General features: G+C 32.5%; 5 protein-coding genes and 1 long non-coding RNA gene across 14 annotated transcripts; 2 read left to right on the plus strand and 4 right to left on the minus strand.

Annotated features, from left to right (window-relative positions):
- Positions 1–5,713: 5,713 nt before the first annotated feature.
- On the minus strand, positions 5,714–25,626 carry LOC134724613 (uncharacterized). The gene is made up of 9 exons (XM_063587740.1): positions 25,605–25,626; positions 23,507–23,623; positions 22,825–22,920; positions 22,146–22,345; positions 20,134–20,180; positions 17,165–18,538; positions 13,524–13,713; positions 10,751–11,568; positions 5,714–9,755 (listed from the first exon to the last, which is right to left on the minus strand). The coding sequence occupies exons 2-9, from the start codon at positions 23,621–23,623 to the stop codon at positions 9,610–9,612; spliced, it is 2,988 nt and encodes a 995-aa protein (XP_063443810.1). The 5' UTR covers positions 25,605–25,626; the 3' UTR covers positions 5,714–9,609.
- Positions 25,627–40,513: 14,887 nt separating this feature from the next.
- Positions 40,514–63,928, plus strand: LOC134724616 (U4/U6 small nuclear ribonucleoprotein Prp31-like). Of its 3 annotated transcripts, none has more exons than XM_063587747.1 (14): positions 40,514–40,626; positions 48,466–48,672; positions 49,882–49,939; positions 51,128–51,211; positions 51,566–51,663; positions 51,920–52,029; positions 53,554–53,605; positions 56,336–56,453; positions 57,288–57,445; positions 57,901–58,118; positions 60,343–60,415; positions 61,049–61,180; positions 61,775–61,876; positions 63,540–63,928. In XM_063587747.1, exons 2-14 carry the CDS (start codon positions 48,496–48,498, stop codon positions 63,648–63,650), a joined length of 1,491 nt encoding a protein of 496 aa, XP_063443817.1. In that variant the 5' UTR covers positions 40,514–40,626; positions 48,466–48,495; the 3' UTR covers positions 63,651–63,928. The 3 variants fall into 3 exon arrangements, with proteins under 3 accessions (XP_063443817.1, XP_063443820.1, XP_063443819.1); XM_063587750.1 differs by having other exon boundaries at positions 40,534–40,645; XM_063587749.1 differs by having other exon boundaries at positions 40,545–40,658.
- Positions 63,929–67,383: 3,455 nt separating this feature from the next.
- LOC134724618 (uncharacterized) lies at positions 67,384–68,253 on the minus strand. Its single transcript, XR_010108459.1, has 2 exons — positions 67,754–68,253; positions 67,384–67,476 (listed from the first exon to the last, which is right to left on the minus strand). It is a non-coding gene; the product is annotated as an uncharacterized LOC134724618 (long non-coding RNA).
- A 929-nt stretch (positions 68,254–69,182) lies between these two features.
- LOC134724617 (protein FAM241B-like) lies at positions 69,183–80,819 on the minus strand. 2 transcript variants are annotated; one of them, XM_063587752.1, is made up of 3 exons: positions 80,742–80,819; positions 70,959–71,071; positions 69,183–70,495 (listed from the first exon to the last, which is right to left on the minus strand). In XM_063587752.1, the coding sequence occupies exons 2-3, from the start codon at positions 71,061–71,063 to the stop codon at positions 70,175–70,177; spliced, it is 426 nt and encodes a 141-aa protein (XP_063443822.1). In that variant the 5' UTR covers positions 71,064–71,071; positions 80,742–80,819; the 3' UTR covers positions 69,183–70,174. The 2 variants fall into 2 exon arrangements, with proteins under 2 accessions (XP_063443822.1, XP_063443821.1); XM_063587751.1 differs by lacking the exon at positions 80,742–80,819 and adding an exon at positions 80,523–80,641.
- Positions 80,820–82,849: 2,030 nt separating this feature from the next.
- Positions 82,850–85,385, minus strand: LOC134726814 (uncharacterized). Its single transcript, XM_063591224.1, has one exon. It carries the CDS (start codon positions 85,342–85,344, stop codon positions 82,951–82,953), a length of 2,394 nt encoding a protein of 797 aa, XP_063447294.1. The 5' UTR covers positions 85,345–85,385; the 3' UTR covers positions 82,850–82,950.
- A 1,780-nt stretch (positions 85,386–87,165) lies between these two features.
- LOC134724614 (annexin A4-like) lies at positions 87,166–115,600 on the plus strand. Of its 6 annotated transcripts, none has more exons than XM_063587742.1 (17): positions 87,166–87,243; positions 88,291–88,455; positions 90,288–90,323; positions 91,014–91,311; positions 93,628–93,657; positions 94,675–94,704; positions 101,994–102,053; positions 102,372–102,586; positions 103,874–104,033; positions 105,531–105,625; positions 106,055–106,168; positions 109,398–109,488; positions 110,171–110,250; positions 110,454–110,666; positions 112,156–112,231; positions 112,614–112,726; positions 115,274–115,598. In XM_063587742.1, exons 2-17 carry the CDS (start codon positions 88,309–88,311, stop codon positions 115,394–115,396), a joined length of 1,881 nt encoding a protein of 626 aa, XP_063443812.1. In that variant the 5' UTR covers positions 87,166–87,243; positions 88,291–88,308; the 3' UTR covers positions 115,397–115,598. The 6 variants fall into 6 exon arrangements, with proteins under 6 accessions (XP_063443812.1, XP_063443811.1, XP_063443814.1 ...); XM_063587741.1 differs by having other exon boundaries at positions 87,205–87,299; positions 115,274–115,600; XM_063587743.1 differs by having other exon boundaries at positions 87,231–87,432; positions 115,274–115,600.
- The last annotated feature ends 28,579 nt before the right edge of the window (positions 115,601–144,179 follow it).

Here is a 144,179-nt window from a genome sequence, read left to right on the forward strand (position 1 = left end):
CTACCGTGATTCTTTTACAGTCGCCCCTCTACAAAGAGATAACATAACTTTCAGCGGGATGGAGGAACAAGTCTTGGGTTTCGATGCTGATTCGGATCTCACTTAGATTAATCAGGTTGGAACCAGCTTGAGGTTCGTATTCGTGAACCTTATATTCTTGGAGAAGTTTCATCGAAGGTGAACCCTTCGGTGATTATAAGAATGTTGGACATTATGTATTTATTTATAGCGCTGCACAAAGTCTTGGATGGTAGCAATGCCAGAACCGGAGATCAGGTTGTTCAACTGGGTATGATGCGGTTTGCTTTATCACTTTATCAATGGTCGACGGCTTTGGGGCCATTGATAAAGTGATCAATGGCCCCATTGATCACTTTATCAAACGTGATTGTTTCAGTCCTCTACCACCGTATGCGTACTTTCAGGCGTAACCTTTACTTATAGGATACTATGATGAAGCGTCATATATTCTTCGATGTTGATATATCTACCCTTTTTCATACCGTGAATAATCGACAGAATTGCGTTGCGCACACCATTATTTCTTGCGTGGTTTGCTGCAGCACACGGTTCCAAGCAATCGAGAAACTGCTTGAAATTGGAAAAAACACGGTTTGCAGCTCACTTCCAAACTTATACTTCTGGTAAATGTGGGACATGATTCCCTTCCACTTGTAATTCTTATTTGCCTTCGGGGTTCTTGAAAGGATGGAATTGCCTTTATACATAGCACCGGAACTTTTCAGGATCTCTGCATAGCCATCAAGGTCATCGTGCTCGAACGATCCTGGTTTCTTTTTCACCATGACTTCCCAGTGGATAAGGGTTCCTTTGTACTTCACACTATCCATTATCACCGTCAAAAGTAACTGGTGAGCTTCCGATGAAAATACCATCGTTTTCAGATCGCAATCCAAAGGTGTGGTCGGCGGTAGTAGTCATACTGAGCTGCAAATATTGCTGTGCTCGAGCTCCGAGGACGGTTTCTGTAGGTGGTGCAATGAGTAGTGGTTCGGCAAAGTCGGGCGGTGGAGGAGGGAGGGCTGGCATTGTTGCAGGAAGGTCTGCGATCTTTTGGGTTATCTTTGAAGCTGCCTCTCGCTGAGCCTCAACTACAGGCTTGAACAACTTGAAAAGGTCCCGGCTAAGTTTAATCTGCATATTACTGGCTTGCATCTTCCGTTTGGCGTCTTGCAATTCCCTGACAAGTGCCTCACGCTGCTTAGGGTCGATAATCTTGATAAACGTCATTTATCTAACAGGATCGAATGCTGTTGAACGCCTCTAAGCGTTGGTGTCAACGCCCCTAATCAATGAGTTGCACATGAAGGTATTAAACAGCTGATACGGATCCCTTTTCTTCGAAAGATTCAAGTGTCATGGGTATGTGCACTGGTGGCCTCGAATCGTCTTGGCAGGGCATTAGGGTTGAGAAAACCGCTCCACCTTACCATAATGGTGGAGTTCCATGTGTAAAACCACATCCACCCTTTAAATTGGGCGAAGGATCACGCAACCGCATTTTCAACATATGCTCCTCATATCGGCTGGAACCCATTCAAAATTGCATTTGCTGGGCCATTCCAATTTGCAGGGCTTGGGTTCCTCTGTGTCCAAATATTCTTCATACTTCAGTTCCATAACGAAATCTTCGGGCTGATCCATTCTGGCTTGGATCAGCAATGCTTACACAGAGCGTCAAACTGAACTGTTCCTTGATGAGATCGTTGCAGTGATTGCTTCAGATATGGTTGATATTCTTAGCATTCTGCTGGAAAGGCAGGGGAAGTTTGGGGGTCATATTCCAGGTAGTAAATAGATCTTTAAAGGCTTTCCTCGGCGAATGTACCTCAATTTTATCCCCAATGGCATTACTATCTTCCCAAATCTTTTCCTGTACCTTTCTTTAGCAGTCGATCTATAGACAGCCTGCTAACTTCTTTCAACCCAAGTTGTTTTGTCTAGGTGACAATTTACTTCCTCGTGTGGTGTTTGGGACGACGGTGACATTTAAGATTGGCACTGGCTACGGTTACATGGAAATGTTACAATAATAAAAATATTATTGTTACATTGGAGACTAAAAGCCGGAATGTATTGTTGGGTAAGGAACCGACTTGTTACGAATGTAACAATAATTATAGAGGCTACGGTTACATTGCGTTATTTTCTGATCTGCAGTGACATCACAACATGTAACTGACCAATCAATGATAAGCGGTCTCACTAATTAGCGACAACAAGAATTTTAGCGACAACAAGCGACAAGAAGCGACAACAAGAATTAATTTAGCGACAACAAGCGACAAGAAACTATTTAGCGACAAGAAAACATATTTTTTTTAATTAAAATTAATTATTGCATTAAATATTAAAAAAATATGCAAATAAAATAATTTTAGCGACAAGAAAGTTGAAATTGATAGAAAAAAATGAAACATTATTTCCTCATTAAGAATGTAAAGAGAAATAATTTATCATACATTGTATATGTACATTCAAATCTTATATATTTTACTAGGTAAATTTGCGGAAAAGTAATAAATACAAATTGCGGAAACGTATACTTTAAGTTTGCGGAAACGTGGTATTGGGACTTTGAAAAATTAGCGGAAATGCAATACGCCCGTATATTCTGGCGCGTGTAATTGTATAGTCTGACGCGTGTACAAAGTTAAAGGTGTTAATTGGATGTTATTGTAGCAATCAAACAGGGGACACGCGCGTCGTTAATCTCATTTGATGTTCCACATTGTGTGTACTGTTATCACCTTAGGGTGAAGCCACATCTAATGTTGTTCCTATCAAGAACAATGAATTATACTGCATTGCAAAAATTCTTGACTCATGGGAGAAAGTTAAACGCAATCCCAGAGTCCACCACTTCAACAGATGGTGGGCTGACAATCCCCATGCAAAACAAGTGCATGTGAACGTAAACCTTGCCAACGGAAACGTTTTAAAAATGCTAAAACTACAACTTCAAAAAGGGCAAAAATACAGTGAACCTTAGTGGTAAAAATCTGCGGCTTATCAAAATTGGACCACCATGTACAAAATGTATAAATATTATGTTAGATAGGAATGTACATATTACTATATAATGACTTAAAAAAAAAAAAAAAAATAAAAAAAAAAAATATATGGACCCCAAGGTATCAATATACTAATATAAACTTCACAATCTCTTTCTTCCTCACAAATGTTTCATTTCTTCGTCTATCTATATAATAAAACATTTTAATTAGACATATCTGCTCGTAAATTAAAAAAAAACATTACATACAAATTTCTCTATATCTAATATCTAATATTTAATAAAAAAAAATGTTTTCTTGTTGCTAAATAGTCTTCTTGTCGCTTGTTGTCGCTAAAATAATTCTTGTTGTCGCTTCTTGTCGCTTGTTGTCGCTTCTTGTCGTTTCTTGACGCTTGTTGTCGCTAATTAGTGAGACCCATGATAAGCATTTGTGTTATGTAAAAAATGCTACATAAAAAACAGCAATGTAGGATGGGACTAGTAATATGTACTAAATAATAATAGTTGAAACATTTATTTTAGATTTACAATACATACAATTATAACTTACAATTTCTTTAATTTTTTATTTCAATGACAGTTTCTACATCTCCAGTTAGTGGTTTTGGAGCATGTTTGAGTCCCACACATTTTTGATGAAACAACTGCAAGCAATATTAGTATATAGGTATATAGGTTTAAAAAAAATATGAAAGAAAACCGTACCTTTAGTTGGGGCGAACTCCATCTAATTTCGAAACGAAGTTACGTCCTCCATGGATACATGTATTATATACATACAGGAGTTCACAGTATTTTAATTCACAGTTGGTAATCTTTGCTTTTGGTGTATCAATTTATTCAGAACTGCCTTTGTATAGTTGTATGAAATTTGTGTCTTGATAGTGTTTCAGTTTCGTTTCAAACGCATGCCAAGCTTTAAATTTCTCCCCCAAAACAAAATTGGTGATAGGAATCTCTTCGTCCATAGTTCAAAGTATAACGATAGTTATAATAGTAGTTGTGCAGTTAAATATAAAAATAGACGATATGATAATATAGCCAATGAAACAACTCTACACAAGAAACCAAAATGACACAAAAATTAACAACTATAGGTCACTGTACAGCCTTCGACAATGAGCAAAGCCCATACAGCATAGTCAGCTATAAAAGACCCCGAAATGTAAAACACTTAGAAGTGAACACTTTTCTTAGCCTGAGTTCTCAACAACAAACCATTGAACTATATTTTTCGCCTTTGGCACTAATAATCTGAAGTAATATCTTTCAGAACATCAAAACCATTGATACGTAAAACTATTAAAACACCATTTGTTAAATAATAATCATTATTACAAGTATTATTTAGTACATATGAAAGAATTAAGCAACAAAACTATAGAAGATTTAAGTTTAATAAATCTAGTGTACATTGCTGATTTTCATGTAACAATAACGCAATGTAACCATAGCCTCAATAATTATTGTTACATTCGTAATTAATCGGTTCCTTACCCAACTTTGCATTCCGGCAATTAGTCTACAATGTAACAATAATATTTTTATTATTGTTACATTTTCATGTTACCGTAGCCTTTAAGATTTGTCTTCGTTTCTATCAACTCTCAACCAACTAATCTTTCCTCAACTGGGAGTACCCTTGAAGGTGGTTCATTTTGGCTATACCTCTCAGGGCTTTGACGTTTTCAACTACTAACTCCATGTTAACTATTGGATCCATGTCTTTATCTTAACAATAAAAAAAATCAATTAAGGTTTTTGACGAAACAGAAAATAAAACACTAACTTTTTTCTAGATACCATAAGGATCATTCAGCTTAAGTTTAGTTGGAATTGGGTCAGCAGTTTCAGAGGAAAAGATGTTTGAAATAGTTTACACCAGATGGACAACGACGACGACGGAGGACGCCAAGGGATGGCTAAAGCTCACTGTTCCTCCTTCAGAACGGTGAGCTTAAAACTGCATTTTAACTTATGTTCTATATTCAGCCATGGCACCAATGTTTTTTGACAAAACAGAAAATAAAACGCAAACTTTATTCTAGATACCCTAAGGATCTTTCAGCTTAAGTTTTTTAGAAATTTGTCATGTTTCAAAGGAGATGTTTGAAATAGTTAACACCAGACGGACAAAGACAGAAGCCTAGTAATGGCAAAAGGTCACATTCCCTTCGGAACAGTTGAGCTGAAAATTGACAGTTAATGCCCTTCAAATGTCCACTCATTCAGAATCACAAAAACATATTTGTTAAAAATGTTGTCAGTACACAAGAACATTTAAATGTATTCCTCCCATCCCATCAGTTGGTAAACTCAATTTGTGACAGTAAAATCCTGATTTCAATATTGACAAAAAAGAATAAAGATTTTGAGGCACAAAATGAGACTTTCTTGTTTATTCATTTTTTTTAAATTAAAAACCAAAAAAAAAAATTCTGACGGTTAAAACGTGAAATCTAAACCTTCAAAATATTTGTCAATAAAAAAAAATCAAGGTTACAAACCAATTGCATTAGAATGAACATTTTAATCTATACCTTACTGAGATTAATAAGAACACTAAAATGATCAGTTTTACAAGAATTAAATTAAACACAGTAGGATTTAGTCTCCTTACTGGAACACAAATACATATAGAAAGAATATGATTAAAACATGACAACACAGAAATATATGATAATCGTTTATTATCGATTTTTTATATGAACTTACATACAAATGATAGATAAATCATGCTTATTTCAAAATATGAATATATAAACCAGACTAGAACTAACAAATAAAACTCTCTAATGACCACTGACCTGGTTCATGTGAACTTTTCATAACTATACATTGATGTATATAAATACAGAAATGGTCTTATGCTAAAATACCTGAGAATTCCTTTAAATCAATAGATAAAAATCTTATTTAAATGGTTCATATTTTTCTCCCATCATCAAACTAAAATCAAATGCAAGTCCAGTGATGTTAATTAATGTTTTTTGCGTCCTTCTCATGGTCAATTATTTTATAACATACAATAACAAATACAAGGTCATTTTTTAGTGAAAACAACAGCTCAAAGAGTTCTTTGAACCAGGAGAGGCAAAAGGAGAGGTGAACAAAAAGTTTAAAGTAAATATAACAATGCATTCCAGCAGTGTACATGTAATAACATAACCCAACCACACAAAATCTAATTGAGTCGTTTCAAACATACATCATAAAATTTAATAAGTTTTTTTCATCATTAACACAAACTATGAGTTATAGAATGACCCCTTACAAATATAACAAAAGTGATAACAAAATTCATTTACTCATACAAATATCAATCTTGATATTAGAAAACATCCATCTGCTGAAAATTTAAAAAAATAGAATTTATTGAAGGCTCTGATTTAATGGAAATGGAGGACATTTTTGCAATGAGTTAAAACAGTTCTGATGAAGCTAACGTGTGTGTAAGACAAAATAATCATACAGTATACAAAATTCAGTTGATACAAATTTATAAATGGGTTCAAGATACTTTGCATATTTTAGTGATGTCACTCATGTTTTTTTTCAAAACCAGACAATATACAGCTGGCAAGCATCTAGACCCCCACCCCCAACTATTGTAATATTACATATACTTGGACAAAAATATAAAAGGAAAACAGAATAAAAGTAAAAACATATTTACATCAGAGACTACTGCTCTTCTTCTTAGATAAAAAAAATATGCACAAAAATATTTATAAACTTTGTATATATTTAATAGGTTTTTTTCTAGAAAAATGTGTGGTGGTCTGGGACCTTCATTATAATTTTAAAATACCTATATGATTCTTAAAACATCTCAAGAAAAAAGATCAACCCCATAAAATTTCAATTGAAGTGTTTCCGAATCTCTGTTGCCACATAAAGGGACAAATGAGGTACAGTGCTAAGAATAACTTTTACTCTTATTTTTATAAGAAACATCATCATACTCATATGTAGGAGATGAATAACTTTAAATTGTTCATTTAGAAAAAAAATCTAAATATTGTTGGTTTTTATAGTCAATTTTGTTTAAATACTTCAAACTCATATCAAGGATTGTAGGTAAATTTATACCTCTTGTTTTTAAAGCACAACGTTATCCTCTTTGCATTATTACAAATTATTACATACTTTAATCAAAGAGCAGAATGGAGGGATACGATTGCCAATGTGTTGAAATGAAAATTTCATTCACACATGTATAGCTGGATAGTATTATTTTCAAAACTAATTCAACTGTACAAGTAAAATGTAATTAATGTAATCTTAACAGTTTCTCAACTCTAAAAATAGCCAATGCCCAATACAAGTGTATGAACAATGTACTTAGTTTTGTACTGTCAATTCCAAGTTTACTTTCCCCAGCAGTCACTGAGAGTGAGGTACGGTATTTCACTTCGTATCTTATCACCTATTTTCCTACGTTAATTCTAGAAGGAATCCCATTCCTAACTCTTTAAATATTTAGTTTCCTTTAGGTCAGTGGGCATGACTCCTTTCTGTACACATTCCGCTTTAAATTGCAATCTTTTTAATATAAAAGGACATCTATCGACAGGACGAGTTAATTTTCTTGACATGTCATATTGTATACTATTTTGATTCAGAATTCATGCAAGTTACTTCCAGAAGGGAGACACCTCGAAATGATAATATGGAAGACTCCATTTCGGCTGAAGGGGTGTTGTACTTGCACCTTTCAATGTGGACTACATTTATTTTAATTTAAATGATGCAAACAATTTAAAACTATGCAACAACAACAACCCTCAATAGCAGACAGACATAGAAAAAATTTCATGAGTTTCAAATAAATCAATAGAGTTGGGAATCCAGAGCAACCATTCAATCTGATATCCCTGGAAGTCAAGAAAACTGTACACATGCGCATAATTACCTAAACTAACCCTAGACTTGTGATTTGGAGCAACAATATATATTATATGTTAATAAAACGACCTAGATGCTTCTCTATTTCTTTATGGAAGTACAATATCAAATATCAGTTTCATATAAAACTTCTAAGTAATGTGAAGCTTAGAGTTTTTATTTATATATGGTAACAAAAAAGAAAGCTTTTTAAAACTAATCTAACAAAAATTTCTCAATAAAAAACTCTTTTTTTTTTTTCACACATTAAAAACAGATAGGACATTAAAGTTCTAGCAACTTAGACATGTTAAAGATGATTCATTCCAATCTATAAAGTTTAAGTACCAGGAATGGCTCTTTTGAAAATGAGGTAACCTACTAAAGCTATTGATACAAATCATTAACTTCACCTACATTTTCAGTGTGCACAAAGTATTTGACATCCATTCAAATTTTTCTATTCATAATTCTGTACATGGTCCAATGGATGTTTTTTATAAAGTCACAAATATAAAAAAAAAACCAAAAAAACTTCCAAAGTAAAAAAATGCATATGCAGGCAAACACATCTTAATTCATTGCACATGTAGCATACACACTGTATAAAATGACTAGATCATAATATGTTAAAATCAGACAAGTAAAATCTTCAATCTGCGTAATACTATCATTTCATTCTTACATACACACATATTCACTACCTTCTTACATACACATATTCATTACATACAAACAAGACTGTGTACATACATGTACATGTATTGTTTAAGGTAGCATACATTTAGGAGTATAAATAAAAGAATGTGTTTTATGCTTTGCAAAAAAACAGGTTTATACATGTATTGTGCTTTTGTAAATAAAAAAAAAATCATTTTTTTTTAGATACAAAGCTTGTTTTCAAAAGGCTAGCCAAAAAATCATATAAAAAAAAACTCCTGTAAACATAATCAAGCTAATCCTGAATAAAAAGAACCCCAAAAAATCATTTCCTGATGCCTCCTTTATTTTCTTTATCCTGTTAAAACTTTAAAGACAGGTAACTAGTGAGTTGGCCTATCAACCATATGTTGAGACACTGTCTACTTCTTCATTCTCTACAAAAGAGATTCGTGAAAAAAAACTGCTTATAACACTATCAAGACAGTTTTGGAAATATTGAAGAATTTAACGCCAAAATGCCTAAAATCTGAATTCCTCGTTCCCTTTCCCCGCAATATAAAATTTTGGTCTTCAGAACTATATAAAAATAAATGTAAATTAAATAGATGCATGAAAACTTTCATTTCACATGGAATATGTGATTTCATAAAAATCAGCACTCTATGAATATACCTATGTATTACTGATATGCATTTACGACTGATGAAAATATTTCTATTAATAAACTGCTGCTTAAAATTCAATAGGAACACATAATGGCATTTCATACTCATACAAAAGTATTGAGATAGTATACATAGTATACAAAATATTGCTAGCAATTCTCAAAACCAAAGTTACATAGTGTTTCCAACCATCATGTGACAGATTAATAATTTTCAACAGATGTTATACATATATACATGTATTATATAAATGCAATTAATTATCTAATTTTCCTCTCACTCATGAATTTGTTCCATTATTTCATTTTCACACTTTGAAGTTGTTCTACTACATGTAACTACGTGAATGTTTTCCTAGTTTGCATTCTTTCTTGGGGAGGATCGTATAACCTGAGTCACTTCTTTCCTAATTCTAATAAGAGGTAAATGTTGTCTTGGAGTACTGACAGAATCTTTTACTTCTGGAGCTACAACTTTTCTTCCAACCCGAATCTTGTCTTCTGTAAAAATATAGAAAACAATATACATGTTACAGTTTATTGGGGGTAAATAAATGAAAATAGGTTTTTTTTCTTGTTCTATGCATAAAATACTAAAACTTGATAGGAAATAATGAGAAAAACAAATATTTATCTACTTTGGATGAGCTCATGCTTAGTTTACTGGATCTATAGAGTTTCTACCTACCATCCTGTTGATAAAGATATTTATCCAGCCTTAACTTGTGAACTTTAATCATTTAAATTAAACTCCAAGAGGTGAACCAACGACTGTGTGAATCATTTCAATAGAGTCCCTGAAGTGGATACCTTGGTATGCCGGGTTAAACATTTAAATTCAAGATTAAAAGAGCATTTAATATTTTGTTTTTTATATTATTCCTAAACTGTTTGGACCATAACCCCCCCCCCCCCAAATCTATCCAAACTTGCTTGTGTGTGTTTAAATTTCATTGATTTCTTTTTACCTTTTCTTAAGCATGTAAAGTTATTGTCCAGAAACAATCTATCAATGGGTAACACCAATCAATCAATCTATCAATGGTTAACACTAATTAATCAATCTATCAATGGTTAACACCAATTAATCAGTCTATCAATGGTTAACACTAATTAAACAATCTATCAATGGTTAACACTAATTAATCAATATATCAATGGTTTACACTAATTAATCAATCTATCAATGGTTAACACCAATTAATCAATCTATCAATGGTTAACACTAATTAATCAATCTATCAATGGTTAACACTAATTAATCAATATATCAATGGTTAATTAATCAATCTATCAATGGTTAATTAATCAATATATCAATGGTAAACACTAATTAATCAATCTATCAATGGTTAACACTAATTAATCAATATATCAATGGTAAACACTAATTAATCAATCTATCAATGGTTAACACTAATTAATCAATATATCAATGGTTAACACCAATTAATCAATCTATCAATGGTTAACACTACCTCAATAAAATGTCCTACCTTTGTAAGGAATATTAGTTACTATGGCACATGATACAGGTGTTTCCTGGGGATCATAGGCTAACAGAATGTTTAGCTTTTGTTCTTCTACAACAATAGAACTTATAATATCATCAATTGTCGATGTTGTTTCATCAATATTTATAATGGCAATGATCCTCAGTTTTTCATCTTCAACAGTCAGCCATGTAAATTGTCCAAGCACCTTCTTACAAAAAGGGGAATAATTGAGTATATTTTTATCCACTGGAAGAACACAAAGTACTTGTTTTGATGTATCTTCCTCCTTGCAGGAGTTTTTCAAATCAGTTGCTATTGAATTTACATTAGACCTCTCATCTGAGACCTGAAATATACTTTCTGATGGCATAACTTTCAACGAAAAATTGCGCTGAAATTCCTGTCTAACAAAATTTACAATTTTGGATCTTTCCTCATCAAGCTGTAGTTTCGAAGGCAACTTATTCAACATATTAAACTTAGTTGATGGTTTACATTCGAAAAGTCTATCTGTATGTTCTGGCAACATTTTCATTCTAATTAACCCTCTTGGATCAAGTTTATCATTGACTATCAACAAAAGAGCATTCATATTCTGAACTGTTAACAATTTGCCAATTGTACAACCACATTTCTTGGAAGCATTAGTTAAATTTATCCTGAGTTGTTTAAAGACATTGTCTTGCATGCTCTTGACCATGGTTTTATCCATAGATTTATATAGACTGAGAACATAGCTGTAATGAGGAAGCTGGCTGTGTAGTTTGTCTTCACTGGTCAGGAGCTTAGCAATCTTGCTCTGGTCATCTCCCCCATTGCTACAACATAGAAACACATGTTTACTTTTCTGATATTTCTATAAGAATTGATATTTTAATAATCAAAGGCAGAACCATGAGCGCCCTGGTTATTCTAAAGGTGTGACACCACTAATTCAGGCCCGGCCAGAAAGCACATACCAGAAAGTAGTACATACAATGTATTTAACGCAAAATAGTTCCTACGCACGAGTGTAACTTTCAAAATATGTAAGATATTTAGGTATTTTTGTCATCAAATGAAAGCTGAAGGACTGGTGATCATTGTAGAACACTTTTGGACTTTTAATTTTAAATATTTAAAAAACTGCAGCAACTTTTAAAAAGAGGGTACATTTGGTCTGTTTGTCAGATCTGAAGTACCTGTTTTGGTACATCCAAAGTTCCGGAAACCAGTTCTTTCTTATATGCAATGTAAGGTATGCTGATTTTTTCAGTAGAAGACACCATAAAGTGTTGCTTTGAAATGCAATGATTGCCACTTTATTTGAACTTAAAATGAAAGAGGTGTGCCTGGTTGAAATGGAGGAATTTAACATAGAAAGTAATGAGACCATGAATTAGTGGTGTACTTCCTAAAAGGACCTTATTTTGATAAATATAATTTATAATTATTTTCCCATATAAGCTATTCTCTTGTTGTTGAAAAGATTGTTAATGCAAAAAATAGCAGAACAATCAGAACATGTACACTATATGATAAAGAGCACACATTTTCTTTCAATATTTTTTTAGACAATACTTTTATGATTAAAAGACAATTTAAAAAGTAAAACAATTTTAAGTTTTCTCTTTCTTAAGAAGTATGAGCTACAATAGAGGCTTTTAATTAAATTAATGAAAAATGTGATGATGCCCACACTTGCATATAATGTAATGAAGGGACATAACTCCAGAAAGGTAAGATTGACTCCACCTATATTTGAAGAAGATATTTTTGTGGTGATAAGCATTGTGTATATTAAGGTTCATTTAGGGTGTTTTCTTGAAGATACAACAGGGAAAGAGCTACTTAAACATGTTAAACTCAAACATGGTTTGTTAACATACATGGATTTTCCCTATCCATCTCTGGTCCATGTTTAACCTTTGTCGAGTCAACAGCTAGTATTAGGAAATCAAAAAACAAAAGAACAGTATTTGACGAGGTTATTTTGCACAAATAAAGACGTCTAAAGCAGATATTAGTACGCTGATGTTGAACTATTCTAATGATGCACTGTCAAATTTAACAGCTTATGTAAGAACTCAGAACATCGAATTTATATCAAAGTAAAGTTTAATATCGTTTTACAGCAGATTTCGGTCAGTATGTAGCTAATGGTAATATCTTTGGTTAGCTTGCTTGTTAGCTGAACCGTGAAGTCATTGTTAGGTTAGGTAAACTACCCTCTTTTAATAGTAGACTAGCCCAACAGATAACCAATCTATCTCTCTGTACATAGGACTAAGCTACTTTAATAGGAGGGTAGTATACCTTACCTAACAATGACTTCACTGTTCAGCTAACAAGCAAGCTAACCAAAGATATTATCATTAGCTACATACTGACTGTAATCTGCTGTAATGTCAATCATTGGTCAATTATGTATGATGGCTAACTGATAATCATAATTGCCTTTTGTTACTAAGTCTTTATAGGGAATTTAAATCGGGATAAGACATGTCTGACTGCCTAAAATATTTTTTGGAAGCCTTGCTTCAGACACATGAAATTTATAATACTCAATCAACAAACAAAACTCTGATTATAATAAAAAAAAATATCTGAGGCAAGCTTCCTAATTATTCAATTAAATAGTAAAATAAGTTTTAATGTGAATCCCAACCTATCTCTAGCATCAGACAAAGATTATACAATTATTGACATGCATGCATGATGTTAAACAATGAACTACATTTGTTAAATATTCATTCTGAAATCCTTTATTCAAATCCATAAATTCCAATCTTACCATAATATCTGACCAATGTCATTCATTAGATGAGGCATTATTTCCTTCTGAAGGTGTTCTAACTTAAAAGCATCTAGCCAGAAAGCCAGCTTGTCTTCCTTTATATTTAACTCATGCACTGCTTGTTTCATCAGTTCTACTCTCAGTGTGTCACTACATTCCAAATCCTGAGTCAAAATCAATCCACAAGCTAAAAGAAAATTACAAGGCATTATAAATAGATTATAAACCCCTGTTTAACCCGGCGTTTTACGTTTCCGCAAATTGGCATTACTTTTCCGCGAAAAAAAGATGACGTTTCCGGAAAAAAAAGTTTACGTTTCCGCAAATAAATATCTTACTTTTCCGGAAAAAAAGTAACTATTCCGGAAAAAATAAATTATTACTTTTCTGCATATAATTAAGGAATACCTATTGATCGAAAGCAAAGCTATAATAAAAAATAAATATGCATTAAGTTAATAGGTCATCATAACAAGTAAGTAAAAAACATCATTAAAATGTATGAAAACATATGTTCAAACATATCTTGATATTAGTTCATAAGTCAGTTCTGTCATTCGTTGTTCTCTTTTCCTCGGGGTCAGGGGTGATGCCCAAATGCTTGATGGAAATCTCAATTGCCACCCATATGAAATTCCAATATATAATCGGTAGACCTCATGCATTTATCGTCAGATGGAGCATCGACAATTAATTCAACAAAGCATTCTTTAATCATGTCAGTTGGCAAGTAAGCCAAACCAAAGATTTCTCAATGCAGTTTAACTCATCCTTACCCAAGTCAACTAGTTATATCTAGAAAATTGTAGCTATACTGAGATCAGAACATTTGTTTTATTAAAAATAAAAAAAAATAAAAAAAATATCACATATGTACATTCAAATCTTTATAATTTACCAGGTAAATTTGCGGAAAAGTAATAAATGCAAATTGCGGAAACGTATACTTTAAATTTGCGGAAACGTAGTATTGGGACTTTGAATAATTAGCGGAAATGCAATACGCCCGTTTAACCCACATCTATAATGTCAACAATCATGCTTATCTAAAAGTAGAATAAAAATAAGGAAGACTTGGGTTTTTTTTTCTAAAAAGAAGTGAGAGTTAAGCATTCATATTTTTCAACTTTTAATATTAGTAAATGTATGTATTCAAGACAATCAATACCAAAAAGAGTTCATGGGTAAGTTATGTAAGTAATTGTCGTACACCAAATGTTAATAAGACCAGACAGGTGAAAGACAAGGTAGTAGCTTGTCACCTTAGTCACAAAGTAGCATATTGCATGAGCCTTTTAAATTAAAACAAGTAAAAGCCTGCATAAACTAGAGGAATATTTCCTTGCAAAAGGAGGGAATATAAACTCATGAAAATAAAAGCTATTATAAAACAACCCTTTCAAAATTATGTATCACACTAATGTATTATTGATAAATAAACAGGGTGATATAATACATGTAATATGGCCACTTAAGGGGGCTCGCGGGTCTAAATCAAATTTTTTATTTAATATAGGATTTCGCCTTATTTTTGTATAAATGAACTTTATCTTATACTTAATAGAAAAATGAAATAAAGAAATGGGGTCACCGTTCATTTAGGCTCACAATCTGCCTTTCGAAAGAAGCATACATTTTTGTTAACGTTCTTTTTTTCTGTTGAACTAATAGGAGAAAAATCGGTAATATTGAAAAAAAAAAAGAACCAAATTACAGAAATTGCTTATATTTTACAATTATTTAGTTTATGTACAGCTTATTTGAAAACAACCATAAACTAGAGGCTCTAAAGAGCCTGTGTCGCCCACCTAGGTATATGTGAATTAAACAAAGGAAGCAGACAGTTCATGACAAAATTGTGTTAAGGTGATTGTGATGTGTTTGTACATCTTACTTTACTGAAAATTCTTGCATCTTACAATATTCTCTATCTAAAATGAACTTGTCCGTGTAGTTTCAGTGGAAAATTTTAGTAAAAATTTACAAATTTTATGAAAATTGTTAAAAATTGATTATAAAGATACATCAATGATGATTGTGGCCAAGTTTGGATTAATTTGACCCGGTAGTTTCAGAGGAGAAGATTTTTGTAAAAGATGATGGATAATTACGAAAAATGGTTAAAAAATGACTATAAAGGGCAATAACTCCTAAAGGGGTCAACTGACCATTTTGGTCATGTTGACTTATTTGTAGATCTTACTTTGCTGAACATTATTGCTGTTTATAGTTTATCTCCATCTATAATAATATTCAAGATAATTACCAAAATCAGTAAAATTTCCTTAAAATTACCAATTTAGGGGCAGCAACCCAACAATGGGTTGACTGATTCATCTGAAAATTTCAGGGCAGACAGATCTTGACCTGATAAACAATTTAACACCATGTCAGATTTGCTCTAAATGCTTTGGTTTTTGAGTTATAAGCCAAAAACTGCATTTTACCCCTATGTTCTATTTTTAGCCATGGCGGCCATCTCGGATGGTTGGCCTGGTAAAAAAACACAAACTTTAAACTAGATACACCAATGATGATTGTGGCCAAGTTTGGATTGATTTGACCCGGTAGTTTCAGAGAAGAAGATTTTTGTAAAAGATGATGGATATCTACGAAAAATGGTTAAAAATTTAAATTGACTATAAAGGGCAATAACTCCTAAAGGGGTCAACTGACCATTTTGGTCATGTTGACTTATTTGTAAATCTTACTTTGCTGAACATTATTGCTGTTTACAGTTTATCTCCATCTATAATAATATTCAAGATAATTACCAAAATCAGTAAAAGTTCCTTAAAATTACCAATTTAGGGGCAGCAACCCAACAATGGGTTGTCTGATTCATCTGCAAATTTCAGGGCAGATAGATTTTGACCTGATAAACAATTTTACCCCATGTCAGATTTGCTCTAAATGCTTTGGTTTTTGAGTTATAAGCCAAAAACTGCATTTTACCCCTATGTTCTATTTTTAGCCATGGCGGCCATCTTGGATGGTTGGCCGGGTAAAAAAACACAAACTTTAAACTAGATACATCAATGATGATTATGGCCAAGTTTGGTTTAATTTGGCCAAGTAGTTTCAGAGGAGAAGATATTTGTAAAAGTTAAAGCCGGACGACGGACGACGACGGACGCCAAGTGATGAGAAAAGCTCACTTGGCCCTTCGGGCCCGGTGAGCTAAAAATATAGGTCACCGATGAGTTAAAAAAGATATTTCAATTCTAATGCCAAAAAATGGCATTCTTGCACCAAAGGGAGATAAGTTGGAGCTTTTCCAATGATATCTACATTTTATAAGTCACATGTAGCCAACACACAAAGTTTTTTGGAATGATTTTTGTACCCTAAGATAAAGTAACCATTGGTAACAACTACTAAATGTAATTAATGAAATTTGAAATGAAAAATAAAAGTTTATTTTTTTTCTGTAAATCTTATGCCCGCGAGCCTCCTTAAGTGAAGAACCAATAGTTTTGATGAAACTTTGACATCATGAACATGTTGAAATTAACATATTTGACCTAAAATATTGATTTGACCCATATCCTGAAAAATTCAATATGAACCAAGACCTTACCAAAAATGATATTGAATCACTACAATATGTTAAACCAATTAGTAAAGCAGACACTTACTGGGGTACATGTTTTGCTCTGTTTCTGATTCTGTACTTGAAGCACCATTGCCAAGGTCTAAATATTGGCCAGTTGATACAGATTTCTGCTTCTCAACACTACTTTTATCATTCGTCTTCTCATCAGTTTCACTCTCCTTAGAGTTTTCTTCATCATCTTGAACATCTTTCACAGATGAACTACTTGTATTCACAACCTTGTGGACTGAAGATCTGTCTTTTTTAGGAGTCATCCTAGTAATTGTATCTGGATCTAATCTGTCCAGCTGAACTTTTAAATTTCTGACAACAGATGGAGGGCTTGTTTCTCCGTCTTCTACATCAATAACGTTGACCTCTAACTTGTCTGAAGTTTCCTGTTGAACTTTTAACACAATCTGAGAGTCTAAGCAGTCTTTTGATTCAGTGTCATTAGATGAGTCATCATTAAGTTTTGATTTGTTTGTCTTCAGTCTTATTTTTTTACTTCTACTTTTTACTTCCTTTTCAGAGAGAAAATCTTCTGATTCGTCACTGCTGATGCAAGGCCTTTTTAATGGCGTTTTCTTTTTATGTACAATAGAATCATCACTGCCTGAATGTTTTCTTTTGTTCCTTTGATTGCTTTGTGGTAGTTGGTTGCTATTGTTGTAAGATACATTTTTTGCACATCTGCGGGACGACCGAGGACGTTCTTCAGGTGCTTCTCTTATTTCATCATCAGAAGAGTTCTCATACAGATCTTTCAATATGGAAGTTCTTGGCACAGATTTTTTGTTCTGATTTGGTGTTGCTTTCTGTGAACTGCTTCCTCCTGCTACTGCATTTATTTCCGCCTCAACTCTTAGTTTATTTGGGGTAAGATCATCATTGTCAACTTCAGGAACAGTTTTATGTCGTTTTGCACTTTTTAATTTATTTGGCTTACTAATTTCCTCATCATCGTTAAGATCATCACTGTCAACTTCAGGAACAATTTTATGGCGTTTTGCATTTTTAACCTTATTTGTCTTACTGATTTCATCGTCATCGTTTCCCAATATAAGGTGTAAGTTAGATATCTCTTCAGATTTGTCATCGTCGTCATCATCTTCATCATCAGTGAACATTGAATTGGAAGATTTACTGAAAGATATACCATTACTATGTGCTAGCTTTGATTGGGAAGGACTTGGTTGAGTTAAGATGGAAACATCTAACAAGCGTTTATCACTGTGTTGTGGTACAGCATTATTATTCTGCTGCGTATCAGATTCAATATCTTCTTCCTGGTCTTCATCAATATCCTCTTCTTCTGAAGAAGAGTTAATGCCAGATTTACTCTGTTCATCTTCATTGGCCTCCTCTTCTTCAGAAGAAGACTCCATCTTGGAACTGAATGGTAAGAAAAGTTCAGCTACAATAAAAAAATATTCTAATTAACTTCTTTCGTACATTGTTATATTCTTTAGCCACATATATTTGATTCCTAAAACACACTTCATCACCCTTATTCTTGAGTATTTATATACTAGTAATGTCAATATATTATCTACAAAGTTTCATGAAATTCTGTTGTGTGGTTTGACAGGAGTTGAGATGACAAACTGTTGAAGTAGTACCTTAGAGCAAATAAGTTCAAAGAGGTGTAACTCCTAGAAAAAATATTGAATCGTAATTTCCTGTTGATATGCACATTTACATAATATGTTCTTTTCATATAAAAAGGTTTGGTGAAATTCTGTTGAGTGGTTTGAGAGGAGTTGCGATGACAAGAAACTGGACTGACGGACGGACGGACGGACTGGCGGGTCAAAAACATTATACCCTTTGCAACTTTGTTGCGTGGGATATAATTAAACCACTTCTAGTCACACGAACAAATGAATGAACAAACGGACAAATGAACGGACATTTCTTTGAGATTTTTAACTTCATACATAAAAATTAGTCATTTGAAAGAATGACTAATTTTTATGTATGAAGTTAAAAATCTCAATATTTCAAATTTTGAAGAAAGGTGAATGCATACAGTTAATGTACCGTCTGTGACAATATGGTTGAACACTTGAAACAAAAGTATCTTCCTGATGAATGTGAATGTCAATGATGATTTTTTTTTTATGTAATGGTTTGTTTTTATTTTCTTTACCTTATGCTTAAAATTCCTTTGCTTTTAAAGGATTCTTATTTATATAATAATCCAATTTGTTAGAAATCTTGATCGATTTATTTTGCATAACTACCTACATTTTTCTCCAAAGACTGTTACATGTATTTAAATCATACAATTATTTCTCAAGCACTTACAGAAAATTGATATATCCTCTGGTTTTCTCTTTTTTCGTAAACTGTTCAATAAGTATGATGTATACATAAATTATTTGTGGTAGATTTAGCAAAATTCTAATTAAGTTTTTGACAGTAATTCTCTGAACTGTTGACCATGTGGGGTTTGAAAAATGACCTTCAAAAGATACTGTTTTCCCTATTCTGAACAACATGATCTACTACACTTTCTTTTATTTGACTGATATTATTCCATAACAAAAAATTGTCATCCTATCTGATTGTCTTCACGTAATAAAAGCCAAAACCAACGAGTTAAGGACCTTCGGAACGTCTCTATTGTTATCGTTCAATGACAACCGATAAGTCTTTCTTGTAATCTTTGAAAAGAAGTGATGCATTCTGACTTTAAATAGACAACCAATCAGTGACCTGAATTCATGTGAAGTATATTTAGCCATAGGTAAACACTGACTTTTTATCCTTGTTTATCGTGACCGCAACTTTGCGGCAATACGTCTCTCTGCTGCCTGTAAACATTTGAAAAAGATATTTTGTCTAAGAGTTATGTGAACAATGCATGGTTTTTTTTTTATATATCTCATACAAATTCATAATGTCTGGAAATTCAATAACTATTACGTCTGCCCGGTACGGTTTTGATTGCACAAAAGCAATTACATAATTCAGTAATATGAAGCTATAATCAAAGACTTTACTTACATTTGTTATTCCTAAAATTAGCTTCATGCTGAGGTGAACAAAAAACTCTGAAACAAAAAAAAATAATAAGGACATATATCATAAATAGAAATAGATAAGGAGTTGATGTACCACAAATAGAGCAAAATACTTTTGTGACTTAAAAATTATTGTTAGTTGAAAACTACTAGTTACAAACCCTCTTTATGGATGAATTGGGTGTTTTACATCAAGTGACATAACTAATATGTCATGAAGATCAGGAAAAAAACATAATTTGTTATGTCAGAACATAAATTGTGTTTCCTTAATAATATTGGTTGAAAATGAAAGAAAATATTCAGGATTATCAATATTTTATGAATTTTTCCTATGATCTTGTTGACTGATTATTTCCTTTCTCAGCCGTTTTGAGTGATATGCAAATTATTTCTAGAATTGAAGGCAACATGTGCCATTGTCAAGGAATTTAACAACATCTTCATAGGTAAAATAGCAATAAACAGATTATCATTGGTCATCTCAACTGGATTGCTTTTATCTGTTTGAGATAACCAAAGATAATCTATAAATATCAAATCCAACAGGAACAGATATTATTGCAAATCTTCCAGATAAACTTTTATTAGGAGGAACAAATAAAGGTTTACATCTTGCATTTTACACTATTAAACTAATATCCAGAGCTTAAATGTTGAACATGATACTTTATCATTATTAATTAGGAAAATAACAAGACAAGCCACTCTACTCAGACAAATTATTCTGATTCTGAGCTGACAAGTCTTTTACAGCCTTAGCAGATAAGTAGTTTTTTTAAGGTAACATTTTGATTCTGTTTAGGTGAATGTGTTTCAGGCACCAATAGCATCGGTAATGTGATAAGGTTGACAAAAACATGCTGGACATTCTACTGCAGGTTTTTTGTAATGTAAGAAATGTGCCATAGCTTAACCAAAATTTAAATTTATTACATTACAACCGCGTTTAAGAAAAATGTAGGCAAAACATGACTTAAGGTAATGAATTGGCTTATATCTGAATATTAATAATGTTGAAAATAAGGTGTTTTTTTTTTTAATTTTGTATAAATGCAGGAAGTTTGACCCCTCCCCCTTCCCTTCAAAAATTAATTAAAATAGAAATATTTATTTCAGGTATACAAATGTTTTGTGTCTTGAAGAATGACTTTTATTACATTTGTTGCAATGAATTACATTGAATTTTCCAGTTAAATAAAAACCGATTATTCCACATGTGAAATAAACATTGTTTTTTCAGTCCTCTGACATCATAAAACAATAGGGGTTGTCAAGACTTCGAAAACGTCGGATCAAAACAAAATGTGAATGCGTAGAAAAAGATATAGTTCCTTCATTTTCTACTTTAATTTTATAAAAAAAGCCATTTGCAAATGTAATAAAAAGAATAACTAACATGACTAATGAAAGAATTCAAATATTGAAAAATATTCAACTTGTGACTGAACAACACTGATAATGAACTCATGCTGTGCTGTGCGCATTCATGAATTAATGTGTTGTTCGGTCACTCGTTCAATATTTTTCTCTATTTGAATTCTTCAATAAGTTATTCTATAATTATAATTAAAGGTTTATCATACCTTTGTTTGTCTGTCAGAAATTTGTTTGTCCATAAATAAAGCCTTTGTTCAAATCGTTTGCTATATTGTAATTTTGTATGAAATCATAAATACGAATAAAGAAATGACATCAGATTTAGATTATTTTGTGCTATAAAATGATATGCATGCTCAGTTGAAACAAATGCAATATTTAAAATCTTGAAGCATCTTTGGACTCAACAGTAAATGGCAGTTTGGAAAATGATAAGTCCATGACCCAGGAACTTGCTAAAGTGAGAACCCTGACTCTAGTTCCTGTCTACTTGTCTACGATTTCAGGATCATGAACCCTCCCCCCCACTCCACCCAATTTTACTTTTTTAGTTTTAAGCTGACTAAATGTGAATTCCAACATGAATTACATGAAATCTAGATAACACACACTTACCTATACATCACAACCTGTTCATTCTGTTCTTTATATTTTATAAGCATACGCTTGGTTATGGCAGTGGTACTGCAATTAGCACAATAAAAATGGAAAGTTTTATTACAATTTCTAAGTGCACAACCTGCAGTAGCACCTCCTATTGGTAATCCATCTCTGTTCTTCTTGCCTTTAGACGTCTTCTTACATTCTGAACAACGCTATCAAAAAATCAAACAAAAAGTTACTTTTATTATAAAACATAATCTCTGATGTTAACACACACTTTTAAAAATGAGGTTAAATTTTTCTATATTTTTCACTATATAATGATATAAATACTTTCAGTCTTATTTCTGGTACCTTTACAACAGGGTTTTCATAGGGATATCTTTTTGCAGTTGATTCCGAGGAGTACAAAGAATAGTTCTAATCTGATCTGTCTTATTCAGCGTATTGCATTGGAATTTCTAGATTAGAATGATATTTTCAACACTTAATTGGTCAGGTTATCAAAATACAAATAAATCTTTGTACCTTCCAGCATAAACTAATACATGTTATGCGTTTTACTTATAGGTGAAGTACAGTAACCTGTAATTATTTAAAAATTTTGTGGTCATATAAAAACATGTCAACGATGTACAATTACATACATGTAAATATGCAACAAAACCCTGTAAATATTTGTTTCACTAACCATGTATCGTCCTCTTTTCATTTCATCTAATACTTTGTCCAATTTGAACCCACCAAAACTATCGAATTTGTACTGAATCAATGTTGCGCTGTATTGCTGAAAATGAATAAAAATTAAAAATTTTAAACATGTTAAGAGAAGTAAAATAAATGGAGAATAGAACATGTAGAATTTTTGTCCAGGGGACACACATTAATGATGCCAATGCTTGCATACAACATAATAAAAGGACATAATTCTAGAACAGTGATGCAACCCAAATTATATCTGTTATTGTGGTTATAAGCATCCTGAATATTAAGTTTCATAACATTCGGATGGGGCTCAAACAGAGACCTATTTTTCCTGGTAGCTTGTTGTTATGTGTGAGCCAAGGCTCTGTGTTGAAGGCCGTACATTGACCTTTAATGGTTTACTTTTTTTAAAATTGTTATTTGGATGGAGAGTTGTCTCATTGACACTCACACCACATCTTCCTATATCTATTAAGTTAGAGAACAGAAACAAAAAATCCAGCAATTTTTCAAAATGTAAATGGACTAAGCTCTAGAACAGTGTAAGTGACCACACCAAAATTTTTACTTGATATTCTTCATATCTGTGTTTTGTGAAATGAAAAAAAATCAGTAATGATTTCCCATGACAATAAATAAATAAATCATCTGGAAATGTTTATAAATACCAAACACTTGTGGTGAGCTGCAATCTTCTTTCCTTTTACATTCTGAACATGAAGTTTACCACATATATCTGAAACCTCTTGCCCTCTGTGGCAAAATCCACATGCTGTTTTCTCCATCTAAAATCAGAAATTAATAATAAGTAAAAACTGAATTTTTATAAGGCCAAAAATAAAATATTGTTTGTTACCCCTCACACGACCGACCTGGTTAAATCACAGAGACCCGAAAAATTTTATTGGCCATTCTTGTCCACTATTTTTTTTTGCTATGTTGGTTATTGGTGATATCTTTCCCGATGCTGTAGACAATGAGCGTTTTAAATCAAGGTATTTTTGCATTGAAGCGTCTACATGCAGTCAGAGCTCAGACATAAACAAGTTGATTTTTGTTTTTGACTTAAATAAGTCCAAACATGTATTTATTATAAAAATGTAGTTTCAATTTTAGACTCATCTAAGTCAGAAAATGACAGACTTGTTTAGGTCTATTCATGTTGGTGAAAAAACTTAATGTTACTTTGTGGCCAAACTACACCACCTATGACAGCAAAAACCTGTATGAGAGTTCAAAAGGACTTGAGCTATCTATATTTAATTATCTAATTGAACATCCTTACTAAACACAGATGTTTTACCTCATTAAGTGTGATTCCAGGTGGTTGCATTGTAAGGTTAATTAACATTACCTCCGATTTTTTAGACTCTCATTCATATTTTTCTTTAGAAGACAAAGCATTGACTTTCAATGATGTCATTATTTGATTTAGATGCATGACCTCCTTATAAATATGCATGGGTCTTGAACTGTTAACCAATTTTGAATTTTTGATCACTTATTGACTTGCAGGAGTCGATATTTGCAACTTTTTGATTCTGGTCAATTATTTATTGTTTAACAATATTGGACTTATTCAAGTCATATTTTGTGATACATTAAAGGGAGACAAATCCTAAAACTTACATATTTAGACCTCTATGAGTCAAAATTAAAGCAGATTCAGACTTATTTATGTCTGAGCTCTGACTGACATGATTGGGAATCAAGAAAAACAAACAAAATGATTTGTCACACGATTTGTTTGTGTGCAAGAGTGATCTTTTTATTAGCCTACTCTTTTTCGAAATCTACAAAGGTGTCTTTAACGTGCAAGAGATATGGCTCTCTCTTAACACGGGTTCCTGAAATTTTCATCCAGAATGGGAATCGAACCAGGAACCCTTGTGTTAGTAGTCTGATGCACTTACCACTACACCACGGCTCTAGGTATAAACAGTACATGTGCCAGTTGTTAGTTATTATCATTCAGGAGAATCAGATGCTTAAGGTTTCAAGGGATACATGTGGAATGATGTCATATTTCCAGTCCAATAAAATAAGATATGCATTTGATAACTTATTTTTAAAGGCACCCACAAATAATAATACAGAAATTATTAAATGAATTTATTCTTACTTTTCTTTATATACATGTATCTTGTTAGCGTAATTTATATTGCTCGCTTCTAAAATGTTCATAATATAATAATCAATTTCAAATTAAGTTGATAATTAATTTTCAATATAACAACATACAACATCATACTTATATTCTTCTACTGACTAAGTTCTTAAATTCTAGTAGTCTGATTTTGTGAGGCAGATTAGGTTATAGGCTGAGTAAGTTATTGTCTGAGTTTGTTATACGCTGAGATACTAGGGATTCTGAATGAGTATGGGAGCAAACAATATGACACATGATTTGGGGCTTTTTCAGGATCTGTAAATACTGTGCACCTTAACTGAAATTAAGTATGAGGAAAAAGCAAACTCCTGTATTATTTTCTAAGCAATTTAAAGTGGTCTCTTCGAAAATTTCTATGAAAACAATGTTGGTAACTCTGAGTCCACATTTCATCATTCAAGGCACACTTGCAAAGTTCTGACAAACGCGGGAAATTAGAGCAACGTTCTGTAATTTTCAGTGTGCAAGGTTTTTTTTATACTATTTGATATTATTTCTAAACTTGTACTTAAATGGCAATGCATAAACCTTTTTATGTATCAACAGTAAGCTATAAATGCATAAAAATAATGGTAAAATTATATTTTTAAAAACACATTTCCACTAGGATGCCATCTTTGTTTGTTGTAAATTTAAAGTCGTTTCAGGAGGAGGAACAGTTCCGGAAAATCATTCAAAGTCGAGTGGCGAACAGTTGAGGACTGAGACTACTATAACACAATGTGTTATAGTAGTCTCAGGTTGAGGATCAAGAAATTTTTATTTATTTTATTTTTTTTGGGGGGGGGGCACTGACTGCTATAAGAGGGACCAAAATATGCTTTAGTGATTCCCTAAATAATCAACCAGTTGCTATTTATAATTCGTTTATCAAATATACCGTCCGCTTATATTTATCATTTTCAGTAAGTTTAATCGGCTGTATACGCTTAGTTGAGTAGTATGTTTTAATCAGAAAAGGTTTCCGATATGAGTTCCACAAATCTGCTATGATAGAACAGGTTCCTTCAAACTAAGTACTGTAAAAAAATATTTTAATGGGAGATCATCAGTTCAATCGCAGTATGAGCCGAATTTTGGAATTCATTAATCATTTTGCTTATCATTTTAAGCAAGGATTTGTATATAGTTAGTCTAACTATACAAATCCTTGATGAAGGCAGTTCATAACTTACATTTAATCTTAGACAGCGTATTTTTGTCAGTCAACATTAACAAATTAAGACGGTTACATGTTTTATGATCTTTTATAAGGACTTCTTCAAAGTGCAGATCATAGATATGTATATTACGTGTTTACAAATGTACTTTTAAAATTCTATTTCCAGAAATGCTTTAATCCTGCATATTTCGTTAATGAATAACAGAAATCCGTTTGACTTCACATAATCTTGATATTGAAACTGGACGCTAAATGTTGGTACTATTACAAATCATAGTCAGCAGTAGATATATGAAGATGTGGTATGAGTGCCAAGTACAAGTCACAATTTGTAAAATTAAACCATTATATGACAACGTACGCGGTCTTCAACATGGCGCATTGGCCGAGAAACCACATCAACAAACGTTAACCAAAGAACCTGATCAGGTTCCTGAGTTAGGACATGTGAGTTGGAAACAATAGCAGCTAACAACCTTCATCTTTACCAGAAACATTAGCGTAACAAAATATTCACCACAACATAGAAGTCATGCAGTCACATATAAAATATCAATATAGAAATGGCCAATCAAAAGACATATTAACCATTTGTTAAGATAAGTGAACATACATTGAACGAGATATATGATCTATGACACAATGTAAATATACAAAATCAATAAAATGAAGTAAGGTGTGAGGTGTTAAACAATTTCAAAAAGGCAACATAACCTTGAACATAATGCAACTAAATAGAATAATGAGCACAGAAGGCCGAAGTGTTTTTAGTGTTGAGGATGAATTCAATTTCATCCTACCACGAAGCAGATGAGCGGCTTGTGTAAATATGTTGGTTGCGGTTTGACATTAAATAGATATATAATATTGTCATAATGGATTGTTGATCAAAAGGATCTTACCCTGAGCACCTAAGTATTCCCGGTTTGCTCCTGTTATTTAAATTGCTCGGTTTGTGATTGTTGTTCTCCGTGCAGTGTTTTGAGGACTGTTTGTGTTATCGTTGTTTTTTTTTATATATATGAAATAGTCTTTATTTTACAAACAGTTTTAATTGACCATGTGTATATGATCCTTATATTTTACCGGAAGAATTACAGAGTTGTTGAACTTCAAAAAGCCTGAACGAAATTAATACATACGATTTGGTACATGTAATGTAATCATGAACATATAGTGAAATTAAACTATATAAGGTATATAGCTAATAGAACTGAGAAGATTAAATAAAACTAGATCTCAATCCCTCTAGAATATTTCGGAGTGAGGTGATACGATTCGATCCTTTGAATAAAACGTCAAACTGATTACAGCCGATTACATTGAGGGTGTAGGTAAAGCCGGGTAGTATATTTGGTTAGATGCTTAGCTTGCTTGCAAGATGAAACGTGAAGTCATTAAGGTATACTACTCTTCTTTCGAAGTGCAGACATATAGATTTGTTATCTGTCAGACCAGTCTACTTTCAAGTAAAGGAGGGTAGTTCAACTAATCTAATAATGACTTCACGGTTCAGCAAGCAAGCTAACCAAAGATATGACTCAGTTTTACCTACACACTCAATGCAATCAGCTGCAAATATTAAACAACTTGTAGATGATGAATGAGTGAATATTTGAATGTATTGATCTATATCCAATTTTCGAAATTTATAAGTGGATAATCCATTTGAATAAAATTATCATTTCGATTTTAACCCGTATATTTTCTTCGTGCTTACGTCAAAAGATCAAGTCTTAGGTCTCCTGTCGAATCACAAAAATATATATTGTTGGATAAAATGTTACAATGGCTCCGTAACACAGTGTATAGCTTAAATGACTTGACAACACAATTCGATAATAAAATTATGCGTGCAGTTTATTGATCACTGTTATAAACGTATATCTAAAATAAAATTTTGTTTGCCAATTTTCATATTAATACCCGATTTACAAGTGTCATCAACATTTTCTCTCCGTGCACATGAAGTGAAAATCTATAGATACCCACTGCACTCGATTGATAGTTAAATTATCAACTAGTTATCTTCTTTTGTTTAGCTGGAAGCTGCCTTTTCCTCAAATTCCTGTGATATGCACGTCATACACATACTGAACGTGCTGCTGAAGAGTATCTCTTTCTCTTTAGGTTTATTAGCAATGCAAGGATTCATAAAATAGCAGATAAATCCAAGTTCATGAAAAACATCAGGCAAAATCAGCACAAATCAAAAACGTCATATGTTGAACACATAATTATATTTGTACCAACGATTATTTCTCTGAGAGATAGAAGGATAAACATGGTTTAAAACTTACAGAAAAAGAACGTTTGTGTTTGCTTACCCTCGTTTTAATACCAATTATTGTACAGTAGTAAAATCGACCGTTTCGTGTACAATCTGTTGCAAATAAACTTCATAAAATAAATCTCGGAATATCAAATTACAAAATATTCATATTTGTATATAATGCGAATTCTGTCATATCAGAGTTGAAATAGATAGAGTCTGTATGTGGCTGTCTCAGGAGTTGAATTATACGGAGTATTTTGCACTTAGTCATATATATTAAGACTTCGTAGATTCATTTTAAACAATTTTAAAAGAGGATGTTTTAATTGTTTTTATTCAAATATTTATTTGAATGCTTTTACATAAATTTTAAATGGGATATTTCCTTTTTTTTTTTTTATCAAATCTTAATAAGTGATATATCAAGTGTTTTTTGTTCGAATTTTTCTCTCCATTCTTTAAAACTTAAAAAAAGATATTTTTTTTATTTTAATAAAAAAAAAATGGATAGTTTACTGTTTAACAACATTCTAATGTTTTACCAAGGATTTGTATAGTCTAACTATACAAATCCTTGGTTTTACCAATTTTATATTTAACATTTATTCTCAAAATTTTCATTATTCAATCAGCATTTTAAATTATAATCATTTTAGATTTTTAAAAAAACTTGGCTGTATAAGTCGTACTTTAAAACTGGCTCTCCGATCGAAAGGAAGAGGCAGGTGTCTTACTGCGGGCATATATGTATTCGTGTACTGGCACTTCAACGTCCAGATAACCCACAGGCTGGCTGGCTAGTACAAACAGACAGGTACTTTAGTACCATTTGTCATTTTAAAAACTTTAAGCGATGTTCACTCTGAACTTTCCCATTTTTTTTTATTGTTTAAAATATTTTTAACACTTTTCAGTTAAATACAAATTTTGGCTGCATAATGGTTATTCAAGGATATTATATTTTTTTCAAATAGAATTAACATTACACATTTACATTTATAATTTGATAATCTCGCTTTGCGCGACAAATATATATATGATTCTGACTTAGAACTGAGTGCAGGGGACTCTTGTTTGTTGTTATAAATTTTGATGCTGTTTTTATTGTGTATGTTTGATATACATGTATATATATTTATTGTGTTAATATATGTTGGTCACAAGCTGTAAAGTTTATGGGCGTTTTTCAATAAAAACGTACTTTCTTGTCCCAGCCAATTTAAAAAAAATGTGTTTGATTTTTGCAAGTAATTTTTTTGTGCAGTCATTACATTGTATTAGATTTAACATTTTTAAGTAAAGAAACAGTTTTAATTTTTTAGAGGGATTGATAAAGATATTGATTCCTGAATGGTCCAAAACATCCAAAATGGCATGTACCTAGGCCGCCGCCTGTTCAATATTCAAACTCTAAAATATCGTAAAAAAATGAAGAATTAAATATTATTTTTTTCTATAATAATTCAAAAGTATGTTTAGAGTCAACATATTTTAATAAACAGTTTTTAACATAGGATTATTAACTTCAGAAGTTGTGTCACTGACAAAATGTCCACTACGAAACGAAGTCATTAAAATTTGCTAATAAACAGTTTTATAAAATCAATGTAATTTTTATTTTCAAGAGATATAACCATAAGGGTCTAGATCTTACAAAAGAAGTGATGCTTTTATAACGGCAAATAAATTGTTGGTAAACAAAATGACCAGACTGATACGGCGTATTATTGTAAATGTCCACTGCGAAACGGGCCAAATCTTCTTCAGTATCTAGTTTTAAAATTATAAAAAAATATCAGTGTACAACTTAAAACATGCTTTTGATGAATACAGTCAAACTTGTTACTATTGCAATATAGGGGGTGTGGGGGGGGGGGGGTAAAACATGTGAATACATGTCCCCTACGAAACAAGTATGGGAATTTTGTCTCATAAAATTAACTTTTGTGTTTTAATTTCCATACTCAGGTAACAAAAAGTCAATTTTGTATGAATTTTCAGGTCTACACAAATTAATTTTGTCATTACAAAATCAAGTTGAAGTTCTCATAAAACAAGTCTGTATCACATAGTTTTGAAAGACAAAAATGATTTTGTTATTATATATACAGAATTGAATTTTGTGTACACAAAATTGATTTTGATTACAAAAAGTTCAACTATTCGGCGCCCCGTAAAAGTGGAAAGGGATTAAATAAATATAAGTTGCAAAACTTGTTTCCCAATCCACAACTTAAATGAATATGTTTAAACTAAACTTGGACAGAAGCTTGTTTAAATATGATCAAAAGCTAGTATCTATAGTAGAAAATTTGTTTTTCCTTTTTTTCTCCAAAATTTAGTTTACTATACATCTGGGAATAGTATATCTGTTCCTGTATAAATGGACTTAGTTTTTCTTCCACTGAAACAATGCATACAGTCGGCAGTTAAATTAATTCTTTTCATTATTAAATTCATAAATCGTCCATTTCATTTTTGTACCAAACTCAAGTTGGACAGAGGAGTCTTACAATCAATAGATAGTTATAGTTGTTAGAGGAAAGCTGAGTGTAAAAATCTTCTTATCATTTGTTTATTCAATAAATTAATGTTACAACTCTTTTATAAATCTATAGATTTGATCAGAGCAGGAACCTATATGTTAGGTTGATTTTCTAGGCACTTTTTAGATATACTGTATATATATATATATAAAACGAGTCTAAATTGAAAACTGCGTTCAATATATATATATATATTTTTTATTTTATTTTTTATTTTTTCTGTTACGTATTAAATTTATATTAAGATCCATTTTGTTACATCTTGTGATCAATTTTATTTGGCAATCGCCAATGGCAGTCAGCAGGGTTAAAGAACATCAGTTGTTCGACCTGTTAGTCAAATGCGTTTTGTTTAAATATACTTTTTCACTCTTTTGGTCTTTCGGAAAATGTTGTTTGTGCTGTTTTTAGACACTTCTACAACGAATTTTGTTTGATATGCACATGTATAAAAATTGCGGTTTTTATCCAACGCAATCATAGGTTTGAACGTAGTTTTCAATTTAGACTCGTATAGTTTTCAATTTAGACTCGTATATATATATATATATATATATAAACGAGTCTAAATTGAAAACTACGTTCAAACCTATGACTGCGTTGGATAAAAACCGCAATTTTTATACGTGTGCATGTCAAACAAATTTCGTTGTAGAAGGGTCTAAAAACAGCACAAACAACATTTTCCAAAAGACCAAAAGAGTGAAAAAGTATATTTAAACAAAACGCATTTGACTAACAGGTCGAACAACTGATGTTCTTTAACCCTGCTGACTGCCATTGGCGATTGCCAAATAAAATTGATTACAGGTTGTAACAAAATGGATCTTATTATAAATTTTAATACGTCACAGAAAAAAAGAAAAAAATTGTTAACTTGTGGACAGGATGTTGTGCCACAAACATTCGGTGTCAATATTTCTTTAGTACACCATATCCGGATTTCGACAATAAATGTCTCTTCAGTGATGTTAGGGATCGAAACGGTATTTGGAAGGCCATATAAAAAGCACCCTCATTTTTAGAGAAAGTACCCTCATTTTTAGATTAACTCTTGAATTTTAAGAGTCAATATATATGATGAACGGATCATATAAACCGGAGGGAAAATATGATACATGCCCAAACAAAAAATATAAACGAGTCTAAATTGAAAACTACGTTCAAACCTATGACTGCGTTGGATAAAAACCGCAATTTTTATACGTGTACATGTCAAACAAATTTCGTTGTAGAAGGGTCTAAAAACAGCACAAACAACATTTTCCAAAAGACCAAAAGAGTGAAAAAGTATATTTAAACAATATATATATATATATATATATATATATATAAAACAAGTCAAAAAGGGTACAACATCACCATAAAATAACTATAAAATATACAAATATTAGATATTTCGGATAACAGATATCCTTCTTCAATAATAGCACGATGTCAAATGAATCATGTCAATTCAAATTGAGACTCTATCAAAATCTTGATTTATACAATTTAAGCGAACGCTGGAACAATTTTAAAATTTCCAAACACACCGCAAAGACTACAGAAATATGCCAAAAATAAAAATAGTTATTTACGATGTGAAATGGCACAACTTAGGATTTCCAAAGGATGTTACAGTTGAGATGTAACAACTGCATTGAGGGCAGTCCTCAAACAAAAAAATCAAAATAATCAAAAATGTCCTTACCGATCCAGGATGGTATAAATTAAACAACGGTAGGGCAATTACAACGGAAACTACATATTGAAGCCTTCCAAACGAATAGCAGTCTAAAAGTGATTGAAAAAAAAATTTTGTATATTGAGCTTAAATAATTGAACGTGGCAACGTACTTATACATCATCCCGAATCAATGAAAACCTGTAATTTAAACGGTAATTTTAAAAATAATTTCGAACTGTAAAGCCAGTACAAAATCCGGCGTTGTTTGAAACAGGTGGTCACAGGAAAATGAGGGACTCGTTCTATGTTTTTTCATTTATGCCCTCTGGGGAGACTGTCCGTAACTTTCTTATCCAAAATCTTTCCCGAGCGACTCTGTCGACCTTCGACCAACACTCGTTGTGGTCTATGATCGTGATGGTAAGGTTTTTGAGATCAGCTTGTGTGTGTCCAGGTGATCTCAAATGACGACTTACGGGTAGGTCGGGCTTGCAAGTGTAGTCACTTCGATGACCATTCATGCGTTTGTTAAATGGCTGCTCTGTCTCGCCAACATACTGCATGCCACATCGACACTGAAGGAGGTATACAACATTCTGGGTTTTGCAAGTTACATTGCAATATATAGTGTACACAGACCCAGTCGAGTGGCAAGTGAATGTTTGAGTATTCAGTATTTGTTGACAAGTCAGGCAACGTCTGTTACCACATGACTTGCACCATCCTGCAGTTGAACAGCTTTTATTTGAGGAAACGTCAGCTCTAACAAATAAGTCTTTCAGACTTGCTGGTCTCCGAAAAGCTAAGACAGGAGGATTGGGAAAGATCTTGGATAATTTAGGGTGTTTGGCAATAGTTTGCCAATTGGCACGGATCAAACGTGAAAGGTTATTAAAGGCTGGGTTGTATGTAAGAACAAACGGGACTATTTTGCTGCGCCTCTTCTGTTTGTACTGTAAGAGGTCATTGCGGCTGTTATTGTTAGCGCGCGCAAACCCCTTATCTATGTCCAATTTCTTATAACCTCGTTTTGTCAAAAAATCCGCGAAGTTCCTGTAACCGTTTAGTGACAGCCTCCTCAGAGGAGCAAATCCGCTTGACTCTGAGAGCTTGACTGTACGGGATACTTTTTGTACAGTGTTTTGGGTGACAGCTTTGGGGAGAAAGGTATTGATGTTTAACAGCCGCAATGACCTCTTACAGTACAAACAGAAGAGGCGCAGCAAAATAGTCCCGTTTGTTCTTACATACAACCCAGCCTTTAATAACCTTTCACGTTTGATCCGTGCCAATTGGCAAACTATTGCCAAACACCCTAAATTATCCAAGATCTTTCCCAATCCTCCTGTCTTAGCTTTTCGGAGACCAGCAAGTCTGAAAGACTTATTTGTTAGAGCTGACGTTTCCTCAAATAAAAGCTGTTCAACTGCAGGATGGTGCAAGTCATGTGGTAACAGACGTTGCCTGACTTGTCAACAAATACTGAATACTCAAACATTCACTTGCCACTCGACTGGGTCTGTGTACACTATATATTGCAATGTAACTTGCAAAACCCAGAATGTTGTATACCTCCTTCAGTGTCGATGTGGCATGCAGTATGTTGGCGAGACAGAGCAGCCATTTAACAAACGCATGAATGGTCATCGAAGTGACTACACTTGCAAGCCCGACCTACCCGTAAGTCGTCATTTGAGATCACCTGGACACACACAAGCTGATCTCAAAAACCTTACCATCACGATCATAGACCACAACGAGTGTTGGTCGAAGGTCGACAGAGTCGCTCGGGAAAGATTTTGGATAAGAAAGTTACGGACAGTCTCCCCAGAGGGCATAAATGAAAAAACATAGAACGAGTCCCTCATTTTCCTGTGACCACCTGTTTCAAACAACGCCGGATTTTGTACTGGCTTTACAGTTCGAAATTATTTTTAAAATTACCGTTTAAATTACAGGTTTTCATTGATTCGGGATGATGTATAAGTACGTTGCCACGTTCAATTATTTAAGCTCAATATACAATTTTTTTTTTTCAATCACTTTTAGACTGCTATTCGTTTGGAAGGCTTTAATATGTAGTTTCCGTTGTAATTGCCCTACCGTTGTCTAATTTATACCATCCTGGATCGGTAAGGACATTTTTGATTATTTTGATTTTTTTGTTTGAGGACTGCCCTCAATGCAGTTGTTACATCTCAACTGTAACATCCTTTGGAAATCCTAAGTTGTGCCATTTCACATCGTAAATAACTATTTTTATTTTTGGCATATTTCTGTAGTCTTTGCGGTGTGTTTGGAAATTTTAAAATTGTTCCAGCGTTCGCTTAAATTGTATAAATCAAGATTTTGATAGAGTCTCAATTTGAATTGACATGATTCATTTGACATCGTGCTATTATTGAAGAAGGATATCTGTTATCCGAAATATCTAATATTTGTATATTTTATAGTTATTTTATGGTGATGTTGTACCCTTTTTGACTTGTTATATATTATATTTTGTAGTGTACAGAATCATATTACATGATCCATCGCCTGTAAGATTGATCGTTGACTATTTATTCAGTCATTTTATATATATATATATATATATACACGAGTCTAAATTGAAAACTACGTTCATATATACGAGTCTAAATTGAAAACTACGTTCAAACCTATGATTGCGTTGGATAACAACCGCAATTTTTATACGTGTGCATGTTTTGAACGTAGTTTTCAATTTAGACTCGTATACTCGTATATATACGAGTCTATCTAAATTGAAAACTACGTTCAAACCTATGATTGCGTTGGATAACAACCGCAATTTTTATACGTGCGCATGTCGAAACGTTGAAATTTCGTTGTAGAAGGGTCTAAAGACAGCACAAACAACATTTTCCAAAAGACCAAAAAGTGAAAAAGTATATTTTAACAAAACGCATTTGACTAACAGGTCGAACAACTGATGTTCTTTAACCCTACTGACTGCCATATAGTTATATATATGTCTCAAATTTGATTGTATTCTTTTTACAAGCATTAGACCGTTGATTTTCACGTTTGAATGGTTTAACACTAGTAATTTTGGGGCCCTTTATAGCTTGTTGTTCGGTGTGAGCCAAGGCTCCGTGTTGAAGGCCCTACTTTAACCTATAATGGTTTACTTTTTAAATTGTTACTTGGATGGAGAGTTGTCTCATTGGCACTCACCGTGACCACATCTTCCTATATCTATATAACCTTTTTTAATACATTTCAAACGTTTTATTTCGTTAAATCATCTTTTATGTGAACCCACTGAATCATAAAATACATCAAAAGTAGGCGAGACACTGGTTTCTGCGGAATTCTGACAACTTTTTTTTACATAAGCGTCACGGCCGCGACAGATGACATTCCATCCAGCAAAATGTTTCATCCTTAGGGTAACCAGAAAACGCAACCCTGTCGTTCACAACTACCATATGATGGGACATTGCCTGGAAACTGTTCAGCACTATCCATACCTCGGCTTAGAACTATCAGAGGACATGAATTGGGACCACCATATAACAAAAGCAACATCAAAAGCCAACAGAACACTTGGATTTTTAAGAAGGAACTTAAATAAGTGCCCACAAGACATAAAAGAGAGTGCATACAAAACATTAGTCCGACCTCACCTTGAGTATGCATCTGCAGTGTGGGACCCATATAAAAAGTGCCATATTAACCAAATCGAGATGGTACAACGAAGAGCTGCCCGATTTGTAACATCAACCTATTCTCGCCGGAACCAGGCACTGTAACCAACATCCTACAGACACTTGGCTGGCCAACACTAGCAACACGCAGACAAGGAGCCATGCAGGCTCATACTCCTTTATAAGATCTTACATGGAGAAGCATCAGTCATTATTCCAGATTACATCAGGAGACAAACTGTAACAACCCGACAATACCACAGAGACAGGTTTTCAAGAGTCAGCACTTCAACGGATGCATATAAATACAGTTACATCCCAACAATAGTTGACTGGAACCAACTACCTGAATGTGCCATTCAAGCTCCCACAACAGTCGCCTTTCGGGTATGTGTGTGGCAGTTCCTGGCGTAACTATTGATACCTGATTTTAACCCTGTACAGTTGTTGCAAACATCACATACTTTTATTTGTTTTTGTTCCTGTAAATACACAAAGTTTGTTATTTTTAACTTGGCGTGTCCTGGTTGACACACGCGCACAGTATATTTGCGTTATGGAATTTCCGACTGCAGATTAACTACATAGAAGTAGAAGTAGAAGTAGAAGCTGTAGATCAGTTTATCATGGTATTTATCTAATTCTTGCATGTATGTTCCAGACCGTATGAGTATTTGGACCGTACGCGAACGGTCTGGACCGTATGCGTACTTTTTCAAAATACGCATACGGTCGGACCGTACGCGTACGGTCGGACTGATATTAGGAAGTTTATTAGATACAAATGTATATAACAGATCAACATAACTTATATCTCAAATTAATATAAAAAGTTCAACAGCATTTGACATAAAAACTTAATATTTTAACTATTTAAAAAGATCATTCTTATTTAATCTGTTAATCTCCTGTATTTTGCACGCCGGTAATTCATTAATTGCAGCTCAGTATGCTCATTGAAATTGAAGTTATCGGAAGTTAACATAATGTGGGAGGACAATTGTTTTAGAATATGTATGACCATTACAAAAGAAATGCATGTACGCAAAGGAACATGCATTAACAAACATGTAAATCAGTGTATGTAAAGTGCGGATCCTAAAATATCATTTTTACTGTATATGCCATAAATGTCTAATGTAGAATGATAAATAAACAGACGAACTTTTTTTAATTTTTGAAGAAAATGAAGAAAATTAGTTAAAATGTATATGTTCAGCAATACATAATACTAATAAAACAAAGTAAGAGATGCGAGCGGGGTTTTATAGCGACTAAAGCCATCAAGCTGTGAAACATATACCAAAATAAGTGAATATTTAGGACATTTCACGCACAGATCGTGCAGGTGCTTTATAACTAACAGGTAAGATGTTGTTGCAGTAAAAAATATTCATTCTCATACAATTAATAAAGTTGTATAACGTAGAATATGTTTTGTCATTCAGTTTCTTCATATTTACCTAAATTCCACCGTGATGATTTCGTAATGCTAGTCATGTTTACCGTCGAATAATGATACTATTCTTTCATTTTCACTGTGGAGCGGATCATTAGTATTGTATATGCGGTGCATTTTCACTGTATAATTATTTATTTTTTATCTATTACAGCGCATTTCTTTAAGCATGTAGAGCAAGACTTTAGTTGACTTGCTTGCTTTTCCTTTATTGGATAATCATTATGATAACACCCAATTTAATTCAAATATTAAACATACAGGTTAAACTATGCCTATTGATATTGTTTAAAAATGTCAATCTTATTTACAAAGTTTGTATAAACAATTAAACAAACAAAGCAAGCAAGCCAACCAAAGTTTTGCTTTACATGCATTAGGAAATTAGCTGTAAAGCCTTAATTTAGCCGACTTGCTCAAACAATAGATAAAGTAAGAGAAAGGTTTGATAAAATTTAGCTTACGGAGGAATGTATTCCATTTAGTTTCTTATAAATCGTATAGGGATCTTTATCCTTATTTTTTTATCCATTTCCATGACACTTCACCACTAATTACGTAAATCTTGATATAGATTGAACCTTTGTTTCCCCGTTTAAAAGGTTTTAAACTGGAGCCGTTTATAACTTGCTGTTCGGTGTGAGCCAAGACTCCATGTTGAAGACCGTATTTTGACGTATAATGGTCTACTTTTATAAATTGTGACTCGGATGGAGAGTTGTCTCATTGTGACATACATGTACGACATCTATATATGGCTCAAAACGAAACAAGACGGGATAAAAAGGGATAAAAAAATCCACGTTACTTTTTTTATTATATATTTATAATGGGCTTAATATGAGTCAGAATAGAGTAAAATAGTGGGTCGCATTTGGGTATAAGTGTGACGCCGGATTGCCGATTTTTTGCAAGCGTGACAGGTGAGAGTCAAATGATTGTGTCTTGAAAAACGAGAAATGAAGTCTAGCGGGACACGGATAATTACAAAAAATGAGAACTTCATAGTATAGCGGGATACGAGAATCTGACAAAACAATAAGCGGAATACGGTAATCTGCCAAAATAGTTATTGGGATCCGGGAGCAGAACCCCCCAATGAGACCCCAGAATAAGATATTTTTGTATATTCATCCTATTGTTACAGTCATGCCTTCAATAACAAATGTATTCGATGCATGCATTTTTTTTATATTTTTGGTCCCTTTTTCAATTTTGTGGGGTCCAAATTTATAGACAAAAGTCCTTTAATTTAGATATTTGGGATTCGTTGACATTCGTATCTAGTTTGGGGATTTTTTGTCTAGTTTCTGAAATAGCCCACATAGAGTTCCAAAGGGTCTAAAATCAACAAAAATGAATTGTAGCATGCATTTCGTGTACAACAACCCAAATGTGTATGGTTTTACCTCTGCGGTAGTATCCATTCGCGGATCTAGAATTTTTCATTTTGGGAATCGCTTTTGTTACAAGTTTGAAAAGCTATATATTTGATGAAGAATGAATGTGGAGTTTATAATTCAATTTGAAAATACATGTATCATAAATCCTAAAGTTATCAACTAAGTTTTTTCATTTGTTGCAAGTGCATTTATCACACAATTCTACAATAAAAATTCCTCGCATCTTTGAAAATTCTACATTAATAATGACTGCACTAACAGTGATAATTCATCGCATCTATAGTTAAAATGGATCCTTTCAATAATCGATATGCTATATTATGATGCTTTAAAACACTTATTTGAACTTTAATGCTATGTTTGTATATTATAAAGACATATAACAATGAAAATATGTTAAAACTTTCCTTCAAATCACTTAACTTGATATTTTCAAAACGTAAACAAATACAGTTTTCCCATAATCTTTTTTTCTACAATAGACATACCCGCATATAACAGTAAAAATGAACTAGCTGGATTCGCACTTTATATACACTGTAAATGTAAAAAATACGACGTTCTTATTAGAAGCAATTAAGTCAGTGTTACCTTTGACCAGAATAACAAAATAAAATTCACGCGGATATGCAATTAAACAAATATTTAATTTCAATTGTTCGCTTATTCCCTTTATCCATCTATTTTGTAATGATAACAATTTGTCACAGTATAACTAAAAATAAAGATTTTGATAAATGTTTGTTTAAATTTAACCCATATGATCCCAAAACATGTATGATCAGCTGGACCGTACGCGTATACTCATACGGTCCGATCGTACGCGTATGGTCGGACCGTACGAGTATACGTATACGGTCCGGACCGTACGCGTACGGTCCAAATACTCATATGACCTGGAACATGTATACTCTGGTTTTTAAATTATTAGGCATAACTTTTTTATTTGTGTTCTTAATGCTAGAATTACTTTTAGGGCTTTAAAATAGCTATTGCATGAATGTTAGTTTATCTGCATTTTATGTTTGTTTATATGCTTTAAATTGTGCTTATAAATTGCTGTGCTTGATAACATTAACTATTTTGCATGATGTGCTTTGTGTTTTATGTGTTTTATGTATTGTGCTTGTCTTATATGTATGTCGGATAAAAGCTCTACAGAGCTTATGATGTATTGTTATATGTATAACCGACTTTAAATAAATCTTTTATGCTTTATGCTTTATGCGTCACGGTATCGGTTGCGACACTAGTGATTTTTTTTACGGAAATTTTACGTCACCAAAAATTGAACCGGGTATTACTTTTTAGGCAATCCAACAAACGTTTTGATTACGAAAAATGGCAGCCCCCATGTAAAAATTTAGCAGTGTTTGTTTATGTTTATTTCAGACGTATTTTGAGGAATTGAAATCTGTTTGATCAAATATTTGGTAAAATTACAACAATTAGGTATAATTACAATGTTAATATTTAAGTTTTGACTCGATAGCTTTATTGTAATGCTAGCTTTTTGAAGGTTTTATTCCACAGGCACTTGTTTCTGTCAATATGGGGTTTACTATCAATACCAGTATAAAAAGTTTTTTTTTATACTGGTATTGATAGTAATTTTAAACCCCATATTGACAGAAACAAGTGCCTGTGTTTTATTCCTCTTTTGAACAATTTATATCATCAAGGATTTGTATAGTCTAACTATACAAATCCTTGGTCATTCTAATATAAAATCTCCCAAAATTATGACCTATATTTTTGGCACATCCCTGTATACCCAATAATAGGAAGTTTTTTTTTATATCGGGGAATTAATATGAGGCAGGCATAACCTGTGAATGGGGACGAAGTCTGTATGTATTTTTTTTTTACCATTTTGAAATAAGAAACCGAAATAACGTACGTAACGTTCCCGATTTTGGTTCTGTTGTTAGGGAATTAGCTGTGACGTTCTTTAAGTTATGATGTCATATTCGATGTAAACAAAAGAAACGCTTTCATCAGGTAATGTTTTTTTCACATCAAACAATTATTAAAATTGAAAATGTATTGAGATCCAATCTTATATTTTACTAGACTGATAAATATAATTTGTTTTTAAAGTCTCATGCAAACAAGACAGATATCTGCGCAAATGCGGGGAAAAACGGAACAGAAAGTAGATCTGAAAATTGGTATTGCATTCCTTCCTATTTATCTGTTTATACTAGACTGAAAAATATAAATTTTACTCAAAGATTCATACAAAACGAGACCTGAAAAAGGAAGTACATTGTAGATTTCTGCGCAGGTCTGGGATATCAAAACATGACATGAAAACGATTTTGAGTTCATTAGTACAATGAAAAATTCGAGAAATTTTCCCGATTTTTTTTTTATTGAATTTTCTACTGTTATTTGGGACTTCGTCCCCATATAATGTTCTGGCTCCAGGTGAGAATTTTCTCTTCTCGTGATTTTGAAGACCAATTGGTCAGGTGGCCATCAGCTGTTTTCTGCTCTTTGGTTGTGTTGTTGTCATTATGATGATTCCCCACTCCATTCTCAATTTTAAAATTGAAAATGGAAATGGGGAATATGTCAAAGAGACAAAAAAAAAACAACAGCAGAAGGTCACCAACAGGTCTTCAATGTAGCGAGAAATTCCTGCACCTGGAGGCGTCCTTCAGCTGGCCCCTTAAAAAATATATACTAGTTCAGTAATAATGAACGCCATACTAATTTCCAAATTGTACACAAGAAACTAAAATTTAAAAAATACAAGACAAACAAAGGCCAGAGGCTCCTGACTTGGGACAGGCGCAAAAATGTGGCGGGGTTAAACATGTTTATGAGATCTCAACCCTCCCCCTATACCTCTAGCCAATGTAGAAAAGTAAATGCATAACAATACGCACATTTAAAATTCAATTCAAGAGAAATCAGAGTCTGTTGTCAGAAGATGTAACCAAAGAAAATAAACAAAATGACAATAATACATAAATTACAACAGACTACTAGCAGTTAACTGACATGCCAGCTCCAGACTTCAGTTAAACTGATTGAAAGATTATGATTTCATCATATGAATATCAGGCACAATCCTTCCCGTTAGGGGTTTAATATCATACCATCATAACATATATGAGAAGAACATAACCCGTGTCATGCCAACAACTGTTTTTTGAATAATTGTGTTTAGTTCCCATGCAAAGACCCTATAAGTAAATCAATATTAACGCCAAAATAAGCAATCTTTAATGACCTGACAACAGTATCGTAACTACCGTACAGCGGGTTATTTTCGCGGGTGTAAAATTTCGCGATTTTCATTGAACAAGGTATACGAAATATTTTGGCGGTTATTATTTTGGTGGATTCAAAACTTTTAATAATACCTTTGTTTGTACATTTTTAATTTGGCGGAATTTAATTTGGCGATTAAGTTCTGTCCGCGAAAATAAGCGAAAATTTGCACCCCGCGAAAATAACCCGCTATACGGTATATCCCTTCTTGATAAGTCTATTTAAAGGTTTTGTTAGTTTCTGGGGTGACATTTTTGTGCTTTATAAAGAATATTTCCATAAAAAATTGGATGTGAAATACCTGAATGTATAAGAAGTCTGCATGTTGAGCTATATTTACGAATGATGTCCTTATACCGATGATAAAATTTAGTAAATGTTTTGACTAGTTTCCAAAAACCCTGGTGTAATAATTTTTCAGTAATACATAAATTTCTCTCGTTAAAATCTAAAACATTGTTACATACACGAGCGAATCGTACAAGTTGAGATATATTAACACCGTAAGATGGTGACAAGGGAACGTCACCATCTAAAAATGGATAATTAACAATAGGAAATGAAAAATAATCTCTTTTATCATAGATTTTAGTATTAAGCTTTCCATTAGTGATATAGATATCAAGATCGAGGAAAGGGCAGTGGTCATTGTTAGTATTAGCTTTATTTAAAGTAAGTTCAACAGGATAAATTTCTTTAGTATACATACTGAAGTCGTCATTATTTAGAGCCAAAATATCATTCAAATATCTAAAAGTATTATTAAATTTGTTTACGAGATATTGTTTCGTCTGAATTCGATGGGTCTTTGCTGATTTTTGTCATAAATTGTAACTCATAACAATACAGAAACAGGTCCGCAATAAGTGGTGCACAGTTAGTCCCCATTGGAATTCCGATAACCTGGCGATATACGGAATCTCCAAAGCGAACAAAAATGTTATCTAGTAAAAATTCAAGGGCATATATAGTATCAAAGTATGTCCAATTGACATAGTTTTTTTGTTTATTGCTACTAAAAAATGACCTAAAAGAGTTTGAACATATATATTCACATTCTGACTTTTTAAATGCCCATTTAATTAGGTGGGTGAAATTTTTCTTAATGAGAATGTGAGGCAATGTGGTATACAGGGTAGAAAAATCAAAACTTTGAACAGATTCAAAATCACCAATATATGCATGCAATTTGTCAAGTACTTCCAACAAGTTCTTGACACTCCAAAAGTAATTAATTCCACTATTTTCAAAGGCCTTATTTGAACAATTTATTATCAGGTTTTTGATGTACCAAGTGTACTAGTAAGAAGAATAGACAATTTAGTAGTGGAACAATGGCTTGAAGACGAAATAAATCTATATTTGTAAGGTGTTTTGTGTAGCTTCAGAAGCCAATTCATAGTAGGGACTTTCATTGTATTTGGTTCTGCTTGTAAAGCGGTAGCTAAAAGTTTATGTTTGTTACAGATGTCGTTTTCTGAAAATGAAGTCAGCTGGAATGTTGGTGAATTAGTAATTTCTATTTTCAGAACCTCAATGTAAAATTTACGTCAAACAATAATAATATTATTAGCAGCTTTATCGGCCGGAACAAAAACAAATTCTTTGGCTAGTTCTTTTAGTTCATGTTTGATATTAGAAATAGGTTTATTGTGGTTATTGTTAATAATAAAATGTTCTTTAAAATGTTGAATACGTATATCAACTATGTTTATTACTGAATTTAGAAAAGAGTCCAAAGATTTTTTGTCAGCTTTTTCCCGTTTTATCCATTTCAAACAGTAAGTACATGAAGTACGGAGTGAGTCGTGGATGATATTACGACACTCATTCCAATTAATAACTGACGGGGGACGATATTTAGGTCCTTTACTGAGGAATGATTTTAACTCTCGGTCTTGAACGATGTTAAGATCTCTCGTATAACATGGGAAATAGGTCCATAAATGTAAGCGGAATTACTACAATTACATGAAGTGGGTGTATTTTCACTGATATTAACATCTTTACACAATTGGTTATAATTAAACACAAATTTCTGGGTAGATTTCTTGTAAATATAACAAATAAGAGGGAGCTCAGTATTGTCAAAATATCCAGGAACTTGTTCTTTAACAGAATGGTCGTTAAATATACCGGCAATATTTACAAAATCAAAACCTTTATTGACATACTTTATTTTAATAAAATGTTTTTTATGATCCTCAGGGCAATCAATTTTTGGAAATAGTTTAGAATAACAATATGCCATAATAATTTGAACTATTTCATACTTTGGACTGTAATATGAAATTGTGTTGCAATCCTCCAAAATTTTATTTAACCTGTTAACCGGTAATGAACAGAGCTTTGTTAACAGATAATGTCTGCCGTTGTTTTTTGAAATAGAGATTAAGTCCGAAATATTGGTATGATTGGTCCGAAATTTTCTTTGATTGCAATTTCTTCTAAGACCATGAGAATGGTTTTTACGAACAGGTTTAGAAACTATATCCAAAATGTTAACGGAATCGGTTCTTGATATATTACCAATTCCCATGATATTATCATTCAGACCGAGAGGGTAGACTGTCTGTAATTTTTTAATCCAATTTAATTCAATTATTTTCCGTGATTGTACAAACTTTGAATGAGATTCACCAGGCTGCTTATTTACTACTTCTAAAGGTTGAACTGCTAAACATTTAATAGGATGATTGTGCTTCTTAAGGTGTTGATAAATGATACTTTTGAATTTATTGGGTCTTTTAAAACGATACAAATGTTCTTGAGTGCGTTTAGATAAATATCGTCCAGTTTCACCTACGTACTGAATACCACATCCCGGTTTGTTTCATGTGAGTAAATAAATAATACTGTTTGTTTTTCAAGTTATATCAGTTTCAAAATTTAAAGAAAACGTGCGACCATTAAACGTTGACCGTACCATATTTTTGGTGGAAAGACGTGGACATGTAAGTCATTTTTTGGCATGACACTACTCGATAGAAGGGTAACCACGATTTTTATTGTTAAAAATGTTAGCGATGGTAGTATTTTTAGATAACCGATTTTGAAGATTGAGACGTGAAGATACCCTTTGAACGAGTTTAGTATTTAATATTTTTCCATTTCTAAGCTTCATATTTGTTTTTTGTTTGTGAAATATATTATAAAGGAGCAAAGAGTGGCGTCCAGAATATGAACCAGCATACAATAAATGAAGTTATGTAAAAATGAAAAATCTGATCGGCTAAAAATGTCTAACACTATTCGTTTTAATTACCCGGAAAAAAGGGGTATATAAAGGAAGCAACTGACAAATGACTAAATAGTAGAATGGGGCTGAATATTGCAATACTTCTTTTTGATAAATATTCCCAAAGAAATGAACTAGAGAAGTTCTCGCTCGGACACACACTCCATAATCTAGTATATTATAAGAGCATAAACCTGAAGCACGGGGAGGCACTCTACTGTCTCCACACGGCACTAAAGACAAACTCTGTAAAAAATAAAATTGAAAATGGAAATGGGGAATATGTCAAAGAGACAACAACCCGACCAAATAAAAAACAACAGCAGAAGCTTAAGGTCACCAACAGGTCTTCAATGTAGCGAGAAATTCCCGCACCCGGAGGCGTCCTTCAGCTGGCCCCTTAAAAAATATATACTAGTTCAGTAATAATGAACGCCATACTAATTTCCAAATTGTACACAAGAAACTAAAATTTAAAAGATACAAGACAAACAAAGGCCAGAGGCTCCTGACTTGGGACAGGCACAAAAATGTGGCGGGGTTTAACATGTTTATGAGATCTCAACCCTCCCCCTATACCTCTAGCCAATGTAGAAAAGTAAATGCATAACAATATGCACATTTAAAATTCAATTCAAGAGAAGTCCGAGTCTGATGTCAGAAGATGTAACCAAAGAAAATAAACAAAATGACAATATTACAGACTACTAGCAGTTAACTGACATGCCAGCTCCAGACTTCAGTTAAACTGATTGAAAGATTATGATTTCATCATATGAATATCAGGCACAATCCTTCCCGTTAGGGGTTTAGTATCATACCATCATAACATATATGAGAAGAACATAACCCGTGTCATGCCAACAACTGTTTTTTGAATAATTGTGTTTAGTTCCGATGCAAAGACCCTATAAGTAAATCAATATTAACGCCAAAATAAGCAATCTTTAATGACCTGAAAACAGTATCGTAACTATATCCCTTCTTGATAAGTCTATTTAAAGGTTTTGTTAGTTTCTGGGGTGAATACTGACATTTTTGTGCTTTATAAAGAATATTTCCATAAAAAAATTGGATGTGAAATACCTGAATGTATAAGAAGTCTGCATGTTGAGCTATATTTACGAATGATGTCCTTATACCGATGATAAAATTTAGTAAATGTTTTGACTAGTTTGTGATTTCGAAAACCCTGGTGTAATAATTTTTCAGTAATACATAAATTTCTCTCGTTAAAATCTAAAACATTGTTACATACACGAGCGAATCGTACAAGTTGAGATATGTAAACACCGTAAGATGGTGACAAGGGAACGTCACCATCTAAAAATGGATAATTAACAATAGGAAATGAAAAATCATCTCTTTTATCATAGATTTTAGTAATAAGCTTTCCGTTAGTGATATAGATATCAAGATCGAGGATTCCAGCTGACTTCATTTTCAGAAAACGACATCTGTAACAAACATAAACTTTTAGCTACCGCTTTACAACCAGAAACAAATACAATGTATGTACAGTAACACAATATACATTTTCACAAGTGACAATACTTATATAAGAGACATGGGGTAACACAAAAGACTGAATAACACCGTTATTTTCATAAAACGACATCTGTAACAAACATAAACGTTTAGCTACCGCTTTACAAGCAGAACCAAATACAATGTATGTACAGTAACACAATATACATTTTCACAAGTGACAATACTTATATAAGAGACATGGGGTAACACAAAAGACTGAATAACACCGTTATTATCTGAATAACACTTGTAACATGTGTAATGACTAAACATGCTGAATAACACTTGAAATTTTGGTATTAGCACATACATCATCATGTATTGGTGACTTTTAAGCATTAATGATTGATTATGAAATAATATTACATTATAAGTGTATTTTAATATGAGACAGGCATTACCTGTAAATGGGGAGGAAGTCTGCATGAATTATTTTTTTGTAACTTAAATATTTGTTAAAAAAAAGAAACGGAAATACCCTAACGTTTCCAATTTTGGTTCTGTTGTTAGGGATTTTAATTGTGACGTTATTAAGTTATGACGTTATTAAGTTATGACTTTATATGCAATGTAAATGCTATCATCAGGTAACGTTTTTTCATATCAAGGAATTATTACCAATGAAATTGGTATTGTGTTCCTTCCTATTTTATACTAGACTGATAAATATACATTTTACTCAAAGTTTCATACAAATGAGACCGGAAAAAGGAAGAACATTGTAGATTTCTGTGCAGGTGCGGGAATTCAAAACATGACATAAAAAAAATTGAAGGATTTTGAATTCATTAGTACAATGAAAATTTCGGAATTTTCCCAATTTTTAAATATTTTTTTTTATTGATTTTTCTACTGTCATGACTGTAGTGGGGACTTTGTTACCATATAAATGTTACTTAAAAATGATTCACAGAACACAGGTAGGTTCATAAAGATCATTTTAAAGTTTATATACATTTAGTGTTTACATGATCAGCCAACATATATATATAGGGACCAAGGATTTCATAATGGTTGCCATGTTGGATGTACACACTATAGAAGAAGATGCCTTATTTCCAAGAAATGGGCTCACAAGGAGCGAAATATAATATCATTTTATATTTATTACGCCTCATTCACCACATAAAAAAGGTTAATCAGTTTAATTCAGTTGGAATACTGAAAATTAGACATGTTCTATTTGATACCAGTCATACACATTTATATTTTTGAATTTTAGTTGTAAGTTTTTGAGAAACAGTTAAACAAGATGTCTCTAGCAGATGAACTTCTGGCAGATTACGAAGAGGCAGGAGGGGAGGCAATTGAAGATGACCCTGATATTGAAATGACAGATATTGCTGAAGTGGCTGAAGTCTCTGAAGAAGTTGACTTCTCAACAAAGGACTCTGTTAGATCTGTAGCAAAATTACGGGATAGCCAAAAGGTATGCAACTATAAAAGATGACTGAAGCTCCTAGAAATCCACACAAGCAGCATGCCACAGTTTGCCCTTATGATCTCAAAAACGACAAATGTAGTTTCAGTTTAAATATTTAATATATGCTGTTAGCCTTATTATATCACATTTAGATATTTTAATTAGCAAAGGAAACCAACTGACCTAAAATGAGTTTTTTGGTATGTACATCTATAGCTGTTTCTTAGTGTGTTGCCACATAAGTTCAGTTTGAGAGTCTTGTAATGATTATAAACATCCACAAATGCTTACCTTCTTGTAACATATTTATTTACATCCCTCATTTTAATATGATCTGACCTGAACAATTAGCTGTTAAAATCTGCCTGTAGAATCTACTTCTTTGTCATACTTATTTGACTGTACGCAAATAATTTCAGACTGTGGTAATAAATATTATACATGTATTTCCCATTTCTGTGGGAGATATGAAAATTTGTTCACACAGGAAAAATCATATTTCCCAAGGGTGAAGAAATCTCCCTACTCAAGGGAAATGAATGTATCATGTCTGCAGGTGTATATTCCACTTCCTATACTTTGTTTACTACTATTAAGTTCCTGAACATTAAAAGATAATTTACATTTACATTTTTTCAAACCGCTTTTTTTTTTAAAGAAAAAACACAATATGATTTAAAATATTGATAAACAGTACTGATCAATAAATAATTATGTATTAATTTTGTTTTTATTTTATGTCTAAAATAATTTTTATTAAAGAATAAACTGCTATGAGAGTTTAATTGTTGTGATTTTAGGAAAACCTATATACAAATATATGATTCAGTCTACAGAATATGAGCACTTATTTTTTGGAAAACTCAAGTAGTCACAATGTTGGCATCGAAAAGACGTCATAGGAATTTCAGAATTTACAGTATTTGAATTTTGAAATTGCTTTATATTTTTAAACATGTTAAAGATCAAGATACTTTTTTTTTTACCAAAATATAAGTATTTTGAATATAAGGAAGATATGTATAAGAAAAGGCTTGATGCAAGTAGATTTTCACTGAGTAAAAAGAGGTACATCTTGCTTTCCATAAGTCAAAGAAAAATGTTGTTCAAATTTTTAAGACATGTAAGAAGACTGCTTTATTGAAACAATTCTAGGCACTGACATGTTTTAATTATGTTTATACTAAAATGTGTATATTTATTTGCATTTTCCAGCTGAAGGATGTCATGCAGCAAGTTCAAGTATATGCCACTCAACCAAGACGTAAAAAAGGTAGAGTAAACATATACAAATTACAAGGCGTTAAATGTCAGCAAGCAAACAATACACCTTCTCCTGAGGTCACATTTCAGCCTTACATATTGAACAATCATCCAAATATGTGACGCTCATCTAAATATGTGACACTCATATAAATATGTGACACTCATATAAATATGTGACGCTCATATAAATATGTGACACTCATCTAAATATGTGACACTCATCTAAATATGTGACACTCATCTAAATATGTGACACTCATATACATATGTGACACTCATATAAATATGTGACACTCATATAAATATGTGACACTCATATAAATATATGACACTCATATAAATATGTGACACTCATATAAAGACCCTGTGAGTCTAGATAAATTTTGGTGTAACAGTGACGAGTGAGTCAGGATTAAATGTTACATGTTTTTTTTTTCAGGCATAAAAACAAAATAGTCTGTTTCCTGCCTTATTACATAACCTAAATTTCCATGACTAACTTAACATGTTTTAGTTTAAGCACTATTAGACCAGACATTTTTTTTATGTTAAAGCATTTTTAAAGTTTAAAGCAGTTCTCTCTTGAGAGTCTTATTTTACATTATTTGTTTTCAAATGTAGAATTTCTTTACCTAATTATCCATTACCTTAAAAAAAGGACATATTTGATTACACAAGTTATGATGTCTTGGTCTTAATTGTGGTAGGTGGTGCTAGGCAAAATGTACATTTTTCTGGATGTTATGATATAAAAACACATTCAAATTTATGAAACACTTTCCAGTCAGAACTTCTTCTTATAGTAAGCATTTGGACAATAGACGATCCATATAATGATTACAACTTAAAAGCAATCAACAATAGGAGGAACCATTATTTAAGATGGAAAATATAAAAAAAGGATATATTTTTTTCTTCAAATCCTTCAAAGTTGGTTTTAAACTTATACATTTATGAAATCTTCAAGAATTTTTTACCTTCATGTAAAAGCATACATTTTTTTCTAACATATATCATCACTAAATGAAAAACTGGGAACATATCAAAAATTGAAAAAAAGTTTTAAAGAAAATAACCTATTGAAGCTCAGGTGCTACCATTCCTTTAAAAATGAATCTACATATTCCATTAAAGAAGTAGTGTGAAATAATGCCATTTCATGATATGTAATACAAATATTTGCCTGCTTTTTCAGTTGCTGGTCCAGTTGAAGCAGATCCAGAATATCAACTAATTGTTGAAGCAAACAATTTAACAGTTGAAATAGATAATGAAATAAGTTAGTATTTTTATAAATATATTTTTTATATATAACTGAATTTTCTTGGTAAATAACAAATAAAAATAAATAATATAGAAGTAAGGACATCTTGTATGATTACCAAAGCGCAACAATCCATTAAAAAAGGATAATAGGAAATGTTCTGCAGATAATATTCACGATAAAAAAAGATACTCAGAAAAAATTAATGAAACTACTGAAGGCTTACTGAAGTTTAATAATAACATCTTAAGACATAAACACATTGATAATGTAGCAGACGCATGAAAAACAAGCTTTTTTTTGAAATTTTGAATAAATGCATTTTTAAAGTAAGTGAAAATAGATACTTCATATTGTGTTGTTTTTCAGATGTGATACACAAGTTTACCAGAGATCATTATTCAAAAAGATTTCCAGAGCTAGAATCATTAGTTCCTATGCCTATGGAATATGTTAGGACTGTGAAGGTTTGTTAAATAATTCTTCTTGGTAGATTTTGGGTTTAAATATTTGAAATACATATTTGATCAATATTTTAAAAAAGCCAATATTTAAGAAGAAAAAAAGATTTGCCAAAAAAATGTCATTGTCACAGCTGTATGCCCATTCTCAATGATACAATTATTCCCCTTTTGTCACCAAGTAATAGCTATATTTAAAGGCTTCTCTAAGAATTTTACCAGGTTTACAGTAATTGTACAGTTTATTAATTTTTTCTTGTAGAACCTTGGAAACAGCATTTTAGAAAATTCCAAAAACAATGAAAATTTACAAGAGATCCTGACCCCAGCCACCATTATGGTTGTCAGTGTTACTGCATCTACTACACAAGGGTAGGTATAGTTATTAACTTATAATTTAATTTTGGATGTAACGCGTCTTCTGATTGGCTGACGTTATTTAGTTATGAGCCCATAGACATAATTTAGTCATGTGACCGTACATCATCAACGGTTTTTAATGGTTTTCTACGGTTTAAAATATAATTTAGAAGTAAATTATAAGAAATGGCTGTAATATTTTTTCTGTCTATTCGAAATAACATAAAAAAAATTGGTGCACACTGTTAAATAACCAGCTACGCGCATTATTCAGTGTGCACCAAATTTTTTATGTTATTTCTTCATAGACAGAAAAAATATAATAGTCATTCCTTAAATGAAATAAATTTTAACATAAAACTTATGAGTCATCACAGTTTAAACTAAATATAGACCTTGGTTTAATTTCAAAGTTATGAAAGAAAAATTCCACAGTCAAAAGTTTCTTTTTTTTTCTGATGAAACAAGAAAAGTAAATTATAAAGGCCAACGCTTTGTGTTGAAGACTGACTTTGACCTTTAATGGTTTACTTTTTTAACCAGATTTTTGTGACAAAAATGATCGATTATTGATTTGGGGATGTACGGCTGGTGGCCAAGCGGGCTGGAGGCCCGGCAACCAAATGTTGTCCGTGCATGTTCTCATGAACCTTTCAACCAAAGCTTTTCAAATTTTAATATGTTGTTACAGACAACAAAATTAAGGTCAAGTACAATAATGACGATTTTGACTTTTACCATTCAGGAGTTATGGTTCTTGAAAGATTGAAAAATGGAGTTTCCAGTCGTGTCCGTGCATTTACTCATGAACAATTCAACCTAAGCTTTTCAAATTTTAATATGTTAATACTGATGACAAAATGGAGGTCAAATTTGATATTGACGATTTTCACTTTCACCGTTCATCAGTTAAGGTTCTTGTGATATTGGCAGGATACAAATAAATGTTAATAAATCCGGTTTGCTGTCGTTGTGACAGCCTCTTGTTTAAAATTGTGACTTGGATGGAGAGTTGTTTCATTGGCACTCATACCACATATTCGTATATCTTATAACTGCAAGTTACTTGTTCCCATCATAACGTACAAACATATCTGCTCTTTTGTCGATTCTCTTTGACATATTCTCCATTTCCATTCTCAGTTTTATAGATATCACATCCAAATTTTAAAATGATCTAACAATGAATGTGTAGGCAATAAAGTAACAAAATAGTTGAGGGGGAATAGGACCTTTATCAGGACTCCGGGGTCTGGTGTTTTTAAGTACAGGATTTCGAGATTGACCCTTTCAGGATCACGGAATTCTTTTTTCAAATATCGGGATGTCAGGACTTAAATTTATTTTAATCGGGACCTTGGGATTTCATGTTTATAAGCCTGGGATTTCGCGATCAGGACCACTACCATAGTGGGAAAAAAGCATTTAGACTTATTTCATAACTAATTTGAATATTTTTAGTTATTCAAACTTGTCCATTCATCAGTTATATACAAATAAGAAATAGTTGTTCACATTGATTGTATTCTGTTTTAGTTCTATGCTTACAGATGAAGAATTGGCGGTTGTCATGGATGCCTGCAGAATGGTAAAATTTTACCTATTACATTTAGATATTTTTTATCTTTGCACCAGCAAATACTTCTAAAAATCAATTTATTTCTTTTAAAATTGTATGAAGTAAGACTTAAATGTGTCTTTGTTTTTTATGCATTGAAGTTCTGTACAATTTGTTCTGAGCTTTGCACAAGATTGTGTCTTCCTCTACTATTCATGGGGCCTCTGTATGAAATCTTCAATACAGGTTATGGTAATAGAGGGACATCAATGACAGCTTATGGTATTAGAGTAAGGGTTATCAATGACAGCTTTTGGTATTATATTAAGGGACATCAATGACATTATTTCAAATCAACAGTAAAAGTACTTTGATCTTGCTTTTAGTAACAATGAGCTTTCTATGATACAGTTTAATATTGATTAGTATTATTTAGTTATAAAATTGAGAATGGAAATGGGGAATGTGTCAAAGAGACAACAACTCGACCATAGAAAAAAACAACAGCAGAAGGTCACCAACAGGTCTTCAATGTAGCGAGAAATTCCCACACCCGGAGGTGTCCATCAGCTGGCCCCTAAACAAATATATACTAGTTCAGTGATAATGAACGCCATACTAATTTCCAAATTGTACACAAGAAACTAAAATTAAAATGATACAAGACTAACAAAGGCCAGAGGCTCCTGACTTGGGACAGGCGCAAAAATGTGGCGGGGTTAAACATGTTTGTGAGAACCCTCACCCTATACCTCTAGCCAATGTAGAAAAGTAAACGCATAACAATACGTACATTAAAATTCCGTTCAAGAGAAGTCAGAGTCTGTTGTCAGAAGATGTAACCAAAGAAAATAATCAAAATCACAATAATACATAAATAACAACAGCAGTTAACTGACATGCCAGCTCCAGACTTCAAGTAAACTGACTGAAAGATTATGATTTCATCATATGAACATCAGGCACAATCCTTCCCGTTAGGGGTTTGGTATCATACCATCATAACCATATATGAGAAGAACATAACCCGTGTCATGCCAACAACTGGTTTTCGAATAAACGTGTTTAGTTCTGATGCAAAGACCCTATAAGTGAATCAAAATAAACGCAAAATATGCAATCTTTAATGACCTGACAACAGTATCGTAACTATATCCCTTCTTTATAAGTCTATTCAAAGGTTTTGTACAGGTACAAGTTTTTTGTTATCTAGTAAACCATTATTTTGAATTTGAGTGCCTTTACTTTACTGCTTTTTTGTAAGAATTTTGGTTAATCCACTAATTCAGATTGAAAAAAAAATACAAACTTAAACTGCTACATCTGCATGCTCCAGTTCAAAGTCAGACCACCTTGATGGTCAAATGGTGGTAACAATCTCATGTACAGTGGGTCATTGGTGGTAACAATCTCATGTGCAGTGGGTCATTGGTGGTAACAATCTCATGTGCAGTGGGTCATTGGTGGTAACAATCACATGTACAGTGGGTCATTGGTTTGTTCCCAGTAAGTGATGGTCAAATGGTGGTAACAATCTCATGTGCAGTGGGTCATTGGTTTGTTCCCAGTAAGTGATGGTCAAATGGTGGTAACAATCTCATGTACAGTGGGTCATTGGTTTGTTCCCAGTAAGTGATGGTCAAATGGTGGTAACAATCTCATGTACAGTGGGTCATTGGTTTGTTCCCAGTAAGTGATGGTCAAATGGTGGTAACAATCTCATGTGCAGTGGGTCATTGGTTTGTTCCCAGTAAGTGATGGTCAAATGGTGGTAACAATCTCATGTGCAGTGGGTCATTGGTGGTAACAATCTCATGTGCAGTGGGTCATTGGTGGTAACAATCTCATGTGCAGTGGGTCATTGGTGGTAACAATCACATGTGCAGTGGGTCATTGGTGGTAACAATCACATGTGCAGTGGGTCATTGGTTTGTTCCCAGTAAGTGATGGTCAAATGGTGGTAACAATCTCATGTGCAGTGGGTCATTGGTTTGTTCCCAGTAAGTGATGGTCAAATGGTGGTAACAATCTCATGTGCAGTGGGTCATTGGTTTGTTCCCAGTAAGTGATGGTCAAATGGTGGTAACAATCTCATGTGCAGTGGGTCATTGGTTTGTTCCCAGTAAGTGATGGTCAAATGGTGGTAACAATCACATGTGCAGTGGGTCATTGGTTTGTTCCCAGTAAGTGATGGTCAAATGGTGGTAACAATCTCATGTGCAGTGGGTCATTGGTTTGTTCCCAGTAAGTGATGGTCAAATGGTGGTAACAATCTCATGTGCAGTGGGTCATTGGTTTGTTCCCAGTAAGTGATGGTCAAATGGTGGTAACAATCACATGTGCAGTGGGTCATTGGTTTGTTCCCAGTAAGTGATGGTCAAATGGTGGTAACAATCACATGTGCAGTGGGTCATTGGTTTGTTCCCAGTAAGTGATGGTCAAATGGTGGTAACAATCTCATGTACAGTGGGTCATTGGTTTGTTGCCAGTAAGATGATACTCAAGACTTTAAAATTTGTATGCTGCTTCTCCACTAAATATCTGTCTCTACTACATGTACTAGTCTGAACAAAGACTGGTTTGACAGCTAGTGGCCTTCAAATGTATGTAAAAGAGGTAAAACTGTAGTTAAAAAGTGAAAGTGGCCAAAAACAACCTCCCACAATATAAAGGACATAAACATACATGAACCAATAAATGTGGGACAGTACATAGAAGATTACATATAGAGTTCACATAATAATTTTTTTGTATTTTCAGGCTGTTGAATTGAGTGAATTCAAACTAAAGATATTTGAGTATGTGGAGTCAAGGATGTCTTTCATTGCACCTAACCTCTCAATTATTGTTGGGGCTTCAATAGCAGCTAAATTGATGGGTGAGTGTTGAGCATTTATGTTGTATTTTAGATATAGATACGATATAATACCAGAAACAATAATAGATCATTTTGAATTGATTTCTCAATAGAAAAATTAGGAGATGTGGTATGATTGCTAATGAGACAACTATCCAACAAAGATCTAAAATGTTTTCTTCATCAAGAATGCTCATAATTTGCTGTAGACAGATTGAACAAATATAATTAATCAGTCAAGAGGCTATATTTAAACAAGTTAGATCTGTTGAAAATGAGGTACTAATATATATATGTCGTGAATCTTTCAAGGATGATGTCTGATTGATTCATATAACATTTTAATTCTAAGGGGTAAAAAATAACCTTATCATATAAAATTGAGAATGGAAATGGGGAATGTGTCAAAGAGACAACAACCCGACCAAATAAAAAAACAACAGCAGAAGGTCACCAACAGGTCTTCAATGTAGCGAGAAATTCCCGCACCTGGAGGCGTCCTTCAGCTGGCCCCTAAACAAATATATACAAGTTCAGTGATAATGAACGCCATACTAATTTCCAAATTGTACACAAGAAACTAAAACAAGACTAACAAAGGCCAGAGGCTCCTGACTTGGGACAGGCGCAAAAATGCGGCGGGGTTAAACATGTTTGTGAGATCTTAACCCTCCCCCTATACCTCTAACCAATGTAGAAAAGTAAACGCATAACAATTATCATATATATTTTCTCCTTTGAAAGAACCATATTTCCTTTTATATAATAGTTTGGTCCTATTACACTGACAGAATACATATATAACAAGAGACTCCTAAGACAAGTATAACTGATTTTATATTTTTTATTTCATAGGTCTGGCAGGAGGGTTAACAAACTTGTCTAAGATGCCAGCATGTAATGTTTTACTTTTGGGCTCACAGAAGAAGACATTGTCTGGATTCTCCACAGCAGCTATCATGCCACACACCGGCTACATATATTATAGTGATACAGTACAGAAAACTCCACCGGTAAGATATTTTATGTAAAAATAAATATTTTTCTTTTTTTTCAGGTCATTTGGCCTAAACCATTGATGTAAGAATTGTAGTCTATTGCCATCCCTGGATATTAAAAAAAACACCAAACTGTTATGTTTTATTCATTTTAAATTTTAAACACCTAAGGAAGGTTTTTCAGACATATATCATACATGCAACTGTTCAGTGTGAGCCAATTAGGCTCTGTGTTGAAGGCCTATAATGATTATCTTTTATAAATTGTAACATGGATGAAGAGTTGTCTCATTGGCACACATACCACACCTTCCTATATCTTTTAAAGTTATATTTACTAGTAGAAAGAAGGACATGTTATATAAGGTATACAACATATTGAAAATTTAATGGATAAAAATCAGTGTTATATAGGTTTCAACTTTTAAGGAATTGTATCTTTTTATTGGATTACTTTTACTTGATTGCAGGATCTGAGAAAGAAAGCAGCGAGGTTGGTATCAGCCAAAAGTACACTGGCAGCCAGAGTAGACAGCTTCCATGAAAGTGTAGATGGTAAGGTAGGGGACCAACTGGCAGCAGACATAGAACAAAAATTAGAAAAGCTACAGGAACCTCCTCCAGTTAAACATGTTAAAGCTTTACCAGCCCCCATAGAGGTCCCCAAGAAGAAAAGAGGAGGAAGAAGGTAGGAATTATAAAGATAACTTATAAGACTGTCATTTAAATATGTTAAAGCTTTACCAGCCCCCATAGAGGTCCCCAAGAAGAAAAGAGGAGGAAGAAGGTAGGGATTATAAAGATAACTGATAAGACTATCAGTAAACAATGTTAAAGCTTTACCAGCCCCCATAGAGGTCCCCAAGAAGAAAAGAGGAGGAAGAAGGTAGGAATTATAAAGATAACTGATAAGACTCAGTAAAACATGTTAAAGCTTTACCAGCCCCCATAGAGGTCCCCAAGAAGAAAAGAGGAGGAAGAAGGTAGGAATTATAAAGATAACTGATAAGACTATCAGTAAACAATGTTAAAGCTTTACCAGCCCCCATAGAGGTCCCCAAGAAGAAAAGAGGAGGAAGAAGGTAGGAATTATAAAGATAACTGATAAGACTCAGTAAAACATGTTAAAGCTTTACCAGCCCCCATAGAGGTCCCCAAGAAGAAAAGAGGAGGAAGAAGGTAGGAATTATAAAGATAACTGATAAGACTATCAGTAAAACATGTTAAAGCTTTACCAGCCCCCATAGAGGTCCCCAAGAAGAAAAGAGGAGGAAGAAGGTAGGAATTATAAAGATAACTGATAAGACTCAGTAAAACATGTTAAAGCTTTACCAGCCCCCATAGAGGTCCCCAAGAAGAAAAGAGGAGGAAGAAGGTAGGAATTATAAAGATAACTGATAAGACTATCAGTAAAACATGTTAAAGCTTTACCAGCCCCCATAGAGGTCCCCAAGAAGAAAAGAGGAGGAAGAAGGTAGGAATTATAAAGATAACTGATAAGACTATCAGTAAAACATGTTAAAGCTTTACCAGCCCCCATAGAGGTCCCCAAGAAGAAAAGAGGAGGAAGAAGGTAGGAATTATAAAGATAACTGATAAGACTATCAGTAAACAATGTTAAAGCTTTACCAGCCCCCATAGAGGTCCCCAAGAAGAAAAGAGGAGGAAGAAGGTAGGAATTATAAAGATATGATAAGACTATCAGTAAAACATGTTAAAGCTTTACCAGCCCCCATAGAGGTCCCCAAGAAGAAAAGAGGAGGAAGAAGGTAGGAATTATAAAGATAACTGATAAGACTATCAGTAAAACATGTTAAAGCTTTACCAGCCCCCATAGAGGTCCCCAAGAAGAAAAGAGGAGGAAGAAGGTAGGAATTATAAAGATAACTGATAAGACTATAAGTTAAACATGTTAAAGCTTTACCAGCCCCCATAGAGGTCCCCAAGAAAAAAGAGGAGGAAGAAGGTAGGAATTATAAAGATAACTGATACGACTGTCATTTAAACATGTTAAAGCTTTACCAGCCCCCATAGAGGTCCCCAAGAAAAAAAGAGGAGGAAGAAGGTAGGAATTATAAAAATAACTGATAAGACTATCAGTAAAACATGTTAAAGCTTTACCAGCCCCCATAGAGGTCCCCAAGAAGAAAAGAGGAGGAAGAAGGTAGGAATTATAAAAATAATTGATAAGACTGTTAGTTAAACATGTTAAAGCTTAACCAGCCCCCATAGAGGTCCCCAAGAAGAAAAGAGGAGGAAGAAGGTAGGAATTATAAAGATAACTGATAAGACTATCAGTAAAACATGTTAAAGCTTTACCAGCCCCCATAGAGGTCCCCAAGAAGAAAAGAGGAGGAAGAAGGTAGGAATTATAAAGATAACTGATAAGACTGTCAGTTAAACATTTTAAAGCTTTACCAGCCCCATAGAGGTCCCCAAGAAGAAAAGAGGAGGAAGAAGGTAGGAATTGTAAAATCAACAAATAAGACTATCAGTCATAGATTTAAAGGACATTATACAGTATAGCGGGTTATTTTTGCGTATTTTCACAGATGGAACAAAATCGTCAAAATAAATGCTGCCAATTTAAAAGTGTACATACTAAGGTATTGATAAAAGTTTTTAATCCACCAAATAATACGGCCAAAATATTTTGTATGCCTCATTCAATGAAAATTGCGAATTTTTCATCTGTGAAAATAATTTGCTACAAGGTATTGATATCTTAATAATATTGATTAATTGATTGATTTTTTTTAAAGCCACTTTCAAAACAAATGTGCTATTTTGTAGTGGCAAGTTTATTGGTGGAGGAAATTGACATCTAAATAATCAGTATTTTATGGGAAATTTATGAAGACACAAAATAGTATGTTTACTTTTATTGATAATATTTTAAATCATAATTTCAGAGCCAGAAAAGTAAAAGAAAGACTAGGACTTTCAGAAATGGCTAAAGCTGCTAACAGAATGAGCTTTGGAGAGGTCTGTACTCTGGTTTATTTCAGATATATTATCATTTTCTGTGAAGTGAAAAGAATTAAAAAGCCAACTTTAAATTTATATAACATAATCTACCAAATATTCAGTAATACCAATCCTATCTTAACAGCAACATTTTGAAATATGTGTATTAATACCATTCAGAGTGCTAAAATCATTATTATTTAATCAATGTGTTGTTTGTTTCATCTCAGTTGTTCATTGGTCAAAATTCGATTATAAAGTCTAATTTTCTCTCCTTGAATTTCTGATTGTGATGTCATGAAAAGAGGCAACCATGCCTGATGACGTCACTTATCTTTTTGCAGATCATTTGAAAGTAGGAGAACATTTGTCAAAAAATCATTATAGAAACAGATTCCACCTCTAAATCTCTTGCAATAGGATATTTATCATCTCTCAACTTAATAAGAGGTCCCCAAGAAGATTTTTTTTTTAATATATTAAAAGCTCAACAAGCCTCTGTTTCATTTTTGAAAATTTAACTGAATAGAGTGGATATCGTATCATACCTAATGCAATAACTATATTGTCGCAATAAGATTTATTAAATAAACTTGAAAGAAACAGAATAGAATTACGATGATACATTTGTATTTATAAATATCATTACAGATTGAAGAAGATGCATATCAAGATGATTTAGGATTTACTATGGGAACATTGGGATCAAAGGCCAAATCAGGCAGAATACGTGGTCCTGTTGTAGACTCAAAGACTAAAGCCAGAATTTCTAAAACATTACAGGTATTGATGAACAATATATTCAGTTGTTAAGTGCATCACTTACCTCCCACAGATGATAATATGTGAGCATTGAAGTGTAAGAATAAGTCAAAGGTATTATTTTATTATTAAAGGGTTAGTCTCAGTAGGCATAGTTATCAAAGGTACCAGGATTATAATTTAGTACGCCAGACGTGTGTTTTGTCTACATAAAACTCACCAGTGACGCTCATAACAAAATATTTATAAAGCCAAACAAGTACAAAGTTGAAGAGCATTGAGGATCCAAAATTCCAAAAAGTTGTGCCAAACACGGCTAAGGTAATCTATGCCTGGGATAAGAAAATCCTTAGTTTTAACGTTAAATTGTAAAATATTTGACAGAAATTAAAATGTTCAGTCAAATGATTAAATTCATAAAGAACTATTATAAATTGACTAAACCAGGGTTGAATATTGCCTTTTTATTTAACTTGGGTGTAGATTTGTGCAGGTTTTTTTTTTAATTCTTACACATGTTTACTATTGTTTCATTCTGAGAGGCAATCTGTGTCTTGTATTTTTGACATAAATGAAGATTATTAATTTTAAGGTTTTTTATTCTTTGAATTTTAGATGAAAGTACAGAAACAAAATAACCAGACTTGGGGAGGCAGTACAACAGTAAAGAAACAGATATCTGGAACAGCATCCAGTGTGGCCTTCACACCATTACAGGTAAATACACACTTAACAATTACTTAAAACAGATATGTGGAACAGCATCCAGTGTGGCCTTCACACCATTACAGGTAAATACACACTTAACACTTACTTAAAACAGATATGTGGAACAGCATCCAGTGTGGCCTTCACACCATTTCAGGTAAATACACACTTAATACTTACTTAAAACAGATATCTGGAACGGCATTCAGTGTGGCCTTCACACCATTACAGGTAAATACACACTTAACACTTACTTAAAACAGATATGTGGAACAGCATCCAGTGTGGCCTTCACACCATTACAGGTAAATACACACTTAACAATTACTTAAAACAGATATCTGGAACAGCATCCAGTGTGGCCTTCACACCATTTCAGGTAAATACACACTTAATACTTACTTAAAACAGATATCTGGAACAGCATCCAGTGTGGCCTTCACACCATTACAGGGAAATACACACTTAATACTTACTTAAAACAGATATCTGGAACGGCATTCAGTGTGGCCTTCACACAATTACAGGTAAAAACACACTTAACACTTACTTAAAACAGATATCTGGAACGGCATTCAGTGTGGCCTTCACACTATTACAGGTAAATGCACACTTAATACTTACTTAAAAAAGATAGCTGGAACAGCATTCAGTGTGGCCTTCACACCATTACAGGTAAATACACACTTAATACTTACTAAAAGCAGATATCTGGAACAGCATCCAGTGTGGCCTTCACACCATTACAGGTAAATACACACTTAACACTTACTTAAAACAGATATCTGGAACAGCATCCAGTGTGGCCTTCACACCATTATGTACAGGTAAATACACACTTAAAAATAACTTAAAAAAGATAGCTGGAACAGCATTCAGTGTGGCCTTCACACCATTTCGATAATTACACCAGGTATCAATTAGAGGGGGCAGGAACTTTTTAGGGACGTCAGGATCAAGTGTTTTAAAGCTCAGGATTCAAGATTGATCCTTTTGGGATCGGGAAATTCTTTTTTCTAATTTAGGGATGTCGGGATTTAAATTTCTTTAAATTTGGGAAATTTGGGATTTTTTAGTTGTTGATTTCTCAGATCTATAAAAAAAAAATGCCAATAAGGACAACTATCTATGATTGTTCAAATGAAGTAGATGTAAGCAATTTAGTTAATATACAACCTTCAACAATGAGAAAAAGCCTTCACCACATAGCCAGCTATAAAAGGCCATGTCATAAAAAATATGAAGCAGTTCAATTGAGAAAACTATTAATGGCCTAGCTTTAACAAAACAATTGATGAAAACAAATGTGACAAACATATTAAAACCAATGAACTACAGGCTCCTTACTTGGGACAGACATATATAGAATGTGGCAAGATTAAATGAGCATGTTTGAAGGCACTAACCCTCTCTTTACCTGGGACATTGATGTAACATTATAACATATGTTAACATAAAAATAAACTATGAAAATCATTTGAAATGGTCTTAAAACATCAGATCAATACAAAACAAAAAAGATCTAATAAAAGTACAGCTATTTTATTTATTAGGCGTTTAGTAAGCTTTTCTATATTTCTTATACACATATAAAACTAATGTCCTTTATCATTTTCAGTCTAGTGAGGCTGCAAGAGTCATTTTAAATTAAGATTCATGTTGTTTGTTTCAGGGTTTGGAAATAGTAAATCCACAAGCTGCAGAGAAAAAAGTGCAAGAAGCGAACAATAAATACTTTTCTACAACAGCTGGATTTCTTAAACTCAATAAAAATCAAACATGATCAAGTTTGTTCACTTCGTGTGTTAATTCAAGGGAGATAATAAATTTGTGTGAACACTCGAAAACTAATGGTACTTGGAAATTGATCTGGATTTATCATGTGAAAACATAAGAGTGTCATATATTACAGAAGTTAAAATCATTACATTTTAGAAAAATACTTTCCAAATCTCCATTATGAATTCATGTTTATAACTTGCTGATTGGGCTATATCATAAACAGAAACATATGTACAGTTGCCCTTACATCTGCCATTGTACAAATATAAATTTGTCCTTACATCTGCCATTGTACAAATATAAATTTGTCCTTATCATCTGATGATCATCCATAATAAAAGAAAAATGCCTATCTAAGTCATAGTATCTTGTTTTGTAACTAATAAAAGGCTATGAAAAATAATGTCTGACTATTCAGACACCTGGAACAAATTTTGAACATATCCAGTAGATCATTCTTTATTAGGCTGAGAATTAGGCAAATCTTGTTTCAGTATCATTTTAACAAATCATTTTTGGTGAGAAAATAAAGAAAATGAATACCTCCATATAAGATTATTCAGCTGATAAATTGAAGAAAAAATGCAAAGATCAAGAAGTAGCATTATTTATAATCTCTTAATTATCATTTAAACTGAAATCATTTTGGGTGGAAATTTCAAAATCTGTGTTGTATACCAATTTGTAATTTCCCTTGAACTTTTTTTTAATGGCCTTTATCTATTGAGTTTTGAGGTTTTATCCAAGATCGATTTTATGATATAACAATATGTATTGAGTTTTTTGTATCCACATTAAATGCTTGTTTTATGATTTCATATACATATGTGTACAACTGCCAGCATAATTGTTAATCAGAATCAATCATGATCATCATGATCACTTTTGGTAAACTCAGAACATACTTATCACCAACTATTTGTTATCCTATGTTAAACTATTGATGAAAAAATAATAAAGATATATACAAATATTAATGTGATCATTGATTTAAAACACAATAGTAAGTGTGAATTTACATGTTTCTTTGTTATGGTATGATAGTAAGTTCATATTACTCAATTCAGTGGCGTAGCTTGCATGTATGCTCAGATGCTCGAGCATCCACATCATTTTGACAAAAAAAATATATAGCAGCAGTTCAACTCGGTAGTATCCAAATGTAACAAGGCTGATGATATGAGAAGAACATCCAGTCATTTTCGAAGCAGTATGCCTTGTCTTTCATTTAGGATAATTTAGTGTATGTAAACAAGCTAGTTCAATCGCAGAATTGGTTTTCAAATTATTTTTTGTTCGTTAAAAAAATCTATGTCATCGGCTAAGGCAAGCAGATAGGATGATGGTACGCAGACTCGTGGACATGTTTTATCTCAGAAATTTGAAATTGAACCTAGTGGAGTGATGGCTTCTCACCTGACTATAGCAACTAATAACTAAAACACCAAATCCTGATATCTTTGCTTGTGACATGGTTAACGACGTGATAAAAAAATTAATTTGCAATAGATTGTGATAATTCATAGGCTTATGAATTTCTGTTTCTATCTAGGTTCAAATATTTGTTTTATTTTCAATTAAGAACAAAGTTCCAATGTTACCCGTCATGCACATTACATGTCATATTTTATCTATCAAAGGACAAGGAACATTGGAATAACTTAAAAAAAAAAAAAAATCTTTTTCTTTTTTATTTTCAATATCTTAAGAGAAATAAAAGCCTCACAGCAATTGAAACGGGATTTCCATTACAATTTATATTTCAAAGGCTCATAACTGGTAAAAAAAATAGATTATGACTTAATTTTGAAAGTGTAAAAAACATTGCTAGTGATATAAGTTTCACTAAATCTGGCAACAATTGTACACATGACAGTGGTAACAAGTCTGGACGGTCGGAGACCAGGTATTTTTATGTCTATTGCACGTGTTTAGCCAAGTAATCAAAAATCAAAAGGTTGTAGACTCAAATTCCTGGAAAGGGGAGTCACGTCAGTTCCTAAAATCCAAAATTCCTTAATTATATAGAAGTGCTGCTGTAATGAGGTCCCATTTTGATATGTCAAATATAAGATTGGGTGGGAAACTTTTATATCAAATATTGATGAATTGAATGATGGAAGTTTCGAGGAAACAATCAAATTCGGTTGAAAATATAAATATATGAATTGGTGGGTATTTTAAATTTAAATAAAAATCTAACAAGTGTCGGATTCTGGTGGAGTATATGTGCTTTAAAAAATAATTTTCTGAAGAAAAAAGGTCCAAAAAAAATTCGGCGAAATAGCCACATCATTTCAAGCCTAGCTACGCCACTGCAATTGTTCTGTGTACTTCTAAGGGACGACATCACAGTTCAATGTAGGATAAAAAAACTTAATGCATTTAATTTTTTCACTGTCCCCCTTACCTTAAATTGGGAAAAATTGATTGACCAATAAGAATTTATATAAAATGGATGTCAATTAAACAAAACTTGCAGCAATTTTGTCTATAAAAATTGTCTATAAAATTGAGAATGGAAAAAGGGAATATGTCTAAGAGACAACTTGACCAAAGAGCAGATAACAGCTGAAGGCCACCAATACTTTTTCCTGGTAAAACGATTGAAGTCATTATTATATGATTTGTTTTGTATAATTGTTAATGACTTTGACCTAATTTTCAGTAAATGCAAGTATTCTCAGATCAGTACTTTTTTCTTTAGGAAGTAGTCACCCCTAATTCATGGTTCCATTGCTTTCTATGTTAAATTCCTCCGATTCATGCAGGCCCACACACTGAAAAAATCAACATACCTTAAATGGCATATAAGAAAGAACTGGTTCCTGGAACTTCAGATGTACCAAAACAGGTACTTCAGATCTGACAAACACACAAATATACCCTCTTTTTAAAATTTGGTGCAGTTTTTTTATTATTTAAAATTTAAAGTCCAAAAGTGTTCTACAATAATCACCAGTCTTTCAGCTTTCATTTGATGGGAACAATACCTAAATATCCTACATATTTTGAAAGTTACACTCATGCATAGGAACTATTTTGTGTTAATTATGTACTACTTTCTGGTATGTGCTTTCTGGCACCAAATTTGTGGTGTTACACTTTTACTCTTTTTGTTTTTTTCTGTTATGCCCATGCTGTTGCAGAGGGCGGCAGTGAATTTTAACCTTGTCCGTCCTCAATACTTAATATATATTTTTTTTTTGTATGATTGCCAATGAGATAACTAACCAAAAGAGACCAAATGACACAGAAATTTACAGCTATGAAACGTATACATCATACTTATTACCAGCAAACACAGATAAAATTCAAAGTTGGATGGCATCATTTTCAGTTTTCAAAAGTTTTGTCCCTTTGTATGGAAAAAATGGCAAATTGCTATTTCTGCACTTGTACTTTGGTTTGCCTCAACCAAATGTTAAGAAACTTATACAAAATGCTTATTGCTACCAAACACAGATCAAGTTTGAATTTGAGTGTTGTCACTTTCATCGTTCTTGAGTTATGTCCCTTCATAAATTGAAAGATGAATTTGCCATATAGTTACAAGTAGGGAGGGAGGGGAGGCATCTGTATCTCATGGAAATTATTCTTTTTTATGTGCTTTGTGCTTTTCTGATGAGTTAATTCAACCAATTAAAGTTTGTTCTTGTGTTGTGCTGTTACACTGTCCCAGGTTAAGGTGAGTTTATCAGATTCTCTCTTGAGAAATGGTGAAGAGAGCTCAATGGTATGGTTACTATGGTATCACATTTTATTTACAATTTATTGCACAATATATTGTAAAAATAATTTACTTCACTTTCATACAACTTTTTCGCCTTAAGGTGGTACCTAACACTACAGGGAGATAACTCTGTAAAATCAGCTAAACGTTTTGATTACGTTGTGTTGTCCAGGGAATATTAAGCTTCTCAACGATCAAAATAAGTGTTTGTCAAACTGCTATGTAACCAGTGTAATTTATCTGATAAAATGGTTGGTTCAAATTTTTTGAAATTTTTATATTTTTTTCAAAGGGTCAAAGTAAATACTTTGTCAAAATTTTAAGAAAATTAAACGAGCCAAATCAATTTTAGTTAAAGTGTTGGGTACCACCTTAAAAAATAATTCTTTTTCAAAATGTATTCAAAATACTATTCATGATGCAGTCCCATTTCTTTAATTTCTGTTGCTGTACAATAACAATATTATACATCTTAAATAAGCTATTTCTATGAACATGATGAAATTGTTTTTTTACAAGTGATATGAAGTTAGATGTTTAAATTGAATGATAAAAGTATAGCAGAAACCTATAATTGATCTTGGTATTTTTAAAAAAAGTATTTGGGATCAGAACAGGAGTGTACAAAAAATAAAAGATAAAATTTGGTAAAGCTAAAAATGTATTGGGACTTCTTTTGATTGAGAAATAAGGAATAATACATATGCAACTGTTTATTATTACCATTAATACATAGACTCATAGTTGCCCAATAAATAAATGTAATTTATTTTAAAAGTCAATAGAAAATTACATGAACTACGTAATGGCATGTGATACAGATATAGGGGAGATAATTAAATCAATAATAAAATGAATTATAGATTATTGTTGATTAGGCCAGACTTTTTTTATTATCTGTTTAACGAGAAAATTTGTAAAAAAATAGGGTCGAGGGGACGAAATAAAAAAAAAAATAAAAGTGCAAAATTGGTCCAGTCGACACTAAAAATAAAAATAAAACCAATCTAAGTGACTTTTTTTTTTTTTTTTTTTTTTTAAGAATATATCAAAATACAAGAACAATGGAAGAAAACAGACCTCTAGATTGTGAGCTGGGCTACTAAAATTTTGATAAAATTTAGTTCAATATACAAACATCATTTAGGAATAATTTGGTCTGGGCTACCAGCTTGAGTTTCCTAAGTTTTATTCCGGTGTAGGGTGCAAACGTGTACTGTAGGGTGCGAAAGTGAAAGGGGGTGAACGTGAATAAAAAAAGTGGTTTTTCAAATGATTTGGTCCCATCCATACAAGCATTATTGATTTTAATTGATATCTTTGATACTATTTTAATATGCATACTACAATACTACTTCAAAGGAAAAATATAAACCCAAACTCTTCCAAAACGTTGACCGGCATGTCAGGTTCAACATCTGCCTCGTTGGTTATAATGCGGCTGATGCCAACATCTTTCGGTAACTCATTGGACAACATGACCCCGATTGCCTCATCTCTATTACACTTAACAAATTGAGTGAACACGAACTTCTCTCTAGTGATCAGACTTAAAGTTTAATGTAAAAAAACAGTCCCTTCCCGGAAGTCGCTGTTTTGTTTGACCATGCGACAAGAGATAAATTAATAATCGCAGACCCGAACTCGTACTTTTTTTTTTTTTTTGAGAATTTCGTAACAGTCGGCGGAAAAAATAAAAATAAAAGTAGGAAGCACTACTTTTATTTTTATTCTGAAATCGGACAATGTGGAGTCGGCGGATCTCGTTAAACAGACAATAAAAAAAGTCTGGCCTTATCTCAACGAGATTGATTTTCTTGCTTGAGCTGGTACAGCCAAAGTGAGAAAAGCAATCGAGTTGAGATGACCAATGATAATCTGTTTATCGCTATTTTACCTATGACGACGTTGTCAATTTCAATGTCAATTTCGTTATCAACGCCACATGGCCTCCTTAGTTTTCTAGCGATAATTTTTCCATATCAAGCGAGAAGCATGATATGAAAATTATAAAAAAAAAAGATAAAAAAAAAAAATAGCGATAATGTCAGATATCAATTGGATTAAGGAGCATTTTCAAATGTTTTTTTAAAATCAAAAGCTTGAAAATCTTTTCTACAATGACTTTTGGAATAATTATGTATGAAGATTATTTGTACCAACTTTTATAAACAAATCACTGATATTTGTGTTTTATAAAATAGATATACATGTACACTGTATACAGCTATCTGATTTAAGTACAGGTCCTGTGTCGAAGCTTTGATTACAAGGATCTGACAACATGCACTCCTGTTCTCTTTCTGTTTTTGTAATTATATATCAACCAATGAAATTACAGCCTTCAAATTTTTGAAGGTGTGTATTTATCCAACAGAACTAAAGGATATCTGAATTGTTTATAGAGTGCAAAGAAGAATGAATGGAACTTATTAACTTCCTTGTAAGCTAAGCTTGCATGTATATCTTTATCCTATTAAGATACATAACAATACAGTTAATTTCTGTCTAAAGTTATATATGCAAATTTAAAATCAATAAATTACATATTTTGTACGCATATATTTGTAAGAAAAATCACTGTGGGATCAAAAATGTTGTATATCTTTATGTTTGAATACCTGGGCAGTAATCATCAAGACTTACTGTGAAACTTAATATGATTATTTATGTCTATACACTTCAAACAAGGTATTTACAAGTACAGTATCAAATCATTAACAATATCATGATCTTTGTAATAAATATATCTGCTTTAAAAATTATGACATTATAATAAATAACTAGCATTATCATCCAAGTCTATGACCACTCCCTCCTTGATTCCCCCCTCCCATCCTCTGACCTGCCCCTCCTCCTCCCTCTCCCCCACCTATACCACTCCATTGTGATACAAAAAATAACAAAGCTGCAAATATAAGTCCAGGAAGGCCCATTAAAACTCCAGCTAATACAAAAGCAACTAATACAATGGGCTCCACAACATAAGGTCCAACATTAAATCTAGGCAGTCCAAGGCCCAACAGTTTTTGATTGGCCACAGTAAATACAGAAACACTTTGTCCTCCAGCTTGACCTTGTTGGTAGGCATTGTTGTCATGCTGAACATACCCCTAGAAAGAAAAATGATGAGTTAAACGACAATACAACACCTAGGATTATTTACCTTTCTAAATTTATCTATATACATGTAGTGAATTGTAGTTTACTAAATTTTTGCCAGCAGTTATTATTGAGATTGGTGAACTGTTTTTTTTTTAGGAACATATGTAAGTAAATATTACTTTATTTGAACTGGGTTTTTTTCATTATTAAAGAGCATTTTGTAGATTTTCAGTTTTTGTTTGTTAAACTTTTAGTGTTCAGAATTTAAAAGACACAAAGTCATATTTTACAAATAATACCAGGCAATACAATGCCAAAACTCAGTATTAAATCAAATCATGAGTATGATAAGTTTTGAATTTCAGTAGTGTAGAATTATTCAATATAATTGGTGTACCAAGTCTATATGGTATAGGTCTTGCTGATGCAGCTCCACTAGACTGATATAGGATTGGTATCAATTTAACTCACCTGTCTTGGTCTTGCTGAAGTAGGCCTGCTAGATCTTGATGAACTCTGTTGTGCCCTTGGATCATCATCTGGTACTATATCACCATTACTTAAAATTTTTACCATGACGTGTGCTGAAATATAAAATGTATGATACAGAAATTATGAAATTTCTTAACTTTTTGATTGTTCATCAATCATCATGAAAATATTTAAAGATGGATTTGTTCAAAAATGAAAATTTGCTGAAGCAACCAATATCTGTCATGACAATGAAAATAAATAGAATTAATAGATATAGGAAGATGTGGTGTGAGTGCCAATGAGACAACTCTCCATCCAAATAACAATTAAAAAAAAAGTTAACCATTATAGGCCAATGTACAGCCTTCAACATGGAGCCTTGGCTCACAACGAATAACAAGCTATAAAGGGCCCCAAAATTACTAGAGGAAAACCATTCAAAAGGGAAAACCAATGGTCTAATCTATATAAAGAAAAAACAACAACGAGAAACACGTATAAATTACATAAACAAACTACTGTACATCAGATTCCAAACATTTGCAGAGGGATTGAACGATTTAGTGGTACCAAACCTTCTCCCTTTTTTCTGAAACAATAGCATAACATCTCAACATAGAAAAACACACGATAAAATATCAATTGGCAGCCTTAACTCAATCAAATAACGTAAATTAATACACTATGAACGAATAAATTTGATCTGCAATATCTGAATGCAAATGCACAGTTAATGAAATATTAGGGACAAACTTTAAAGGCCAAAAAGCAAACAAACAAGTCCAAACAAAGTCATGGCAAGACACCCCTGCGAAGTATTTAACCCTTAAAAAAATAATTACTTTTGAAATAAAAAACTGTTTTAATAATAAAGTCTAGTTTGACATATTTATACACTGTTATTACTAAGTATTCAAACTACTGTGATTTAATTGATCATTTTGAAAACAAGACTGTCACCTTTTTGGGTAATATATACATGTACATGTAGTTATCTTGTACCAATGAAGACTCATACCACTTAAACCAAACTGTACCACTGCTTACTTGTACATGTACCAAGGCAAATTCATACCATTGTACAATTTTGGAAATTCCTATAGCTACCAATTTATTTAAATACATTCAAATGGTGTGTAAATAAGGAATTATAGTACTATGTTAAACTCTTTTCCTGGAACTCCTGTTTCAACTGTTTATTTTTTTTGTCATGATTATTTCCCATTTTCGCGCTTTCAAATTATTCTACTTTCAAGTGTCTTTTGATAAGGTAAATATGTAGTTTTATTGACTTTTTCAAAATTGATATTCACTGAGGCAAAAAGTCAATTAAACCACATATTTACCAAAACAAAAGGCAGTAATTGTTTTATATGAATATTAATGTAATTGCAATTATTTACCAAAAGCAATTGTACATCAAAGGTTTTTACCAAAATTATGCATGTTAGAGCACGCAATGTTTTGTGCGTTGAATATACTTTTTCCACAGGTGAATATGCTTATTTATTCGAAATCCCATTCATATAGAAAAACATACTAAAATTTTAACAATATGGAATAATCAGTGATATTTATAACGATCTTTCTGAACTTACATGCTTGCTGTAAATCATTTTTAAGTATAAATCCAAAATACTTATAATATATACTATCATTTAAAAAACAATGTTTAACAGTCACCAATATGTGCTATTATTATCATTTCAAGCGTTATTCGGTCATTACAAGTGTTAATTATTTGGATAATAACGGTGTTATTTGGTCATAAGACATATTAAAGTGTTACCCTCACACTTAGTTCAAATAATTGTGACGTCAGGCAAGGCTTTTTTAAATTTTTGGTCTGGGACGCCTTCCTGCGTCAATGTGGGATAAAAAACAGTCAAAATGGAAAAAACCCACAGCAGACATGATTATCTGGACTTCCTCACACTATGACCCAAATGAGACCCACTTTGTAGTGGTATTGGTTCTGAATGGTACAAGTTTATGTTTGTACAAGTTGGCGTAGTATGAGTCAGCTGGTATGAGTTTACAATTGTACATGTATGAGTTTAATTTATATTGCTTCCCCTTTTTGTTTGCTATTAATGTCACTTTTTGTGAAGATCCTTTAATAGATTACATGGAGACATGTTGACCATCAGACCTTTTCACTGATGACTGCCTTCTTTACAGAACAGTGAAATCCCAGAAAGACCATGACATACATCATGTACATGTACTTCAAGAAGACCTCAAAAACCTAGAAATATGGGCCAATAACTGGGGAATGAGGTTTGATGCCAAAAAATGCTACAACCTATTGAACCTAAGCATCAGAAACAAGAGCCATAAATTCTAGTTTAAATGGACACATACATTTAAACTACAAGTCCAGTATAACCCATACCATTGCATACCCAGGCCTAAAAATTTCTGAAGACCTTAACATGCTTAAATGGGCCACCAATATATCAAACATGGCAAAGAAAGCAAATTCAACACTAGGCTTTCTTAGAAGAAATTTTAAATACTGCCCACAGCAGTAAGGATACAAGGTCAAGTGGCAAGATTTATCACCAGAGATTACAAGTCAAGAGAGGACAGATGTGTCTCCAAAATGCTTGTGGAACTTGAACTACAAGACCTCCATACATGTACAAGACGAACAAGCCAGAAGTTAACATTTATGTATAAAGTGGTTGAGGAGCTGCATGATTCCCTCTATTGAACCAGACTATCCAGACAAATTTCTCAAAAAAGCATGTCCAAAGAGAAATATAACTACCAAGAAATTCTAAGAATACCAAGTTACAAATATTGCGGAAAAGCAAGTAAAGTACAACTTAACTAGATGACACTGTAGTGCGCCCCGTCAATAAATCAGCAGCGCACTCTCAAACAGTTGTATACACCTTATCGCTAATCCCAGCTGCTGACCTGGCCGCTTGAACTTTTGACGCATACAACAATCACTTTTCCATTGTGGTGTCAGATATTTTGTATTGGCCCATCAAAATTGAAGGGAACCTGTGTGATATCCAGTAATGGCGGACAAATAGCGATAAGGTGTATTAAAGACAGTATTGGTATCAACGGAAGCAAGTTAACTCATACCAACAGAAACTCGTACCAAAAAAGTTTACTCATACCACTGGGAAGTTGTACCACTTCAAACTCGTACCATCAAAAATATATTAAAAACTACGAATATTTTATGGTATTTTTTGGTATTCATACAGATCAGTCAGAGCTCAGACATAAACAAGTCGATTTTTGTTTTTGACTTAAATAGGTCGAAACATGAATTTATTATAAAAATGTAGTTTCAATTTAGACTTATCTAAGTCAGAAAATGACAAGTCTATATATTCTTGTTTAGGTCTATTTATGTTGGTGAACAAACTTAATGTTACTTTGTGGCCAAACTACACCACCTAGTATGACAGCAAAAACCTGTATTAGAGTTCACAAGGACTTGAGCTATCTATATCTAATTATCTAATTGAACATCCTTACTAAACACAGATGTTATACCTCATTAATTGTGAATCCAGGTGGTTGCATTGTAAGGTTAATTAAAGATTTTTTAGACTCTCATTCATATTTTTCTTTAGAAGACAAAGCATTGGCTTTCAATGTTGTCATTGTTTGATTTAGATGCATGACCTCCTTATAAATATGCGTGGGTCTTGAAGTAAACCAATTTTGATCACTCATCGACTTGTAGGAGTCAATAAACGTATTTACACTTTTGGTATTTAGCTGTATTTTGCCTCCGAATGACCTTATATCACCTCCGAATAACCTTTTGACGTCAAGCAACAATCACTTTTTAGTTGTGACGTAATATGTTTTGAATTATGAAGTCAAAGTTTACGGGAACCTGTGTGATGTTATGTAATGGCGGACAAATTTGCATACAAGTGTAAATACGTCTATATTTGCAACTTTTTGATTCTGGTCAATTATTTCTTGTTTAACAATATTGGACTTATTCAAGTCATATTTTGTCTTACATTAAAGGGAGACAAATCCTAAAACTTTCAAATTTAGACCTCTATGAGTCAAAAGCAGATTCAGACTTATTTATGTCTGAGCTCTGACTGCAGATACAGGTAGTCCTATAACATATGACTTCGCATTCTTATTCAATTTTTAACGTTTTTATACTGATATTTTCATTTTTTATTTTTTTTGAATGCGAAGTCATATCGAGATACGTTAAATTCCTTTAGCACTTTCCGACATGATTTCAGGTCGGAACAAAATTGCTTCAATCTTCTTTCTAGGTCAAATATTTAACGGGCCAAATATCATTTTAAATAACTTGAGCACAAAAACTATTAAAAAAATTACTTACTTGTGCTAAAGAAATAGTTAATCCATCACTTTAAGAAAATTTTATTCTCGAGTCGGAGCTCAATAACACCAGTTTAAATATGGCGCCCAGATTTGATTAATTTTCAAAATATAAAATCCAAATAAAAAAAAACGAACTTATGGCATCGTTTAACGACGATCGGTTTCAATGTTGTTTAAACGTAGTTTATAGCTTTAAGATACATAATAGAATAAAGTTTGTTTCAAAAAGACAAAAAGGAAATTCTTATCAGCGTTTTATGAAACGATAATCTATCCTTGAAAGAAGGGAGTTAATTTGTCACACCACACGATCATGCATTGTGAAAAGGTTTTTTTAAAATCTCAATCGCAAAAACTCCCACATTTTCCCTAAGAGAACCATTGTGTTTTAATAAAATCAAAACCCCCTATCCCCCCCCCCCCTTTTTCCAGAATTTTGTTTCAGAACCTTGATAAAGGGAAATGTTGAAAAATAAAAATAAAAATGTTTTTCTTGCGCTTTATAATTATTATGTATACCTTAGAAATTTCAACTAATTTTTGTCAGTCTCTTGAATAGTTCCCAAATATGATATAAAATTTGTTATATGGGCATTTCTGAACGTTGTTTTGCATTTAGTATATATATAAACGGGTTTTAATGTCAATGAGACAACTCTCCAGCCAAGTCACAATTTATAAAAGTAAACCATTATAGATGAAAAAAAAAAAAAAAAAAGTGACTGTCTTCAACACGGAGTCTTGGCTGACACCGATCAGCAAGATATACATGGCTCAAACATAACTAGTGTAAAACCACTCAAACGAGAAAACCGACGCGGTCTAATCTATATAAAAAACGAGAAAAACTTATGAACCACATCAACAAACTACAACTACCATGACTACTGAACATCAGACTCCTGACTTAGGACAGGTGCAAACAATTGCAACGATCGAGTTTAAACATTTTAATTGTATCAAACATTCGCCTTTATCTGAAATAATGGTGAAACCATTGTATTTATAATACCCCGTTTTAGATAGTCAAACCTGACCCTTTCAAATACAAGGAGAAAAAACATACCCCGATTTAGACAAATGAGCTAAAAATGCAACCCTGTACGTCGGAACATACCCGTCTCGGTGTCATATTTATCTAGCAAGTATCCACCAAGTACATGTACAAGTAAAATGGCAATTGGAGAAGTTTCACACAAAACAACCATTTCATGTATGGATTTACTTACCGTTTTTGTTGTATAAAAAAGGTGTCCAAGTCCCCATCGGATAGGGAATTAGTATAAAAAGAATTCAGAGTATGTGTTTAATTTTTTAATAAAGCAAATAATGATACGGGTTATTTTTGTGGAAAAGGGGGGGGGCAGTACGCCCTTTTACTCCCTTGCGTGGACCCGGTCCTGAAAATTTCAATTATTTTCTGAAGCTAGATGTCCTCGTCTGCAAACATTAATTGAATAGCATGTCCTTGGTATTAATTCCAGTGTCTGGTAGAAAAGATTGGACACGATAAAAAAAATAACCTTTTATATGTTTGCCTTTATAGATACTATTTATTTACGCCATCTTTAGTTTCAGACGAAATGATCGAAAAATATCGTTGAGCTCACCTTTTTAGTGAACTCCCAAGTTCCAAATTGAAAGAGTTTGTATTGCTTTGTTTCATAAAAATGAATGGCCAACGTAGATACAAGTATCTTGTCTTAGGGAGGGATAAATCCTACTTTGTAAAGGACCACTCTGATTAAAAAAAAAATTCTCTGATACTGACATTATCGACAAGATGCTTGATTTCTTAATTGATAACATATTTGTTACGTTCGGAGGACGTGTTTTTCAACAGATCGGTATTCCAATGTGAATAAATTGTGCCTCTCTTCTTGCCGACTTGGTCCTTATTATTATGAGGCTGACTTCATACAGGAACTTCTTAGAAAGAAAGATAAGAAGTTAGCAATATCCTTTAACTCTACTTTCCGCTATATAAATGATGTTCTTTCAATAAATAATCAAAATTTGGTGACTATGTTAAACGCATCTATCCCACCGAACTGGAGATAAAGGATATAACAGATACAGTTAAGTAGGCCTCATATCTTGATTTACTTAGATCTAGAAATTGACAATGAGGGTCGGTTAAAAACAAAACTTTACGACAAAAGAGATGATTTCTGCTTTCAAATTGTGAACTTTCCATTTCTAAGTAGCAACATTCCAGACTGTTGCACAAATGATACCGGATATGTTCCTTATGTCGTAACTACAATCTCCTTCCCTTTAATGATGTGACCTACCGAATTTGACTATTTACAGGATTTGTTATCATATAAGCAACACAACGGATGCCACATGTGGAACAGGATATGCTTACCCTTCCGAGGCACCTGAGATCACCCTAGGTTTTGGTGGGGTTCGTGTTGCTTATTTTTTAGTTTTTTATGATGTGTCATGTGTACTGTTGTTTGTGTGTTTGTCTTTTTCATTTTTAGCCATGGCGTTGTCAGTTTATTTTAGATTAATGAGTTTGACTGTCCCTTTAGTATATTTCGTCTCTCCTTTCCAAGCCAAACCATTACCTCCGGCTTTTCCGTCTCACAACTTGCAATACGACCTACAAGTTTGCACAAGGTCATGTTTTTCTCTGGCTGTTTATGACGTCTTTACACTAAATCCATAGGATGTTGGATGTGTACGGATTGCTTGTTTAGTCTTAGATGCATGATTATTTTATTAGTTGTTAGTGGCTTTGAACTAGCTGTCAGATAACTGCGAGTACTCTCAGATCTGTTCTATGTGTCGGGATGTATAAGTACCCGGCCACGTCCACTTGTATTTTTTGTCTATCTGATGAGTTAAGCCTTTTTCAACTGATTTTTATAGTTCGTTCTTATGTTGTCCTGTTATCCCAATGTCCCAGGTTAGGAAGAGGGTTGAAATCCCTCTAACATGTTTAACCACGCCACATTATTTATGAATGTGCCTGTCCCAAGTCAGGAGCCTGAAATTCAGTGGTTGTCGTTTGTTTATGTGTTACATATTTGTATTTCGTTATTTTTTTTTTACATAAATGAGGCAGTTAGTTTTCTCGTCTGAATTGTTTAACAGTGTCTTATCGGGGCCTTTTATAGCTGACTATGCGGTATGGGTTTTGCTCATTGTTAAAGGCTGTACGGTTACCTATAATTTTTGATGTTTGTGTTTTGTGGATAGTTGTTTCATTGGCATAATACCACATCTTCTTTTTTATATCTTCTACAAATTTGGTGCTCCTACTTATAGCCACCAAACATGTCTTATTGCTTACGCACTGCGTGTTGATGCATTTTGTGTAAACAGAATGTCACAAGTAATTTCCCGCGGATGACCATGTTGATATCATAGACACGTATTCTCGCGAATAGACTGATTTGCTCAATTATAAAACATGGTAAAGTCTGAAATATTTCTTGCATATCATACACGAAGTAGCATGTATTTAATTATACATGTTTGATGTCTACAATTATTCAAATAAAGATAACCAAAAATAGATGTTTGTTAAAGTCCGGTCAGACAATTAAAACTTAATGCCAAAAAAATGAAAAATTCAAATTAAATATTATTTGTTTTTGCTCTGTCTTGGAGTAAAGGCATATAACCCACATTATACATTCATAGAAATGTTCCATAAAAGTACACACCAAGACTCAAAAGATAGAATTTTAAAAGAATTTCAAACTGAAAGAAAGAAGGACCCGATGTGTGATTGCTATAGTTATTTTTGGTATGGGTCTAAACATACGGGACGTAGACTTGTTAGTACATGTACATATTTGATGCCCTAAATCTGTACTCTTTTAGTGGCAAGAGGCAGGCCGTTGTGCGAGAGATGACCGACAAGAGCTAAGTCTCATTTACGACATGTTCACTACATGTCTTTGAAAAATACCGCTAGAGATAATCGTACAGAACAAAGATAGCATGCGTGTCCGTACGCAAGTACTGTCACTTATTTCAGACAAGAAAACAGTTGCAAGTCTGTCGGAAAGTAATATATGCAGTGGATGCGACTTGGAACATTGTGATTGTTCTTCCTGTAGATCTTGTTCTGTGCGCATTAAACAGTGTCCATGCCAAAAGAGATAATTTTGCAATGTACAGACTTTCCTTTACCAAGAATGTGTTGATGACAAACTAAGTTAAAAGTTGCTTGTGGCATTTACAACTAATAGGTGAATGAAGATTTCTTTGCTCACCCATGGAGTTGTACATAGAGACTTGCCTGGTTAAAACTGAATTGTATAATAAATTTCATTACTGTCAATCCGACTAATGGGTGAATGAAGATTGCTTAGCTCGTCCAAGGAGTTGTTCGGTTCAAACTAGACTGTACATTAAATAATGATACTATCATCGGTGTTTCACTTCAATTTTTATTTAAAAACCAAGCATAAACCATAATTATAAAATTATTCAATTGAGCCAATGCAATGGTATCAAACTGTAAACTAAATATAAAATCATTCCTGACTTAGAAGAAAATGACTGAGATAGTTCAGCTGTACAGGGAGACCGTTAATTGAATGGCTTTGAGTATACCGATTATTTACAGTTTTTTTTTATATTCTATCTAGTTTTTATTTTAGATACAAAGAAAATCTTCATGTAAATTTATCATATAACAAAATAACTTCTGTTATGTCTATACGTTATCTTGTAGTGAGGGTTTATCACCATGTGCTCCTGTTCAAAGGAGGTTTACACACAGAATAAAATTTCGTTTCGTTTCACGAAGGAATCCGTTTTTGTATTAGCCGTTTTGAAAGTTTGAACCTGATGTTGATGAATGTTGAAAAATGTTGAATTGTTATATTATGACACATTTTCGTTGGATTTAAAGCAATATAATGTGATATTTTGCTTCTTAGTATGATTGGACACACTTAAAAACAAGGTACACATGTTTATTTGAGAATTTCTTTTTGCTACGCGAATTTTGCCTATAGCGATATGACCTCGGGTGGCACATTGATAGTAAAAAGAAAATATCAGAACAGCAAATAGAAATAGTGAATAATGCCCCCGAGGTCATATGTTATAGGACTACAGATACAGGCAGATGATGACAGTTGCCTCATACTGATACATGTATGTCATATGGCAGTCAAATAGAAAAGAGAAACAAAAAGAATGAAATAGTGTATTAGTTCACAGCTTAACAGCGTTTGTTACATGTATATGGCCGAAGTTGTGTAGTCCTGAGTATGCCGAAGTTGTGTATATAGTCCTGTGGCTGTGGGGGCCAAAACGAAGTCTTCATAACCGAATCATCTTGTTTCCAATTTAGATCGGATGGACATGTATTCTACACTATATGCTTAATTCTAAAAGTGGTAAGTTTATTTTTGCACAGTGAGCTATAACCCTGTTAATTTTATCCATCACAGTTACCTTATTTTCAACCACGTACAAAAATACACCGGAAGTTTACATATCAGTAGGATTTGCGCCTTCTTTATTAGAGAGCGGTCTCACTAATTAGCGACAACAAAAATTTTTGCGACAACAAGCGTCAACAAGCGACAAGAAGCGACAACAAGAATTATGTTAGCGACAACAAGCGACAATAAACTATTTAGCGACAAGAAAACATATTTTTTTTAATCAAAATTAAGTATTGCAATAAAGATTGAAAGAATATAATTTTAGCGACAAGAAAGTTAAAATTGATAGAAAAAAATGAAACATTATTTACATAGGGGGTCTCATTGGGGGGTTCCGATCCCGGATCCCGCTTACTGTTTTGTCAGATTCCCGTATCCCGCTTAATCAATTCTCATTTTTTTGTCAATTCCCGGGTCCCGTAAAACCTCATTTCCCGTTTTCACGGCACAATAATTTGACTTTCACGTGTCACGCTTACAAAAAAATCGGCAATCCCGCGTCACGCTTAGACCCTAATGAGACCCACTACATAAGTCTGGAGCTGGCATGTCAGTTAACTGCTAGTAGTCTGTTGTTATTTATGTATTATTGTCATTTTGTTTATTTTCTTTGGTTACATCTTCTGACATCAGACCCGGACTTCTCTTGAACTGAATTTTAATGTGCGTATTGTTATGCGTTTACTTTTCTACATTGGTTAGAGGTATAGGGGAGGGTTGAGATCTCACAAACATGTTTAACCCCGCCGCATTTTTGCGCCTGTCCCAAGTCAGGAGCCTCTGGACTTTGTTAGTCTTGTATTATTTTAATTTTAGTTTTTTGTGTACAATTTGGAAATTAGTATGGCGTTCATTATCACTGAACTAGTATATATTTGTTTAGGGGCCAGCTGAAGGACGCCTCCGGTGCGGGAATTTCTCGCTACATTGAAGACCTGTTGGTGACCTTCTGCTGTTGTTTTTTTTATTTGGTCGGGTTGTTGTGTCTTTGACACATTCCCAATTTCCATTCTCAATTTTATAATATTTTATCATCTTTTATGTATAACAGCCAGTATTACGTTTAATTGTTGTATTATGATATCACTTTTCCTTGTGTTTTAGAACATATTATTTATCTTATAATTTGTTTTTTAAAACTCTTTTCGTGCAATATATATTACGCTCAAAATGAATTATTTGTGCATCATTGTCCTGAAAATATTGACACAAATTTTGAAATACAAAGAACTGAAATCAAACAAAAGGAAAAGAAAATTGAAATGTGAATGTTTTCATCTTTTTAATTGTTCATTGCCTCATTAAACGATATTTATCATGTTTATGCATATTGATTGAAGATGAAAGGAAATTAATGACAATCTTGAGTTTTCAACAGGTGTTCACTATTTACAATGATTGTATATTCTGGCGCGTGTAATTGTATAGTCTGACGCGTGTACAAAGTTGAAGGTGTTAATTGGATGTTATTGTAGCAATAAAACAGGGGATTAATCTCATTTAATGTTCCACATTGTGTGTACTGTAAATACCTTAGGGTGAAGCCACATGAGCGTCTAAACACCACCTAGGCCGCCTTGGTGCACTAAGCTCATGAAACTGCACTAAGCCCATGATGGGATGGTGCTATAAATGAAAAAAACATACCATCGGACGTAGTTTTTAATGAAGATAATGTATCTGAATTTTTTAGTTATTACAAATTGTAGTTAAGTCGTAATTTGATTTTTTCTGTCATCAAAGGTTTTGTCCGACGGCACGTGCCAGTAATTAACCAGGTAATAAAATCACTGATCCATGAAGAAATAAAGAAACAACAATTACGTGGCTAATATATAATTACACCTTTTTGTTTGTCGTGATTTTTCGTGTATTTTGTTTCTGTAGGATTTAAAACAAAAATTTGTATTTCATCATTTTTTTTGTGTATTTTTAAAAACGTTATTTTGACTTTATGATACTTTTATTTGTTTTTAATCAATACTTCGTTGTAATTTGAAAGTGCACAATAAACGACTATTATCATAAATTCATTTATTAATATTTCATTTTGATAACTATCAACAGAGATGAAACATATAGTTTATAAACATATGTAAGTAAGTAAGTAAGTAAGTAAGTAAGGATGACATTATCAATAAATAAATAATAAATAAATATAACAAAGAGTCACAAGCAAATATAAGTTATGATTTGTCTATATACACATCAAAGATTTAATATCTTGGTTTTGTACGACACAGCCTTGGTCTTTTGTTCTGATTTGGTTTTTTTGCTAGTCTTTGCGGTAGTGGGATTTCAAAATTAGTGTTCACTGCTCGAACGACTCGGGCACTGTTGGCTGTTTTGCAGTCATTCACAAGTTTTAGAAAAAGTCGATCTTTCTGTTCTGGTGTTTTAGACAACCAACACTGCAGTGATACTTTATGACTTGTGTAATTACCGAAAAGTTCATAGTTACCGGTCCCATATAACGCTCTTTTCAGATCAGCAAAATGGACTCTTGTGATGTCATGAAGGTTAGTGACTAGGTCTTGTAGACTTTGTGGCTTCCAATTTATTGACTTTTTGAAAACATGATTGATGGACTCACAATTATTATTTGTCCATAAGCGGTCCTGGTTATTAAGCTGTTTCATTGGGACACTGACATGATCAAAGAGTCTATCTTTCAGATGAGCTTTAAAATAAGTGGCAAACTGTGGATATTTTTCAGCGATTTCATTTGATTTGAGGTCAAATTCTACTGAATCATCTGTTGTAACAAGTCCAGTAGACCCAAAAATATTGTCAATAATTTCTAAGCGATCTTTGTCATTGCAACCAACTTTATTCTTTAAATGATCAGAGACATTGTCTTTCATGTGTTTAGTACAGAGCATTCGAGTTGTTCCAGGATATGGGAAGACGTCATCTAAAGCTTTGGTGAGACCACTTTCATCGTCACTTCCAATTCTTAGATCAATGATTTTAATTGACTCTTGAATGCGTGCTTTTACATGCGAAAAGAAGGTATGGTAATTTAAATAAGAGCCTTCCCAGTGCAGAAATAATGGACCAATGAATATTGGATGCTCCCCAGTTTCTTTTCTAATAACTTTTGTGTTCTTGTAAACAAAGTTTGTAACAAAGACAGCACCAAGGTTAAAAGTCCTGTCAACGCCAAGTATACGGTCATTAACAGACTTTAAAAACTGTGTCATGTCCTTCATCATGTCTTTTGTATAGCAGATTATTGATGGTGGCTTGTTGTTACCTTCTGTGTATACTACTTCTTTTACAAAGTCTGAGTTGTTTACAAGAGAAAAGATATGAACAATCTCGTCTGCTATATTGCCAAGAGGTGCAGATTTATGATGTTTTTTCTGGTTGTAAGCAAGATTGCGGATTTGATGATGATCACGTGGAGCTGACTCGGGATTATCTAAAACCATATTTTTATAGATCTCGGAACAAGACTGTTTGTGAGAAAGACCCTCCTTAACCTTGTCTATTACATTTGGATCAGTTCTGACATACTCTTGTGATGAATGTTGGGCATTGCCATGTGGTACACCTTGTCGTGGAGCCACACCCGAGTATTCTGCAACTGCTGTGTTACTAAGATCTGAGAGGGTGTCTGGTAGATTAGTAAACCAACTTACACGTTTCTTGTATGACTTATCACGTTTCAATGATGTGTAGTATCTGTTAAGTGTGACAACATTATCTGGTTGTGGATTATAAGGTATTAAAGTTTTTTTCCCTTTATTCTTTTTTTCGTAACAGAAAACACCGTCTTTCTTGGTTGTCCCCTTTAAAATATTGCCAGACTGAATGATAAAATCGGTTTTGTTAGTACGGCCGCTGTGTGTGTCCCAGGCACCGCAGTCATCTGTGAAATTGCTGTATTTGGAACTCTGTCGTCGAGACATATTACTTGTATTGTCCAGAACACAGTAAACATTGTCTTTGAAACCAGTTGGTATGGAGTCGACTACTACAAGTTGTTGATCTAACATAATAGACAGCAGTTGTGTTGCATTTAAGTTCTGATTATTTGGTAACTGATAAGTAGATGGGGCCATAGTACTCTCGGTGTCATGTTCACTAGAAAAGCTACTATTTAGAGAGTTAACATCACTGGTGGAGGTAGATGCTACTTCTTTTGTTTCGTCAGTGTTGTTACATTGTTCTGTATCGGACATTAACTCATTGGTTTGGTCATGGCTCTTTGGAGAGTGGACTGTTGAAATATTAGTACTGACATTGATGTTAGGAGCCTTGTGAACAATAAGTGGAACGAAATGGTTAGGTGTCCATATCTGTTTTGGATTGTGGCAAGAGGCGCGTGTCCACATAACTGTTACATATACACTTTCATCTAGGCAATTGCGAGGGATTGCTGTTAAGTTTAGTGTCTTGAACGAAAGGTCATTCTCTCCATTTAATGGTGGGTAAACAGATTTGATGGGTATACATATAACTTGAGCAAGTGCTAGCAATGTCCACATAGATGACCAACCATGTTTTGAAGCACATTCAAATGTTGAGGTAATGTAATTAGGTGAAACCCAAATAATGTTCTTGGCAATTGGAAGAGACGTGTAAAAGTCTTTTCTAGACACCATTTCAATACATGTGCGGTATCTGAGTTCGGTTGACAAATCTTCTGACCCGCAAAGTGCAAAGGATACTACATTAAAAAGACAGCTACCGTTGCCAGTTACTTCAAATGCCATCCTATAAAGAATTATGAGTGACTATAGAAATTAAACTAAATTATTACTATATAGTTATCATGTCTCTAAAACATTTCCGTTCTGTAAAACCATGTAACTACTTAACCCAATTTATTTCAGTTCTGTAAGAACATAACTATTAATCCAGCATTTAAATAAACTTCTACTATTTATTTTTAATTGAAACTTTTTGGCTAAATCTCAAAAAATAAAGTTGACTAAATGGTATGCGTTTTCTCTAGTTTAAGGTTGTATTGCGCGACCTTTATTTGCTTTTATCTTCGCCGTTCCACTATGATCTCTGAACAATGGTGGATATCTGTCTCATTGGCAATCATACACTAACTATCTATTTATATGAAATATAAATTTAATAAAAATTACCTCTTGCAGAATTTCAAGCGGTCTGTCAAACTTGTTGAAAATGGGTTGCATTGAACCCCAAGGACGCCACATTTTTACTCTTATATTTGAAATAAGTCTGAATTATAATTTGTGTCTATTCGTGCAAATATTGAAACAGTAAATGGGGAAGAATAAAAAGAAAGAAATAGACAACAATAAACTCCGCTTTGAGTAAAAGCCAATTTCTATTGTTTTTACTATAATTTCCGCAAATCTTTTATTTCCAAAAGCGCCAACAAACACTTTTTCCAAATATTTTTTTCCAACAAAGCATCAAAGAAAAGATCAACAGCCCTTTTATCATTACTAATTAAAAACAAAGAAAATAATTTACTTGTTAAAAGATAATCCCACAGGATTGATTGGATCAATTAACAAGGTGATCAGACATTACACAAGTAGAGCGCGTGTCACGTTAAAAGTGCTAATAACTTTTAAATCTCTTTATATCATCGAACCAACTTTTAACATACTTTTTTTAATGTAATGATATATCTTAATTAATGATCTTGGTGCATACTTAACCTTTGCTTCATATCCTTAGTGCAGTCTTTATAAATTCGTCAAGCTTCATTGGATTCAATCAACAATGTGACAACTGGACACATTACACAAAATCGGCGCGTGCCAAATAAAACGTTAATAACTCTTTTATTTCTGAATATATTTACACCAAAATTCAAATATTTGCTCTTTATTCATATCTGTATCGTACTAGATGACCTTTGTGCTTATTTGATCATCCCATCATGGGCTTAGTGCACTTCCTGGAGCTTAGTGCACCAAGGCGGCCTAGGTGGTGTTTAGACGTACCGCTAATGTTGTACCTATATATCAAAGACAATGAATTCTACTGTTATAAAGGACAAAATATTTCATGTTTTTCTTTCAATAAATCCTTCGAAAGAAAGTTGACCTTTATTTTGTTTTTGTTTAAATTTTATAGATTGTGCATTTCCTTTGCTCTACCAAGCTGACTGAAGGCATTCAACTTTTATGTTTTATGTTCATATTTAAAAATAAAAAAAGAAGCTCAATCCCTTTCTTCTTCACAAATGTTTAATCTCTTCATCTATCAATATACTTATATAAACTTCACAATATCTTTCTTCCTAACAAATGTTTCATTTCTTCGCCTATCTATATAATAAAACATTTTTAATTAGACATATCTGCTCGTATATTTAAAAAAACACTTTACATACAAATTTCTTTATATCTAATAAAAAAAATATGTTTTCTTGTCGCTAGATAGTCTTCTTGTTGCTTGTTGTCACTAAAATAATTCTTGTTGTCGCTTCTTGTCGCTTGTTGACGCTTGTTGTCGCTAATTAGTGAGACCCTTAGAGAGTGATTTCCGGGTTGAACATTCTTACTAATTTGGTTTGTTTAAATGTCCTGTTTAATCCACACAATTCCACAGTTAAATCACCTATAGTGTAGATGTTTTATTGTTCCTCTTTTTTTCATGCATGTCAATCACTACAATTTTTAAAATGACATTGTTTATGTCACTGTTTCTAGCACAGGACACGGAGGAGTTTGAAATCCAATCAATAACTGAATAAGGGGGTGAAAATATACATTTTTTTTTTACCAAAGTTGACTTTCACAGTAGAGCTTCTCTGAATGGTATATGTAACACAAGTATTACTGAGATTAATTCCACTTGACAGGGCGGGTTTAACCGGTTCCCTTAATTAAGACCAGTCTATCTATAGACAGGTGTGTTGGGGTAAACTCATCAATTAAGTGTCAAAGTTATTCGTCCCATACCATACGTCCGTTCATTTGTATATCCCTTTGGTGATACTGATAGGTGATAAGAAATCAATTATAATTATAATGGTCATCATCCTTATCACACACATCTTCAAATAGACTGTCCTTATGCAAAAATATAACGTAAGCTCTGACCGTTCAGTTGAAGTTTGTATTGGCAATACAAACTTAAGATCTGAAGAGCTTTTAAAACCAATTGTAGAATAAAGAAACACATAGCAATACATATTGTTAAACTCAGTTTAATAAAAATCCAAGTCAGATGTCATAATATTTAACAATAGAAACTGAGCATTCTAAGCAAAATGACAATGATACATAAATTAACAAAGGACAACTAGCAGTTTCAATGTACTGACATGCCAGTAAAAGCACACTTGTAACATATATATATATATATAATGGTAATTTTATAATTATATGAAAAAATATTTCTACATGTACTTTACAAGAAAACTTAACAATTCATTATATTTGTTTTCATTCTATCCCTTCCCCCATAAAAATCAAATGGTAGCTCCCTTACTGAAAAATGAAATTTGTATGTATTGAGAAAACCTGTGACAAACACTGACAAGTAATCATCAAATAGAAATTTTGATTAAGATTCATAAACATGATAAATAAAACATGCTTTATATTTTACAGATATCAAGATAGATAACAATGGGAAAACATAAAAAAAATAAGCATGGGCACAGATCGAGTTCAAGCAGTAGTTCAAGTTCGTCTAGCTCTGATGATGAGAGTTATAAACATCTTCCAAAAGATCAGCGGAAAATGATGAAAAAGCAGAGAAAGATGATGAAAAAGGTATGCCATGAAGGTTTCCTGAGTTTCTCTCTGTGTTGAAGACTCATTGGTGGCCATCAGCAATTATCTGCTCTTTGGTCGGGTTGTTGTTTCTTTGACATATTAATATTTCCCACTTCCATTCTCAATTTGAGATTGGCTGTGAAACATTGATTACAACATGTACAACTACTGAAAATGTATATGTACATACAAACAATGTAGATTTTACATACTGGGAATATTTGTTTTACAAATTAAAGAAAATTGTGTACACATAATCATGATAATATTTGATGATCTACAGAAATTTCAATAAAGAAAATTACGAAATATTCATGCACATTGTCAAACATCTATCATGTATATATATAGCTGTATTTCACATTTTGTATGTTCTTTTCCTCAGTGGAATTTATGAAAAGTTGAAAAAGTCATGCTATACCATGTGTACAATGTATATGGTCATGTATTGATCGTATGCACTACAAAAAATGTAGTTTTTATACTATCCCAAAATTTTTTGGATTGTATAATGGTATGATGATTTCGTCATATGGGTCGTTGTCCCCGTAGTCTGCGTCGTCCGAAAACACATTGGTTTCCAGATAATAACTTTAGTTTAAGTGAATAGATCTTTATGAAATATTTTCAGAAGGTTCAATACCACAAGAGGAAGATTGGGATCGATTTTGGGGATAATGGTCCTAACCATTTCGGAATTAGGAGCCCAAAAGGGACACAAAACAAGCATTTTTTTAGTTTAAGGATTATAACTTGATTACAAATTAGTATTTCAATTGCTCTGAAATTATACTGCAATGTTTAAAACTACAAGTAGAAGGTTTGGAATCATTTTAGGGTTATGGGGCCAAAGGAATTAAGGGTCAAGAAGGGACCAAACAAGCATTTTTCTATTTTCCAGACAATAACTTGTGTTTAAATGTATTAATCTCTCTTAAATTGTACCAAAAATGTACCATATAACAAAGGGGAGGCTAGGATTAAGTGTTGGGTTAATTGCCCAAAATATGTAGGAAATAGGGGCTAAAAAAGGGCAAAAGAAAAGCATGTTTCTAGTTTCCAAACAATCATGACAATAACTTGTGTTTAAGTGTATGGATCTCTCTGGAATTGTTCTACAAGGTTCAATATATATTACAAAGGAAAGCATGGGATTGATAAGGGTTATTGCTTCAAGGGGTTTCAAAAAGTTGGAGGGGGTGATTTTGTTTACCATTTTTTTAAGGGATTCCTTTTTTAGCTCACCTGGCCCAAAAGGCCAAGTGAGCTTTTCTCATCACTTTGCGTCCGTCAGTCGTCGTCGTCGTCTGTTAACTTTTACAAAAATCTTCTCCTCTGAAGCTACTAGGCCAAATTATACCAAACCTAGCCACAATCATCATTGGAGTATCTAGTTTAAAACATGTGTCTGGTGACACGGCCAACCAACCAAGATGGCCCCAATGGCTAAAAATAGAACATAGGGGTCAAATGTAGATTTTGGCTTATAACTCTGAAACCGAAGCATTTAGAGCAAATCTGAAAGGGGTAAAATTGTTTATCTAGTCAATATTTATCTGCTCCAAAAATTTCAGATGAATTGGACAATGGGTTGTTGGGTTGCTGCCCCACAATATGGTAAATTTTAAAGAAATTTTGCTGTTTTTGGTTATTGTCTTGATAATAGAATAGATAGAGATAAACTGTAAAAAGCAATAATGTTCAGAAAAGTAAGATCTGCTAGTGTTTAGCCCCATTGTCATGATTGTTTTTTTTTTTATCATTGAAGTCATTATGTATTTATTTTATAACCATGCATGTACATGTAGAACATGCTTGACTATTTTTAGAACAAAATTAAAATTCATCATGGAGAATTGACTCCAGTAAGTATTGAAATTGCATGAAAAACATGTTTGATTATTATAAGCATTGTAAATTTCCTTTGTAATTTTCTTTGTTCTTATCAGATTTTCTTCTTATTTTTAAAGGTTGAAATGATCAATCATTATTACTCATGCAATGAATACAAACTCTTGTTGTAATCAAAAATATTTTCTTACTTACAATTCTTTAATCTTAAACATTGTTTTTTGTATTTACTTCTCACTTTCAATGTAAATTAAAAAAGTTCTATATATCAGATACATGTAAATGTATGTATGATCTGCAATGAATGCAACTAATGAATTCAGTGAAATGTAGAATCAATAAATAACAATAAAACAACGTTAAGGACATAATAATGTAAGAATAAGGAAATGGAAGAAAAAATATTAAGCAATGCGAAAAACAAAACTTTTAACACTTTGACAAGTAACTAATAAACATTTGTAAATTTTCTTTTTCATTAAGTTGAAAAGTAGACAGTGCTTTAATGTTTAATTCAAATGTTAGGAGTAAGCTAGAAAAATGAAATAGGTTAATTATTTGGTAATAAGAAATAGCTTACATATGGGATAACACATATCTGAAAGTATCTTGGAACTTTAAATTTGTTTTGGAAACATAGACAATAAGTTATCTGAAAGAACACCATTTTCATTTGTGACCAACAAGTTCTTTATCATTTTTAGCAAGGACATCATGGCAAAGGTTATCCTGCACAGCCTGGATACCCTGGTTATCCTACAGGAGCAGTTCCACCACCAGCACAGGGTTACCCAGGAGGTATGCCAGCTGGGGGCTATGCTCCACCTCCAGGAGGATTTGCTCAACCAGCTGGAGGCTATGCTCCATCAGCTGGAGGCTATGCTCAACCACCTGGAGGCTTTGCTCCACCACCTAGTGGTTACCCAGCAGGAGCAGCATATCCACAAGCTCCAAACCCTTCTTACCCAGCAGCTGGAGGCTATCCTCAGCAGGGCTTTCAACGTAAGTTTTAAATATATTTTGTTTCACCATTGATGAAACATTAATGAGACATGCATTTGTAGACATGCTTATTCAGCAGAGATGGCTGTGTCAACATAAATATTTTACATAATTTTTTTTTTATTTCAGAAGGTAGATGACCTTTATACTTCATGTTCAGTTGCATTGTGTTCTGAAGTGTCTCATCTGTCATGCATGTATATCAATTCATGATTCAGAATCACATAAAAGGAGTAGGTCCATTAAGACCCCTTTTTGGCCCCAAAATATAGCAGTTTTACAAAATTGAAAAAATTGAATAAATGTAAACTTTTAGTTATTTATTGGACAGTAGATTGCTTCTGCTACATAGATATGGGCTGTTTTTGACAATACAATGCACATATATAGCACCATAAAGTCGTGCTAAAAAGTAAAATCACAAAAATACCGAACTCAGAGGAAAATCAATTTTCGAAAGTCCATAATCACATGGCAAAATCAAAAAACAAAATGCATCCAAAACGAATGGACAAGAACTGTCATATTCCTGACTTGGTACAGGCATTTTCAAATGTAGAAAATGGTGGATAAACCTGGTTCTATAGCACTAACCCTCTCACTTTAATAACAGTCTCATCAAATTCCGCTACATTTACATGATGCGTTAAATAAACAGTCACAATTAATAAAATAGTCAAAATATGGGTACATCAGTCATCATCGTATAACAATTTAACAGGACACAAAAACATCTACTATATACGAACACATGGATTGATTTGAGTGTCTGACGTCAGAAAAATTATATACGTCACATAAATTTGTCGTTCAATGTGCATACAATAGTTCAAAAGTACCAGGATTATAAACAATTTTAAAATTTACATAGGCAATGAACGCATACAGGGTTAATAAATCAAAAGTATGTAAGAATAATTACAGAAATAGACCAAGATTCAAACTAGTCCAAAAGTTATACATAGAATTTATGAGAATCCAAAACTTTTTAGAGGGAACAATTTAACAGGACACAAAAACCTATCTACGAACACATGGATTGATTTGAGTGTCTGACGTCAGAAAAATTATATACGTCACATAAATTTGTCGTTCAATGTGCATACAAACAATTTAAAAATTTACATAGGCAATGTAAATTACTGAAATCTTCACAATTTTAGCATTTTGTTTAAATTTTAGACAGTTTTCGTGTAAAACGAAAGTTGCCACATTCGTGTTAATCATTAATATTTAAATGTGAGTTGTATTTTATGATAATCATAGAATATATAAAGGTTGAGGATGAACATGGATGCCGCCACTTTCATTATTGACAAAAAAAACATCGGAAAAGTTGCTTTTGGCATATTTGGTAGATGTTCATATTTCAGCTTGAATCAGATCGTTTTTAATGACTAAATCAGTTAAAATCTTTCACTTAAATCAATTGATTCAAATGAAATAGACACTTTTAAGTGTTTAAAAAGTGGTCAAAATCTTTCATCAGATGAACCTGAAATTTGAGGCCAAAATCGTTCCTTACCGGACCTTCTCCTTTTCACTTATGATTAATAGGATAACTATTGTTATATGGAGTTTTTGTAAGGATACATGTTCATCAGACTGAGTTCATGAGTTCTGTGACCATGAGTCATTGGTCAGTTATCAAGTTGTGGACTCAGTTTTCATGGTCAAATATATATTTTAGATACAGTTGTACTGTAAGCAATATGTTATCTTTAATTTAGTGTATAGAATAATTGTAAGGTGTACATGTACATATGGCTAGAGTCATATGACATTGGCATCATTTTCATGGTTCATTGGTTTATATTGTGATTTCATGGTTAGGATCTTTTCTCAGATACATTTTTTTATTAAAAAAAAATTGGAACATGTACTCTTTATTTAATGTATGGAATGTTCAACCTTCTTCAGGTTAATGATTTTGGTCAAGGTAGTATAAGTTCAATCAACTTCTCTATGAATGATCTTTCTACATTTTAATGGCAAGTTAGAGAGTTTTGACCCAAATTTCACAGTCCACTAAACATAGGAAATGATTGTGAGAGTGGGATGTATGTGTACATGTACTATTGACAAATTCATGTTTCTGTTTTAATTTTAAAAAGCTTTTGTAACTTGGTTTCATAAAGATCAGATACTCATAGAATAAATATCTGTCCCATTTCTAATGAATATATATTCAAACTTAACAGACTGAAAAAAATGAGATCAGTATACATTGTATTTAGCATGCATACTGTTGCCTCAATACATTTATGTATAAATATATAAGATTACTTATAATATAATGACACTTTTCAATTACAGCTCCACCACCAGCAGGTTATAATCCAGGAGGTAAGCTTATCTAAGTTTATCTTAGTTAATATTGTTTGGTGAAGAAAGGGACAGGTTTATGTGTGCCATGTGTGAAAATGCATGAAAATGAAAAAAATATTGAAACTGATCATGAAGGACAGATGGTTTCTTAAAATGTTGATGTGAGAAAACTTATTGTCAATATTTATATAGCATCAGGTTAGAAAAAAAAGACCCACCCCTGTATCATAGTATATTTTTTGTATCCCAGCAAATATAGTTTTATTTGGGGTAGGTAGGGTATTGAAGGAATACTGTGCCTTTCTATACATGTTCCTTGTGTAAGTACGACTCCTCCTAAATGGCTTGACAGATAGTTATGAAACATTTCAAAGTTGTAGAACCTTATATGAGAATGTGCATAAATCCTGTTCCAACATGCTGAAGGCTAGTAATCAAATTAATTAAACTTCAATGTTAATCTGAATGAATATTGAACATGTTGTAGGATGTGCATGAATAAAGGAAATAAAATCCTGCATTCATGCTTAAGGCAGATAATCCAACTTGCTTTAGATTTCAAAATTGCATTATGTGGTCTCTCGTAATCACACTAATGGTCCTAAAAGACACAAATGATAAAACTTTGCACATTTCAGAACACCACTATACTGCGAATGTGCATAACTGAATAAAATATCTGTTAATATGTTTGAGAGGCTTATAAGTCACTATGCCTCCTTCAAGACTGAAATGATTTTTGGCTTATTTTTTGTTGTTTGATAGAAATTTATAGTCATTTTTATTTTAGAGTCAACAATTTATATTAGGGTAGGGTGAACCATTTTTGTGACATCTAGTTCTTGGTTCATTTCATTTTTCTGTCACAAAATCGTCCTTAATAAGAGGAAAGTTTTAAGTGTTTTTATCTGATAAAATGGAATTGAGTTTATTCAATGATACATCAAATATTATCATAGGTAGATTTTATGATTCATCACTCTACCTTGTACCAAATTTATCAGTATTTTAAACCTCACTCCCTTTGTTTTATAGGACCTCCTGCTGCAGGTTATAATCCTGGAGGTCAGTAAATCTTGGTCAAAATAGTGGCTAGTGTACTTTTTATTTCATTTGTGGCATATTTGCATACATGATAATGAATTTGTCAAATAAATTTGGAATAAGATATTGAGGAAAGTACTGACCAGTTTCTTCAAAATTTTTGATAAATTTTATCATAGCTTTTTAAAGAAAGGTCACAGATAAAAAAGACATGTGTACATAAAATTTCCCCTCTTATCATTATCCTGATGCTTGTAAAACTATTTCCTGCTTTATACCCTTAGAAAATACCATACATTATTTAGCCTTTTGTCTTGGCAGATATTATTGTTACCCTACCCTTAACCATGTTAACAGAGGGCAAATTGTAAGAATGTTTGTACAATATCACTAGAAGTTTATATAGAATTTATTTAAAACACAATTCAAGTTTTTTAAAATCAAATCTCATGAAAGATGAACAATTTGAAGCACAATTTAATAGATATCAGCCATGTTTCTATGTTAATTCCTTCCTTATGTACTCATGCCTTATGTTTGGAAATACACTGTTTATACAGATTATAAGTTGGCATTGAAAAAAGACCCACAAAATTTTCTGTGCTTACCCGTAGCCTGGGAGGGTCTGAACCACCCCTTGAAAACAAATAAGCACTGTTAAAGACAACATTCGAATTATGACTGTTAAATCGAATTTGTAAGTCCAAATAACCCCCCTTGAAAATTCCTGGCTATGGGCCTGCTGTGATAAGAACATTTGAAGACAACAGTGTTGCCAGCTACAAAAAAATGTAGTTAAAATCCGTTAAATATAATTTAAATCGCTGCCATAACTGCTATGTTTAAAAATGCTTAGGAACATTTCTGTTTGGTCAATTTGTCATGCTTTAAAAGGTCAGTATTACATCAAATTTTTCTAGACTAAGAGAGATGCTTTTAATATATCCTTTTATTAACTTGGAAACATGACCAGACAGGAAGTCCTTTAAGATTGATTATAACATTCTAAATCAAACATTTTTACCAGATGAGGTATTGACGGGATATTGGTTGCAAATTTTTAATAAATGGGTCTTTAGAAAATTACAATTATTTAACACCTTGCTTGCAATGTTTAACTTCATTTTACAAAATTATGCCTCAGTTACTCTAATATATAATGGGTCACTTTTTTGCATGTGCATGTATTAGATAATCATTGCAGTTAGTTCATTTTAGCAGAGTTGCCTTTTGCATAATGTCAATGACATTTTTCATACACTATATTGGATTACAAATTATTATATATTTGTCTTAATGAGCAGATTGTATGAAAGTAATCGATAAAATCTGTAAAAGACAACAAAGAAATTAATCACAGTACCAGAACTTGTCATGTATTGGTATTTTTTTTTATTATAACTAGTTATAACTAGATAAGTGGAAAAAATCCTTTATCAGTAATAATATCAATTACTATAATTGGGTCTAATTAGTACTCAAATCATGCATATACTCATTCACATACCTTTTTGTTTGTTTAAACTACATTTAATTTGATAGTTGATTTAATTTAAGTTCATTTTTACATAAGGGAGGCAACTCTGTTCAAATTATAGACCTGAAAAAGGAAAATCTGTGTTTAGGGATCATCAGATTGAGATAAATAAATAAATAAAGGATAAAATATTCATATCAATGTGAATACACATATAGTCGTTTCAAAATATAATGAGATTGCAATTTATAATGTTTAAATTGATATTTCAAAACTTGATTATGATTTGATTAAAATGAAACTATTCAGTTTGAACTGTTTATATTTTCAGTTATCTTTATATAATGAAATGAACTAAATGTAAAAGATCTTTTTTTTAAATATTGAATACTGAAATACAGATTTAGTAATGCATTTTACTTAAAGACATGAAAACTTCATCTTTGAATTTTTACAAAATTATAATCCAGTAAAATGAATGATAACTCCTATTTCTTACTAGATGATCTCTGAAATCAGTTCTTTCTTTTTTTTTATTTACAGGCTTCCAAAGGCCACCTTACTGAAGTTCCTTAGAATAGTGCCTAATGCTAGTTATAATGTTTTAAATCTTGAATGGGAGAGGAAATAATAGCAAGATGGAAGAAATTATTATAAAGCATGCTTATAATTATGAAACATTGCAAATGAAAAAAATTGTTGAAGGAACATAGTCATGACTGTAGCAGCTTTTATTTGATTTTCTTGATTATTATAATTTATCACTAATTGTTTTATATATAATAAAATAAACAATAATTTAGTTGCATATCAAAATGCTACATATACAGTTTTGAATGTGACCAAAGTGATTTCTCTTTCATTTATGTTAAAAAAAGTTCAATTTTCCCCATTCGTGGATGTAGCACTGCATGTACTGGTTTAAATCAATAAAGTGTCTATGATAATAAACAGTGTGTATTCAAACCTTAGTTAACATGTTATTTTCATGCACACATTATTTATTCAAAGAAATGAAAAGAAGTGCACCAAATCGTAAGAGATTTTTTTCACCCTGATAATTTGAATATCCATATTATTCCCTAAATGGACATTTAATGATAGAATTTCTAAACCAGCATGAAGTCATGTCTGCCATCAGGCATCAAAGAACTTGATTTCCAAGTTTATTTTCCAATACACTGTTTCATTGTTTGTAGACCAACATAGAGATAATGTTACATCATAAGTTGAAATTCCTATTTTTAGGACTTTTTCTAACCAATCTGAATCATAATGTATTGGTGTACTCTTTTGAAAATATTACCCAGCATGCACTAGATTCTGAAATGGCCAAAAATAGTGTTCAAATTATTCTTGTAGTTACATATGTACTGCCAATTATTGTTGTCTATATTATATTATATATATTTATATAAATTGTGAAAACTTGGAATGTTTGTTGTAGATTTTCCTCATATTATTTTCTTACAATTTTCATTGATTTCTTTGTTGAAATATGGACTGAGGAATAATTGTTATATTGGATGTTATGGTTACTGGGTAAAGTTTATTTAGTTATGAAATGCAATTTATTAAATTTAATGATACTATGCAATTTTTTCAGTCACAATATTTATAAGTCTTATTTAAAATAAAACAGGATGTTCATCTTTATTGTGTCTTAAAAGTATTTTTTTTTGCAAAGAATGTCAAACTTTTTCTAGCAAACACAAAAGAGTTACAAAATATTCATTATATTTATATACAATTCATTATATTTATATACAATTTTAATTGATCAAATATAAATGTCTGTATTGAGGAAGTTATATCAATTTGAACTTGAACCTTGTTTTTTTTACCCAATTAATTCCACAATAATTGATATATGGAATTAATTGGGTAAAAAAAACTAGGTTCAAGTTCAGTAAGAGGGTTATTAATCCTGTAGAAAAATTCATCATCAAAATAATGATGCTAATGATGTTATCTTATTGTCTAACCTGTGACAAATCTACAGAATGCTGGACACAGGGACACAATACCAGTAACTGTAGAAAAATTCATCATCAAAGTAATGATGCTAATGATGTTATCTTATTGTCTAACCTGTGACAAATCTACAGAATGCTGGACACAGGGACACAATACCAGTAACAATGTTGTTAAATTCTATTTGTACAAAGCATTATATTCAAGTAGACAATCCATATCTTCTGGGTAGATTCTTTATGATCTGACAATAGTTTCTGTACTATTGTATCTAACTGTTATCTTTCACATAGTTTCCTGGTTCAACAACAGGACAAAACTAAAAACAAGGAATTTCTTAAATTCTTGAAATTGATAAGAAATGTAGGATGTAAGACACAATTAAATAGAGTATGTCTGACATGTATGGCTGAGGTTAATTTTATTTCCACAAATAAATCAGTATGAATTCACCCCCCCTTAGACATGCATACATTTTGTAAGTTTTCATCATTCATTTCTTATCTGGTAACATTTGTCTGACTCCATAGAATGAATTGCCTGACAAGGGCCCCATATCATACCTTTTCCATAAAATTAGGTTGGAATTAGCTTAAATTAGGCATATATATCATGGGAGAATTTCCTGAAGATAAAAGTCAGATACAAAAAACCATGAAAACAAAAGAACTCAAAGCATGTTTGCCCAGTATTAAAATGAGGAAATGTATGCTCTGCTTTAAAACTAATTTACAATAAATCAGTTTTGCCTTAACCCTCTGTTAATTCCCACACACAGATAAAAGCATTATAGAATATACTGTGTTTATGTGTTTCTTTCTAACAAATATCTTTTAATAGCAACATCATTTATCAGCTTAGTAGTGCATTTTCTAAAGTTTTGACAACAGAAGAAATTTGATTTTTTTTTAAATTGAGGGCTTACTTTTTTTTGGATTTAATTTAACCAATACACAGGTACCTAAATCATCATTCTACATTACAAAAATTTATCTTGGAGAGGATTTATTATAATTATGACTTTTTGTTAATCTTTAAATTATTTCTACAGTTACATTGAAAAAAATATATAGATTCTTTTTAACAAATAATTTAAAATACATACCAAGACAATCATGTGTATAACTATAAGAGGAGAAAAAATATCATAGCACAAAATTTGAATTATGTGCACCATTTACAAAATATGTTGGATTGCAAGAGTTGTTTTTAAGCTCAGGATTTCAGGATTCACCCCTTCGGGATCCTTGAATTCTTTTTTTTCAAATTTCAGGATCTGGGATTTAACTTTATTTAAATTCAGGACCTCAAGATTTCGTGTTTTTAAGCTCGGGATTTCGGGTTCAGGACCCCTCCTACCCCCCTCAACTATAGGTCACCACAGGTTTTCAACAATATAGGAACACCCATACAAAGCAAGCAATAAAATGCCTTGATATGACAAATTAAAACAATGCAACGAGAAAACTAGAGTCCTGATTTATATATGAAAATATAAATGGAAACCAAATAATGGTTCACAGCAACAAATGACAACCACTGTATTACAGGATTCTGAATAAAGAATGTTGTGTTGTTGAACATGCTCGCATCCCTCCCCTTATTTTGGACAGTCAATGACAGTGACGAAATAGCACAACATTAGAACAAATTTTAAACTTGGTTATATAGGGCTTAATTCATAAGTTTAATACAAAGCACAAAAATAAATCAAAAACACTAAAGGCAAAAACTACAGATCGGAGATTACCCGTCTTCCACCAGTAAAACTTGCTTAATTCAGTGGTTGTCGTTTGTTTATGTGTCACATATTTTTTTTTGTCAATTTTTTTTACACAAATAAGTCCGTTCTGTTCAAGTTTTTTCGTTTGAATTGTATGACATTGTCTTATCAGGGCCTTTTATAGCTGACTTTGCGGTATGGGCTTTGCTCATTGTTGAAGGTCGTACGGTGACCTATAGTTTTTAATGTTTGTGTCATTTTGGTCTTTTGTGGAAAGTTGTTTCATTGGCAATCATACCGCATCTTCTTTTTTTATATTAAGTGGTCAGAAGCATGACATTATTTTGAAAAACTGGTATTGTTTAATATATAAAGCAAAACATTATGTGTGAAAGACATCACAACATCCTACCAACACATTAATCAAAATACATATCTAGAGTTCACATACCTTATGACAGGCTTTACTTACCTGAAGTCTTAGATAAGCTTTGTATGAATCAACAGTAAACATCATTTAACACGGCGGGTGCCGCATGTGGAGCAGGATCTGCTTACCCTTCCGGAGCACCTGAGATCACCCCTAGTTTTTGGTGGGGTTCGTGTTGTTTATTCTTTAGTTTTCTATGTTGTGTCATGTGTACTATTGTTTTTCTGTTTGTCTTTTTCATTTTTAGCCATGTCGTTGTCAGTTTGTTTTAGATTTATGAGTTTGACTGTCCCTTTGGTATCTTTCGTCCCTCTTTTAATGGACACAAAACACCAATTCTCAAATGACTTGTGAAAACCAAAAACCAAAATCTTACAGACAACCTTACCATGGTGTTCTCATATCTCTATATTAATCTATTGACTAATATACTATTTTACTTGACTCTCATTCACACAGTTAAGGAGACTACTATTACTTTATATGCAAAGCATTTCATGATGAGATTTCTAATTCAAAACTACATTATATTGATATGTGTGAATAGCTCATTATCCAATATTTTTTTAAACAACAACAACAACAATACTTTATTTTAAGAGGGTGACACAGTTAGCTATATAACTAATCTTCCCTGAGGCCCTCATCATGAAAATGTCTATGAAGACATAATATACAAAATGTGGTGCCCTGAATAACCCGCTATTTTAAAGTGTGCACCATATTTTTATGTTATTTCGATTAGACCAAAAAAATAATAGTCATATTAAACCGAAGTAAACCATGAAAAACATTGATGACGTGACGGTCACATCATGACAAAACTATGGCTATGTGCTGATAAACAAAACAACTTCAGCCAATCAGAAGACGTGTTACATCCAAAATTAAATTATATATGTATAGATTTAAGAAAATATGGTATGAGTTCCAATGAAACAACTTTCTCTACGAATCACAATTTATAAAAGTATTAAAACTATTATAAGCCAAAGTACTGCTTCAACAAGGAACCTTGGCTTACACTGAACAGCAAGCTATTAAGGCCCCCCTCCCTTAAACCCCCAAATATGACTTGTGTAAAAACATTTAAATAGGAAAATCAATGGTATAATCTATATAAAAAGCAAGAAACAAGAAACTCTGAACATCAGGTTCCTAGCTGACTTAGGACAGGTGCAAAAAAATACAGCAGGATTAAAAAGGATTTAATAGGCGCCATGCAACCTTCACCCTTATCTGAAGCAATAGTGTAACATCACAACATAGAATGATGTGTATGATCTCAAGTTGAAATTTACTCATTAAATAAATCTAGTATAAAAGATTAAATTTAACTTAATTGTTTTGAAACAAAATTTGTTCACATTCTGGACATTCATAAAGAGAACCTTATCAGCTCTACAGAAGAACAAAATTATTACCATCACAACAGTTTGCAACTATCATTTGTTTATGTTACTAGCAATGAAAGTAGAAGTCATTTAGTTATTATGGTCATTAGATTGCTGGCTGATTGATATTATAGCCCACATCTGTTTTATTCCTATCAGGCATTTTGAGAAACACTTTGTGTTAATGCATTTTCAATCATAAATTTTCTTAAGAGAACAGAACATATTATAAAATAATTGAACATTTTCACATATTAAAAATATCTCTTTTTCTTTGGTTTAATGTGAAAGATTTATTTTTTTCATTTATAGAAGTTGCCTATGCAGGACAACCACCAAGTGTACAGCCATATGCTGGTCAACCTCCTGCAGGTATGCATGTATTTTCTGTCAGTTTTTACCTTCACATACGAACAGGAGTAATACCACGAAATCATAGTATGTCACATCCAGTTACATAGGGAAAAGAGTAGAAATAAAATGATTGGTCGTCTCACTTTCAATCATATCTCATCTCCTTATTTTTGCATTGCACCCATATATAATCAATGTTTGCTGTAAAGATTTAGAAATTGTACACACTTTATGTATTTAAATTCCACAAAGGACACTCTTTTCATAAGTTTGAAGGAGTATTTATAAGTATTTTACAATGACAACCACAGAATGTTTTGTTTACATTCATTTTAGGGGGTTTTGCTGCTCCACCTGCTGGTGGGGGAGGATATTCACAGCAGCCTGCTGGAGGGGCTGGATATGGAGCACCACAGCCAGGAGGTTTACCCTATGGTGCCCCAGGTGGAGCCCCACCACAAGCTCAGTCAGTACCATATGGGCAACCAGGTGGAGCTCCAGCTTATGGTGCTCCTGGTGCAGGACAACCTGCAAGTTATGTACAACCAGGAGTAAGTTTTTGTCTTGTCACTTGTTGGTAAAAAAAAAATGTCTTAATTTTAAAAAATGTCAAACTTCAGGATAAATATGTCATATGAAACATTTTGTAAATATTTAAATTATAAAAAATATTGATATTAAATTGATGTAGTTTTAAATAATCTTCATTATATTTTAAAACCATACACATTTTTTATTTATATGGATCTTGGCTGTATACCAGCTTTGATTATTTGTAATATCTTCAATTTTTCACTTATTCTTACAACATTTGTATAAACTTCAAGATTATAAAAAAACGTTTTTTTTCTAAAGTGAACATTGATTGGTTAAATATTTCTCAGTGTGTTTGAATTTGTTTGTTAGCCTTTTGGTCATGAATGTTTGTCTCTAATATTTAATTAACTGTGCATTTGTATTCAGATATCGCAGATCAAATTTATTCGTTCATTGTGTAATCATACGTTTTTTGATTGAGTTAAGTCTGCTAATTGATATTTTATCGTATGTTTTTATATGTTGTGATGTTATGCTATTGTTTCAGAAAAAGGGAGAAGGTTTGGGCCCATTAAAACGTTTAATCCCGCTGCAAATGTTTGCACCTGTCCTAAGTCAGGAATCTGATGTACAGTAGTTGTCGTTTGTTTATGTAATATATATGTGTTTCTCGTTTTCTCGTTTTGTTTATATATATTAGACCGTTGGTTTTCCCGTTTGAATGGTTTTACACTAGTAATTTTGGGGCCCTTTATAGCTTGTTGTTCGGTGTGAGCCAAGGCTCCGTGTTGAAGGCCGTACTTTAACCTATAAAGGTTTAATTTTTAAATTGTTATTTGGATGGAGAGTTGTCTCATTGGCACTCACACCACATCTTCCTATATCTATAGCAAAAGCATAAAAAGAACAAGATATTTTATGATTTACTGTTATATGTAATTGGGTTGTTGTCAATGCCCCATTTTTCTTACAAGTGCACCACAATCAATTTTATAATATTATGAGGTGATTGTTTAAAGAGGCTGCTCAATTAGATTTCTTGCTAAATGTAACTATTTTAGAGATGCTTTGGCGCTTTTTTTTATATTTATTAATTTGATCTTCAAAAAAAGCAGTTGCTATAAATGGAAAGAAAAATTGTGCTTTTTATTGCTTTTACCAAATTTTGCTTTTCTAATAATTCCAAACTTCTGATATACTACTTTATATCTATAGCACCTTTGATATTATCAAGAAAAATATAAAATTTTATTGAACCAATATAATTTAGATGTCTTATTATTGCACCATATATTTTACAGGCACCAGGTGGCCCTAATGTTGGCATGGCAACCACTGGAATGGCTAATCTAAATGTGCAGGCTAACATGGTAGAAAGGTCAAGGCCAACCATTGTACCTGCTAAACCTTTCAATGCTGAACAAGATGCACAGATACTAAGAAAAGCTATGAAGGGACTGGGTTGGTACATTCTAGAAGTTATTAGTTTTTAAAAATGTCTATTTTGTATAACATTTGAAAATGAAGAAAACAATTAAATTTGTTCTATGAGATGACAAAGAAGAATAAATTATTGCATGAAATATTGTGTAATTAATCTTGTTTGATTTAATGCCTTTCAGTGATTTATATATATAAAGATATAACCGTAATTCCCTGATTTTTCAAAATCACCAAAATAGATTTTATGAAGGAAAAAGTTCTTCTAACTATAATAAAATTCATAAAGGATTTCTTTGATTTTTATGCAGAACATGTGAAAATTTGAACAAAAATTCTATGAAGAGTTGATAAATATATTGTAATCTGCTATGCAAAGCAGTCTCACTTGTTTCTCTATATTAACCATGTTAATGCTCCATAAATGAAAAGAAACAAAATTATAAAAACTATAACATCTATCACTAAAACCCTTTGAAAGTACAACAAATAACATCTCTTTTTATACCCCCTCAAACTTTTTTTTAGGTTAGTATAATGCTATGATGTTGTAGTTGTCTATGTCGTCATCTGCATTGTCATAGGAAGACATATTTGGTTTCCAGACAATAACTTAAGTTTAAGTAAATGGATCTCTATGTAGTTTTATACAAGAAGGTTCAATTACAAGGAAGGTCGGGATCGATTTTTTGGGTAATGGTACCATCAGTTTAGGAATTAATAGGGATCAAAAAGGGGCCAAAATCAAACATTTTTGTAGCATCCAGTCAATGACTTGTGTGTAATTGTATGGATCTCTCTGACATTGTACCACAAAGTTCCATATCACAAATGAAAGTCTGGGATTGAGTTTAGGGTGTAATTGCATGAATGGAGGAAAGAAAGGGGCCAAAAATAAGCATTTTTCTAGTTCCCAGACAATAACTTGTGTTTAAGTGTTTGAATCTCTCTAAAATTGTACTATGTACAAGGTTCCATACTACAAAGGGAAGGCGTGCTTGAGTTTGGGGGTAAAAAAAGTTTGAGGTGGGAGGATTTTTTCCCCATATTTTTTTAAGGGCTTCGTATTTTTTTCTCTCAAATTTTCAAATTTGAATAGAATTTTAAGATCTTTGACCAAATTTATTTTGTGTCAGTAATCATGATAACCTATATTACCCTGGGTATGTCAAATTTGATCACAATCCAAATTCAGACAGTATCAATCTTGAATATTGTGTCCAAATTAAATTTTCACCAACTGTTTAGGATTTGACCTCTGCGGTCGTATCAGGCTGCACTCAGCAATTTAGAAATTTTAATTGATTGCTTTTGATCAGGAAATTGAATGACTAGAGAGATATTGATAGTGAATCATGTTGATTTAATTTTGGTAAAAATATTGTAAATAGAAAATCATGATTCAAATAAGAAGATTACTTTACATATTATGAAAGAGTTTCTCAGGTCACCAGTATTTATCTTTGTTTTATAGTTGTTTTTTCCCCAACTTAACAAAATTATGTATATTTGTTGTAGGCACTGACGAAAGAGCCATTGTAGATGTTATAAGTCGTAGATCTAACAAGCAAAGACAAGAAATACTGGTTATGTTCAAGACTTTGTTTGGAAAGGTACATAATTAAATCACTGTGTAATGTTTTATTGCCCTCAATTCTCAAACTTTGAAGCTTCCATTCAAAATCATTGTCTGTCTTTATTTGGAAACAACCATATGAAAAAAACTTAGCCTGGGAAGAAGGATTTATTTATTGTAATTTGCTTTGTTTTCAGTAACTATGAGTACTCTTAGATCAGTACCTTGTTTCTATATGTTAGTTGTTTTCTTGTGCTTTGATCCAATAAGGTTAGTCGGGCTGTTTCCAATTGATTTGTACAGTTTTTTTTATTATTTTGTATAGAAAAAAGGAGAAAAGAATGTTGTAAATGATAAATAATACTTAAAGTTTGATATTAACATTTTTATTATCAAATTAAATTAGTCACTTACCTGCTACATATTGTGTTATTTACATATTAATAAAAAAACCACTTACTTTCAGGATCTCATTCATGATTTGAAATCTGAGTTAAGTGGAGATTTGGAGGAGTTGATTCTTGCTATGTTTAAACCAACTACCTTCTATGATGCTTATTCTATTCACAAAGCTATGGAAGTAAGTAACTTTACATTTGTACTTTACCTTTAATAAAAATAAGTTTAATGTTTTTAAAGAGGGGGGACATGAAATTTTTCAGGAAGTCGGGATCGGATATTTTTTATCTCAGGATTTCTGGATCCAGGAATTCTTTTTTCGATTTCGGGATGTCAGGATTTCAATTTCTTTAAGTTCTGGACCTTGAGATTTCATGTTTTTAAGCCCAGGACTGCAGGATCAGGACCCATCTAAACTAATATTCCAACAGTTGCAAGCAAAGTTGACCATAGAAGAATTAGGCTATTACTTTGAGGTCCCCTTTGTTCATATATAGCTCCTAAAATGATTATGTATTTTGACAATTTTGGCTGATATGATCTGAGTATTCCTGATAGGTACATTGTAATTCCAAAAAAAGCATTTCTGATGCAAGAAATTGATAAAATGTTATAACATTCACTTACTATATGGTCAATTTACAATATTAGAGTTACAGTATAGCTTTTATTGATTAATAATTTTTTGATTATCAAATAAAGTTTTTGCCTACCAAGTATATTCTAGATTCTAACATGACGTCCTTCAAACGCTTTGAGTACACACCCGTGGTAAAATATGAATATATTGCATTCGCTGTTCCGATCGTACTCCCACGTCATATGTTTTTTTTATGAATGAAGTACCCGACGTCATAGAATGATGACGTTATGATTTGAGATCATTTAAGCATTTTACGGGAAAATACACGCTTTTGATACCAAAAATCATCACAACAAGTAAACGTAAACAAACGATGCTAAAATGTGGTATAAGCCCATTTTTTATAAACATAGACGACATATGATCACATATAAGTGAGTTATCATTAGAATTCATCCTAATCTATCTAAATATGTTTTGTGAATAGTTTTAGCATGTCACTTATTCTGTTTGCTCCGTTCTTTTACGCCAATCTAAAAGTGCGCTTCGATCCAAAAAAATTGCCGTATTTGTCCTATTAGAATCGAAATAATTCATGGGGGCTTGAATATATCTAGATTTTACCACGGGTTGTCCCTTTATGCCGATATTTTACCCCTCGCTATCGCTCAGGGTAAAATATTTGTCATAAAGGGCCAACCCGTGGTAAAATAACGATATATTCAAGCCCCCATGAATTATTTCTTAATTATAGAAATACACTCATTTAGTTATCCTAAATGTCAACATATTTTAGATATCCTTCAAAATTGTGAATATGACAATGAATGATAATACAGTCAAACTTGTCCTAGTGTCACCTCAAATCAACTGTTACATTTGTCTAACTGTTAAAAAACCCTAACCTTCTCTATCAGGGCCGTAACTACCTATGAGGCAGGGGAGGCAACTGCCTCCCCTAAATTTTCTACACCAAAACTTTTTTTTTAAGTAATAAAATGAAATATTGACAATATGTACACGAAGAACTTGAATTTATATTATAAACAACACAAGTTTACAGTTTTTAACAGTTTTATCATGATACGCCATATATCTGTCATTTCCCGGATTTTTGGATCGAAAGTGAACCGTTTCAGTATTTTTTTTAAATAATCCGTCTGTTATTCAGTTAGGCTGGTTCTCGACTGAATACTACACTTTGTTCATAGTTTGAGTGACTGTGTAGCGATAATACAAGCGGATTTCCAGTTTATTATTCAGTATTTGTACGAGAACACATATGAAACTTTGCTTTCGATAATTTTGAATAAAACTTAACTATTCACATTTATTTAGGGGCTCGATTAAGCAGAGGAAGTTCCCTTTGTATTGTGAATCTTTTATGACATCGGAAATTCGTTACCGGCTGAATCAGCTGTTGGGTCATTTTTTTAATAAAATTAACGGTACCAATTTTCTTGCACCAGATGCGCATTTCGACAATACATGTCTCTTCAGTGATGCTCGTGGCCAAAATATTTGAAATCCAAAGCTTTGGATCCTCAAGCTCTTCAACTTTTTACTTGTTTGGCTTTATAAATATTTTGATATGAGCGTCACTGATGAGTCTTAATATATTCAGACGAAACGAGCGTCTGGCGTACTAAATTATAATCCTGGTACCTTTGATAACTAATTATATAAAAGATGAAGAGCTATAATCCAAAAGGTTCAAAAAGTATAGCGAAATCCGTGAGAGGAATCAGAGCTTTGCATGAGGGAGATATATTCCTTTATTTATAATGATTTCTAATATTTTGTAACAGAAAACTTATATAACACAAAAAATCCGTATTTTCATGCCAGTACCGAAGTACTGGCTACTGGGCTGGTGATACCCTCGGGGACTTATAGTCCACCAGCAAAGGCATCGACCCAGTGGTAGTAATAAAATTAACGGTACCAATTTTCTTGCACCAGATGCGTCTCCCGATCGTACGAGAACATTATGGTCAATGCCTAAGTAGTTAAACACTCTTATTCGTTGTAGACTTTCTATACTAGTAAGTGAAATATTATTATACATTTGTAATAATAGTATTGAAAGTCCCTGTTTGTAGTTATATACATGTCTGTTCAGCTTTCAACAATATTGAAATTCAAGGTCCTCGATAAAAAAAAATATCTTGCGTTCTATGATCTTGCTTTATATGTTTTTTTAATTTACATGTACCACTTTGATTTCTAACAAACATATCTTTAAATACAGATAATAATTGTTTGCATAAAAATGCTTCCACAGCAATACTGATGTTTCTCAAAGTAAGGAAAACAAAGGAAAATGGGTCATTGTGAGCCATATTGAGAAAAAAATCCGCGTTTACAATTTATTTAATGTTAATAATTATAGGTCGAAGTACGGCCTTTAAGGCGGAGCCTTGGCTCAACCCGAACAGGAATCTCAGCTTGTTGTTGCATAAAAATTGCTTCAAGGTTCAAGCAATACTGATGTTTCTTAATGTAAGGAAATCGAAGGAAAACGGGTCATTTTAGCAACTTTACTGAGAGAAAAAAATCGGCGGGGGGCTGCGCCCCCCAAACCCCCCTCTTTATGGGGCCTCAATCGGCAGCCCCAAACCCCTGTCTCCCCTGAATTCGAACCCTAGTTACGGCCCTGTCTATATATCAGTTATACTAGAAGTTATTATTGCAACACTCAAGAAGTGGCATTATTTGCATAAATAAATCAAAATAATATATATTTTCAGTGTATTTTGTCTTCAAATAATGCTTTGACACCAATTTTACAAATGTATATTTTAATTTTGATTTTGTTTTTCAACAGGGTGTTGGAACAAAAGAATCTGTCCTGATTGAAATACTGTTAACAAGACCTAACACAGATATCAAAGAAATTGTTGTTTGTTACCAAAAAAGTAAGCAGCTTTTTAAGTGAAGAGGCAATATGTTGAGTGTTGACATGATAATTATAATAGTTTGTAGAGGATTTTGATTTGGAAGTTTCAGTTTGATAATTAATTTAAGCAAATCTATAACAATTTGAAACTGATGGATACGTACTACATGTTTAGTATGGGTTGTAAGTATAACAAGGAAATTGTGCTTTCTTGAAATTTGTTGTCTTGAAGTTTGTCATAAATTACAGACTTAGAACATGGGTGTTTTTAATATACTATGTAAATTTTACATGTTTAGTAATATAGATATTCCCAAATCAGGCCAAAACTTAATTTTCAATCAAAAATGAAAGATAAAATAATTCCATTTTTAGCAAATGATTTTATTAATTTGTTTTAGACTTAAAAACACAAAGAAAAAAAATATTCATCTTTAATCAAGAAAAATTCTCTGAAATCTAGTATTGCAGTCAATTTTAATAAGATGTTATTATTTGAGTCTAATGAATCTTGTTATTTACTGTATTTGATGTCCGCCTTATAACATACATGTATCAGCCATCTCACATTTTATTTCCAAACTGTAAAGACAGTTTTATTTACTTGTATCTATATATTCATATTTTGTGGTTGCTTAATGCATACATAATTAAGGTAGATATTCTGATTTTCAGTGACTTTCTAATTGTTTATTATATAGATTATGGTAGAAGTTTGGAGAAAGACATTATGGATGAAACCAGTGGTCATTTCAAACGTCTATTAGTGTCAGCTTGCCAGGTATTTAAACTAAATAAGGAGCTGAAGTGATCAGAATTTAAAGACAAATCTGTTGAAAAAAACCCACAAAATTACAATTTTGGAGAGTGAATGTTTTGGACGAAAGCTTTAAATTCAAAATACAAAGAGAAACTAACGATCAGGTGAAGGTCTTTTCTGAGAAAGCTGAACTCTTAATGTTAAGGTATGTTATTTATTCACAGGGAAATAGAACAGAATTAACCCCAGAACAGTTACAGAAGGCAGCTACACAGGGTGTTGAATCAGTAATTGATAGAAACCTTGCAAGAGAGGATGCTCAAAAACTATACCAAGCTGGTGCTAAAAAAATTGGAACAGATGAGTCTGCCTTCCTACAGGTTATGGCTGTCCGACATTACTATCAACTAAGAGCCACATTTGAGGAGTACCATAGGGTAGATATGTTTTTTATCTCTTATTTGTAACTGAAAACATTCATTGAAATCATGTTAAAATTCAAGGGCTCTTTTCACAAAAAATGGTATAACTAAAATTAATCATAAGTGTACTGAAATGTTTATACTTGTAAGATTTTTGTTAAATGAGTATTTCCTAGACATTTGCTTAGAATCTTTTAGATACAGTGCCATTTTGGTTGTTTTCAAACAGTACTACATTGTACTAGTGAAACACTGACAGTAGCAGTTGAATTCATACATTGTACATTGTACTAGTGAAACTCTGACAGTAGCACATGAATTCATACATTGTACTAGTGAAACACTGACAGTTGCGGTTGAATTCATACATTGTACTAGTGAAACACTGACAGTAGCAGTTGAATTCATACATTGTACTAGTGAAACAATTACAGTGGCAGTTGAACTCATACATTGTACTAGTGAAACACTGACAGTAGCAGTTGAATTCATACATTGTACTAGTGAAACACTGACAGTAGCAGTTGAATTCATACATTGTACTAGTGAAACACTGACAGTAGCAGTTGAATTTATACATTGTACTAGTGAAACACTACAGTAGCAGTTGAATTCATACATTGTACTAGTGAAACACTGACAGTGGTGGTTGAATTCATACATTGTACTAGTGAAACACTGACAGTGGTGGTTGAATTCATACATTGTACTAGTGAAACACTGACAGTAGCGGTTGAATTCATACATTGTACTAGTGAAACAATTACAGTGGTGGTTGAATTCATACATTGTACTAGTGAAACACTGACAGTAGCGGTTGAATTCATACATTGTACTAGTGAAACACTGACAGTGGTGGTTGAATTCATACATTGTACTAGTGAAACACTGACAGTAGCAGTTGAATTCATACATTGTACTAGTGAAGCACTGACAGTAGCAGTTGAATTCATACATTGTACTAGTGAATTTATACATTGTACTAGTGAAACACTGACAGTAGCAGTTGAATTCATACATTGTTCTAGTGAAACACTGACAGTGGTGGTTGAATTCATACATTGTACTAATGAAACACTGACAGTAGCAGTTGAATTCATACATTGTACTAGTGAAGCACTGACAGTAGCAGTTGAATTCATACATTGTACTAGTGAAACACTGACAGTAGCGGGTGATTTATACATTGTACTAGTGAAACACTGACAGTAGCAGTTGAATTCATACATTGTACTAGTGAAACACTGACAGTGGTGGTTGAATTCATACATTGTACTAGTGAAACACTGACAGTGGTGGTTGAATTCATACATTGTACTAGTGAAACACTGACAGTAGCAGTTGAATTCATACTAGTGAAACACTGACATTAGCAGTTGAATTCATTCAATCCAAAGATATCTTCCATCAATTTTGATAGAAGCAATCCAATGACATATAATGGGAGTTATAGCCATATTCTTACATAAACATTTGGATTAATATGCAAACATTTCTTTTACAGTTGGCTGGAAAAGATATCTTATCAGCAGTTAAAGGTGAAATGTCAGGTGATTTAGAGGACGGATTCAAAGCTTTAGGTATGTGATCAATTTATATGAGTACAATATGCATGTTATGAAAAATTCAACATTTTCATTAGACATGAATGAGGCAGCAATGAACAAAAAAAGATATAATGATCAATGTATGGTTGTTTAATTTGCAATCTTACCACATCTTCTTGTTTTCATATTCAATGATAGAAATATGAATTGATAATGGAAATGGGGAATATGTCAAAGAAACAATAACCTGACCAAAGAACAGATAACAAAAAGGTTTTTTTAACTTGTATTATGCATTTAATTTATTATTAATTTGTTAAAAAAATATATTTCATTATATTTCCAATATTTTCTTTTTATAATTGATGAAAACTATTTTGTCTCAATATATAGATTTATAATACTTATATTACAGTTACCTGTGCTAAGAATAGACCACAGTACTTCGCTGAGAGACTACACAAAGCAATGGCTGGATTTGGAACAAAAGATTCTACACTTATCAGAGTCATTGTTTCAAGATCTGAGGTAAACATTGAGAATTATTGCTATATGTTTAGTTTCCAGCTTTGAACTTCCCATAGTTTAAGTTGATGATCATTCCAATTGGAAATAAGGGTTGGAGTTGGCATGTCAGTAACTGCTAGACGTCCTTTGTTAATTTGCGTTATCATTGTCATTTTGCTTAGTTTCTTAATGCTGTTATATATTCTAACAGTGAGCTCTTACTTCTGTTAAAGTGAGTTTGATTGTGCATATTGCTGTATGTTTGTTTATTTTACATTGGTTAGGGGTTTAGGGGTAGTGTTGAGATCTCACATAAAATGTTTAAACCCACCACACTTTTTCTCCTGTCCAAAGTCAGGAACCACTGGTTATAGTGAGTCTTGTATGTTTTTTTTCATTTATGGTTCATTTATGTTTTTCCGAGTTTTGTGTGATGTCCATTTTCTATGAGCTAGTACACATTTTTGTAAAGGGGCCATCTGAAACCCATCTCCAGATGTCAGGTTTTATCAATGTGTTGAAGACCCATTGGTGGCCTTTGGCTGTTTTCTGCTTTTATGATGAATTATAATCTCCTTCACACATTCCTTGTTTTAACAGTTAGTTCTGATTGGTCTGGCGAGAATTCTATTAGCTTGAATGAATTATAAAATTTGAACAAGTCAGGAATTGGCAGTTTAGGAGAAGATTTATACTGTGGATTCATTTATTTTCGTGGGTACCAATTATTTTTTTAAGGATTGAGGAAAACATGCCTTTTTATGGATATTTGATTTTGTGGTTTTGTAATAGAAAGATTCAACCTTATAGAAAATTTGTTATTTTTTATTCTTTGAACTTTTGAATTCTTGTTTCACCTGTACCCACAATATCCACGAAAATTGGTATCCAAAGAATATTAGTGAATCCACAGTATACCGATGTTTCTGACAGTTAGGGTATTTGTAGTCCCAGATTACTCTGACGTCCAACGGCTGTTTTGCCAGACAAGCTGGGGCCATCAAAAAGTGGATATTTGCCCACCCAAAATAGATGCGCTGCTTCTGGTACCAACTGACGGTCTTGGAATTATATAAATCAGGCATCAATCTGTTCATTTTTAGCTCACCGGGCCAGAAGGGCCAAGTGAGCTTTTCCCATCACTTTGCGTCCGGCGTCCAGCGTCGTCGTCCTGCGTCCGTCATCATTAACTTTTACAAAAATCTTCTCCTCTGAAACTACTGAACCAATTCAAACCAAACTTCATCTGATTGATTCCTAGGGTATCTAGAATAAAGTTTGTGTTTTAATTCCCATTTCATAAAAAAACATGGCCGCCATGGCTAAAAATAGAACATAGGGGTAAAATGCAGTTTTTGGCTTATAACTCAAAACCCAAAGTATTTAGAGCAAATCTGACATGGGTAAAATTATTTATCAGGTCAAGATCTATCTGCCCTGAAATTTTCAGATGAATCAGACAACCCATTGTTGGGTTGCTGCCCCTAAATTGGTAATTTTAAGGAAATTTTACTGTTTTTGGTTATTATCTTGAATATTATTATAGATGGAGATAAACTGTTCACAGCATTAATGTTCAGCAAAGTAAGTCAACATGACCAAAATGGTCAGTTGACCCCTTTAGGAGTTATTGCCCTTTATAGTCAATTTTTAACCATTTTTCATATATCTTAGTAAACTTTTACAAAAATCTTCTCCTCTGAAATTGCTGGGCCAAATTTTACCAAACATAGCCAGAATCATTATTAGGCTATCTAGTTTAAAAATTGTGTTTTGTGAGCGGGCAAACCAACCAAGATGGCCGCAACGGCTTAAAAAAGAACATAGGGGTAAAATGCAGTTTTTGGCTTATAATTAAAAAAACCAAAGCATTTAGAGCAAATCTGACAGGGGTAAAATTGTTTATCTGGTCAACATCTATCTGCCCTGAAATTTTTAGATGAATCAGACAACTCGTTGTTAGGTTGCTGCCCCTAAATTGGTAATTTTAAAGAAGTTATTGTCCTTTATAATCAATTTTTAACAATTTTCATAAAATTTGTAAATTTTTCTAACATTTTCCACTGAAACTACATGGACAAGTTCATTATAGATAGAGATAATTGTAAGCAGCAAGAATGTTCAGTAAAGTAAGATGTACAAACCCATCACAATCACCTAAACACAATTTTGTCATGAACTGTCTGCTTCCTTTGTTTAATTCACATATACCAAGGTGAGCGACACAGGCTCTTTAGAGCCTCTATTTCATTTATCTTTTGATTTATGTAAGTTTCACCTACCTGCCAACCTTCATTTTTTCATATTTTAACAGAAATTAACAGCTATAGTTCACTGTATGGCCTGCAAGTAGCTCATACCACATAGTCAGCTATAAGCGACTCAAAATTACAAATGTGAAACAATTTAAATGAGAATTAAAATCTATTAAACATGTTTATTATAAGAACTTTAAAAAATATTATGCCATATTACAGTTTTTATTGAAATTTTATGGGTCACTGAACATGGAAATGCGAAACTCCAAGCTTTGGATGTTGCCTGATACACATATTTGTTGTTTTACAGATTGATTTACAAGACATTAAGGATGAGTACAGAAACAAGTACCAAAAATCTCTTCATGACGCTGTGAGTTCTGAGACAAGTGGGGATTACAAGAAACTACTTCTTGGTATTACTGGCCCTTAATCAGAACAAAAACATTGTTGTTTATTATACACCTATAACCATGTTGTTTTATTAACTTTTTACAAATGTTATATTATAATCTATAAGTAAAGCTTTTGTAACTTGGGAGCCAGAATTTATACATTTCAATTTTGTATTTCTTTTTTTTTTTTACTTAGAAGTAACTGTGATTTAGTAATTTTGTTCCTTTATATTTGATTAGATTCTGTCCTTGATTTTTTTAGCATGATAGTCAGTATGCATACACAATATCTTATATGTATAAGATTTTGTTAGAAAATTAGTATCATCATACCCGTAGCCAGGGGGGGTTCGGGGGGTTCGGACGAACCCCCCCACCTGAAAACAAATAAGCACTGTTAAAGTCGATGTTCTGTTCGAATTGTGACTGTTAAAGTCGAGTTTGTGAGTCAAACGAACCCCCCTTTGGAAATTCCTGGCTACGGGCCTGATCATTCTTAATTTGGCAGATAAAATGATATTTAAGGTTCTTAAATGCATGTTTTTACACTCAAGTTATATTTCTCAAATAAATACATCAGTAGTAAAATATTTGGTTAAAGTCACTTTTACAATAACATATATATATATATAGAGAGAGAGAGAGTAAGGCTTTACAGATTAAAAGAAATGATATATTGTTAAATGTCTGAATAATAACAAAATATAAATACATTTAAATAATGTCTGGAAATTTTTTCAGCTATTTCAATTTTTTTTTAAAATCCTGTAACATGTAATAGTGTTTTTGTATCTTTCAGTTTTTTTTATTAATTTACTTGAAAAGGGTTAAAAAAAAAAAGGAGTTTATAATTATAATTATAATTTAAATTTATAGACAATCAATTTGTTTTGCTATTCACAATTTACATTGGTTAATGATACATTTTCTTGCAAATTGAGCATATTAAAAAGGGAAAAAGGTTGAGCCTATTGCTTTTTTTGTTATGACACATATGTTCATATCTTTGTTTATTATATACAAGTAAATTCTGTTAGTGTTTTTGTGAAGCTTCAATTTTTTAATAATATTTCAGAAATTTTTTACACACTGTAAATCATTGTCAGAAAAAAGAAAGAATATGTCTGAATCAGTACCTAAAATAAAATGATACTGCTTTGAAGTTCAGTGTTAAAAATTTCCATCAGAAATCATGTGTAATAATATTTATCTATTTGCATCAAAGACTGCCATAAAATTCATTTATAAAGTTAATATTTGTTTTTATATAAATCTGACTTATTTGTAATCCATTCACCTAAAAAATATAAAGATTATTCCATTAAATGATTAAGATGTTTAAACAAAATTGTTAACCCCTCTCTTTTATCCATATTAATAAGTTTTGAATTTGATATTTTTTCATATTAGAATCTGTTTTTTTTCTCCATCAGATACCAATTTATTAAGTTAATTTTTCTCTTCAATTTAAAAAAAAATAAAATAAAAGTATAATTTTTTTTTGTGAGCAACGATACAAGTAAAAAGTTTACTATATGTATTTCCAATAAATAACAGATGAACACAGCATTTCCAACTAATATTTTATTTCTGAAGTTCTGTAAATGTTTTGTGACATTTTGATGCAAAATAATGTTTTACTTTTATAAATTGTTATTTGGATGAAGAGTTGTCTCATTGGCACTCATATCACATCTTCCTACATCTATTAAATTCAAAATTGCCGTTATTAGATAGATGAATAGAAATGGGTAAAATGTAATCAAAATTAACTTTTAGCATAATGGTTGTCATATGGATTTAATATTTGTGTAATTCTTATATAGCTATGCATATTGTTTATGATTTTCCTTATTAAATTAAATCTAGTATATCTTGTTTTTTCTTGTTGAATACATTTGACAGATGTCACATGTGTCAAGTATTAGTGTTATGATAAACATAGATATTTTCCTGTTGTTTGACCTAGATTTGATAGGTGCCATATCGCCGCTAGGCTTCCAAAATGAGGTAATTACAAATTATTTTTTTTTAAATCTTTCAAACATGCTTTTAAAATTTTATCGAAATTCATGCTTCCAAAATGTAAATGGGTGTGAACTAATAACTTTTAAATCTCTGGATTACCTTAAAATTTAATTTATTTTCACAAAAATAAAGAAATGTAATAGTATGTTGATTTTTTAAACTAGCATACAATAATTTTCAAGTTTACATACAACATTTTGGAAGCAAACTTTACAAACAACTAAGATTTGCAATTTTGTAACATTTCTTATTTTGAAAGTGTTGAATGGTCTAACTGTGTACTATTTTGGAATATCAAAGATTTCCTTCCGCTTAGACCATTTGTGTCAAAAAGTGATTTTAGCCAAAAAAGCCATATACAACATTTTGGAAGCCCAGCTACCATATGTGTCAAGTAAAATGATATGATAACCACAGATTCCTTCCAGTGGCTTTACTTAGATTTGACAGGTGCCATATGTGTCAAGTATTAGTGTTACCATGACCACAGATATGTTCTAGCTGTTTGACATAGATTGACAGGTGCCTCATGTGTCAAATATATATGAACCAGTTAAGTATTAGTGTTATGATGGTCATAGATATGTTCAAGTTGTTTGATACAAATTTGGCAGGTGCCACATATGTCAAATATTAATGTTGCGATGAACACAGATATGTTCCAGTTGTTTGACATAGATTTAACAGGTGCCTCATGTGTCAAATATTAGTGTATCGGTGACCATAGATATGTTTCAGTTGTTTGACCTAGATTTGACAGGTGCCACATATGTCAAATATTAGAGTATCGGTGACCATAGATATGTTCCAGTTTAAGTATTGGTGTTATGATGACCATGGATATGTTCAAGTTGTTTGATACAAATTTGGCAGGTGCCACATATGTCAAATATTAATGTTGCGATGAACACAGATATGTTCCAGTTGTTTCACATATATTTGACAGGTGCTTATGTGTCAAATATTAGCGTATCAGTGACCATAGATATGTTTCAGTTGTTTGACTTAGATTTGACAGGTGCCTCATGTGTCAAATATTAGTGTATCGGTGACCATAGATATGTTTCAGTTGTTTGACCTAGATTTGACAGGTGCCTCATGTGTCAGATATTAGAGTATCGGTGACCATAGATATGTTCCAGTTTAAGTATTAGTGTTATGATGACCATGGATATGTTCCAGTTGTTTGACCGATTTGACAGGTGCCACTTGTGTCAAGTATTAGTGAGACGATGAACACAGATTGTTCCAGCTGTTTGATCTAGATTTGACAGGTGCCACTTGTGTCAAATATTAGTATTACGATGAACACGGATATGTTCCAGCTGTGTGACCTAGATTTGACAGGTGCTACATGTGTCAAGTATTAGTGTTATGATGACCAAATACATGTTCCTGTTGCTGTAATCGCAATACTGTTATCTTTCCCTTGACCATACCATCAATAACTAAATTAGAGTTTTCACAGTATTTGTACTTACCATAAACAACTAAGGGGTTGCGCGCTTTCTTTATCTTCTGACGAGGCAGTGATCACCATGGTTTCTGGTTATTTTTCTTTTTGCACAGTATTTAGTGTTCTTGGTTGTGTTTTGTTCATTGTTGTTTATGTTTTGTTTGTTTGCTATGGCGTTGTGGGTGTGTCTATGAGTTATATATCCTTTTGGTAACTATCACCTATCCTCTCTCTCAGTATTTGACAAATACTGTAACTTCAGAATTTTTTTATTTTTTTTTATGTTTTTTTTAATATTATTTCACAAAAATCAGCCCCATTGGTAAAACAGCATGTGAGAATCTGTACACATTATTTGTATACAACAGTTCGTGAAAACACATTAAAAAAGATTTGAATATATGCCGGTTTTAGTTTTTGAATTTACATCAACTGCCAAATTCCGTTGGATATTTCGATAAAAGACACATCTAGAGTACAATTTTATTTCAATAATTTTTTTTTTTTATAATACATCCCCTCCCTTTTAAAATAGAATGCTACTATGATATACAATAAACAAATGCATTCCTAGGATACAAGAAAGAACAAAAGCAACTATGTAAAAACACAATAAACAAGAAGTTAAAAAAAGGAACAAACAAAACAAAAATGTATCTTCTAAAAATAAATCTGAACTCTGGACTACTGGATATTTGTTAATCGTTAATTTAATATTAAAAAGCAAACAATAAACTTGCAGAGAAGTGGACCGGTATACTGCAAAAATTGTACACCATGCAGCTTCTGATTTCAATTAATGTCTCTTCAGTGATGTTAGGGATCGAATGGTATTTGGAAGGCCAAATAGTTTACCTCTATTTACGGATAGACTCTTGAATTTGAAGAGTCGAAGTAGTATGAACGGATTGTATCAACCAGTAGGAAAACATGATACAAACAAAAACGAAAAAATATAAACAAGTCTAAATTGATAACAACTTTCAAACCTACCATTGCGTTGGGTAAAAACGCAATTTTGCTAAGTGTGCATGTAAAACAAATTTCTCGGCAGGGGGGTCTAAATATAATCAAACAACATTTCTCGAAAGATAGAAAAGTGATAAGTATATTTTAACAAAACGCATTATATATATATGTCTGAAAATTGAACCAAGCAGTGTCAGAGATAGATTTTTATGCTGACAAATTTGGTATGTCCGTGCCTCAGGGGAATTCGAACTCAAACCTTCGATATACTACAGCTCCAATCGCTTAAACTCATGTCCATCGCTCATTACCACTCAACCACACTCGCTACATTGATATATATCTTCAATACTCGTAGTGTTACCTTGTCAAGTAGTGCGAATCAAGAGATACATATAAGACATATATTTACAACACATAGGACACAACTTACAGTATTAACAATGATCTTTTCAAAAATATAAATAATTTAAATCAAACGTTGTCTCTTTTTTAAAATTCTTTAAATTCATGCAGAGTTCCGAAAAAATGAATAAATTTTATTTTCATTTTATGTTCTTTAGGGTGTCAGTGTGGTCGCACCTTTTTTCGGAATACTAGACAGACCACCAGATGTTGATTGTGTCGTTGTGGAGGCCGGAGTCGTTTGGTTAGGTCGGAAACATCTGCACACCACAAGACGGCGTACTTCTTTGATTCTGAAAATATAGATGAAGGGGTCTACCAAAGGGTTGATCAAAAGCAAATTGTTAGTGGCTCTAACTATATCTCCATTGTGAGTACCAGTAATGTTACTGTAAAGACCATACAGAGTTCTTGGTAATACTGAGCATGCGGTTACAAGGATGATACAACTAAGGGTAATCGTATTGTAGCGCATTCGCAGTTCTGCTGCCCTTCGCTGATAAATTTGCAATTCACTCAAGCTTTCGAGTCCATGGACCTGTGTCCGATTCCGAATCATTCTGCAAATCACAGTGATGTAACAACATGCAATCATAGTAACGCATAAAGCACTCATGACATCTACATAAAACAGAAATCGTTTCTGAGTGTTATATTTTGGTGAACATGGAAATTCTTCTCGTTGAGCATTGTTGACGAATTCCCAAACACATCGAATTAAGTAGTAAACGTGAGAAAACAGAAATGCTAATCCTATTGCAACATCATTTGTCAAAACCGTCAAAATTCGTTTTTTGTGTGTAAATGTCGCATTTAACCTGTGTAGACACATGATAAAAATCATCAGGAGAGAAGATAGTATCGCTGCTGGAACAATATGAGTCATGACTAGACACTGGCCTTGGTGAAATCCATAAGTATTCATATCTTTTATATTCATCAGAATGGTAAACCACCCATACTCAATCATGAAACATGCATCACTAATAATGAGAAAAAAAGCATATCGGAATAATCGAATTTTCGCTAGTTTTTTTGTTCTAGCTAAAGCAACTGCTGCAAACACATGAACTCCAAATAATGCAATGCATATTCCCAGAATAAAAACCCACTTCATCTCGAATAATGTTAAAACAAGTTATTAGCATCGAACAAGTTTTCATACTTATATAAAGATTTCGTTTTGTCAGGTATTGATATATATATATATATATATATAAGTCAATTGTTCTGAACTGAATTAACTGTAAATATTTGTAAGGATGCATTTATTAACTGCGAGCGCTTGCGTCACCAATATGGCGTCAATAACACATTCATAGTTGTTCACAAAGAGAAAAAGAACATTCCCCAGTGTAATGTCCTCCTTATTGACTTTTCAAACAAGATAATGATACTGCTGTATGTTATTTTAGACTCTCGATTTTCTGTAGTTTTGTTGAAATGAGGCATATTAAAAAACATATACGAATTTCATTGGTTGACGTAATAACCATATGACTAATGGATGATCAGAGCACATTAGACCAAAACGGTGCCATCACGAATTGGCTGACAAATATATTTGTGATTTTTTTTAAAATACTAAGGCTTTTCTTCGTCAGGCTCAGGAATAGATTACCTAAGTAGTGTTTGGAAAACTTTTTACACATTTTTGGTCCTCAAGGCTCTTCAACTCCGTAATATATTTGGCCTTTTTAACATTTTTTTATTCGATCGTCACTGATGAGTCTTTTGTAGACGAAACACGCGTCTTGCGTAAGTGTAAAATTTTAGTCCTGGTTTCTATGATGAGTTTGTTTATTCCCCCCTCAAGTAATAGTTTTCACCCATTTAAAATCATAGGAAATAACAAGTTTCCAGATCTCTTAAAATTAATAAATTGTTTTCCTTCCCTTTCCGAGAATTCATGACAACATTGTGCTGGTTGCCCATGAACAAGTGTTCAATATATTGAACTCCCTTTTTGATTTTGCCCTTTCAGCGGTATGATTTTAGATGAATATTGTATATTGTATAGTCTGTAAAACGTACCTTATTATAAGCCTACTATCAACATGATCAATGATGATTTTTGTCGAGCCTTCGATTTTAGTCGAAAAAGCGAGACTAAGCGATCCTACGTTCCGTCGTCGTCGTCGTCGGCGGCGACGTCCACAAATATTCACTTTGTGGTTAAAGTTTTTGAAATTTTACTTACTTTCTTAAACTATACTGTATTTCTACCAAACTTGGACAGACGCTTGTTTATGATCATTAGACAGTATCTAGAAGTAAATTTTGTAAAGGTAAAATTCGTATTTTTCTGTAATTTAGTTATAAATGGACTTAGTTTTTCTGCGGGAAAACATCACATTCACTCTGTAGTTAAAGTTTTTAAAATTTTAATAACTTTCTTAAACTATTCTTGGTTTGTATCAAAATTGGACAGAAGCGTTTTTATGATCATAAGATAGTATCCAGAAGTAAATTTTGTAAGAAAATAAATCCATATTTTACTTATAAATGGACTTAGTTTTCTTCCAGTTAACATTACATACAGTCTGCAATTAAAGTTTTAAAAACATTTATTAGATTCATAAACATTCCTGGATTTTATCAAACTTGGACAAAAGCTTTTTACAATCAAAAGATAGGATCAAGAGGAATATTTCTATTGATTTTTTCCTCATTTGTGTTGAGCCTGTGATTTACAGCAAAAGTAGGCGAGACGCTTGGTTCCTTACAATTTTTTTTATCAGGTCGACTTTCAGGTGTCCGTCCATATGGAATTCGTGCTATTTCTTCAGGTTAATTCTTTTAATTTTCATTTTCATATTGCATTATATATAGCACTACGAATTCAATTTGCGTCCGTAAAAGACGAAACCAACATTTTATAACACTTCCCTAACGAGATATCAATATAGGATATCGTCCTTACTCAGAATAAAAGAGGGACGAAAGATATCAGAGGGACAGTCAAACTCGTAAATTGAAAATAAACTGACTACGCCATGGCTGAAAATAAAAGAGACAGACAGACTAATAATAGTAAAGAATCACAACATAGAAAACTAAAGACAAAGCAAAACGAACCCCAACAAAAACTGGGGGTGATCTCGGGTGCTTCGGAAGGGTAACCAGATCCGGCTCCACTTGTGGCACCCATCGTGTTGCTTATGTTGTTACAAATCCGGTAGTCTAATTCGGTAGGTCACATTCGTGAAAAGGGAAGGATACTGTTGTTAAGACGTAAGGAACAAATTTGGTATCATCTGTGAAACGGTTATTCCATAACGGTCAACTAACACGTGATGGCGTCCGTAAAATTTACGAAGGGATAATTTCAACTTCACAATTTGGAACTCTTGGTTTTATAGCTTCCTTGTGAGTAGCAATCCTCTATCAAGGAAATCATGATGGGAAATACAAGTCCGGGAATATCGTATCAATTTGGAGATATATACTCCGTATGCAGGGGCTGCTGGAATGTTGCAACATAGAAATGGAAAGTTCACAATTGGGAAGCTTAAATCATCTCTTTTATCGTAAAGTTTTGTTTTCAAACGACCCCCATTGTCAATTTCTAGATGTAAGTCAAGATATGATGCAGACTTTAATTGAATCTGTAGTATCCTTGATATCTGGTTCGATGGGATAGATTCATTCAACATAGTCACCGATTTTTTTATTATTTAGTGAAAGAACATCATCTATATAACGTGACATAAAGTTAAATGATATTGCTAACTTCTTATCTTTCTTCCTAAGACGTTCCTGTATGAAATTAGCCTTATAATATTAAAGAGGTACACAATTGGTTCCCATTTGAATTCCGACAGTTTGTTGAACACGTTTTCCAAACGTAACAAAAGAGGTACGAAAGATACAAAAGGGACAGACAAACTCATAAATCTAAAATAAACTGACAACGCCATGGTTAAAAATGAAAAAGACAAACAGACAAATATGTTGTCAACAAAAAAATCGAGCATCTTGATAATGTCACTTTCAAATAATTTGTTGTTTGAATCAGAGTGATTCTTTACAAAGTAGAATGCCATTGCAGTAGCAGTGGATGTTTTACAAAGTTCTATATGAGTTTTTGTCTTTATCAGATGCATCAAGAAAACCTCATATTTTCACTTTCATATACTTGTGATTAAACAGGTGAAATGTAAACATCAAATGAATACAATTTTGTTTGTACATTCATTGAAACACATATGTTTTATTTTACCATAACGCATTGATAAAATTTTTCGTCCTTTGGCAGCAAGACTTAACAGATTTTGATTAAACTTTAAATTGTAATACAACATTACACCAATATAAGATAATGATCAGCAACTCCAACTTTAAACATTTTATATCGATTCTTAATTTATAATCCTGGTACTTTTGATAACTAATTACCACCATTTCTGAAAATAACCACCTTAGTTTTACTTGTGTTTACAATAAGATTACACTTATTGCAACAATTATGTGGTGAATATTAACAATTTTGCAACACGTCAAAAGTCTCAGTGCCATCTGCATACATCAACAAAACAATGAAAGTTCGTTTATGTCTACTAACAGACATAAGCTATCAATAAACTCATTTTCAAAATCATTTAAAAACCATTGAAAATAGTATGGGAGATAATGGTCCCCCTGTAAATAAAGGCAACAGTTGTATACCGCTGTTCAAAACTCATAAATCCATGGACAAAAAACTAAAATCGGGGTAACAAGGGTAACAAACTAAAACCGAGGGAAACGCATTAAATATAAGAGGAGAACAACGACACAACACTAAAATGTAACATACACAGAAACGGACCAAGCATCAGACAAAATCCCACGAGAATAACAAATATAACATAAAAACCAAATACATGAATATGGGATAGACAAGACTCGCAATGTGAATTTATATTAAAAAATAAGAGAAAACAAACGACGCAACGTTAAAATGTAACACACACAGAAACGAACAATAATTTAACAATGACCATATTCCTGACTTAGTACAGGACATTTTTAAAGGAAAAAACTTCCTCAAGAGAAAAGGTAAGAACATACACTTTTAAAAGTTTACACATCTCAGAAATTGATCATATAAAGATTTTATAACCATGATAACTGAAAAAAGTAGAATAACAAAATACAAAAATTCAAAAAGAAAAGTTCGTAATCAAATGACAAAATTAAAAGCTCAAACACATCACAGAATGTATTACAATTGTCATATTCCTGACTTTGTACAGGCATTTTTTATGTAGAAAATGGTGGATCAAACCTGGGTTTAAAGCTAGCTAAAACTCTCACTAGTATAACAGTATATAATTAAACTTTTATTTACGAGCTTTTTCGTATTGCATTACTCTCATTTTAATATTTATATTTTAATCACAGTGTGGGAGCGGAACTGTACGGTTTTCTAATATTTCGGTCGTTCGGGAGTTTGTCAAGCGGGGCTCCGACATTCGAAAAAGTAACAAGTTGCTTGATGGAAACTTTGATGAACCCTTATGTTACTATATAACGTTTCTGCTTCAAGTTTTGGTGATCAAGACTTCCTATATGTTTATATGAACCAATAAAATAATGAAAACGACATGTGCAACCATTCGTTTTCCTTAGAATGATGGAGCTCCTAGGAAATCGATAAAAACTGTCACATAGAAGCAATCAGAAATATTCCGTTCCCACATGTGTTAATGAACAACACAACTTCCTTAGGTTTTCGTATTTTTTTGCGGATGAGTTTCTTTTGCAAAATTATTTAAAAAATACCTACCAGGAGAAAATAATTGATTTTAAAAAAAACAAGTAACACATTATAAGCATAGAATACACATCACACGTATGAATAAAACATATGCATAGCATATTAGATGAGTAACATGCATACTTCAAACAAGCAAGCTAAAATAATAAAGACACATTTTACTTTTAATAGCTGTCAGGGAAATATAAGCACTTTTAAATAGTTGAAACAAGAAAAAGCTAGAGTACTGGAGGCTAGAAGATTTCAGTTTTGTGACAGCAAAGCTATTGTCTACATGTACATGGTTAGGCAACTTCACTGCCTTATAGCAGAACCTCCTTTTCGATACCTTGTTGGTTGGATTTGGTAAATTAACTATGAGCTTACATCTATGATTATTTGAAATATCTTTAAAATTCAACATAATGTGTAATACATGAAAATCATAGGTCTGGACTAGATTTTGTCACAATTTAGAAATGTTTATAAACCTGAGCAATGAACCAGGTCTTTGTACAAGGAAGATATATTTCTTAATTTAAAATGATTCAACATTCCAAACATTATTAAACCCCGCCACATTATTTATGTATGTGCCTGTCCCAAGTCAGGAGCCTGTAATTCAATGGTTATTGTTTGTTTATGTGTTTCATATTTGTCTTTTCGTTCATTTTGTTTTATATAAATAAGGCCGTTAGTTTTCTCGTTTGAATTGTTTTACAATGTCTTATCGGGGCCTTTTATAACTGACTATGCGGGATGGGTTTTGCTTATTGTTGAAGGCCGAACGGTGTCCTATAGTTGTTAATGTCTGTGTCATTTTGGTATCTTGTGGACAATTGTCTCATTTGCAATCATACCACATCTTCTTTTTTTTATATTAACAAAAATGTGTGATTTGTCTTTTTAGAAAAAAAAAATTATCAATGAAAAATTAGTAAATCGACATTGACCAAATAAACTCATCATAGATATCAGGATCAAATTTTGTATTTACGCCAGACTTAAGTTTAGTCTACAAGACTTATCAATGATGCTCGAATCCAAAAATGTTAAAAAGGCCAAGTAAAGTTGAAGAGCATTAAGGACCAAAATTCAAAAACGTTTTGCCAAATACAGCTAAGGTAATCTATTCCTCAGGTGGAGAGAATTAGTATTTCAAAATTCAAAAGTTTAATTTTGAAAACAGGTAATATATCAAAATAACCATATCAATGATAATTCATGTCAGCATATAAGTACTGACTACTAGGTTTGTGATACCCTCGGGGAATAAAATCAAAAACATCAGCAAAACGATCGTCTTTCCGTGCACCGTAGTTTGGAGCAATTGATTCATTCATTATGCACATAAACTACAGTAAGTTATGATTTGTAATTTCTAGATTTGTCTAAAATTGTATTTGCATGAATGAGGTATAAAATGTAGATAACGTAAGGCAGTGGACTTCATTTGATTCTTTATTTACCAAAAATCAATAGAGAATTGCAAGCAACCAGATGCTAAGGCTACGTGTGGGTCTCCTCAACATAGATATGTACAGATTCACAATTAACATATATATATATAATTAGATATAGGAAGATGTGGTGTGAGTTCCAATGAGACAACTTTCCATCCAAGTAACAATTTAAAAAGTAAACCATTATAGGTTAAAGTACGGCCTTCAACATGTTTAACACATGACAAAACAATATGTACAGTATAAAATATACGAATGTTATTTGACTATACACACATCCCATCACACACACTCCTTTTCAATAATGTTGAACTAAGTAATAAAAACTCCTATGTATAATGAAAGGCAACAGTAGTACCAGTATACCGCTGTTCGAAAAGTCATGGCGTTTATGTCATATTGTCGGTTATTAGGTATAACACCATACTACGAATATAATAGCTTCACCTGAAGGGAATAAATACATTAATCATATTGTCGGTCATAAGGTATAACACCATACTACGAATATAATAGCTTCATCAGAAGGGAATTAGTACATTAATCATATTGTCGGTCATTAGGTATAACATCATACTACGAACATAATAGCTTCACCTGAAGGGAATAAGTACATTAATCATATTGTCGGTCATAAGGTATAACACCATACTACGAACATAATAGCTTCACCTGAAGGGAATAAGTACATTAATCATATTGTCGGTCATTAGGTATAACACCATACTACGAATATAATAGCTTCACCTGACGGGAATAAGTAAATTAATCATATTGTCGGTCATTAGGTATAACATCATACTACAAATATAATGCTTCACCTGACGGGAATAAGTACATTAATCATATTGTCGGTCATAAGGTATAACACCATACTACAAATATAATGCTTCACCTGACGGGAATAAGTAAATTAATCATATTGTCGGTCATTAGGTATAACACCATACTACGAATATAATAGCTTCACCTGATGGGAATAAGTAAATTAATCATATTGTAGGTCATTAGGTATAACATCATACTACGAATATAATAGCTTCACCTGAAGAGAATAGGTACATTAATCATATTGTCGGTCATAAGGTATAACACCATACTACGAATATAATAGCTTCACCAGAAGGGAATAAGTACATTAATCATATTGTCGGTCATAAGGTATAACACCATACTACGAATATAATAGCTTCACCAGAAGGGAATAAGTACATTAATCATATTGTCGGTCATAAGGTATAACACCATACTACGAATATAATAGCTTCACCAGAAGGGAATAAGTAAATTAATTATATTGTCGGTCATTAGGTATAACATCATACTACGAACATAATAGCTTCATCAGAAGGGAATACGTACATTAATCATATTGTCGGTCATTAGGTATAACATCATACTACGAATATAATAGCTTCATCAGAAGGGAATAAGTACATTAATCATATTGTCGGTCATTAGGTATAACACCATACTACGAATATAATAGCTTCACCTGAAGAGAAGAAGTACATTAATCATATTGTCGGTCATTAGGTATAACACCATACTACGAATATAATAGCTTCAACTGACGGGAATAAGTACATTAATCATATTGTAGGTCATTAGGTATAACATCATACTACGAATATAATAGCTTCATCAGAAGGGAATTAGTACATTAATCATATTGTCGGTCATTAGGTATAACATCATACTACGAATATAATAGCTTCATCAGAAGGGAATAAGTACATTAATCATATTGTCGGTCATTAGGTATAACACCATACTACGAATATAATAGCTTCACCTGAAGAGAAGAAGTACATTAATCATATTGTAGGTCATTATGTATAACATCATACTACGAATATAATAGCTTCACCTGAAGGGAATAAGTACATTAATCATATTGTAGGTCATTAGGTATAACATCATACTACGAATATAATAGCTTCATCAGAAGGGAATTAGTACATTAATCATATTGTCGGTCATTAGGTATAACATCATACTACGAATATAATAGCTTCACCTGAAGAGAAGAAGTACATTAATCATATTGTCGGTCATTAGGTATAACACCATACTACGAACATAATAGCTTCACCTGAAGAGAAGAAGTACATTAATCATATTGTCGGTCATTAGGTATAACACCATACTACGAAAATAATAGCTTCACCTGAAGAGAATAGGTACATTAATCATATTGTCGGTCATTAGGTATAACATCATACTACGAATATAATAGCTTCATCAGAAGGGAATAAGTACATTAATCATATTGTCGGTCATAAGGTATAACACCATACTACGAACATAATAGCTTCACCTGACGGGAATAAGTACATTAATCATATTGTCGGTCATTAGGTATAACACCATACTACGAATATAATAGCTTCACCTGACGGGAATAAGTACATTAATCATATTGTCAGTCATTAGGTGTAACACCATACTACGAATATAATAGCTTCACCAGAAGAGAAGAAGTACATTAATCATATTGTCGGTCATTAGGTATAACATCATACTACGAATATAATAGCTTCACCTGACGGGAATAAGAACATTAATCATATTGTCAGTCATTAGGTGTAACACCATACTACGAATATAATAGCTTCACCAGAAGGGAATTAGTACATTAATCATATTGTCGGTCATAAGGTATAACACCATACTACGAATATAATAGCTTCACCTGAAGGGAATAAGTACATTAATCATATTGTCGGTCATTAGGTATAACATCATACTACGAATATAATAGCTTCATCAGAAGGGAATTAGTACATTAATCATATTGTCGGTCATTAGGTATAACACCATACTACGAATATAATAGCTTCACCTGACGGGAATAAGTACATTAATCATATTGTCGGTCATTAGGTATAACATCATACTACAAATATAATAGCTTCACCAGAAGAGAATAAGTACATAAATCATATTGTCGGTCATTAGGTATAACATCATACTACGAATATAATAGCTTCACCAGAAGGGAATACGTACATTAATCATATTGTCGGTCATTAGGTATAACACCATACTACGAATATAATAGCTTCACCAGAAGGGAATTAGTACATTAATCATATTGTCGGTCATTAGGTATAACACCATACTACGAATATAATAGCTTCACCTGAAGGGAATAAGTACATTAATCATATTGTCGGTCATTAGGTATAACATCATACTACGAATATAATAGCTTCATCAGAAGGGAATTAGTACATTAATCATATTGTCGGTCATTAGGTATAACATCATACTACGAATATAATAGCTTCATCAGAAGGGAATTAGTACATTAATCATATTGTCGGTCATTAGGTATAACACCATACTACGAATATAATAGCTTCACCTGAAGAGAATAAGTAAATTAATCATATTGTCGGTCATAAGGTATAACACCATACTACGAATCTAATAGCTTCACCAGAAGGGAATAAGTACATAAATCATATTGTCGGTCATAAGGTATAACACCATACTACGAATATAATAGCTTCACCTGAAGGGAATAAGTACATAAATCATATTGTCGGTCATAAGGTATAACACCATACTACGAATATAATAGCTTCACCAGAAGGGAATAAGTACATAAATCATATTGTCGGTCATAAGGTATAACACCAAACTACGAATATAATAGCTTCACCTGAAGGGAATAAGTACATTAATCATATTGTCGGTCATAAGGTATAACACCATACTTCGAAAATAATAGCTTCACCTGACGGGAATACGTACATTAATCATATTGTCGGTCATTAGGTATAACACCATACTACGAATATAATAGCTTCAACTGACGGGAATAAGTACATTAATCATATTGTCGGTCATAAGGTATAACACCATACTACGAAAATAATAGCTTCACCTGAAGAGAATAAGTACATTAATCATATTGTCGGTCATAAGGTATAACACCATACTACGAAAATAATAGCTTCACCTGAAGAGAATAAGTACATTAATCATATTGTCGGTCATTAGGTAAAACACCATACTACGAAAATAATAGCTTCACCAGGAGAGAATAAGTACATTAATCATATTGTCGGTCATTAGGTAAAACACCATACTACGAAAATAATAGCTTCACCAGGAGAGAATAAGTACATTAATCATATTGTCGGTCATTAGGTATAACACCATACTACGAATATAATAGCTTCACCTGACGGGAATAAGTAAATTAATCATATTGTCGGTCATTAGGTATAACACCATACTACGAATATAATAGCTTCAACTGACGGGAATAAGTACATTTATCATATTGTCGGTCATAAGGTATAACACCATACTACGAATATAATAGCTTCACCTGAAGGGAATAAGTACATAAATCATATTGTCGGTCATTAGGTATAACACCATACTACGAATATAATAGCTTCACCTGACGGGAATAAGTAAATTAATCATAGTGTAGGTTATTAGGTATAACACCATACTACGAATATGATAGCTTCACCAGAAGGGAATAAGTAATTAATTAATCATATTGTAGGTCATTAGGTATAACATCATACTACGAATATAATAGCTTCACCTGACGGGAATAAGTAATTAATTAATCATATTGTAGGTCATTAGGTATAACATCATACTACGAATATAATAGCTTCACCTGACGGGAATAAGTAAATTAATCATATTGTCGGTCATTAGGTATAACATCATACTACGAATATAATAGCTTCACCTGACGGGAATAAGTAAATTAATCATATTGTCGGTCATTAGGTATAACACCATACTACGAAAATAATAGCTTCAACTGACGGGAATAAGTACATTTATCATATTGTCGGTCATTAGGTATAACATCATACTACGAATATAATAGCTTCACCAGACGGGAATAAGTACATTAATCATATTGTCAGTCATTAGGTATAACTATAAAAGCTTCACCTGAAGGGAATAAGTACATTAATCATATTGTCGGTCATTAGGTATAACACCATACTACGAATATAATAGCTTCACCTGAAGAGAATAGGTACATTAATCATATTGTCGGTCATTAGGTATAACACCATACTACGAATATAATAGCTTCACCAGAAGAGAAGAAGTACATTAATCATATTGTCGGTCATTAGGTATAACTATAATAGCTTCACCTGAAGGGAATAAGTACATAAATCATATTGTCGGTCATAAGGTATAACACCATACTACGAAAATAATAGCCTCACCTGAAGAGAATAAGTACATAAATCATATTGTCGGTCATAAGGTATAACACCATACTACGAAAATAATAGCTTCATCTGAAGAGAATAAGTACATAAATCACATTGTCGGTCATAAGGTATAACACCATACTACGAAAATAATAGCTTCACCTGAAGAGAATAAGTAAATTAATCATATTGTCGGTCATAAGGTATAACACCATACTACGAATATAATAGCTTCACCTGAAGAGAATAAGTACATTAATCATATTGTCGGTCATAAGGTATAACATCATACTACGAATATAATAGCTTCAACTGACGGGAATAAGTACATAAATCATATTGTCGGTCATTAGGTATAACATCATACTACGAATATAATAGCTTCACCTGAAGAGAATAAGTACATTAATCATATTGTCGGTCATAAGGTATAACATCATACTACGAATATAATAGCTTCACCTGAAGAGAATAAGTAAATTAATCATATTGTCGGTCATAAGGTATAACACCATACTACGAATATAATAGCTTCACCTGAAGAGAATAAGAACATTAATCATATTGTCGGTCATAAGGTATAACATCATACTACGAATATAATAGCTTCAACTGACGGGAATAAGTAAATTAATCTTATTGTCATTCATAAGGTATAACACCATACTACGAATATAATAGCTTCACCTGAAGGGAATAAGTACATAAATCATATTGTAGGTCATTAATTATAACACCATACTACGAATATAATAGCTTCAACTGACGGGAATAAGTACATTAATCATATTGTCGGTCATAAGGTATAACACCATACTACGAATATAATAGCTTCACCTGAAGGGAATAAGTACATAAATCATATTGTAGGTCATTAATTATAACACCATACTACGAATATAATAGCTTCACCTGACGGGAATAAGTAAATTAATCATAGTGTAGGTTATTAGGTATAACACCATACTACGAATATAATAGCTTCACCAGAAGGGAATAAGTACATAAATCATATTGTCGGTCATTAGGTATAACATCATACTACGAATATAATAGCTTCACCTGACGGGAATAAGTAATTAATTAATCATATTGTAGGTCATTAGGTATAACATCATACTACGAATATAATAGCTTCACAAGAAGGGAATAAGTAAATTAATCATATTGTCGGTCATTAGGTATAACACCATACTACGAATATAATAGCTTCACCAGAAGGGAATAAGTACATAAATCATTTTGTCGGTCATTAGGTATAACACCATACTACGAATATAATAGCTTCAACTGACGGGAATAAGTACATTTATCATATTGTCGGTCATAAGGTATAACACCATACTACGAATATAATAGCTTCACCTGAAGGGAATAAGTACATAAATCATATTGTCGGTCATTAGGTATAACACCATACTACGAATATAATAGCTTCACCAGAAGGGAATAAGTACATAAATCATTTTGTCGGTCATAAGGTATAACACCATACTACGAATATAATAGCTTCACCTGAAGGGAATAAGTACATAAATCATATTGTAGGTCATTAATTATAACATCATACTACGAATATAATGCTTCACCTGACGGGAATAAGTAATTAATTAATCATATTGTCGGTCATTAGGTATAACATCATACTACGAATATAATAGCTTCACCAGAAGGGAATAAGTACATTAATCATATTGTCGGTCATAAGGTATAACACCATACTACGAATATAATAGCTTCACCTGACGGGAATAAGTAAATTAATCATATTGTCGGTCATTAGGTATAACACCATACTACGAATATAATAGCTTCACCAGAAGGGAATAAGTACATTAATCATATTGTCGGTCATAAGGTATAACATCATACTACGAATATAATAGCTTCACCAGAAGGGAATAAGTACATTAATCATATTGTCGGTCATAAGGTATAACATCATACTACGAATATAATAGCTTCACCAGAAGGGAATAAGTACATTAATCATATTGTCGGTCATAAGGTACAACACAATACTACGAATATAATAGCTTCACCAGAAGGGAATAAGTACATTAATCATATTGTAGGTCATTAGGTATAACACCATACTACGAATATAATAGCTTCACCTGACGGGAATAAGTAAATTAATCATATTGTCGGTCATTAGGTATAACACCATACTACGAATAAAACAGCTTCACCTGAAGGAAATAAGTAAATTAATCATATTGTAGGTCATTAATTATAACATCATACTACGAATATAATAGCTTCAACTGACGGGAATAAGTAAATTAATCATATTGTAGGTCATTAGGTATAACATCATACTACGAATATAATAGCTTCACCTGGATGGAATAAGTAAATTAATCAAAGAGAGATCAAGTAGATCTGTATATAAAATTCTTTGTTTAATGAATTGGATAATTAACTTTTTTATGTTACATAGTTTAACTCAGAACGGAGCCTACTTTCTGTTAGGCTTGATTTTATGATATCATATCGCTAATAATAATGAAACGTAAATTTTTGAAATTTTAAAGCACTCAATACCTTTTAGTACCATATTCAAAATGGCTATACCATGTACACAGAAGCTGGAATCATACCACGCGACAAAACCTAAATTTTGCACACAGTACTTATGTTATTGTCACTTCTCTAGTTTAAACCTATTGTATTTGCTGAATAATAGCAAAATAAATTAGACACAAGTAAATCATACTAAGGAAGTCTTAATTCTCCATAAAATCAGTTCTCTGTCCCATTAAAAAAATATTAATTTCTAAAATACTCCTGCACCTTTAAAATGTAAATTGATTTCTTTGAATGCATGTTTATAATTACGAAAATTAATTTCGTTATCGGAGCTTTTTTTCTGACAGGGTATTTGTTTCAAAATCAGAACGTTATCAACGTATTGAAAACAGACGGTATGCAGTAATTAAAGGCCAATATAATATGACTAAACTAGTTTTACGTATTTGTAATATGAAATTCAAATTGTTGATCATTGTTTATTAAAGCTTTTGCAAAAAATATTGTAATTCAAATATATTTTTTATCCAATAATGTGTTACACGAATGAATCAATGTGCAGAGTTTGAAAGATAATAAATGGAAGTATTTTCGATAAAAGTTTGGTTAAGAAAGTCCTCATTCAAATTTAAAAAATCAGTCAAAATTCGTCAGAATAATGTTTTAAAACCATTCATAGGTATACATTTTAGGTGATGTTAACGAAACGACAACTGTGTAATGGATAGATATAGGAAGATGTGGTGTGAGTGCCAATGAGACAACTCTCCATCCAAATAACAATTTAAAAATTAAACCATTATAGGTTAAAGTACGGTCTTCAACACGGAGCCTTGGCTCACACCGAACAACAAGCTATAAAGGGCCCCAAAATTACTAGAGTAAAAACCATTCAAACGGGAAAACCAACGGTCTAATGTTTGAATAACTAATTTAATTTCATTTTAAATTACATAACAATTCTATTAACAATTTCGTCTTTGAGTATAATCTTCTAGTACAATTAAGTATTCCCCTAGTAGACATCTTAACATCCCAGTTTCTCTAAACAGATTGATTGTTTGTTTGATTGATAACTTGTTGGTGTTTTAAAGCCATGCATTGACTGGCAAGTGATACAGTTTATTAACTACTTAGTACTAAGATCACTTGACCACAACGAACCCCTATTATTGGAATTCTGAATTTTTCTCGAATTTAATAAGTGTTAACAACACCATGACAAACAGACAAATAATATGTCATAAACCATAAAACAGAAACCTCCAGAATAAGAAGCATGCTCTAACAAAACAGGATGTAAAAGGTGATGCTTCGGAATGGTAAGTATATATTGCTTCTGTAGAAAAGCAAATCAAAACATATTAATGAGTTATACCAGGTGAGTAGGCATCATAAAAGCATATTTGTGAGTGTCCCTCTGTAACATTAAAGCATATCAATTCTTAAGCAAAAAGCACAAGAAAATAAAAAAATAGTGCAAATTTGAAAAGAAAACAAGCTTTCAGAACAAAAAAATAAATTCCAATATATCTTTAGTTTTAAAATGGGGAATACTAGTGTAAAAGGTTAGGGTCTCAATTGTGTTGGTTATTCAAATCAGCCATTTCACAAACGTCTCAATGGCCATCTCAGTGACATATATCTAAGAAGCGACTACTCCAAGTTAGCTAACATTTCTTTCATACAGTCGGATCATAAACTTTAGGACTTAAACCGCATGAAATTACTTTACCTACCAAGAAAAAAGCATCACCACCATCATAAAATCTATGAAAAGTATAAAATGGTGAAAATTATCTTGACATATATGGAGGACATTATTTTTCAATTTAGATAGGATTGGATATCATTGTTGAAGATACATTTATTGAGAAAAAAAACGACATTGAAAAACATTCTATAGACTTTGTTCATATTCAATATCTAGATCACACAAGAAATTGAAAGAGAGACAGAAAAAGATATTAAAACTTATTAGCTGAAAACAAAATGAAACTCCATTGTCATAAACCGAAAAACTACTAAACAAAGTTACAAAAGTCAATGAAACACATCACATGACATAAATAAATAAGTAATCCAATCCCCTTCTAAAACCAGGTTGATCTCACGAGATCCGAAAGGGGAAGATACGCTGCTTCACACGTGGCATCCGTTGTGTTGAAGAACTCTTATAAAATATATTAACAAGCTATATTAAGTGACGAGGCATCATGTTTTTGCGGATTAAGAATTGAATCTAGTTTAACCTCATATAACAACATTTAAAATCTATCTGTCATGCGAATGCTCTTAATCTGATCTGATTCTTAGTCGATTCAGTGAAATTTCGACATTGATGAACAAGTATACACAAGACGGTTCAAAGTATAAAAAATACACCCATTGCAAAAATTGAAAAGTTCAAAGAATATCATTGAAAAATAACGCAAGAAAAACACGAAGCTCTTTTAAACAAAATTGTGTTGTATCGCAAGTACTCCGGAAAGTGTAAATAAATCAAGCGTCACGTTGATCATTTCAGAAAAAAACATAATGGTCCGAGTACACAGTTATCGTCCTTTGATTTTCGTTGTCCACGAATATAGTCCTTAGTGTGGACAGTGTGTTACTTGTCAATTTTTGTTATACCCCTTCCAAATTTATTTCTCCATGTTTTAAGCCTCATATAGCAAGTTGGGGGATGAAATAACACTGTAAAAAAAATGGGGTCATAAATATTAATGTAAAGTAGTGATCAGGTCAAGCTGAAAAAGGTAAAAAATTAGCACTTCGGAAGCTGTCAAAAGATTTCAAGACCCCCGTAACATAAAATTGTCCATATTTTGAGTTAGAGCTGATGAAGTTTTCTATAATTTTGATATAATTTGTCCCAAAAGTAGTACAACACACTGTAAAAATATTATTGAGAAAGCGCAGGTGGGATTTTTTTAATTTTCATTTATTGTCTAAAAGAAATGCACTACGAAATAACTGTGTACTCGGACCTAATGATGAGTCTATTATATTTGACAAAAAAACAACAATTTAAATATATCTGTCGTCAAAAACATCAATATTAAAAAAATCTTTTGAGTCTTTGATTCGTATCCTAGTTCAATTCTCGATTTTATATTCTATCATTAAATCGAACAAAACGATGTTTTGGTTAACATTTCAGAAAAGATGATTTATAAAAATAAAGATATGTACATATTGACTAAAATTTATGGTAGTGCATGCAAAGAAGCAACAATTTTTTTTATCACCTAAGTGAGTTCTGAGATTTGAACAATCTGGTGGATTTCGATTCTCAGTTATATTATCTATGCATAATAATGACGGTTGAAGATAGTTTCCCCGAAGTTGTTATCTATGGTTTTATTGTGAAGTTGTATGGTGTTATTTTTAAACATCTTCCACGAAGAATATTTTTGTATACTACAAAGTTAAATAAAAACTGAAATGCTGTTGATCGCCTGTTTATTATCATCAAGTATAAATACAACACACATGATACAGTTTTCACTATTTACAAAGATACCTTCTAAAATATCGAACTTGTAAATCGCATTTTCCCACTTATATTCTTTACCATCAGTCAAATTTCGTTACAAAATCACAGAAATAATGATATGTTCCTTTTATTTTATGTGAAACATGTTCGTGCTGTCTTACAGTTTAGGAACATTCGAATTACTACCAAAAGTTAAAGTATTGTTTGGATGTGTTGTTGTGGTCATAGGAGCCGTTTGGTTGATTCTGAAACATTTACATATCACTTGATGGCGTACTTCTTTGATTCTGAAAATATAGATGAAGGGGTCTACCAAAGGGTTGATCAAAAGCAAATTGTTAGTGACTCTAACTATATCTCCATTGTGAGTACCAGTAATGTTACTGTACAGACCATACAGAGTTCTTGGTAATACTGAGCATGCGGTTACAAGAATGATACAACTAAGGGTAATCGTATTGAAGCGCATTCGCATTTCTGTTGCCTTTTGTTGATAAATTTGCAATTCACTCAAGCTTTCGATTCCATGGACCTTTTTCCGATTCCTGATCATTCTGCAAATCACAGTGATGTAACAGCATGCAATCATAGTAACGCATAAAGCACTCATGACATCTACATAAAACAGAAATCGTTTCTGAGTGTTATATTTTGGTGAACATGGAAATTCTTCTCGTTGAGCATTGTTGACGAATTCCCAAACACATCGAAATAAGTAGTAAACATGAGAAAACAGAAATGCTAATCCTATTGCAACATCATTTGTCAAAACCGTCAAAATTCGTTTTTTGTGTGTAAATGTCGCATTTAACCTGTGTAGACACATGATAAAAATCATCAGGAGAGAAGATAATATCGCTGCTGGAACAATATGAGTCATGACTAGACACTGGCCTTGGTGAAACCCATAAGTATTCATATCTTTTATATTCATCAGAATGGTAAACCACCCATACTCAATCATGAAACATGCATCACTAATAATGAGAAAAAAAGCATATCGGAATAATCGAAGTTTCGCTAGTTTTTTTGTTCTAGCTAAAGCAACTGCTGCAAACACATGAACTCCAAATAATGCAATGCATATTCCCAGAATAAAAACCCACTTCATCTCGAATAATGTTAAAACAAGTTATCAGCATCAACAAGTTTTCATACATATATAAAGATTTCGTTTTGTCAGGTATTGATATATATATATAATTTTTATACTATATATAAGTCAATTGTTCTGAACTGAATTAACTGTAAATATTTGTAAGGATGCATTTATTAACTGCGAGCGCTTGCGTCACCAATATGGCGTCAATAACACATTCATGGTTGTTCACAAAAATAAAAAGAACATTGCCCAGTGTAATGTCCTCCTTATTGACTTTTCAAACAAGATAATGATACTGCTGGATGTTATTTTAGACTATCGATTTTCTGTAGTTTTGTTGAAATGAGGCATATTAAAAAACATGTACGAATTTCATTGGTTGACGTAATAACCATATGACTAATGGATAATCAGAGCACATTAGACCAAAACGGTGTCATCACGAATTGGCTGACAAATATATTTGTGATTTTTTTTAAAATACTAAGGCTTTTCTACCTCAGGCTCAGGAATAGATTACATTAGCTGTGTTTGGCAAACCATTTACACATTTTTGGTCCTCACGACTCTTCAACTCCGTAATATATTTGGCCTTTTTAACATTTTTTGATTCGAGCGTCACTGATGAGTCTTTTGTAGACGAAACACGCGTCTTGCGTAAGTGTAAAATTTTATGATGAGTTTGTCTCCCCCTCAAGTAATAGTTTTCACCCATATAAAATCATAGGATACAACAAGTTTCCAGATCTCTTTAAATTAATAAATTGTTTTCCTTCCCTTTCCGAGAATTTTTGACAACATTGTGCTGGTTGACCATGAACAAGTGTTCAATATATTCAACTCCCTTTTTGATTTTGCCCTTTCAGCGGTATGATTTTAGTGCCGTGATGAATAACGTATAGACGAAACGTCTGTAAAACGTACCCTATTATAAGCTTCTATCAACATGGTCAATGATAATTTTTGTCGAGCCTTCGATTTTAGTTGAAAAAGCGAGACTAAGCGATCCTACATTCCGTCGTCGTGGTCGTCGGCGGCGGCGTCCACAAATATTCACTTTGTGGTTAAAGTTTTTGAAATTTTAATGACTTTCTTAAACTATACTGTATTTCTACCAAACTTGGACAGAAGCTTGTTTAAGATCATTAGACAGTATCCAGAAGTAAATTTTGTAAAGATAAAATTCGTATTTTTCCATAATTAAGTTATAAATGGACTTAATTTTCTGCGGGAAAACATCACATACACTCTGTGGTTAAGGTTTTTAAAATGTTAATAACTTTCTTAAACTATTCTTGGTTTGTATCAAAATTAGACAGAAGCGTTTTTATGATCATAACGGATAGTATCCAGAAGTAAATTTTGTAAAAAAATAAATCCATATTTTTCTTATAAATGGACTTTTTTCTTCCAGTTAACATTACATACAGTCTGTAATTAAAGTTTTTAAAACATTTATTAGATTCTTAAACATTACTGAATTTTTATCAAACTTGGACAAAAGCTTCTTACAATCAAAAGATAGGATCAAGAGGAATATTTCTATTGATTTTATTTCTCATTTGTGTTGAGCCTGTGATTTACAGCAAAAGTAGGCGAGACGCTTGGTTCCTTACAAATTTTTTTTATCAGGTCGGCTTTCAGGTGTCCGTCCATATGGAATTCGTTTTATTTCTTCAGGTTAATTCTTTTAATTTTAATTTTCATATTGCATTATATATAGCACTAAGAATTCAATTTGCGTCCGTAAAAGACGAATCCAACATTTTATAACACTTACCTAACGAGATATCAATATAGGAAATCGTCCCTACTCAGACTAAAAGAGGGACGAAAGATACCAGAGGGACAGTCAAACTCGTAGATTAAAAATAAATTGACTACGCCATGGCTGAAAATAAAAGAGACAGACAGACTAATAATAGTAAAGAGACACAACATAGAAAACTAAAGACAAAGCAAAACGAACCCCAACAAAAACTGGGGGTGATCTCGGGTGCTTCGGAAGGGCAACCAGATCCGGCTCCACTTGTGGCACTCATCGTGTTGCTTATGTTGTTACAAATCCGGTAAATAGTCTAATTCGGTAGGTCACATTCGTGAAAAGGGAAGGGTATTGTAGTTAAGACATAATGAACAAATCCGATATCATCTGTGAAACGGTTATTCCATAACGGTCAACTAACTCGTGATGGCGTCCGTAAAATTTACGAAGGGATAATTTCAACTTCAGCATTTAGAACTCTTGGTTTTATAGCTTCCTTGTGAGTAGCAATCCTCTATCAAGGAAATCATGATGGGAAATACAAGTCCGGGAATATCGTATCAATTTGGAGATATATACTCCGTATGCAGGGGCTGCTGGAATGTTGCAACATAGAAATGGAAAGTTCACAATTGGGAAGCTTAAATCATCTCTTTTATCGTAAAGTTTTGTTTTCAAACGACCCCCATTGTCAATTTCTAGATGTAAGTCAAGATATGAGGCAGACTTTAATTGTATCTATAGTATCCTTGATATCTGGTTCGATGGGATAGATTCATTCAACATAGTCACCGAATGTTTTTTTATTTAGTGAATGAACATCATCTATATAACGTGACGTAAAGTTAAATGATATTGCTAACTTCTTATCTTTCTTCCTAAGACGTTCCTGTATGAAATTAACCTTATAATAATAAAGAGGTACACAATTGGTTCCCATTTGAATTCCGACAGTTGTTGAACACGTTTTCCAAACGCAACAAAAGAGGTACGAAAGATACCAAAGGGACAGTCAAACTCATAAATCTAAAATAAACTGACAACGCCATGGCTAAAAATGAAATAGACAAACAGACAAATATGTTGTCAATAAAAAAATCGAGCATCTTGATAATGTCACTTTCAGATAATTTGTTGTTTGAATCAGAGTGATTCTTTACAAAGTAGAATGCCATTGCAGTAGCAGTGGATGTTTTACAAAGTTCTATATGAGTTTTTTTCTTTATAAGATGCATCAAGAAAACCTCATATTTTCACTTTCACATACTAGTGATTAAACAGGTGAAATGTAAACATCAAATGAATACACTTTTGTTTGTACATTCATTTAAACACATATATTTTATTTTACCATAACGCATTTATAAATTTTTTCGTCCTTTGGCAGCAAGACTTAACAGATTTTGATTAAACTTTAAATTGTAATACAACATTACACCAATATAAGATAATGATCAGCAACTCCAACTTTAACCATTTTATATCGATTCTTAATTTACCACCATTTCTGAAAACAATCACCTTAGTTTTACTTGTGTTTACAATAAGATTACACTTATTGCAACAATTATGTGGTGAATATTAACAATTTTGCAACACGTCAAAAGTCTCAGTGCCATCTGCATACAACAACAAAACAATGAAAGTTCGTTTATGTCTACTAGCAGACATAAGCTATCAATAAACTCATTTTCAAAATCATTTAAAAACCATTGAAAATAGTATGGGTGATAATGGTCCCCCTGTAAATAAAGGCAACAGTTGTATACCGCTGTTCAAAACTCATAAATCCATGGACAAAAAACAAAATCGGGGTAACAAACTAAAACCGAGGGAAACGCATTAAATATAAGAGGAGAACAACGACACAACACTAAAATGTAACATACACAGAAACGGACCAAGCATCAGACAAAATCCCACGAGAATAACAAATATAACATAAAAACCAAGTACATGAATATGGGATAGACAAGTATCGCAATGTGAATTTACACTCAAAAATAAGAGAAAACAAACGACGCAACGTTAAAATGTAACACACACAGAAACGAACAGTAATTTAAAAATGACCATATTCCTGACTTAGTACAGGACATTTTTAAAGGAAAAAACTTCCTCAACAGAAAAGGTCAGAACATACACTTTTAAAGTTTACACAGCTCAGAAATTGATCATATAAAGATTTTATAACCATGATAACTGAAAAAAGTAGAATAACAAAATACAAAAATTCAAAAAGGAAAGTTCGTAATCAAATGACAAAATTAAAAGCTCAAACACATCACAGAATGTATTACAATTGTCATATTCCTGACTTTGTACAGGCATTTTTTATGTAGAAAATGGTGGATTAAACCTGGGTTTAAAGCTAGCTAAAACTCTCACTAGTATGACAGTATATAATTAAACTTTTATTTACGAGCTTTTTCGTATTGCATAACTCTCATTTTAATATTTATATTTTAATCACAGTGTTGGAGCGGAACTGGTTTTCTAATATTTCGTTCGTTCGGGAGTTTGTCAAGCGGGGCTCCGACATTCGAAAAAGTAACAAGTTGCTTGATGGAAACTTTGATGAACCCTTATGTTAATATATAACGTTTCTGCTTCATGTTTTGGTGATCAAGACTTCCTATATGTTTATAT

The sequence above is a fragment of the Mytilus trossulus genome, chromosome 7, assembly GCF_036588685.1.
Source record: "Mytilus trossulus isolate FHL-02 chromosome 7, PNRI_Mtr1.1.1.hap1, whole genome shotgun sequence".
Classification (NCBI taxonomy): Eukaryota; Metazoa; Mollusca; class Bivalvia; order Mytilida; family Mytilidae; genus Mytilus; species Mytilus trossulus.

Coding starts and splice junctions, on each gene's coding strand:
- LOC134724614 (XM_063587742.1), top strand. CDS start 88,309: ATGGGAAAACATAAAAAAAATAAGCATGGGCACAGATCGAGTTCAAGC. Junction 94,705..101,993: donor TGCAGGTTATAATCCTGGAG/GTCAGTAAATCT, acceptor TTTCATTTATAG/AAGTTGCCTATGCAGGACAA. Junction 106,169..109,397: donor CTATTCACAAAGCTATGGAA/GTAAGTAACTTT, acceptor GTTTTTCAACAG/GGTGTTGGAACAAAAGAATC.
- LOC134724616 (XM_063587747.1), top strand. CDS start 48,496: ATGTCTCTAGCAGATGAACTTCTGGCAGATTACGAAGAGGCAGGAGGG. Junction 58,119..60,342: donor AAGAAAAGAGGAGGAAGAAG/GTAGGAATTATA, acceptor TCATAATTTCAG/AGCCAGAAAAGTAAAAGAAA. Junction 61,181..61,774: donor GAATTTCTAAAACATTACAG/GTATTGATGAAC, acceptor TTTGAATTTTAG/ATGAAAGTACAGAAACAAAA.
- LOC134724617 (XM_063587751.1), bottom strand. CDS start 80,610: ATGAAGACTTCGTTTTGGCCCCCACAGCCACAGGACTATATACACAAC. Junction 71,072..80,522: donor ACAACTTCGGCCATATACAT/GTAACAAACGCT, acceptor TTTATATTTCAG/CACACGTCATGGTAAAAATT. Junction 70,496..70,958: donor CTTCAGCAAGACCAAGACAG/GTGAGTTAAATT, acceptor TTTTCTTTCTAG/GGGTATGTTCAGCATGACAA.
- LOC134726814 (XM_063591224.1), bottom strand. CDS start 85,344: ATGGTGTCTAGAAAAGACTTTTACACGTCTCTTCCAATTGCCAAGAAC.
- LOC134724613 (XM_063587740.1), bottom strand. CDS start 23,623: ATGGAGAAAACAGCATGTGGATTTTGCCACAGAGGGCAAGAGGTTTCA. Junction 13,714..17,164: donor AGAGCAAAACATGTACCCCA/GTAAGTGTCTGC, acceptor ATTTTCTTTTAG/CTTGTGGATTGATTTTGACT. Junction 9,756..10,750: donor AACTAATATTCCTTACAAAG/GTAGGACATTTT, acceptor ATATTTTTACAG/AAGACAAGATTCGGGTTGGA.